General features: G+C 44.7%; 1 protein-coding gene and 1 pseudogene across 4 annotated transcripts; one reads left to right on the forward strand and one right to left on the reverse strand.

Annotated features, from left to right (window-relative positions):
- Window positions 1-14,550: 14,550 nt before the first annotated feature.
- On the reverse strand, window positions 14,551-116,975 carry SEH1H (Transducin/WD40 repeat-like superfamily protein). Of its 4 annotated transcripts, none has more exons than XR_015186299.1 (9): window positions 116,618-116,972; window positions 116,130-116,247; window positions 115,952-116,052; window positions 103,387-103,464; window positions 101,186-101,341; window positions 88,074-88,186; window positions 53,111-53,234; window positions 15,224-15,341; window positions 14,551-15,139 (listed from the first exon to the last, which is right to left on the reverse strand). XR_015186299.1 is itself a non-coding variant. In XM_086499169.1 (9 exons), the coding sequence occupies exons 1-9, from the start codon at window positions 116,780-116,782 to the stop codon at window positions 15,020-15,022; spliced, it is 1,035 nt and encodes a 344-aa protein (XP_086355295.1). In that variant the 5' UTR covers window positions 116,783-116,975; the 3' UTR covers window positions 14,551-15,019. The 4 variants fall into 4 exon arrangements, 3 of the variants coding, with proteins under 3 accessions (XP_086355295.1, XP_086355294.1, XP_086355296.1); XM_086499169.1 differs by having other exon boundaries at window positions 53,160-53,234; window positions 115,952-116,043; window positions 116,618-116,975; XM_086499168.1 differs by having other exon boundaries at window positions 53,160-53,234; window positions 116,618-116,969.
- Window positions 116,976-141,560: 24,585 nt separating this feature from the next.
- LOC147426255 (uncharacterized) lies at window positions 141,561-142,590 on the forward strand (annotated as a pseudogene).
- Window positions 142,591-144,179: the final 1,589 nt, after the last annotated feature.

Raw genomic sequence — 144,179 nt, forward strand, 5'->3', positions numbered from 1 at the left:
AAAAACCATCAGCTCCGAGAAGTATTAGCTCAGGCCAAAAGACCAGAGCCTGAGTTTCCAATGGAAATCGTATGTTACTTCCTCCGAGAAGTATTAGCTCAGGCTAGAAGAGTACCAGCGAGAGCCAGTCGGAATTCCATGTAAAGCACAAGCATCCTATACCATAATATCAAATCCCATTTAGTTAGTAGAGGTATCAAAAAATCCTCAGTCCCGAGAAGTATCAGCACAAGCTAGGGAAGTATCAGCTAGACCAGAGTAACACTATACCTTTCTTGGTCAAAAATTAGTTTATACCAAATCTCAAGCTGTGAAGCATAAAAACCAGAATATGCATGTACACAACAGGTTTTTTTGGTAGTACGGGCAAGATCTAAGCCAAACATCCAAGCAGCAGTTAGAAAATGAGATCCTTGTCAGCCAGAGTTCCCATTGGGATCAAAGTACTAGCTGAACTACCAGCCCAGAGCCAAAAAAACTGTAAGTAACATCCCTAGTTAGAATACTACTCATTCCTTACCCTATTGATTAGTATCCTCACAATCATCAGGTGTTTTGGCACTCAACCATGTGTATACTACCATTATTTTGCCAATTTTGACAGGGTTAAGCATGTAAAGAGTCACAGTAATAGGACAGGGAAACCTTATCAGATACATCACATCATTCTCAAGGTTATTTTAGAAGCATTATTAGATCCATTTCTATAAGCATATTATTTTTAACAAAATGGTACATCTTTTAGACAAAGGTAGAGAACATTATTCCTTCTCAAAAGTTTACACCCCTAATACTGCAACAGTTTATCAGAGCCAATAAAAACCAATGTCAGTATAGCAAAATCTTGCTTAGTCCAGCCCCTAAATGGGTCACAAAAAACCTTTGTAAAGAAACCCGATTGTTTATATTTCTTTTTTTCCATGGTGGCATAACCAGCAACACCACCAAGATTTCAGTCATATACTCATCATCAGTAAACAAAACCAGAATAGTCTCCATGTCTATGCAAGATTTGATGCCATTTTTTTTAAAACAGTAGAAAAAGCTAAGTGTGAGTGCAGTCAGTATTAGGAATGAAGTAAAAATCAAATTCTTTTGCTACCTACAAATCCGAATGAACAGTCCTTTCAATGTCAAGGAAAGGGTTCCATAGTACCAAGCATCATTTCTATTATGCAAAGGAACTCGACCTGAAAAGAAGCAGAAGCCAACGGTTGGACTTCCAAGACTTGCTTTCCTTTCATCATAGTTTAATACACTCCAAGATCAACTTCTTATGCACTAACCCTCAGTTACACACACAGAGCATACAAAAGAATCCAAACACACATACTCGCCAGCTAAGTGAGGCAGACCCTCACCTTTTATATAGTTGCTGCTCGGAAAAGGCCGAACTTCCAGCGTCTTGCAGCTCATCTCTAGCTATGCACTCGGTGGAGGCGGGTAGCCTTTAATGGCCCATGTGCTTTGTCAGCATCCCTCGCCATAAACGCTTTCCAATTTTGTTGGTAGAATCCACGCGCTGTAGAGCATCCTCCAATTCTCTCTACTCGCTCTGAGTATGCCCCCAATTTTAGTAATACTCACTTAAGTGCAAATATACCTTTAAAGGTTTTTTTTATAAAACTAGCTTCCCCAATGTTAAGTTAATACTCCTTGACATTTGTGTGTGTGTGTGTGTGTGTGTGTGTGTGTGTGTGTGTGTGTGTGTGTGTGTGTGTGTGTGTGTGTGTGAGAGAGAGAGAGAGAGAGAGAGAGAACAAGTGTATGTCTATGTGCTCTTGCCTACGTTTGCTTGCAGGACAAAGCCGAACCAGAAGGAGATATGGGTATGCAGAGAATTCCAACCACTCTTATAATAAAAGAATGACCATTCCAAAATTAGAGGGGCCATTTAAGCACCTACGTCTACTTATGTTGACTTCTTTATGATCACCCATATTATGTGATTATCTCATAGATCACTAGTTCAAGTCGACCACCTGTTCATAGCTCCAACTAAGCCAAAAGACACACCATCAAATAGCACGAGTTGCGTAGGGGAATATGTAAAGCATTCAGTAAACCAAGCTATTATCAATCGTGCATGTGTGGGGGGAGAGAGAAGGGGCTCGAAAGCAGTTCAAAGATGGATAATGCCCACTAATTCAGTACAATATAGTTAGTATTCACTTTATTGATCGTGCATGTGTGTGGGGAGAGAGAAGGGGCTCGAAAGCAGTTCAAAGACGGATAGTGCCCACTAATTGACATTGAGACCTATAAGATGAGGGACTATATCAAGATATGAGTTATGAACCTTGCTCAACTCAAGAGACGAGACATAATTTGATGTATCCTTTAGTGGGACAAGGATTAACGGTTGCAGAGTTGTCGGCAAATTAGAGTACCTGATCAAAAAACATGGCATAGAATTCTTGGGGAAGGGAGGTAGAACTGCATAGATTAATGTGTTCTTGAGTGGGACAAGGATCATAGGCTGTGTTTGTCATATATTTCCTTTGAAAGGAAGGAAAAAAAGGCTTAGCTATAGCTGGTTAAGGGCAAGTAGAGTGATTGTCTAGTCTATAAGGTGTGTGTGTGTGTGTGTGTGTGTGTGTGTGTGTGTGTGTGAGAGAGAGAGAGAGAGAGAGAGAGAGAAAGACGTAGCGTGAAGGACCAACACCATCATATTGTAAGAGGAAGAGACTACAGATGGGAGGATAAGGCATGTGAGAAAGAACCTATGCTTGTATAGAATTGGCAACATGTGTCCCTATAATATTGAGAGAAAGGGGCTCAAATGCAATGAATCAAGCTCAAGTTCACAACATCAAGTTTTATAATCGATTGGGAGGTGCCATGAACTTGGCAAGGAAAACTAGGAATGTATTTGAACACTCTTGTAGAATGAGGTGCTGAGAGAGGGAGTTAAGGAGAGAGAACTCCTAAATGTGGGTACCAGTAGGTGCTACAACCATGACAAGATCCAACTTTGAATTGGTAACGTTTGCCTATTAGTAGTTGTATCCTTTAATGCGTACAATGTGCTCATAAAAATACCAAATTCCCAATTTGTCCAATAATGGTTGACCCCTTGGTGGTCTAGAGCGAAAAAATATTATCAGAGGCCTTCAAAAAAAAATACTCTAAAATTGTGCAAACGTAAGAAGGCTATTTTTTATTAGATATGCGACAAGTAAGTGTGTGTGTGTGTGTGTGTGTGTGTGTGTGTGTGTGTGTGTGCACGCGTGCGCGTGCATGTGTGTGTGTGTGCGCGCGTGTGTGCATGCGTGCATGCGTGTGTGCACACGCGCGCACGCACCTCACATAGTTTGATAAAACTTTGATTGCACTATTCCACTTCAGCCTATTGATGTTGTTCCTCAATTGAGAGTTTTTGTAAAAAACCCTTAGAGGTAGTATGTATATTGCACTTTAATTTGACAACCAGACATATATACTAGAGGCTCAAGGGCTACCAAATGGTACTATAAAAGTGGTGTAGCTATCAGCCATATGGATATTGTGTGTGTGTGTGTGTGTGTGTGTGTGTGTGTGTGTGTGTGTGTGTGTGTGTGAGAGAGAGAGAGAGAGAGAGAGAGAGAGAGAAGGAGATATGGTTGCAAATGCGATGGAGAGAGGAGAGCACATTATGCTACAAAAAACATGGCATAAGTTAACCAAATTTCACCACCACTATTATCACGGCTACTATCGTACGTGAAATTTTCAAAACGGCCAAAAAAAAATTGAGGTTGCATATAGACCAACCACCATTCAATGTGACACTTCCTAGTACTAAATTTATCCTTTTTATTTCCTACACCTATTCTTCTTTTCAAACTTTTTGGTTATTTTTAAAATGATACTTTTTTATTTCACTGTTCATAATGTAGATTTATTCTTACCGATTTACTATTCATTTTTAAGCCATTTTTTACTTTTTCATAAACATTGAATCAATGTAGCTCTCTTTCGCATGTGTGCATTTTATGGCAAGGGGGACTCATTCAAGGGACCATTTTATGGTGGCAAGAGGGACTCATTTAGGGGGCGAGGGAGAATTTTATATCCTTGAAACGTCTCTACATATCAACCACTCCACGTAGAGGCCCCAATGGAAAGATTGTGCTTCCTAAAGCCCATGAACTCCAACCAAGGTAGAGCTTGATCGAGTGAAGGGTTCCATTGCCTGTATTTGCACACCAACAAGATAGATGAGATCACTAAAGGGAGATTTCACAAAGGCAAAATAATGTGGAAGCGTTCTCTCATTAATCCTGAGTGGGTCCATGAGAGGATGAATGAATCAAAGACACGTGAGGAGGACATCACCAACAAAGAATGGGAGTATGCATGATGATTTTATCTTTATAGTTGATTGTATTCTTTTATCTATCCTGTAGTGTATTACCTTTAACTCTATGTGGTCAAAGAGTCAACACTTTTGTACATTACATTGACGAGTGTTGAACCACCATGGATTGTGGCATCATGGATACCTTTCAATAGGTCGGGTACTATGGGACTATTGAAAGGATACTAAAAATTGATTTTAAAACCTTCCATACGGACATCTTTGAGTGCAAGCAGTTTGTGAATGTGAGTATTTTTTTTATTGTGTTGTCGTTTAGTGTTACACAGAGGCTATATACACTATACCATGAGATAAGGGAGATGTGGGTCATGTCATCTTGACGCTTTGACATGGATGCCAAATGTAGCCCACAGCCTCACCTAATTATTTGAAAGGACAAAAACTTGAGGGTCGGATCGATGCGCTTTGGTCGCCATGCATGCCAAATTTAATGTAGGGTAAAAGGGCCAGTTAAAAATCGGGGTCCAAAGGAGAGACAACACTTGGGGACAAAGAAAAGATTTTTAAAAAATCATTCGAAAGATAGGTCAAAATTACAACGTGACTGAAAATAAATTATTAGATACATCTTGTCTCTTTATTGGAGCTTCACACTCTCTCTCATATCCTTATACACTCACAACCCACCCTCATTGCAACCTCTTTATGATCTAGATTCGTTCGTTGTCCTTCTTCATCCCAACCAGATCCTGCACTTGATACCTGCACATGAAGTATTCATCAGCACTTGATAACCTTTGCTCTTTAAACTAACAATCTGGGATACAATAACCTTCTCCACACACAAAACATTCACCTTCCACACATACGTACAACAACCTTCACTACACACAGAGCATTCACCTGCTACACTTACGCAACTCACAGCCCCAAGCACAGAGCTACATACGTCAAAACCAGCCCCAAGAACACAACATTCACATAACCTATAACACACACCAATAGTAGCAGCAACAACAACCCTAAGCTACATATGTTGAAACCAGCTCCAAGGACCAAGCATTCTTGTAGCTTGTAAAACACACAAGAAGCAGCAGCCCCTATCTCTCACAACCTGGTGCTCATACAATCAAGCCACTGTCTCCTCTCACAAGCTGCTGCTCCCACATCAAGAATCCCAAGGTGTTGCTCACGCATCAGAAATCTGACGCTCCCACATCAGGGATCACGCATCAGGAATCATAAGGTGTTGGTCACGCATCAGGCACTTTCTTAATATCTCTACCTTTTTTTAGAGTAACGTTATCAATCTTCTTTAACTCTGCACTTTACAGTCTAGGGTTGTGCAAAATGAAGCCACAAAACAATCATCAAGCAATGTGATTACATATGGTAAAGAATCTTCTACAAACTCACCGAGCAATGCAACTGACACATCATGGCCTTTTCTGCCCCATGTGAATGCAGAGCATGCTTAATAGATGGACATCCACAACTTGAAGGACTGCTTTGCACTTCTCTTTTATTACATAAAAACGGAGGGAGAGTTTGTTGGTGTGGAAGGGTTCATGTACTGCCAGTTTTATGTGCAAACAACCTCGCAAAAGACACCTCCTTTTATCTCTCCCAAACAACCATTGTCAAAGGAAGAACCTAAGGAAGATATTTTTCTCCTTGGAAGGAGAGGAACATGGGATTCAGCGGCATCTCATGAAGAAAAAAAATAAGAGGAGAGCGAGTAGGCTACCCAATGTTCCATAATTTAAAAATGGCCAACAAAGAAAAATTTCAAGGCTCATGACTTGTTGTCCCTTTTGGACTTTTTAGATACGTTGTCATTACTTTTTATGTCACCTTTATTTTTGGTCCATGCAAAGTAAATCATGCTTCCAGCTTGCACCTTGACAGCCAAAATTTTTCCACACGAGTGGTAGAAGGAGTGGACAGCATTACAACTCACCCCTCTCTCTCTCTCTCTCTCTCTCTCTCTCTCTCTCTCTCTCTCTCTCTCTGTGTGTGTGTGCAAGGGAGATAGGAAAGGGGCGGCAAGAGAAAACATGGTAGCAAAGGTATGATCGTGAGCACACAAAAGAGATCATGAGTACCCCCTATCGAGGCATTATTCCCCCCTTGAAGGAGATTTTTCGTCCTTGGAAACATCAATGAAACAAATAACTCTCAAGGCATCAATATTTCTCTAATCTAACCTTGCATCTGGTCAACTTCAACTGATTCACTTCAGTACCAGTAGCGATGTTGATGATGAGGCTAGCTGATGAATATATTGATCAAAATGGTGGCAAAGGTGCAAGCCTAACTGTAGAAGGGCAACTGATGCAAAATGAATTAGATGTCACTGGATTTAGTAATGAAATGATATACCCTTGCATATTATACAGCAAGGGCATAATGCACACACACGCTAGCTCATTCCTCCAAAAGCAACACGTACATAATATATATTAACGACGTAGGGCTATGACAAAATCTATTACAATTTCCCATTCCAAATTGAGGGCATGCACATAAAATTTCCCTGGGACCCAATTTTTTTAATGTCTTATTAAGGAGAATCATGGAAGATCCCCTTAATAATGAAGCAGGCCGCAGGTGATACGCGAGCGAGGGTGGCAGGTATCCAAGGAAGAGAAGGTCGGCCACATGCAAGGAAAAGCAATCGGGGGGGAGGGTGGAAACAGGAGATTGAAGCGAGGACGGAGTTTTCTTAAAAATTTACAGATCAACAGCAATTGCAGTACGAACTACTGGCGCTTGTGGTTAGGCCAGGTACTAGCAATCTCCAAACACACTGCGGGTCTTGAGATCGATTCCTCTTGTAGCCCTCTTAAAGGGTGAGGTCCTCAAAAGGCGGAGCAATGAGATTCGTACAAGAATTTGCGTAGAAATAAATATAATGATGAACCTACCAGTAGGGATACCAACTAGGTTTTATTGGGAAAAAGAAACATGATTCAAGTGAGATGCACTAAGAAAAAATAGAATGCAGGTCCCGTGCGAAGCAAGGGTGCACGAACTCCAACTGGGGGGGGGGGGCTTTCTAGGGCACGCGGACGAACAATTGCATGCAACATGTGTGTGTGTGTGTGTGTGTGTGTGTGTGTGTGTGTGTGTGTGTGTGTGTGTGTGTGTGTGTGTGTGTGTGTGTGTGTGTGTGTGTGTGTGTGTGAGAGAGAGAGAGAGAGGTGGTGGCCTTGTGTATGCCTATACCTACTCATGCTGCAACTTCGCTTTTCCTCAAGCGACTTAGGACTGCTAAGGAGTTGACAGGCACACAGGTCACGGAGCCGTGCGAGTGTTATTTTTTTAATGCTTAAGGATTGCAGTCCCATGCGGTAGTTGGAGTGGTTACAAGAATCGTGTGTGTTCACTATCAAGGTCAAGTTCGAATCCATCCCATTATTTTTTCATAGTAGGAAGGATGATAATTTTCTGTTTGGAAGGATCGGAATATGGGCTTCGGCAGCATCTCAAAAAAAATGAATAAAATAAGAGCAATGCCAGTAGTCTAGGCAAGTGATCACCCCAATGTTTCATAATTTTAAAATGGCCAACAAAGGAAAATTTCAAGGCTCATGAGCTACGCCAAAATCTATTCCCAGAGAACAGAGAAAATTAATTTTCCATATTTTATATTCAAATTTTAAGTATTTTCCAAGTAGGTGTAGGAGAGACACAATCATTTTTTATGTCTTGTTAACCAGAATCTGGGAAGATTGGTGATTGAACGAGGAATGAAGCAGACGCGCGGGTGATATGCAAGCCAAGGCGGCAAGTATCCAAAGCAAAGAAGGACGACGACTCGCAAGGGAAAAGGGGGGGCGGAGCACGTACAGAGTTTTTTAGTTTCTTTCTAAATTTTTGAATCGACAACAATTGTAGTACAATTTGTTGGCCCTTGTGGTTAGGCCCGGTACTAGCAATCTCCGCACGCTAGGACTACTGACAGGTTCATCATTATATTCAGTTGTGCACAACTTCATGTACAAATCTCATCGCTCAGCATTCCGAGGCGCTCACCCTTTAAAAGAGCCAAGAGAGGAATTGATCTCAAGGCCCGAGGGGGTACCAACTAGGTTTTATTGGGGGGGGGGGGGGGGGGGGGGGGGGGGGGGTGCTTGTCAAGGGCACACGCACTAACAATTGCGTGCAACATGAGAGAGAGAGAGAGAGAGAGAGAGAGAGAGAGAGAGAGAGAGAGAGAGAGAGAGAGATGGTGGCCATGTCTTTGCCTATACCTACTCATGGTGTTGCTTTGCTTTTCCTCGAACGACTTGGAGCTGCTAGGAGTTGACAGGCGCACAGGTCACAGAGCCGTGCGAGCGTTATTTTTTTAATTTTTAAGGATTATAGCCTCTTGCAGTTTAATGCGGTAGTTGGAGTGGTTACAAGGATTGTGTGTGTTCACTATCGGGGTCAAGTTCGAATCCGTTTCCATTACTTTTTCATGGTAGAAAGGATGATATTTTTCTCCTTGGAAGGAGAGGAATATGGGATTCAGCAGCATCTCATAACTAAATGAATAAAATAAGAGGAGAGCGAGTAGGTTAGGCAGGTGGTCACCCAATGTTCCATAATTCTAAAATGGCCAACAAAGAAAAATTTCAAGGCTCATGAGTTGTCCCTTTTGGATTTTTTAGATATGTTGTCATTGCTTTCTATGTCACCTCTATTTTTGGTCCATGCAGAGTGAACCATGCTTCCAGCTTGCACCTTGACAGCCAAAACTTTACCACATGAGTGGTAGAAGGGGTTGACACCATTACAACTCACCTCTCTCTCTCTCTCTCTCTCTCTCTCTCTCTCTCTCTCTAAGGGAGATAAGAAAGGGGGGGCAAGAGAAAACTTGGTAGCAAAGGTATGATCGTGAGCACACAAAAGAGATCATGAGCACCCCCCCTATCCAGACATTATTCCCCCCTTGAAGGAGATTTTTCATCCTTGGAAACATCAACGAAACAAATAACTCTCAAGGCATCCATATTTCCCTAATCTAACCTTGCATTTGGTCAACTTCAACCAATTCACTTCAGCTCCAGTAGCGATGGTGATGATGAGGCTAGTTGATCAAAATGGTGGCAAAGGCGCAACGCCTAGCTGTAGAAGGGCGGTCGTTGCAAAACAATTAGACGTCACTGCATTTAGTAATGAAATGATATACCCTTGCATTTTATATAGCAAGGTCATAACGCACGCACACGCTAGCTCATTCCTCCAAAAGCAACACGTACATAATATATATTGACGACGTATGGCTAAGACAAAATTTATTACAATTTCCCATCCAAATCAAGAACAGGGCATGCACATAAAATTTCCTTGGGACCCAATTTTTTTAATGTCTTATTAAGGAGAATCGTGGAAGATCCCCTTAGGAATGAAGGAGGCCGCAGGTGATGTGCGAGCGAGGGCGTCAGGTATCCAAGGAAGAGAAGGTCGGCCACACGCAAGGAGAAGGACGGGGGGGAGGGGGTGTGTAGAAATAGAAGATTGAGGCGAGGATGGAGTTTTCTTAATTATTTACAGATCAACAGCAATTGCAGTACGAACTGCAGGCGCTTGTGGTTAGGCCAGCAGGTACTAGCAATCTCCGCACACACTAGGGGCCTTGAGGTCCTCGAAGGGCGGAGCGATTGGATTCGCACAAGAATTTGCGTAGAAATAAAGATAATGATGAACCTACCGGTAGGGGTACCAACTAGGTTTTATTGGGGGGGAAAAACATGATTCAAGTGAGATGCGCTGAGAAAGGACAAAATGCAGGTTCCTTGCGAAGCAAGGGTGCACAGACTCGGAGGGAAGGGGGGGGGGGGGGGGTTGCGTTTCTAGGACACGCGGACGAATGATTGCATGCAACATGAGTGAGAGAGAGAGAGAGAGAGAGAGAGAGAGAGAGAGATGCATGGTGGCCATGTATTTGCCTATACCTAATCATGTTGCAGCTCCGCTTTTCCTCGAGCGACTTGGAGCTGCTGAGGAGTTGACAGGCACACAGGTCACAGAGCCGTGAGAGCGTTCTTTTTTTAATGCTTAAGGATTGTAGCCTCTTGCAGTTTGATGCTGTAGTTGGAGTGGTTACAAGGATCGTGTGTGTTCACTATCAGGGTCAAGTTCAAATCCGTTCCCATTATTTTTTCATGGTAGGAAGGATGATATTTTTCTCCTTTGAAGGAGAGGATATAGGATTCGGCGGCATCTCATAAAGAAATGAATAAAATAAGAGGAGAGCGAGCAGGCTAGGTAGGTGGTCACGCCAATGTTATATAATTTCAAAATGGCCACCAAAGAAAAATTTCAAGGCTCATGAGCTGTTGTCCCTTTTGGACTTTTTAGATACGCTGTCATTACTGTTTATGTCACCTTTACTTTTGGTCCATGCAAAGTAAATCATGCTTCCATCTTGCACCTTGATAGCCAAAATTTTTCCACACGAGTGGTAGAAGGAGTGGACAACATTACAACTCACCCCTCTCTCTCTCTCTCTCTCTCTCTCTCTCTCTCTCTCTCTCTCTCTCTCTCTCTCTCTCTCTCTCTCTCTGCAAGGGAGATAGGAAAGGGGCGGCAAGAGAAAACATGGTAGCAAAGGTATGATCGTGAGCACACAAAAGAGATCATGAGCACACCCCTCCTTCCTGTCCACGCATTATTCCCCCCTTGAAGCAGATTTTTTGTCCTTAAAAACATCAATGAAAGAAATAACGCTCAAGGCATCAATATTTCCCTAACCTAACCTTGCATCTGCTCAACTTCAACTGATCCACTTCAGCTCCAATAGCGATATTGATGATGAGGCTAGCTGATGAATATAATTGATCAAAATGGTGGCAAAGGCGTAGCGCCTAGTTGTAGAAGGGCGGCTGCTGCAAAATGAATTAGATGTCACTGCATTTTATACAACAAGGACATAACACACGCATGCACTAGCTCATTCCTCCAAAAGCAACACGTACATAATATATATTAACAACGTAGGGCTATGGCAAAATCTATTACAATTTCCCATTCCAAATTGAGAAGAGTGCATGCACATAAAATTTCCCCGAGACCCAATTTCTTTTAATGTTTTATTAAGGAGAATCATGGAAGATCCCCTTAGGAATGAAGCACGCCACAGGTGATGTGCGAGTGAGGGCGGCAGGTATCCAAGGAAGAGAAGGTCGCCCACACGCAAGGAAAAGGAATTGGGAGGGGTGGAAACAGGAGATTGAGACGAGGACGGAGTTTTCTTAAAAAGTTACGGATCAACAGCAATTGGACTACGAACTGCTGTCGCTTGTGGTTAGGCCGTTCGGAGGGCACGATCATCCCAATCAATGTCCTATACACGCACGAAATAGAGAGGAGATTCAATTCAAAAAAGTTATATTTAGCCATATGTGTCCTAAAAAATAAACAATTAAATAGAGAAATGAGTCACTTACATAATTTTATTTTAAAAAAAGAGAAATGACTAAAAAATCAAAGAGAATAAAGTGCAATGAGTGCTACAATTTTTTTAAAATAAAGTGCAATCATGACTTTCACTAAATGGTTTAATTCTTAATCGCAAATTTTACAAAAAAGATTAAAAAATGCACTTAAAAACATCTAAAAGTCCTACAAATAAAAGTACTCGTAACAAAAATCAGAAGTACTCATAAAAAAATCAAAAAGCTAAAAATGACATAATTGAATCTAAGGGTAAAAGGGGGTGGTTTGTACCTTCTCCCCCCTCTGCTACCTTGAATATGTTTGTATCCGTTTGAAATGACGTTACGCCCCTACTCCACCTCCCACATTCTCTACCTCTCTCTCCCTTGTCTATCTCTCCCCACCTTCTCCCGCACACATACACACACACACACACACACACACACACACACACACACATTTTCGGTTTGTTTGTGAAGGAGTCTTTGAAGGGGACTTACCAAGATTGTCATGGGATGCTCAATCTACGTTCGGTCAACCATATCTACAACTTAAGGTAATCACAAATACCCCCCCCCCCCCCCCCCCCCCCCCCCCCCCGCCCCCGTCCCCTCTCTTTCCCTATTCATTAGGGCCAATTTGGATGAAAAAACAGCTATGTAAGGATCTAAAAGGGGGGAACCTAAAAAACAGCATGAAGAAAACTATTCAACATGGATATTCATTAGATAGAGCTCATCAAGCACCACCCATGGACCATTTAAGCACTAAATTTGAAGTTCATATGAAAAAGTTATGGTTAAAATAGTGCAAAATATTACAAAAGCAAGTGAAGAAAAACTTGACATGTGTACAAAAGTGCCATGCTTTTGAAAATGTGACGCCTCCTTGACCCTTAGATTAAGAATAGAAAAGATTAAGAATAGAGAAAACCTAAACAACCCTTATTTCATCTAAATTGACCCTAATGTGTATTCTACTACACACACATACAAACACGCACGCGCGCATGCACACATGCATGCACACACTTAAATACATAAAGAATCAATAAGATATTAAGAAGTGCACATACCTCATTCATTTGACTGATTGATACAATAAGGATTATTGTTAATGATTTTTTGGCGTAGGTTGCTTAATGAAGTAGATGCAATCTTCTCAGGTATCGTAAATTGGTTTGCTTTGTTTGCAAAGATGTAAGAGGTAGATTTGTTTGGAAATGGATTGTGAGAGAAATAGATAAGAAATAGGTTGAAGCAATAAAATAGAAAAAAACTTGAGAAATGAAAGAGAGAGAGAGAGAGAGAGAGAGAGAGAGAGAGAGAGAGAGACATTGGCCCCAAACCTTGCCGTCTCTTTCGATATTTCTTTTTATTGCTTCAACTCAATAGAACTCCCATGGCTCTACTCTACATCTCCTACAGACACACTACCAGAGTGAGGCCATGGGTCATATTTAAAGGCCCTTTGCCTCTAAAAGCAATCTACATGAAAACAATTCAAACTCAAAAGCAACCGATTAAAAAGCTACCAATGCAATTTGTGGAAATCCGTACAAGCAACCTATTTCACTTCTATATAGATCATCAAGCTCTTTCATTTCTGATCAATAAGATTACTATACAAGGAAGTGTAATCAAGTGAATGATGTTTCTAAACTACAATTGCATAACAACCAACAAAGAGCAGTTTCTATTGCAAAAATGTCATTCCCATTTCTCAAGGTCCAAGAAAGGGAAGGGCATGCAAGTAGTTACATTTGACGAGTTGCAACATATGACAATGTTAGGACAGCTACGCATGACAGTCAAAACTGGTGTTGCCTACATTCGATTGGTGCCTACATTTTGCCACCAATTTTAGTGACTAGAGTCTAGGTCAAGTGCTCATGATAATTGCAAAGTTAATTACAATGCAAATCACACCTAAAACAAGGAATTTTTCGTCAAAAAGCACTTTAATACCAACGTAAAATGCTAAAAAATTCAAAAGTAGACAACTCGTGTCATTAATAGCTCACATTTGCCTTGTGTAAAGTAAAATTCTAAACTCTCAGTGTATGTTTTAGTTTGAGGCGCCGTGTTGAGGGAAGGGGAGGGGAGGGGGGGGGGGGGGGGGGGGGGGGGGGGGGGGGGGGGGGGGGGGGGGGGGGGGGGGGGGGGTAGATTCATGAAAGTGTGACAGCTAAACTTCCCTTGAAGGAACAATTGTTTATGTGGAGATGTATCATTGGGGTTCTCCCAATTGGTTCCCTCCACATCAATGGCTTCCTCGCGATGTGTTGGTTGTGGTGCCAACATTGAGACTTTTGCACAATTATTCAGGTACTATCCTCATGCACATCAGTTTGTGGATTACATTGCTACATGTCTTCGCATTCGTTTCCTTGGGATACCTTTTGTCGATAATTTTGGCTTTTTGGAGTGCTTCCACCCCAAACATCTGCCGTATGCATACTTCTTTAATTGGGTTAAAATCTGGGTGCAGTTTGGAGAGCACATACTTCTCTCCCGTTACAACAGGTTCAAGTGGTTTATGTATCCGTCTTCAAAACCTCTTCAACAATCTCTTAAATTTGCAAGTGACTTGGTTGAGCCCCCCTCCTTTCATTACAAGCTCAATTTTGATTGTTTCTGATTTACCACATGTAATGTTTTCTATGGGTTTTCTCAGTTTGTGGTTTCCCGTTAATCATTCAATTTATTATCAAAAAAATGTGTGTGTGTGTGTGTGTGTGTGTGTGTGTGTGTGTGTGTGTGTGTGAGAGAGAGAGAGAGAGAGAGAGAGAGAGAGAGAGAGAGAGCATACGTGTGCACACACGCAGGAAAAACATAGAACGCATATGCATTAAAGAAGAGTCCCTTCCCCTGAATTGCCTCCAAGTGACTTTGCCTGTAGGCAAGTGAAAGGGATATTTTGTATCCAGAGGGGACTGGTGTGCGCATTATCGTGCTGATAAAATTTTTGTAACTGTTCTTGTATGACTTTCACCACATGAAACTCATGGTATTCATTGCAGCTCTAAAATTCTAGGAATTCCATTTCCCAACACAGGGATATCCACCTTATGATATAATCAGGATGCTTGGAGCTTGCACTGGTGCTCAAGCATTGCACTACTGCCAAAACCTTGAGCCTGTACTCATGATGCCCGCCGGTAAGCTTCAATAGATAGACTACAGGTCAAAATAGGTTTGCACATCAATACCCTACCACAATACAACCATCAAACCGGTGCGACCGGTGACCTGAGTTGTGCACTCCCCAGCCCTGGCAAAGCCTCCACCTCTATAGCTGCGCCAATTGTTGCCACTCACCTTTCAGATTAGCTTGCCATAGCCTCACAATGCCATCGCTTCCTGCACTAGCAAGTGTCATGCCACTCATATCCCACTCTGCTTGCCACACCTGCAAGTATCACACAAACTTGCAGTATAGGTAGCCAGTCAATTTGTGGTGAAGCCTTACAAATATACACAAGCTTAGACTTACCTCATCCTCAAAGCCCATTAATCGTGCTACTCGCCGTACCGAACATTTTTCTTGTGCTCCTGCCACTTGCCAAATAGATATCCCATCACCTGAAGCAACTGCTATCATTTCGTACGACCTTCCAAGGAAAAACAAAATTCTCAATAAGACATTAACACGAAACACCATATTAACATGCTTGTTTCCTTCTCTCCACCTTCATGAGAGAATCCAAGAGCTTGTACCAATAAAATCAATCAGTCAGGACCATCTCAAAGAGGATTAAGCAGAAAGGGAGGTAAAAGTCCGCATACTCAGGAATCCTCGTCCCCAGAAGCAAAGCATGATGTACGTCAAAAGATACAAAAATCATCTTTATTCCTATCATTACTGATCAACCATAAACATGGCATGCGTCCAATGCCACATCAGCACGTTCACGATTCACAGGGTGAATCCTGCCACATTTCATGTTGGCTTTCTGGCACGGGTTGGCTCTTCCCATCTTGGTTTGGCTCTTCCTCCTCTCATCCGGTTGGTCAAGCCATGCCATATCACTTTGTGCCATGAACAGTCTTCAAGGCCTTGTCTTCCATGTGCAGGACCTCTCTGGAATCCTTGGAGAATACCAGGGAATGCTCAATCAAGTTTCCCACCTCAACCTCTCTTTCATCATCGCTATTTTGTGTGGGTTGCTTTAAGTTGTTAGCTGCTATCAGTGTTGTTTGCCCGTAGTTCTCCCTAATGCTATCAATCTTTGAATTCCAGTTGCTCCAATTAACTGATGCTCTGAGCTATTACCAGTCTGATCTATTTTGTACCTATTATTGATGCATTCATACTAATATACTTACTTGTTTCTTCCAGTCAAATTTTTTTTTTTTCCGAGAGAGAGATCCTTTTATTAGTTAATGAAAACTGCCCGTAGGGCTACAACCACCTCTGCAAGAGAGGGCTACAAGAAACATGATGGGGAGACTCTCCCAATGATAGAACAACATATATACAATGAGGCTAAATCAAGAGATGGGAGGAGGGAAGAGCCACACAGGTGGTCGGTAGTGCCATCTGAGCACACCCAGGACAATGGTATAGAAAGGCCCAGGGCACCAGAGTCGAAGGAAAGCCTCGCGGCGCTCCCGCATGCGGTCGGAGCTGCCCTGTATTCCCTCAAGCTGTCCTCTGAGAGCATGGATCAACTCTAGCCAAAAGTCACGAACAGTCTCTGCTGGTGGCACAGAGCGAGCCTCAAAAATGCGGAAACAGCGGGCCCGCCAGATGAACCAAAGTGTCAGGCCACTGATGAGCTCCCAACACTCCTCTCTCTCACTGCACCACTCCTGTGGAGTAAGCTCTGTAGCAGGCTGGAGTGTAGGTCACCCCCCTTGTTTCACTATCATCCTGCTGGTGGAAGATAGCTCAAACTGAAGTGCCAGGCCCGTGAGAGTGGACCAAGCCGCTGCCCCCCAAGTGTACTATCTAGCCGTGGAGAGAGTAGGCATCAGCCGAAGAACTCGTAGCCACACCTTCTGGGCCGAGGGACAGTCCCAAAGACAATGACGCTGACTCTCCACCAACTGGTCCACAGGCTGCACATGCGGCGGAGAGACCACTATGCACAAGCCAGCTCCCTACTGTTGTAGCTCTGTGTGCAACCAGCCACTAAAACAAAGTGACGCGCCTCGGCTGTTTGGAGTCCCACAGCCTCTGCCAAAAGGCTGCCAAGAACTCGACTGTGAGGCCCTCCTCCTGCCAATGACGTGCTGCAGCGGGGCGGGCCTCTCTGTGCTGCAAGTATATGACGTCCAAGCCGAACAGTGTACTAAAAGAAGGGGACTTCTGGGTGGTCTACAGAAGAGAAGGGGTGCTACTGAAATGAGAACCTCCAGTCGTGTTAAGGCTCCCATCCACCGGGGTGCTACTGGCTCGAGAGGCGTGAGCCACTCAGCTGGAACTGACTCTGAGATATCCTGACACATGCTCTGCACCCCTCTCATGCCCTGTAGCTGGAAACCCTGCACCTCCTCTGACAAACCTGTGAACTCTAGCTAGTCACCTAGAGAGCGCACAGGACCTGCTGCCATGGGACCCCCGGAAACATGAGGCCGACTACCAACCAAGTGGCCTCTCTGAGTGCTAACCATGGGGTTCCAGACGAGGGGCTGCCGTAGACGCTCCTCCGTGCACGTCGGCTGTCTCTGCTCCAGGCCACGCCGTAAGAGCTCCCAAGATCGAAGCAAACTCACAGCGAAGCGGTCCTCCAGTCTCCTGCTCAAACCAACTCGGCGCATCTCTGTAAAGGTCCATCTGGTCGAAGGTTGCCAAGGGCCTCCTGACGGAGGCACCCTGGCACGAAGCCTCTGCAGCAAGAACTCCTTCCAGGGCTCCTCACCTGGAAGAAGTCCTCTGACCATGAACTTCCCAAGAAGGGCTCTGCTCTGCTGTGCTGGATCAGTGATCCGAAGCCCTCCCTGAGAACAAGGAAGCGTGATGACCGACCAAGCCACCTTGGCTCGGGCTATCTGAGTGTCGCGTCCTGACCAAAGGAAGTTTCTGATCAGCCTCTCTACCTGGCTGATACAAGAACTCGAGAAGATCCAGTAGGAAGTGATGTACCACATAGTCGCCAACAGCACCTGGTTGGCAACTACTACTCTACTAGCCAACGAAAGTCGTGCTGAGCTCCAATGTAACAGCTTTCTCCTGATGGACAGGAGAAGAGGAGCAATCCGCTGCTCGCGAGACAAGTCCAAACCAACCTGACAACCCAAGTACCGAATTGCAGTTCCTAGGAGAATCCACCTGAAACCCTCTCCTGGCACAGGAGTACTACCAACCGCTGTCTTTCTCCAGTTGATCAATGCGCCCGATGCACAACAGAAGGTCTCCAAAGCCTGCTCACATCTGTGAAGATTGGTCTCCTGGCCATCTAAGTACAAGGCTGAGTCATCGGCAAACTCAGCGTTCAGTAGCTCATCTCCCCGAATAGGGAGTGCTGAGCCCCGAAGACCAACCTGCTGTGACATCAAAAATCTGCTCATCGCCTCCGCATAGAACAGAAAGAGAAAGGGGGCAAGTGAACAACCCTGTCTGACCGAGCGTGTGAGCATGAAGCGGTCACCTCTCCCTCCTGCCAAAAGCACCTGATTGTGAGTCTGTCTGCACAAAGCTGACACCCCTCTGATCCAAGCATCTGAGAAGCCCATCCTGCGTAGAGTGCCCTCTAGAAAGTCCAAGTCAACTTTGTCGTATGCCTTCTCAAAATCGAGAAGAAGAATCACAAGGTCCTCACCACGGAGCCGTGCCAGGGTAGAAGCCTCCCAAAAAGTAAAGCTGTTGTCAAGGATACTACGTTCCTTGACAAAACCTGTCTGAGTCCTATGTATAAAGCTCTCTAAAAGTGGCTGAATCCTCAAACTCAGAGCCTTGGCAAGAATTTTGTAAGCTGAGTTGATGGTGGTGATAGGGCGCCACTGTCGAATCTCATCCAAGGAGCCACCCTCCTTGGGAATGAGGTAGATCAGGCCCTCACTCATGCTATCAAGCATCACTCCTGTGTGCAAAATGTACTCAAAAGCATCTGGGCCAAGCAGGTCCCAGTACTCCAAGAAAAAGCTGGGAGTCAACCCATCCTCACCTGGACAACTACCACGAGGGAGGGCCCTAAGAGCCGTGTGCAGCTCCTCAAGCTGAAGTGGCATCTCTAGCCTCTAGCGCATCTCCTTTGTCACAAGACATGGCATCTGTGCCCAAACCTGCTCCCTGCATGCATCCTGCCGCTCTGTCTGAGGCTCAACCGACAGTAACTCACGGTAAAAGTCAGTAGCAACTGCACGCATATCCTCGGGCTCACAAGCAACTGACCCATCGGGCCTCCTCAACCGAATGACCTTGGCATGCGAGTGCCGAGGTCCCACTGTCTCAAAAAAAGCACCAGTCACTCTGTCACCCACTTGAGTCAACTGAGATACCTGTCGGTGAAAGGCAAACTCATGACGCCTCTCCTCTGTGCTAGCAAGCTCCTGTCGAGCCTGCTGTAACTGCTCCTCCAACCATGGACTGTCTAGATGCTGCTCCTGCATCCTCTGTAGTGAAGCAATGCCTCGTCTGAGACTCTGCTCCACCTCTCTCGCTGCAGCCCGGCGAGCAAGAGACTCCTGAAGAAAAAAGTGGCTAAGCTGAGCTAGGCCTGAGGCCACTCTATCTGCAGGTGAAACCTGGCTGTCCATGCCCTCTGTCCAGAGAGCCTCTACCCTCTCTCTGTGTGCTGAGTCCAACAAGACCCTCTCTGGGATGCGAAGCATAGTGCTCCCACTCCTCAGCCTGTCTGTCTGTCTGCCACTGGGTGCATGGTCCGAGAAGGATGTCCCTGCCAGGATGCCCACTGATCCCCTCAAGTCACTGATGTGGTCACTAGTGTAGAAGCGATCTATGCGCGATAGATTCACTCCTCCCACTCTGCGGTCCGATCTAGAGAAGGCAAGACTGTCTGGGGGCCTCACAAAACCAGAGTGCTGCCATGTATCCGAGACCCTCAAAGTCATACACAACCTCTCCCAAGCTGCCAACTCGACTCCATGCACAGTAGCATGGCTGCCACCAATCCTGTCAGAAGGGTCCTCCAACATGTTGAAGTCCCCTCCTATACACCAATGATCGGCCTACGGCAAAGACTCAACAATCTGTGACCACGAGCACTCGCCACATTGGGCACATAGATGTTCATGAAGCCCACAAGGCCACCCTGAACCTGCATAGTAATCCACTGAGCCCTGCCTGGCACAATAATCCCTCTGCCCACAATGGCCTGCTGCAATGAGTCCGCAATAGTCATACATACCCCACCCTGGATGCCTCCAAGTCCAAAAGCAGCTGACCAAAAAGTATCATATCGTCCATGCAAAATCTGACCACATCGCCGAATGCGGCTCTCACACAGATGGTGCTCCTGAAGCATAAGGAGATCAATCTCTCCTCCCACAAGGCAACGCTGAAGCTCCTGATGCAATCGGCCCCGCTGTCGCTGAAACTAGGGCCCACCTAGTCCCTGCACATTCCATGAGACAATCCTCATGGGGAGCGAGAGAGAACAGATGCTGCCGCAGCAGCAAGACGGGCTATCTTCAAGGCTGGCTTGGATGGGGAGTAATCCGCATCCGAGCGTCCTCTAGAAAGGCGTGACTGCAGTGAGTGCCTAGCCCAAGCCCAAGCAGAGCGAGCCGTGCGTAAAGCAACCTCCTCTGTCCAAGAGTCCTCATGAATGTATACATAGGAAGGCAAACACTCCGTATCAGCAAAGAAGTACACCACAATGTGCCTACATCCTGCTGAGTCTGGGGGCGTCACCGCAAACTTGGCCAATGGCCACAAAGTCTGCAACATATCTGTAACTCCAAGTTCTCCCATGTGGTGAGAGAACTCTAGGACCTGTGTATGCAACCATCCCACCACTGAGTCGAGGGACCACTCTGTCTCGGCCTTGCCACAAAGGGGGAAGGAGAAACCAACTGCCGAGTCCAAGGCCTCTCTCCCCCTAGCGGCGAGGAACAAAACATGGACCCTGAAGCAGGCTGCCTCATGGTTTGCTACGGAATCGCCGAGAAAACGAGTGAACTCGTAGTCGAATAAGTCCCAGCGGCGTCAGATGTCAATGCTCGTCAGACCACGAGGGATAGCTGCAAGGGAAGATGTCTGAATCTGCAAAGGGGGCCGCAAGAAGGGCTGACCCTCTCTCGCTAGGCGACTCGTGGCAAAGGCGCTGCCAAGAGATCTCCTAGCCGCCGGAGAGGGACCTGTCTCCTAAGTCGACTATGAAACTGGAGCAGGAGGGGGGGGAGAAGGAGCTGGGGGGAGCGGAGGAGAAGAGGGGCCGGATGGGGTGACAGAGGTAGAGGGGCGAGGTGGAGAGGCGACGGGAGCAGAAGGCGGAGGGGCAGGATGACAAAGAGGGGGGGAACTTTGGGGGGGGGGGGGGGGGGGAGCGGCTGTCGAGGGTGAAGCGGAGGTGGGGGTTGGTGCAGGGATCTCCTCCTGCTCAAGAGGACCAAAGCGGTTCCCCGTGGGAACCCACTGCTGTTGAGTAGGCACCTGAGGGCCACTCTGAGTGCCAGGCTGACGCTGTGGCCCCTAGCGTCGTCGGCCACGGGCCTGCTGCCACCCCCCCTCCGTTGGAGCCCAAGGCTCGAAGGGTGGCTCTGTATGTGTGCGCTGTGCCGTTGCCTGTGGCTGCGGGCCAGCCTTGGTAGGCTGGGGCCTAGGCTGTGGTGCAGGTCGCAGCCTCCTCCGTGCACAGGCCTTCGCTAGATGGCCCATCTGTCGGCAAATGACGCACTGGTTCGGGAGGCCCAAGTACTCCACACTCTGTCTAAACCAACCCCCACTCACCCGAGGCAGAAGGATAACCTTTGGGAGCGTGTGGGTATCTCTGACCAAAACTCGAACTGAGGGGATGCCTGCCGCCTTGGCAGCTACTGATGCTGTCGTACGAGGTGTCTCCAGGACAGTCCCAATGGCGGAGCCGATCCTAGAAAGAAGTGGTAAGTACTCCCTCCGTAAACCCGGAAAGCAGACTGAGATGGGGATGTCTGCCTCCTCTACTAGAACATCCGAAGCCGGGTCAAAACCATGTCGCCACTGTCGAAAGTGGGCGCGTGATGCTCGGATGGCCATTGGACTCATAGCTATGACCTTGGACGCCATCTCGGAGGTCTCAAACTCGATCTGATAGTAACCCCGTCCGAGAATCTGGACATCCAAGATCTTGCCCACCTCTGCGAGAAGGCGGGCCTGGAGAAGGTCTCGTAGCTCTCCTCTCCTAGGTCGGGTGCCGAGAATCTTGCAGATGACCGAAGTCGCCTGCAATTGCTCTACCTCTGTGGCAAGGCTCGCTTGCTCTGTCGGCGAGAGACCAAGTCGAATGGTGGGCTCAGCGGGGTCGGGCGAGGGGGCTTCTGGCGAGTCCCTCTGTGGCGAAGCTGGAGCCTCCATCTGTGTCTACTGTTGTGTCGTAAGAAGATGTCGACGGGAGGATGTTGTAATCCGGCGCAGAAAGCGCCGCCCCAAGAATTGAAACAAAGCTGAATAGGCCAAATTGCAGGGCTGTCGGGGTGAAACCCAGGCGGGCGGGCGACGGGGCGGGGGGGAGTGGGAGCGCTGGCGGCAGCAGGAGGGGGTGACTGGGGCGGCAGTGACAGGAAGGCAGCGCGGGGCAGGCAGCGGGCAGCGCTGGGGCGGGGGGGGGGGGGGGGGGGGGGGGGGGGGGGATGGCGTGCAAAGCAGCAGCAGCGAGCTAGGTAGGAGCGTAGTCGGGAACGTCTGTGTGTCTCTTCCAGTCAATTCTCTCTTGCAATTATAGTTTCCAGTTGATCAGTTACTATTCTCTGATTCTTAGCGGGATTATTCACCACCGGAAAGCTGAGTTTCCAGTTTTCTATTTTGATCGTTACGGTGGTGAGCTGGAAACTCAGGACTGAATCAGAATATAAGTGAACGTGACTACATTTTCGTCAAAATGCCAGTACTCAGGTCTCATGGGTATAGAGCACTCTATCAATAGTTCAGGAAGATGATGATCGCCCTCATCTGCAAAGGAGTCACAGCCTGAGTCTGTAATCACTCTCATGGAAACAAGAGGTCCCAAAAAGGAAATGTTGAAGACATTCCAGAACACCATAGCAGACACCTGTCACCCAAGTCTAGCACCGACTCTAGAAGATCCAAAAAAGAAAAGGAATCCCAGTAATACAAGTCTTAAGTGGCTACTGTTGGAGATTCAGAGGAAGAAGCACTTCCTATGCTAAATGGCACTCTAGGCAACAAACAAGGAAAGGGAAACTAGAAGGGAGCTCCGGAAAAGAAGGGAAAGAAGGAAGACAACTGAAGCCACTACAATGGATGAACTGACACTAATGTAGGTACTGAAGAAGATGAATGAGTTAAAAGACAAGCTCACCGAGGAAAAGAAGTCTACCTAAACCTGGATTTTCCCCCATTCAGAGGCCAGAAAGCTAACACATAAATGTTCAAGCATTTGAAGAAGTTTAGGTCAGCTGACTATGTGGAACACTTTCCGCAACACTGAAGGACAAAGCTTGGAAATGGTACTACAATTACCAGGCTAGTAAGTTGTATAGTTATAAGCTGTTGAGACGAGCCTTTATTCAGAAATTCAGTGAAGATTGGACTAATGAAGAGATTTTATGGGAGTTGGACAAGATCAAATAGGGTAGTAGGTCAGTCAGGAGGTACATGGACTACATTTAGGACCTAGCCAGCCAGCCATGGTATTCTGCATCCAAAAGCCAGATATCGGACGGTAATGTGCAATGCCCAAAGTTTTCATAAAGTCACATGCGAAGTCACTAAAGTGCTAGTGTCCTAGTGAGTATGTAATGCCAATTCAAAGCACTCAAGAGGTCGTTCACACACGAAGAGACCACTTTTGGCTGCTCATTGACATCCCCACTAACATTGTCAATGCCCAATAGTGGGTGTAGAACTAGGTATCAATATATACTCCCACACCACACATGCAAGCATACATCAATTCAAAGATGTGCTTACTGAGTTTCTGTCATAATTCCAGAGATGCAGGGCACACTCAACCGTAATGAAGCCTAGCACTAAAGGAAGGATAAATAGGAAAAATTAGCACAAAAATAAGGTAGTTGATAAGGCATACGGTCCACAAAAGATAAAAGACTAACACAATATCAACTGGTAGTAAGTCGGACGAAAAATTCACAGCGTGAAATATACATGTCTGCTATACGACTAGAAAATATATCTCATGATCAGGTAGATCAAGAGTTGCACGGCCTCACTTGCACAACACAGCCATCAAGTCATTTCCGTATGTGAGCAGTCTCTGAATTCAACTAGGTTAATTTATTACATGAAAAGCCTCCCTTTAGTGAAGTCGTGGGTTTTCCCTACTGCTCCACCCACTCTCATTTTCCTATATAGGAAAGTCTAGGACTCTCTCTTGCATCAGATTAGAAGTACCCCTTGGGCATCAAGCACCCACAGTATTCCAGCATACAATTAGCATTTTCAGCCATAGCACCTGTCAACCATCAGTAGCCCTACCTTCAGCCCTTAGCCTCATAGCCAAGAGTATCCCAATTCCTCAGCACCAGCGTTTTCAGCACATACATCATCAGCATCAGTATTCAGCCCTGTCGTTTTTGCACCAACATCCTCAGGGTCACAATTGTGACTATGTTACAGTATTACATCTACTCCTAGTTAGCGATACGAAAAGTGCCATGCCAAGGAGAACCCCTACGCTTGGATGGCCACGACCTTTCGATCAAGAGACATGCCTCTTCGCCAAAAGCCACACTCCTTCGACCATTGGTCACACCCCTTCGCTCTACGGTTGTGACTCTTCATCCAATGGTTGCAGCTCTTCGCCGAAAGGATGTGTCTTTACGTCTAAAGTCACGTCTCTTCACCATGAGACGTGTCTTTTCATTTGTGTCTCTTCGTCTCTTATATAAGGAGCCTATTGTGCTCAGTTTTCAAGCATTCATTCAATCAATCAAACACACATTCAGTCTCTTGAGTCTCAGTTTGATCTTATGTATGAAGTTTTAAGTCTTAATTATAAGATTAGCACCACTAATCCTCACACTCAACATCAAATCCAGATCAGTTAGCATCAGATTTAGTCTAGCGCTTTTGCAGTTCATCCGCGTTTAGCATTTTGCATTCAGCATTTCAACATTGTAGCGGTTTGTGCAAGTACTCTAAAGCAAGGGGACCCTTGAGGGTGGTTGGGACCGGACGTGCGGTGTCATGATGATGATGATGATGATTTTAGTCTCACTTTACTTCACTTCATTTTTATTTTGTACCCAGACATTGGATTAGATCCACCAAGATTGTATCAATTTGGTCTCATAGGTCAATTTGTCTTATAAAGATGTCTAATGTAACATTTGATTTCATTTTCATTTTCTCTCTCTCTCTCTCTCTCTCTCTCTCTCTCTCTCTCTCTCTCTCTCTCTCATTATGTCAGTTTAGTTTCTCTAAAGTGAAGGAACGTAGCCTTGTGTTTGTGCAAAGTACTAGATCAGAGTTAAAATCCTTAAACCCTTCCACTGCACCTGACATTGGTATCAGAGCTCTGGACATGCTTCGGCTTTGCAAAAAAGGGAAGAATCAAGAACCCAAGGAGCCTCGCTCAGATTTCTTCTCTCTATATCAAAAAAATTCTACTTCATACCCGCAACTAATACCTGTTGCCTACACATATTAGCCACTTCCACCCTTAGTCCATTGCACATCCGACACGCTCCCGTCTTCATCGTTGTCTTACGAATATCGGCATAAGATACACGAAGATCCAGATCTTCAATACCAAGATCTGCTTTCAACATATGCAGATATCAAAGAAGTTGGAGAAAGGATCCCTCACCCTCTTCTGCATTCGCTTTTGCACGTAGCATGCATCCACTTCAGTCGGACATGGAACCATTAGAAATACCTCTGAGCACCCATGCCTTTCACCTTCGCCCGCAGTGTTTTCACGACAGGATTGTTTGGGTGGTATTTGCTGGCAAGCGAGAGTCGCCATCAAGACTAGTATTCTGCAATAGAAGTAAGGCTACCTATTAACTTGTATGCTCACTGTTTACATCGGAGCAGTACCTACATCCATATTACCCACCTCTTTGGAGGAGTTTTCGTCAATTTATGCATCCACAAGCATTAGAAGCATTCAACATGAGAAGTACAAAAGGCATCCACAAGAAGAAGTTCAACAGCTATGTCTCACCTTTGCTTTCAGCCAAATCAGCAAGCGTTTTCTATTTTCAGCCCTAAGCAGATAGCGTTTTTGCATTCTCAGCCCTTGCAGGCCTTGGCACTAGCAGATCAGCCCTTCCCTCGCAACAGTAGCTGATCCACATCATCAGCATGACCAAGCGTTTTCAACCTATAAGGTGCAGAGGAATGAATGTTGAACTTTGCTCAAAATGAGTGCTCCGAACTGTGCTCAAGGTTCATTTTTTCTTATGGAAGGGAGAGCCTTCCGTTCTTTAATGAGAGAGTGCAATGGACATAAACAAAATGAATGGACACTGTGCGTGAAAGTACATGAGACTGAGAGATAGAGAGAGAAGAATACGACACCAGAATGTTGTCAAACCCTCCTCCGAAGCCCCCACTCTCTATGGCGAGAGTGGTCTACTATTGATTGCACAAATCTCTACAATGCTTGGACTTGCCCTCGATGTCGACGACGACGAGACGGGCTGAAATCTGAAAACGCTAAGGACTGAAATCTACAAATCTTTATCTGCTGAATTCTAACTCTAAGTCGGTGATGATGTCGATGACGACGGTACGACGACGACGTGCTGAAAACACAAATGCTGAAATCTGCGTTTTCGGGGCTGGCTTCGCGGGATCTGACCGTGTGGCGAGAGTCTGCTGCGGGAAGGTGAGATCTGCGAGGTTTGGGGGTTCTACTGCGGAAATTGACTGCTGAAAACTGAAACCGCTGAGTCTAGGGCTGATTCTGTGGCGATGGAATTGCAAGACGCCGAGGCTGATCTGCAAACCAAAAACGCCATGGCTAATTTTGGTTCCTACGGTAGAAATCTACTACGCTGGAAATCTGTTGTCTACTGTGGGGGGAATCTGCTAATGCTAGGGCTGATCTGTTGTCTGCTATCGTCAGGAATCTGCAAGAGCAAAAACGCTAGCCGATCTGGTCCAAAAACGCTAGACTTCTGCTGTGATGCAAAAAGGCTAGGCCTCTTGGGGGTTTCTCTAAGAAGTTGCATGTTGAGCAAGAAAGTGATAGCGCTAGGTTTCTATTTATACAACTTAGCAAAATTGCCCTACCTACCTTCCAACAAAAGTCACTTAAAAATAATTAGTGAAAAATGTCAAAAATAGGGAAAATAGGTCTTCTGCCGTGTAAAATGATCCTGATGGAATCTGACGGGAATGCTGATGATTATGATGTGCGCAACCAGAGGATATGCATCTAGTCAAAGTATCTGGACACGCATGGTCTGCGAACAGACTCACGAAAGTGCCAGACCACTTCCTATTCTAGACTGACTTGACTGAACTGAACCCTGGTCATGCTGTAGCTTGTCCACGGACACATAGGGTTGAATGTGTCACGTGACATCCCCTCCTTTTCAAAGTGAGGTACCAATACCGAACTGTATGGCGTCGAGGGACACCACCAACAACATCCGGGATCCTTGAAAGGACTATTCGCCGGCCAACTCTGAGATGTGGATCGTGCGATACTTGAACTTCATAAAGGTCTGCAACGCTTGCTTCTTTGGGCCGCGCCGAAAGCGGCACAAAGTCACAGGTAGCTCCTTCAGTGCTTCAACTTTGTCTATGGACGTATGTCCACCTTCTTCAAGAATCTCCATGGCTGAAAATTCTTGAAACCACTTCCAACACAAAAACATGAACATACCTATTCCATGTAAAGTGACTGGAAAAAATTTTGTCTTTTCTAAAGGCTGTGCATGCAATATAGATGAACAAAGAGATGGAGTGCCAAACCGTTCACCACACACACGCAAACAATGAGATCAAATCTTTCTCTTTTGATCTAAATCCATCAACTGTGGCAAAACTCAACGGAAATGCCCATGCTTGGTGATCATACTTCCTGTAAGGGTTCTTTGGACCTAAGCTTGAGAGCCAAGATCGATTCCTCGTGTTTGATCGAATCTGCCTGGGGAGGGTGCTGTGGACCTCGACTCGAAAGCCAAGATCGATTCTTCGTGATTGATCAAATCTGCAACGAGGTTAGCTTCGCTAGAAAAAGCATCAACTAAACCATCATCCTTGTGAACAATCACGTCGTGATCATACAAATCATCACGCTTGTGAGAAAACACATCTTGATCGTGCAAATCATTATGGTTGTCATTGTCATCCAAATCATCATGCTCATCATTATTATTCAAATCATCATGCTTATCATCATGGAAATCCTGTGTATCATGCTTTGGAGAAGACGAGACCGAGAGTCTCCTTCTCTTGAATCCGTTCAATCTTCGCCTGCACATTAGCAATGAGAGATGGAGAATGAACACCTTGCTCTCCATGAATGACAATAGGAGAGTCACTTTTGGCATTGAAAGTGAACGTATTTTCTGCCCAATCAATGAGAGGGTTATGCTCACGAAACCATCGAATGCCCAAAATCATATCACATCTTGAGAGAGGAGAGAGTGCAATGGACACAAACAAAGTGAATGGACATTGTGCGTGAAAGTGCATGAGACTGAGAGATAGAGAGACTAAAAATTTTCTACAGAAAGCAGCTTGTTGAACTGTAAACAACACATCAAGGCACTCTTTCGTAATGAGAGAGTCCATATTGGGAGCTAAGCCAGAGACCTTGAGAGGAGATTTCTGACTAACCTCTAGGCGGGCTCTCTCAACAAGAGGGACTATTCACATCATGCATACTACTTGGGTCAAACAATATGACAAAACGCTGCCCCGTCGTATGACCATAACATTTAATGAGAGATTCATCAATGGGAGGGTCATGAGAAACTTGGGGCACACTCGTGTTGTCATTGATTGTATTGACAGAGGAAGTGGATTCTGTGGATTCTTTAGATTCATTAGAGTCAAGCTTAGGACATATTCTTTTTATGTGACCCTTAATGTGACAATGAAAACAACGACCTTCCTTAGAATAAGTGCTTTGCTCTTCCAACGTGATGTATCCTCCTAAAATTCCTTGTGCTACCTTTTCATCGGGAGTGAGCTTAGGTTTAGCAATTGTGTTAGCTTTACCCTTAGGTTCATTGGAAGAGTTCTTTTCTGAGACATTATTGGAAGATTGGTTGGAAGAATTACCGTTCTTACCATTCTGAGGGTTCTGAGAGGTCTGAGAGATACTTATCGAAGTCTTGCTTTCCTTAGGCTTTCCCTTGTTGTGCTTCATCTCCTGTGCGAGAGCAATCGCTACCGCCTTGTTGACATCGATTGGATCGAGCACCTCGACGTCATACTTGATATACTCGTCCGATCCATAAAGGAACGCCTCTTTGCACTCATCATCCGACTTGCGTAATTGGGTGCCTAGCTGCAAAACACGATTAGAGAAAGACATAACTAGCATACCATTTTGCTTGACAGCGCGCCAATCGTCCTTCAGTCGTGCAAAGTACTAAGGTGGCATAAACCGCGCCTTGAGCTTGTCTTGGAAATCAGCCCAAATGAAGGAAAGGGGCGTGAATTCGTCGGCTTCCTGTAGGTGTGCGGCCAACTGTGCTTCTTGCCATGCGTGGTACCAATTTATGGCATCACTGTCAAGGTACATGGCTGTCGTCAAAACCTTGCTATTTCCTGTCTTCTTAGTTGTCGCAAAATAAGCATTAAATTGATGCAACCAAGAATGAATAACCGTGGCATCCATCTTACCATCATACTTACTGAACTGGATCTTCTCTGTGACTGGGTTGTTGGAGTCCGAATCTCGGCTTGCGCCACTTGATGAACTACCAACATCTTTGGCTGGCTCGGACTTCGAGGCAACAACATGTCATACAAACTCTTGCATGCATTGTTCGCTCTGTGCCGCACACTCTACCTGTCATTCTTCAGCCGCCAAGCGCGCTTGCTCACGCTCACACTCAAAGGTGTCTTGTATGAGTTGGCGTTCATGCTCCAAGGCTTCTTGTCTTTCTGCTTTTCTTTCTAGTTGTGCTATCGCAAAGCGATTCGTTTCTTGTTGTTGTGCAATCTGTTGGGTTAAAGGCCCAAATGGCCAACTTTAATGTATATTTTAAAGGTTACTAATCTTTGGTCAAGTTCACATTGAACTTGGCCACTAACCATAAACTGGTCCTATACAAAATAAAAAAGGGAATGTGAGTTTTTAACTCACTAACTCATTCCCCTACTCAACGTGTAGCGTGCCCTCTCTCTTCTCTTTCGCTCTGCTAGTGCTAGCTATCTACAAGCCTCTGCCTCCTCTGCAAAGCATACACCCCGCACACTCTCGCGTGCTCTTTCACTTGCACACACCGCCGCGCACTCATCAACTGGTATCAGAGCCCGATTAGGGTTTTCCCCCAAACCTGCAAACGCTGAATTTTAGCGAAGAAGGTCAACTTTCACGTGAGATTTTGCAATTTCGTCGCCAAAGGACTTGTCCCCGGACATTAGAGAGCTCCCAACACTGAAATTAGGTCAAAAACAGCAAATTACAGGCTATGACAACAAAATATAGGTTTTGCAAACGATGTATTAAGGTGTGGGAATACTTTTTCTAACTCCGCGCTACCCGAAAACACTGAAATTGCCGAAAAACAAGCCCTAAAATAAGTGTTATAAGCAAATTTCAGATTTGCGCAGGTTTTTGCAATTGTTTTTATGGTGTGATTACATTGGGGAAAGTGCAAATTGATGCAATCTACACACGTTTGATAAATTTTGTCTATGTATAATCATTTGTGGCTCAATTTCATGCAATTTTGATGCTACAAATTGGGGCTTTTGCGCTTACATGCTTCTAAAGGCTGTGTATTAGCCTTATAAATGTCTTCTGAGACTAAAAACAACTAAATTTGTTGTTTTCGAGCACAAATTCGCTCGCTTAAATTTCCTGCGCATGAATTTCAGAAATTGAATTTTGTGTCCAAATCGACCTATTTTGCCCCAAATTGCTCCTGTGACCATTTGGAGCTTTAGTTTACATCTCTGCGAGGCTATACTCCGATTTTTGCGCATTTTGCCCAAAAATTCAGCGTATTATCCCTCTTATTTCGTGCAACTATGGCCTCATCTTCTTCGGATGTGAAGAACCTCTTCAAGATTAGGAGGTTCGATGGAACAGGTTTTGATCTTTGGAAAGACAAGATTCAGGGAATCCTATTTCTTAAGGATTGCGAAGGGGCACTTGAACAGGTGAAGCCACAGAATATGACGGATGAAGCATGGGTTAGCATGAACAGGAAGGCCGTTACATACATTAAAATGGCCATGACCGATGAGACCGTCATTGATGTGAAAGGTCTCACGACTGCTTTTTGTGTGTGGGAGAAGTTAAAGGGAATGTATGAAAATACAACGCCTGTCAACCAAGTGCACTTGATGCGAAAACTTGTTGGCATGCAACTAGATGAGTCCAAGAGCGCGGCAGAGCACTTCTCATTATTCGCAGGTACTTTGTCGCAGTTGCAGGATTCTAGCTTGCTCCCTTTTGATGATAAGCTGAAATCTATCTTCTTGCTTATGACCTTACCTGAGTCATGGGAAACTTTGGTGGTTTCGTTGTCCAATAACCCCAATTTGACCTTTGATGGTGTTAGGGGTTCTATCTTGAATGAAGAAATCGGGAGGAAAGCAAGTGGAGAGGGAGGCAGCTCTGCCAACATGGTTAGAGGCAGGATAGAAAAGAAAAATGCTTATGCACAAAGGAGTTAGAGTAAGAGTAAAGAAAGGGGAAATGCAAGCAAAGGCAAGGGTGATGTGACTTGCTATCAATGTGGCAGAAAAGATCACAAGAACCCGATTGTTGCAGGTACTATAAAGCTGAGTTAGAAAGGAAAAAGAATGGTGGAGACAAAAAGAAAGAGAAGCAGGAAGTCAAGGCAGATGCACAGGATAGCTCAAAGGACAAAGAGAAGGCTAATGTGGCTTTTAATGTCATGATTGAGGAGCTGTCAGATGTAGAGGACATCTTGTGTGCCACTTTGTCAGATGATGATGCTTATGACTTTGATGCCTCTCTAAATGTTCATTCACAAGACATGCAGATCACCAAGAGTGATCTTATTGATGCTTTGTTGACTGTCAATGATGCATTGTCCCAGACTTGGATTGTTGATTCCGGTGCTTCATTTCATGTGACTCCTATCAAGGAGTGTTTCTCTACTTTTGATGTAGGCAAGCGTGGCCATGTGTACCTTGGAAACAATCATGCATGTTCCATTGAGGGTATTGGCATTGTGCATCTCTCCATAGATGGCACAAATGAGCTTGTCTTGCATGATGTTAGATATGTGCCGGGAATCAAGAAGAGTCTACTTTCTGTTGGTCAGATGGATATGCATGGTTACAGCATCTTGTTTGAGAGAGGATCATGGAAAATGACCAAAGGCTCAACGCTGATTGTAAAGGGCACAAAGAAAGGGACACTTTACTGCATGCATGGAAAGGCCGTGTTGGGCAAGTTTATTGTATTGGCTGAAATTAACTCTCACATGGAGTTGTGGCACAAGAGACTTGGCCATATGAGCCAAAAGGGCCTTTCTAAGCTTTGTACTTTGAACAAGCTTGATGCTAAAGGCAGAAAGCTCGACTTTTGTAATGAATGTCAATATGGCAAGCAAGTAAAGCGTTCTTATTACTCTGGTGTCTCTCATAAACCTTGTGTGCTTGATCTTGTACATTCTGATGTATGTAGCATGCCTACTAAGTCTATGGGTGATGCATGTTATTTTGTCTCCTTTGTTGATGATCATTCTAGGAAAATTTGGGTTTATTTGCTTAAGTCTAAGGATGAAGCCTTTGCTGCGTTTAGCAGATTTCATGCATTTGTGACCACCCAAACAGGCAGAAAGCTAAAATGCTTGCGTACAGACAATGGGGGGGAGTACACAAGTGTTGAATTTAACAAGTTTTGTGAAAATTTGGGCATCAAGACGGAGCTTACTGTGCCATACAGCCCCTCTTCTAATGGTGTGGCTGAAAGATTCAATAGGACACTTTGTGAGAGGGTAAGATGCATGCTGTCCACAGCTAATCTCTCTCATGGATTTTGGGGAGAAGCTTTGAAAACTGCACTGCATATATGCAATCGATCCCCTCACATGTCTTTGAAAGGTGACATCCTTGAAGAGGTTTGGTCTGGCAAGCCTGCTTCATATGATCACTTACGCATTTTTGGTTGCGAAGCTTTTGTGCATGTTAGACCTGAGTTGAGGAGTAAACTAGATGCGAAGTCCATTAAAGGACTCTTCATGGGATATGGTGAAGAAGGTGAAATGGGTTACAGGATTTGGTTACCTCAGCTCAAAAGGGTTGTACGCAGCCGGGATGTTGTTTTTAATGAGGCAAGGCTGCTTCAAAACAATTGTGCCTTAAAGCATGACCATAAAAGGGTGAAATTTCAGCATGACCAGCCACCTGTTAGGCCTATTTTTGACCCTCGGGATGCACCACAAATGGCTGAAAATGTAGATGATCCAGTGGTGTTTGAGCCAGATGATGTTGGACAGCAAATTGAGGCTCCTAAAGGGCATTTGCAGCCAAGAAACAATGCTGAAAATGGTGCTGAAAATGATGTACAGCAGCCCATTGTTGATGACTTTGTAGTGCCACTTGATGTAAACCCATTGCCAGATAATGTGGATCATTGGGTGAGGCGGTCTACTCGTCAAAGACGGCCTGTGAGTCGATATGACCCCTCTTTGCATTACATTATGTTGACAGATGAAGGAGAGCCTCTTACGTATAAAGAGGCAAAGACATGTGAGCACAGCGACAAGTGGGAGCTTGCTATGCAGGAAGAGATTAAAGCTTTGCATGCTAATCATACTTGGGATTTGGTTGAATTGCCCAAAGGAAGGAAGGCTATTCCTAACAAATGGGTGTATAAAATCAAAACTATTGATGCAAAACCCAAGTATACGGCAAGGCTTGTGGCAAAGGGATATGTTCAAACCAAGGGCATAGACTTTCAGGAGGTGTTCTCTCCTGTTGTGAAGATGACCACTTTGCGTGTACTGTTTGCCATAGTGGCTGCTCTTGATTTGGAAATGGACCAAATGGATGTACATACCGCTTTCTTGCATGGTGATGTGGAAGAAGAGCTTTACATGAAGCAACCCGAGGGTTTTGTTATCCCTGGCAAGGAACATTTGGTATGTATGCTCAATAGAAGCTTGTATGGGCTGAAACAATCATGTAGACAGTGGTACAAGAAGTTTGATCGCTTCATGCTTAAACATGGTTACAAAAGAAGCCATGCAGACCATTGTTTGTATACCAAACGTGATGAGGATGGCAGCCCTATCATTCTTGTGCTTTATGTAGACGATATGTTGATAGCTACAACGAGCAGCTGAAATCTGCATTTTCAATGAAAGACCTTGGGACAGCTGAACATATACTTGGAGTGCGTGTTACACGGCAAAGAGACAAGCGCCTATTGTATTTGTCGCAAGAAAAGTACATTGAAAAGGTGCTGGCCAAATTTAACATGGCTGAAGCAAAGCCTCTTGGTGTGCCATTACAGTCATATGTTAAAATCTCCAAGGATGATTGTCCCAAGTCAAAGGAAGAAGCCAATGACATGCAAAGTGTGCCTTATGCTTCAGCTTGTGGTTCACTTACGTATGCTATGGTTGCTACTAGGCCTAACATAGCCCATGCAGTGGAAGTTGTGAGCCGGTTTATGGCTAATCCAAGCAGGTTGCATTGGGATGCACTGAAGTCCATTATGAGGTACTTAAAAGGGACGAAAAACAAATGCCTCTGCTATGGTAAAGGACGAATGGAATTAAAGGGATTTTGTGACTGTGACATGGCTGGTGATGTGGATACACGGAAATCCACAAGTGGCTATGTATTTACTCTTGCGGGAGGTGTTGTTTCATGGTGTTCTAGATTGCAAAAGATTGTTGCATTGTCTACAACTGAAGCTGAATATATTTCAGCCACTGAAGCTTCCAAAGAAGCTATTTGGTTAGCACGCCTATGCAGTGAGTTTGGTTTGCCTGCCAAGGCACCTATACTTGGTTGTGATAGCCAGAGTGCCATATGTCTGGCAAAGAACGCCATGTTTCATGCACGCACAAAGCATATTTATGTGCGGTATCACTTCATATGAGAAGTGCTTGAGGATGGCCTTATTACATTGGTTAAGGTCCATACGTCACAAAATCCAGCAAATGCTCTCACTAAGTGCTTACCCAAAGCACAACATCATCTATGCATAGAGATGGTGGGAGTCATGTAGCTTAAAGGCGCCATTTATGCCTTTAAGTGGGAGGTTGCTGGGTTAAAGGCCCAAATGGCCCCCTTTAATGTATATTTTAAAGGTTACTAACCTTTGGTCAAGTTCACATTGAACTTGGCCACTAACTATAAATTGGTCCTATACAAAATAATAAAGGGAATGTGAGTTTTTAACTCACTAACTCATTCCCCTACTCAACGTGTAGCGTGCCCTCTCTCTTCTCTTTCGCTCTGCTAGCGCTAGCTATCTGCAAGCCTCTGCCTCCTCTGCAAAGCACACACCCCGCACACTCTCGCATGCTCTTTCACTTGCACACACTGTCGCGCGCTCATCACCATCATCTCCAACATCGACTTGACCATCGCCTCCATAGGATTTGGTGCAATCCTTGGCGTAGATGGCGAAGGGGGAGAGTCGGAAAAACCTCCTGGTGGGGAAAATTCTTCTTCGCCTCTCTCATGCTCATCACTTCCAAGCGTAGTATCCATTTCGCTTCGAGTGATGACCATCCACTGAAGTCGTGGGTTCTTGTCGATTCTTGTGGTCTTGGGTTCTTAAGTTCACGACGAATTTGGGTTCTTGGGGATCTTGGTTCTTAGGGTTCTTCAGTTCTTGAGGTTCTTGCGGGTCTTGAGGTTCTTGAGGTTCTTCTTTCACTTGCAATCTATGTTAGAGAAGGATCTTCTCTTCACCCAAGTTCTACTCTTTTCCGCGGGCGCACCCCTTGGCGGCCTTGCATTCACACCAAGGTTGCTTTTTCCCACATCACGTCGATTGGCCGAACGCTAAGTGCACGGTCCGCTCTCAATGACTGAAAAGAGGCACAGGGGAAGGCTAGACAAGCCCTTCTTTCTTGGGATTCCTATCACTCTTCAAAAACACGATTAGGAATCGACACGACCAATCGAACTTGGGTTCGTGCGACCGCAACAAGCAAAAAAAAATTCTATGGTTCTTTCCTTGAGTGATACAGAACACTGCCAAAGCTCTGATACCAATGTAAGGTGCAGCAGAATGAATGTTGAACTTTGCTCAAGATGAGTGCTCCGAACTATGCTCGAGGTTCCTTTTTTCTTATGGAAGGGAGAGCCTTCCGTTCTTTAATGAGAGAGTGCAATGGACATAAACAAAGTGAATGGACACTGTGCGTGAAAGTACATGAGACTGAGAGATACAGAGAGAAGAATACAACACCAGAATGTTGTCAAACCCTCCTCCGAAGGCCCCACTCTCTATGGCGAGAGTGGTCTACTATTGATCTGCTGAATTCTAACTCTATGTCGTCGACGATGTCGATGACGACGGTACGACCACCACGCGCTGAGAACATAGATGCTGAAATCTGCGTTTTCGGGGCTGGCTTCGTGGGATCTAACCGTGCGGCGAGGATCTGCTGCCGGAAGGTGAGGTCTGCGAGGTTTGGGGGTTCTATTGCGGAAATTGACTACTGAAAACTGAAAACGCTGAGTCTAGGGCTGATTCTGTCGCGATGGAATTGCACAGCGCCGAGGCTGATCTGCAAACCAAAAACGCTATGGCTGATTTTGGTTCCTACGGTGGAAATCTACTACGCTGGGAATCTGTTGTCTTCTGTGGGGGGGGAATCTGCTAACGCTAGGGCTGATCTTTTGTCTTCTATCGTCAGGAATCTGCAAGAGCAAAAACGCTGCTAATCTGGTCCAAAAACGCTAGCCTTCTGCTGCGATGCAAAAACGCTAGGCCTCTTGGGGGTTCTGCTGAGAAGTTGCCTGTTGAGCGAGTGCTCCTGCTCCTGCTGCCTCTTCTGCCAGGCGCTCCCTTCCCGTCAGTAACAGGAACCTTGAGCACTCATTGTTCACTCATCCTGAGCCATACACCATCATTCACTTCCGTTGCACATTACATTGGCATCAAAGCTCTTTGGCAATGTTCAATATCATCACTCAAGGAAAGAAGCACAAAGAACCATAGAAAATTTATTCTTTTTGCTTCTTGTGGTCGCACGTAACCCAAGACCACTTGGGCGTGTCGATCCCTAATTTGTGTTTTGAAGAGTGGCAAGTAAACCAAGAAAGAAGGGCTTCTACAACCTCCCCTCGTTCCTCTTTTCCACTCATTGAGAGCGGACCTTGCACTTTCAGCAGGCCAATCGTCGTTAGGTGAGAAAAAGCAACTTGGTGTGAGCGCAAGGCTGCCAAGGGGTGCACCCACAGGAAGGAGTTGAGCTTGGGTAAGAGAAAAGCCTTCTTAAACACAGGTTGCAATCCAAGAACCCCAAGAACCACGAGTACCCAAGTACTCAAGAACCCCAAGTACCCAAGAACTCAATGCATGGTCATCACCCGAAGCGCAATGGATACTTTGCGTGAAGGTGACGAGAGTTTAGTTGAAGAAGACGAAGTTTCTACACCAAGAGGATTGTTCCCCGATCCTCCCCCATCCCCATCTACGCCACTGATTGCACCAAACCCTATGGAGGCTTTGGTCAAGTCAATGATGGAGATGATCCTACAACAAGAGACGCAACGCGCCACCATGGACTGCGATCGTGAAGAAAGAAGGGCAGCTCTGGAGCTTGAGCGTGAGCAAGCACGTGAAGCTCAACGCTTAGAGGCCGATGAAAGAAGGGCAACTATGGAGCTCGAGCGTAAGCAAGCACGCGAGACTCAACGCAAAGCGGCCGAAGAAAAGCAACACGTCTATGGAGTTAGAGTGAGAGGCACAGAGAGACCAACGCATGCAGGAGTTGGTCCTACAGGTACTCTCCTCAAAGACCGAGCCACTCAAGGAGGTTGGCGAGTCATCACGTAACACAAGTAGAGACGAAGATTCCAACAATCCGGTCACTGAGAAGATGACGTTTAGTAAGTATGATGGTAAGATGGATGCATCTGTGATTCATTCTTGGTTGCATCAATTTTATGCTTACTTTGCGACTAACAAGAAAACAAGTAACAGTAAAATTTTGACAACTGTCATGTATCTAACAAGAGAGGCCATTAATAGGTATCAAGCTTCGCAGAAGTCACAGCTGGTTAAGCATCTTGAGCATGCCGAGGAAGGCGTGCCCCTCTCTTTCAATTGGATCGACTTCCAAGACAAGCTCAAGACTCATTTCATTCCACCACAATACCTAGATCGGTTAAGAGAAGATTGGCGTAGTCTTAAGCAAAATGGATCCCCTGTTATGTCTTTTTCTAGCCGTATTTTGCGGATTGGCGTTCAATTGCGTAAGTCGGATGACGATCGCAAGGAGTGAAACCGGCTCGTAGGACTGTAGACTTTGGCTTTCACCCGAAACTTTACTTTAAACTTTAAAACATAGAGAAACTTTGCAGCTAAAAACCTATAACGGGAATTGACACCTCAAGCACACAGCTCGGAAGCTAGAGCGCTCCAAGCACACGCCGACACCGTGTAGGCCCCAAAGACTAGTGCCCCTTTCGGTAATTCTTTATTGTATTCAAAGAGGGAATAAAACCTGCGATTTCCTACAAGCTGTCCCGCATCATCCCGGCTGAAAATGACATGCTCTGGCCCGATTTCGACAGCATAACCACATTACAAAACTTCACAGACAAAATCCCCACGTATTGGATGAAATTCCCTGTGCATACGAGCACTTTCCCAAACCTGGCGAGAATTTGCAGCACGCTGAATTCTCTGATTTCTGCCTTGACAATGCGCCAAATCACCTGTACATCGGTCCCCTCACATCCAAGGACCTCTTGGGGGTATTAGGGACCGTTAAGGGCCGAAACCCTAAACCTACAAAAATACACAACAGGATGTATTTTCCTATTTTGGGTGCGAGCCGGTCGCAGGCCCTCAAGCTCCCGCACTTGTAGGGCTACTTGCGCTCTGAATCGGACGAAATTCCTCGCGTGAAATCTCTTTGAATTCACATGTACCTGCGGGGGATTAGCAACTAGCTAATCCAGTACTTGTGCAAGAGGCTGTTGCCTCGGCAATACCACATGAACCCACATAATTGTACATACACATGAGTAGCCCTCCAGCGGAGCATCACTTCTAAATTTAAAACGGGAGAGAGGTGCACGAGAGCGGAATCATCGCGCTACATAGTGCAAGGGAGAATGCAAGCTTTTCATTAGAGCTTCATTACCTGCACCAACTACTCACACACACACTATAAGTCACAATGTGAGAGAAGGGCAGCCCACAAGTGGATTTTGTGCCAATTTTCAGCTGAGGTGGCAAAGTTTGACCCTCTGGAGACTCTGGTGCTGCCAAGTGTCCACCATGTCTCTTTGAGTTAATTTTCCTAGTACCCACCTACTTATAAGTGTAGCGAGGGGGGCTAAATGAATTTGAACTGAGCCTAGACACCCTTTGACTGCTCTGATTCCAGTGTCGGTCGGCCCGACCACCTCATGGCGACGAGGCCTTCCCGTCTCCACGTGAAACTCTCGACCATCGGCCGTTTCACATTGGACACACAATGTTCGACCATTTGCAACTTCAAAAGAGGGTCCCAAAAATTAAATAAAATCATCGGAAAGAAACTAACAACTACGGTTGGCAGTTGTCACGTCCTCGTGACAGTAATTAGCAGTTGTCACGTCCTCGTGACATACCCCCCTCTTGAAATTGCAAACGTCCTTGATTGCATGCCATATAGACATGCGATTGATGATCTTGTGTTGTTAGCACGCTTTTATCATCGCATGTACCCGTTGGAAAGGTCATAACACATAGATACAAATGACTTAATAAGACCTTCATACTTTTGTCAGTTCCATCTATGATAGAAGTGAGCATAATACCTTTAACACTTGAAGAGAGATGCATTCTTTTATTGCACTGAATCCATAAGTACATTTGATGTGCTAGCTCCATCGTTACCCCTCCTTTGCACACGTTGGGTTGAGGCATACGTAGGCTGTAACCCAAAGGCCTCAAGGTAAAGCTGCAATACATTTGGTGACTCTAGGTGAAACCGGCCTGTAGGGAGATAGGCGTAGGCTTTCACCCGAAACTTTACTCTAGACTTCAAAAACAGAGAAACTTGCAAATAAAACCTGTGACAGAAACTAACACTTCAAAGCACACACGGCCCGAAAGATAGAATGCTCCGAGCATACGCCGACAACCTGTAGGCCCCAAAGACTAGCACCCCTTTCGGTATTTCTTTATTATATTTCAAGAGGGAAAAAAACTTGTGATCTCCTACAAGCTGCCCCGCATAATCTGGGCTGAAAATGACCTGATCTGGCCCGATTTCGACAACATAACTGTACTAGGACGGTTCACAAACAGTACCCCCCACAATAGGTGACTTTCCCGACGCATACGGACACTTTGCAAAACCTGGCGAGAATCTGCAGCACGCTGAATTCTCTGTTTTCTGCCCTGAAAATGCGCCAAAACACCTGCCCATCGGTCCCCTCGCGTCTCTGGACCTCCTAGGGGTATTAGGGACCGTTTGGGGCCGAAATCCTAAACCTGCAAAAATACACAGCAGGCTGTATTTTCCTGTTTTGGGCTCCGTTTCGCGAGCCGATCGCATCCATTGCAAGTCCTCGAGCTCCGGCACCTGTAGGGCTACTTGCTCTTTGAATCAGACGAGATTTCTCGCGTGCCGAATTTCACCTGTACCTGCGGGGGATTAGCAACTAGTTAATCCAGTACCTATGCAAGAGGCTCTTGCCTCGACAATCACGCATGAACTCACACAACTGTACATAGGTCAAATGAAGAGCCCTCTTGTGGGGCATCACATAACTACACGGAGAGAGAGAGAGAGAGAGAGAGCAATGAATGTTGTGCAAGGCTTCAGTTCTTGCGCTTCACTGTACATAGAGGGTAGGCAAGCACACAATAACTTTGGTACCTGCAACAATCCACCATACGGCTGAAAAATGCACCCTGCGTTTTATTTGAACGCTTCTCTCTCTCTCTCTCTCTCTCTCTCTCTCTCTCTCTCTCTCTCTCTCTCTCTCTCTCTCAAGTTAGAAAATGCCCAACCTCATGCATTTATACCCCGCTTTGGACCTTGTGTTTTAAAAATATCTCAAATGGTTGTTCAGTTGACTTAGCGGCAGTGTAATAAAATGTTCCCCTTGTCATTCTGGAGCTAATGACGCGAACAGATTTTGTGGCCCAAAATAGCAGTTCCCTAAATTATAGGAGATGCTTCCATTGGACTCTCACTCGTCATCTAACCATCTTTCACCACTAGGACCATGACCAAAAATGCAATGTAGTCCAGTTCTCGGGTGATTTTCTCTGGGTGGCCCCACCTTGTCATTGTGCCTCTATGGAGTTAATTTCCTAGTTTCCACCAGCTTATTAAGTGTCGCGAGGGGATCTAGATGACTTTGAACTGAGCCGAGACACCCTTTTACTACTAGAATTCCAGTGCAGACCAACTTCCCGTCTGCGGGTGAAACTACCGTTTCACACTGGCCATACAATGTCCGGCTATTTGCAACTTCAAAAAGAGGATCTCAAAAATTAAACGAAAATCATCGGAAAGAAACCAACAACTAAGGTTAGCAGTTGCCACGTCCTCGTGACACTAGCAAATCGGACTCTTGCATCCACTTTGCATCCATAGGTGGATAGTTCTTGAACTTCACCAAATACCGTCTTGCAACTTGTCCCTTAACTTTTCTTTCTTTATGTGCTAAAATCTGCTCACGAATTAAAATTTCATCAAGTTCCACTTCTGGTTGATCCTCATCTGGCATATCTTCTGGCACATCACCCACAAGGATCATAGAAGACTCACAGGAAACGCATTATGAATCTTCCTAGTGTCAGGTAATTTCAGCCTATAAGCAACATCGATGAACTCATCAAGCACTTGAAAAGGCCCATAGTAACGCATACTGAGCTTCGGAAACAGCCTTTCCTTGCCCTTCATCTTCTTTCACCTTGCCTTTTCAAAGCGTAAAAATACCCAATGACCAGGTCAAAACAATAATTCGTGACGGTGACGATCAGCAGTCCTTTTCTGCTTTGCTAAAGTCTTCTCCAAGGCAACTTAATGTTCTTATACATTTCATCCATGTTTTCAACATATCAATCTGCCTCAAAGATCTTGTCCAAGGTAGCTAGATACGTAGTGTTTCGTACAAATTCGGTATGTAAGGTACGTAGTACAAAATGGATTGAGTTTTTAGGTACGTAAAAATTCGTCTTTTTTTTTCACAAACCTAAAACTAAGAGTACTTCATGCATTTACTTATGCATTCACCAAGGCTTCAAATAAAGACTAGAGTCCACAACTCTAACCGAACAATGAGACCACAAAATTGATCAATATCTACAGTGAAACAGTGTCAGATGTGTGATGTCAAGGTCTCGTAAAACTAAGAGCATAAAAAAAAGTATATAATGATAATCCAAGACAGAAGTATGAAGCCCTGACTCTAACAAGTACTGCAAACCGCACAATGCACAATTTTTTTTTTTTAAAGAAAAATTAAAGACATTCGTATGTAATGTCCATAAGTACGGATCCAAACTATACGGTTGTACGGATCATATCCGTACATTGTACGGATGCAACCTTGATCTTGTCCTTTGTATGCATAATGGAAGGAAACTTTTTGCCACCTTCAACAATCTCAAAAGGTGCCTTGCCTATGGACGAATGCACCTTTTTGTTGTACGCATACTCAAGCATAGGCAATTATTGTTCCCACTTGCCCTTATTATCTGACACATAATATTTCAGCAGATCCAAGACAATAGAATTAGCCTCTTCTGACTGTCCATCAATTTGTGGATGAAACGAGGACAAGAACTTGAGCGTAGAGCCCATGTTCTCAAATAATCCTCTACAAAACAAACTCTTCATGCGAAGATCACGATCACTGACAATCAATTGTGGCATTCCATGGTACTTAAACACATTGTACATAAACAACCGTGCCATCTTGTCAGATTTTATCTTCTTCCTGACAAGAATAAAATGGGCCTACTTGGTGAACCTGCAAATAATGGTCCATTTACCATCATTCCCTATCGGCGTCCTTGGAAGGTCGAAAGATAAAATCCATAGCAATGCTTTCCCATGGCTTATCCAGAATCGGCAGTGGTTGTTATAACCTTGGTGCCTTTTGCCTGTCAAACTTGATCTTTTGGCAAATCAAGCATGCTCGCACAAAGACATCCACATGTCTCCTCAAAGTAGACCGATAAAAGAACACTCGCATCAATTCCACGATGCCCTGCATACGGTGGGAGATGACCTTATGTTGCAATGGCCTAGTGCCACAGAGTCTGCCATGCATCATCATAAAACTATGTATGTGGATGTGGACAAGCTACTTCATGACAAGGGTTCAGTTAAATTAGGAAGTGTTCTCGCACCTTTGTGAGCCTGTGCGCAGCCCGTGCATGTCCAAGCACTTAAGAGTAGTTGCATTTCCTCTGGTTGCACACAGCATGATCATCAGATTACAGTCAGTACCCATCAGGGACATGTTACAGTGCACAGAACCCATTTTTCCTATTTTAGCCATTTTTCACTTATTATTAATAAGTGACTTTGTTGGGAAATTAGGTAGGGCAAATTGGCTAAGCAGATATATAAGAAAAGCTAGCGCTAGCACTTTCTCGCAAAAGAGGCAACAGATACCATCTGGCAGTGCACCTTCTGAGCAAGACCGGCAAGGGAACATAGCGTTTCCAGCCACCAAAGACCAGCCAGTGTTTTTCAGCAAATGCAGATCAGCCCCATTGTTTTGCAGTTGCAGACCGGCCTCGCGATAGCAGTTTCTCAACAAATCCTCTAGCGTTTCAAGATTTCTTGCATCACCTAGCGTTTTGCAGTTTCTTGGCAACATTTCAGCCCACAGCATCAGCGTTTTGCATTTTCAGCGATTAGACTCCGTACCGCAGTCCCCAAACCTTGCAGATCTCACCTTCCCGCAGCAGATCTTCGCCGCACAGTCACATTAGCCAGCGTTTGTAGATTCAGCCAGCTATTCGCAGATTTCAGCATCTGCGTTTTCAGCACGTCGTCGACGCATCATCATCACCGTCATCACCGACATACAGTCAAAATTCAGCAGATACAAGATTTGCAAATTTCAACCCCTAGCCTTTTTAGTTTTCACCCCATCTCGTCGTCACCATCATCGTCGTCGACATCGTCAGTAAGACCATTGTATTAAGACCATTGTAGAAATTTGTGCAATCAATAGCAAAGACTTCTCTCGCCATCGAGAGAGGGGCCCTTGGAGGAGGGTTTGACAACATTCTAGAGTCGTATTCTTCTCTCTCTATCTCTCAATCTCAGCACCTTCATTCACAGTGTTTACCACTTGTTTGTGATCATTTGCACTCTCGCACTAAAGGAATGGAAGTGTAAGGTGCAGCAAAATGAATGTTAAACTTTGCTCAAGATGAGTGCTCCAAACTGTGCTCAAGGTTCCTTTTACTTACGGAAGGGAGAGCCTTCAATTCCTTTAGTGAGAGAGTGCAATGGACACAAACAAAGTGGATGAACACTGTGAATGAAGGTGCTGAGATTGAGAGATAGAGAGAGAAAATACGAAACCAGAATGTTGTCAAACCCACCTCCGAAGGCCCCACTCTCTATGGCGAGAGCGGTCTACTATCGATTGCACAAATCTCTACAATGCTTGGACTTGCCGACAATGAGGACGACGACGAAACGAAGGACTGAAATCTGCAAATCTTTATCTGCTGAATTCTGACTCTATGTCGGTGACGACGGCGATGATGACGAGGTGACGACGACACGCTGAAAACGCAGATGCTGAAATCTGCGTTTTCCGGGCTGAATCTGCAAACTACGCGGGATCTGACCGTGCGGCAAGGATCTGCTACACGAAGGTGAGATCTACGAGGTTCAGGGGTTCTACTGCGGAGTCTGACTGCTGAAAACTGAAAACGTTAGTGCTACTGCTGCTTCTGTCGCGAAGATTTGCAAAAACGCTAGGTCTCTGGTTGATCCAAAAACGCTAGGCTGATTTGGGGTTCTGCGGTGGAAAACTACTAACGCTAGGGCTGATCTGCTGTTGTGGGGGAATCTGCTAACGCTAGGGCTGATCTGCTGTCTACTGTCGCCGTGAATCTGCAAGTGCAAAAACGCTGGCTGATCTCATGCAAAAACGCTAGGCCTTCTGCAATGCTGAAAACGCTAGAGTTGTCGCGGGGTCGGTCTTGCTGAGAAGTTGCCTGTTGAGCAAGGTGCTCTTGCATGCGCTAGGTTTCTACTTATACAAACTTAGTAAATTTGCCCTACCTACTTTCCAACAAAAGTCACTTAAAAATAATAAGTGAAAAATGTCAAAAATAGGGAAAATAGGTCTATGCATTGTAAAAATGCTACTGATGGGATCTCACTGGAATCTGATGATCATGTTGTGTGCAACCAGAGGATATGCATCTAATCTAAGTGTCTAGACATGCACGGTCTGCGAACAAACTCACAAAAGTGCCAGATCACTTCCTATCCTAGACCGACTTGACTGAATTGAACCCTGGTCATTAGCTTGTCCACTGACACATAGGGTTGGATGTGTCACGTGACAGGAAGGCTCTCCCTTCCGTAAGTAAAAGGAACCCTTGAGCACAGTTCGGAGCATTCATCTTGAGCATAGTTCAACATTCACTTCCGCTTCACCTTACATGATGATATTCTTATGCAACGCACGGTAGTCAATACACATGCGCCAAGAACCATCCTTCTTCTGCACTAGGAGCACAGGGGAGAAAAAGGTGAAGAACTAGGCTGAATCAGCCCCTTCTATGAATGCTCCTCAACCTAGCCCATAATCTATTTCTGTTGAGCCGCACTACCCGGTAGGGGGGTCTGTTTGGTGGGCTACACGCTGGCACCAAATCTATCGTATGGTCCTCATGCCTCTCCGTCGGCAATTGTGACGGTAATGAATCTGAAAAACAATCATTAAACTCTCGCAAAAAAGACGACTGGCACTAAACCTACAGTGGGCTTGGGCCTCTTCCCTTGCTTGTCCTCTTTATCATCTGAGTCAGCTTGTCTTTTCCTTTGTGGACAATCTGTAGCAAAGTGACCAAGCTACTCGCATATAAAGCATTTATTTTCAGCCATCAAGACCTTTTCCTCGAGCGGCTTACGCACAAAAGGCTTTTTTTTCTATTTCTTTGCCTGCGATCCTAATGTCTTGGCTGAGTCCTTGTCCTTGTTGACCTTTTCTGACCCTTGTGACACTTCAGGAGCCTTTTTCACACAAAGGGCTTCTTTGCTCAATTTTTCTTTTGCTGCCCCTTTTTACGTTGCCCGAAAACCTACTGTCCTCTCCCTTCAACAAGGCAAGACATGTGTTGGCAACTTCCATAAGCTGAGTGAGGGTAGCCACTATGTTCTTTGTACAATAATCTCGAAGCCCTTTAGGCAACCCACAACAATACTTCTCAATCTGCTCTGTCAATGGCACAAACCTATAGGAGGGTACTGGGAGCAACACTTTACAAAACCTCCGATTGTACTCCTGTAGGCTCTTGCAAGTAGCCGTAGTGAGTTGGTGCCAATCCGTCATGACATCAGCCTTAAATTCATTCGACACCCACGCAAATGCAAACATCTGGAAAGTGTCTGTCCTAGAATCAACAATGTCGTCCAAGATGTAAGCGCATTGTCTTTCAAGAAAGTGGCAGCTTTCCTGACCTTAGAGGCCTCTATAAATTCCCTCTTGCATAAGCTGTATCACATTGCTGGAGGGAAGCAAGAGCCTTTGCCTTATCCTCAAAGCCGCCGAAAGTGCTAAACTTTACACTTGCACCAGCTTCTTTGTAAGCTTTTGGCTTTTCCAGCGCCCCCAAATTGTCATAAGGAATTGTCTGCAACATGGACATTGTAGTAGGGATCATCCGCATTCCTTAGTCATTGACATTTTGCGTCATAAGTGCCATATCTGGCTGTTGTCTAGAGAAACCAACCATGCCAAAATTGCCTTGTGGCACCCCAAACTGGACATGATTGATCTGAAAGCCTTGCTGCATGCCAATATTACCATACATGGAGTTTAGCATCATGCCTTGCATACCCCCAAACAATGTTCCTATCATACATTGTTGTTTTCTAGGCGCATAACCAGCCATACTTTGGAACACATATCCACCCCCGAAATACCTAGGATGTACCCTGGGTGGTGGAAAAACATGATGCATTGCCTGGAAATTGGTTCCCTCTCCATTTAATGCAACATGGTGGACTCTGAAAGGTGGTAGGCTGAAGTGGCAAAACATGTGGAATTGGCGTCCTAACCACCTATTCATGGACGAAAGGAACTTGTCTTGGAGCCCCTAACTCCGCAACATGCGAGTGCTCCCTATCCTGCTGGGACACATGAAGTACCTGGGATTGAGCCTCATCGGGCTCTACTGGCTGCGTGAGTTGCCTCGTCTCCTGTGGCACTCGTGACGCTTGCAAAAACTCCATAAACCTTGGGTTCTGCACCAGTCGAGAAAACGCATTCACAACGGCAACCAATTGAGTCATGAACGCATCATCTTCAAGTAGCCCAGTCATAAAGGCCTGCATTGATGGGGCATTCACATCAACAAGAGGTACAAACAGGCGTGGCCATTAACTCTCGCCAATCAAACACTGTAGGAATTGCATGCCTGTCGTATATAGAGGAACCCTCTTCCATAATGCCTTTCCCTTTGTCGGCCATAGTGTCCCACGTTCCTGTACTATGCATCGTCAACAAAAACCAATCTAGGCTCAGTTCTTGAGGAAAAAGTGATTATGTCCCGACAATGGAACCATGAAACCGACGTGTAGGGCGGTAGACTTTGGCTTTCACCCAAAACTTTACTTCATACTTTAAAACACAGAGAAACTTTGCAGATAAAAACCTGTAACGGGAATTGACACTTCAACCACACACGACTCGGAAACTAGAGCGCTCCAAGCAGACGTCGACACCTTGTAGACCCCAAAGAGTGGCGCCCCTTTCGGTATTTCTTTAATGTATTCAAAGAGGGAATAAGACCTGCAATTTCCTACAAGCTATCCCGCATAATCCGGGCTGAAAATGACCTATTCTGGCCCAATTTAACCTCACGAGAATCTGCAGCACGCTCAATTCTCTGTTTTCTGCCTTGAAAATGCGCCAAATCAACTGTACATCGGTTCCCTCGCGTCCCCCGACCTCCAGGTGGTGTTAGGGACCGTTTAGGGTCGAAACCCTAAACCTGCAAAAATACACAGCAGGCTGTATTTTCCTGTTTTGGGCCCCATTCCGCGAGCCCATCGCATCCGTAGCAAGCCCTAGAGCTCTCGCACCTGTAGGGCTGCTTGCCCTTTGAATCGGACAAGATTTCACGTGTGAAATCTCTCTGAATTCACCTGTACCTGTGGGGGTTTAGCAACTAGCTAATCCAGTACATGTGCAAGAGGCTCTTGCCTTGGCAATCCCGCATGAACCCACATAACTGTACATACTGATGAGTAGCCCTCGAGCGGGGCATCACGATTCTGTATTCAAAAGGGGAGAGGTGTGCACGAGAGTGGAATCATCACGCTACATAGTGCAAGGGAGAAGGCAAGCTTTCCATTAAAGCTACATCACCTGCACCAACTACTCACACACACACTGTAAGTCACAATGTGAGAGAAGGGCAGCCCTCGAGTGGATTTTGCATCAATTTCAGCTAAGGTGGCAGAGTTTGACCCTCTGGAGACTTTGGTGCTGCCAAGTGTCCACTATGCCTCTTTGAGTTAATTTTCCTAGTACCCATTGACTTGTAAGTGTAGCAAGGGGGCTTAAATGACTTTGAACTGAGCCTAGACACCCTTTTATTGCTCGGATTCTAGTGTCGGTCAGCCCGACCAGATAGTGGCCACAAGGCCTTCCCGTCTCCAAGTGAAACTCTCGGCCATCGGCCCTTTCACTTCGGCCACACAATGTTCGTCCATTTGCAACTTCAAAAAGAGGGTCCCAAAAATTAAATAAATATCATCAGAAAGAAACCAACAACTAAGGTTAGCACTTGTCACCTGCTCGTGATAGTAATTAGCAATTGCCACGTCCTCGTGACAAGGAGGTTTTCCTCTTTGAGTTAGACGAGTACATCAAGTTTAGCCCTTTCACTTTGGCCACACAATGTTCGGCCATTTGCAACTTCAAAAAGAGGGTCCCAAAAATTAAATAAATATCATCGGAAAGAAACCAACAACTAAGGTTAGCACTTGTCACCTGCTCGATGATAGTAATTAGCAATTGCCACGTCCTCGTGACAAGGAGGTTTTCCTCTTTGAGTTAGACGAGTACATCAAGTTTAATCTGCAAGTTTTCAGCCCTAAGGACTATAAGGACGCCGTCAGAATCGCCTTAGCACAAGAAATGAAACACAACAAAGGCAAGCCGAAGGAGAACAAGTCGAGTACTTTTCAAGACCAACTGAATGGTAAGCACGGTAAGACCATTGGTAAGCATGACCGTAATTCTTCTTCTCAATCTTCTTATACACCTAGAGCATGGAACTCTCACAATGAATCTAAAGAAGAGGCTAAAACTCAAGAAACACCTAAGTTGACACCTAATGAAAAATATGCTCAAGGCATCCTAGGAGGTAGGTTAAGTTTTACTAAATACCAAAAGGACGGAAGATGTTTTAAATGTCACACTAAAGGTCAGTAACACAAGATTGTCCTAAGAAAGCACCTAAAGAACCCGCAAAATCCACATCATCCGTTAATGCACTCAGTGAGCACACTAATGTGTCCAAAGTTTCTCATGATCATGTAGATGAGTCTCTCATGCAGTGTTATGATCATGTGAATAGTCAACGCATTGTGATCTTGTTGGATTCGGGTAGTATGCATGATGTGATTAGTGACTCGTGAAGAGCGCACGTTTAGAAGCTCTCTCCATAGATCCCATTGTGATCTCTGGATTTGCTCCTGGCAATGCACTCTTCTTTCACGCACGAATGTCCTGATGTGACAGTGTTAGTCCAAAATGTCGATTTCTGTCGTAGATTTGTGGTTTCTCCTCTCACAGGATGTGATTTGATTTTTGGCATCAAGTGGTTTAAAGGTTATAATCCACACATTGATTGGAAAGAAAATACTCTCTCCCTCACAGTTGAAGGAGCACCTCTAGTGGTCCTTCGCTGTGACAAAAACATTCTATCTTTGCCACTAGTCTCTCACTCTCATGTTTCAGAAGAGGCCAAAACACGTAGTCTCATAGTCTCTCTTAGTACACAATCCCACAGTCTAGAAAAGCATGGGTCATTGCATGAAAAGAACCCTCTTGCTATCATGTCTTCTCTGAAGCACGACACGCATTTTTTGCATGATAGAGATGTGATTGTTCGTCGGAATCACCAAGCCTTCACATTGCTCGAGTCTGTACCAAGTACACCTTGGGTGACCGTCTAGCTAGATGCTTCTAATCTTGTCAGCAATTTGGTGGTTTGGATGATTGTGGTTCTAGTTCAGCTAACCTCATTGGAGATACGATCACTCATGCAGGACCAATCTTGGCTCTCAAGCCGAGATCCATAGAGCCCATTCAGAAGTATTTTGTCTTCGCATGATTAGTCAGTACGCATTTTTCGAGTTTCTCATTCGTGACATTCTCTTGTATTTTCACCATCGTCTTTATGTGTTCCCTTTTCATAGGCATGCCGTATTGCACGATGCACTTGATTCACTCACGGATGAGAAGGATGTATGCAGATCACTCTAGAAAAGTTAAAGATGTTGCATTCAAGGAATTCAGAAAGTCTCACGATTGTCCATTTTGTTAGTCGCTTTGCTTGTTCATTCCTTGGCATGACACAGTCACAAGAAAAACACGAGCACAATTGTACATCAAGCATTGGCATTTCCGTTGTGGTTTGCCACAGCTGATAGGTCTAGGACGACAATTCAAGTTTCGACCTCACTTTTGGCATGTATTTGGTGAACGGTTTGGCACTCTGTCACTTTGTTCATTTGCATTTCATGCACAGTCATTTAGGAAGAATAGTCGTTTTCCAGTCATTCTACATGGAACGGATATGTTTATGGTTTTGTGTTTGAAGTGGTTTCAGGGATATTCCTCAGTGGAGATTCTTGGAGAAGATGGACCCGAGATATAGACGAAGTTGAAGCATTGGGGCCACAGTCATAGTTACCCGGAACGGGAAATCGGAACGGGGAACGGGGAACGGCAACATGCATGAAATGCCATTCCCTGTTTCGGATACTCACGTGTGAAACACGGAATGGAGATCCAGAACGGAAAATTGAGATGGGAACGGGGAACGAAGACCTGAAAATGGCCATTCCCTGTAATATGGCCGCAGTAGATTAATCTATGGCGCTTTCGATGCGGCCCAAAGAAACAAGCATTGCAGATTTTCACGTAGACATCTAACCCTATGTGCATGTGGACAAGTTGTAGCTACTTCTAGGGTTTAGGTAGCCTAGGAAGTTCTAGCACCCTCGTGAGCCTAGGGCGCCAGTAGATAGTAGAAGAGGCAGCAGAAGTAGCTTCTCCTCAACAAGACCAGCAACTTGCAAGGCCAGTGTTTTTGCAACCATCTGCATCAGCATTTTTGCCTGCAAGACCAGCGTTTCCAGCCAAGAAAACCAGCATTTTCAGATGAGCCCTTCACCTCGTCGAACCGCTCCCATCCGGTAGCATAACCTCGACGTAGACATCCTGTCGCCGCAGATCATCTAGCATTGTCAGTTTTCAGCCCAAATCAGCCAGCGTTTTCTGTTTTCATCCCTAAGCAGATCGCGTTTTTGCATTCTTAGCCCTTGCAGGCCTTGGCGGTAGCAGATCTGCCCTTGCCTGGCAACAGTAGCAGACCCACAGCATCAGCATGACCTAGCGTTTTCATACGTCAGCCATTGACAACGTCGTCGACATCATTGTCTCGTCGTCAAGTACCACAGCATCTAGAAGCATTGTACTAGACCTTTGTGCAATCTAAAGCAAATACCTCTCTAGCAATGGGGGAGGGGGGGGGGGGGCTTGGAGCAGGGTTTCGGACCCCATCTAGTGTCGTCTCTCTCTCTCTCTCTCTCTCTCTCTCTCTCTCTCTCTCTCTCTCTCTCTCTCTCTCTCTCTCTCTCTCTCTCTCTCTCTCTAGCACTCTCATGCACTTTGCACTAACAGTTTTCCACTCATTGTTTTGGTCATTGCACATTCTCTCATCAAGTCAAGGAAGGCTCTCCCTTTCCATCAGTAAAAGGAACCTTGAGCACTCACTGTTAACTCATCAAGAGCCATACACCATCATTCACTTCCACTGCACATTACATGAGAGGTTGCCACGGGCAAAGCACAGCCTGCTAACAAAACTCTAAAGCTCAAAAGCAACATGCAACCCACAGCTTTGGGTGCGCAAACAGGTTGGCAGCAACGATTAGGGTTTGCAATAGGAGAGACCCACAGCTTTGCACGTGCAACCAGGTTGACAGAGGACATATTAGGGTTCACGACAGAGACAGACTTAGGGTTCGCAGAGAACATTGCTGCAGCTTGTCATTGTCCAAGTTTCTGCAAGGGGCATTCATTGGCTGAAAACGGGCCCACCTGACAAAAGTGATGTTCTTCACAAATTTTATCTACAATAAAAGTGCAGCATTTGGTAGCCTATTGGACCTGAAGGGTGCGAGCAACAGGTACGCGAATCTACAGGGACCAAGTGCGCATGTGAGCAGGGATTTTGTACAGATTGGTGGACAGGGCTTTTTTCGAACACAGGGAGAATTGAAACAATCTATGTAAACAAATTGTGGGTCGTGTATGCACAATGGGCATTGGGGTCTATGAACATGTATGCATAATGTGGAGACAACCCTTGTATGCATAGTCTCTCTCTCTCTCTCTCTCTCTCTCTCTCTCTCTCTCTCTCTCTCTCTCTCTCTCTCTCTCTCTCTCTCTCAAATGCATGAACGAAACAGTTAATCTCCGCATATCTAGGAGCGGGCTTTCGGTCCGGTCATCACCAACACGCACCATGGCACCTATGAAGGGAGCATCTCCGAAAGCAGAAACAGGTACAAACCCGGGTACAGGTAAAGAAACAGGTGGAAACACGATCACGTGTTCAATGCAGGACATTTGGGGGTTTCTCACATCCCTGCAAAACACAATCATGAAGCAAAGCGAGGAGATTAAAACTCTTGCATTACAAAATCAAGATTTGGAACATAAACTTCATATTCAGGACATGCGGCTCATTCGACAAGACGAAAAGATACAAGAACTACAAGAAGCTTTCACTAAACAAACACTCACGACACAGGATGCTCTGACCACACATGATGAGAAAATTGCTCACATATGTGAAAGACCACAGAATGTATCCGGAACTGTGGTTTCTTGGGCAAACATGGTGAGAAGCGGGCAACCCAACCAGATTGCTACGCATATGGGTGATGAAATGTATGCCAATGAGGAGGATAAAGAGAACAAAGAGTACAATGAGCAAGAGAAGAGGAAAATGAATATAGTAATTCGGGGTATCCCCGAATCTGACACGGAAAAGGTTCTCACCTTGAACACGGACATCACGGACTTGATTTCAACCAAGTTTGGCATGCATGATGTAGTAGTATATGGGACACACAGTCGGCAAGAAGAAGCCCGATACCAACCGAGCAATCGTATGCACACTACTGGATGCACGTAAGAGAACTATAATTCTCGATAACGCCCGCATTTACCTACAGGGGAGCACCCTCTACATTCGTGAAGATAGAACACCTAGTCAACAGCAAGCAAGGAGGGAAGCTTATGAAGCACGCACTAAAAAGAAAGAACCCTCAGCCGAGGAAAAAGCAGAAGAAAAATGACGAGACGGGACCCATGGGACCACGAAATTACAAGTGACAAGCTGGAACTGCCGAGGTTTTCCATGGCATAAAGGGGAAGGCCTTACAGAAGTTTTGCCTCAAGCAGATGTACTTTTCTTGTTGCAAACGTGGGAGCACGAGACCTGTAGAATCCCACACATCGAAGGATATGTAACACAATCTTTATGGATGCCATGTACAAAAATGAGAGGTCAAGGAGGGGTTGCAGTGACATACAGAGAAGAGCTCCAAAAAGTGATCACCATATGCAAAAAGGATGCTCATAAACGGTACATATGGATTAAAATTGCAAGAGGGGGCAAACCCGTGTTCATCGCAAGGTGCTATATCCCACACAGGGAACCACCATTTTATGGTGCTTTCAACATTGAGAAAAACAACCCATTTGAGGATTTGTATGCAGACATTAATCAATATACACATAAAGGAATGGTTATGCTTATTGGAGATATGAATGCCCGGATAGCACATGCCCAAATGCAAATGGTCGATTTCATGACAACACCGGAAACGGAGCATAAGAATGATGCAATAGATCCCATATGGAAACGATGCTCAAGAGATCCAATGACAAACCCGCAAGGCGTGGCTCTGCTTAGTATGATGACCTCACTGCAACTCCTAGCCTTAAACGGAGCACAAAGATTTGCTAATTCAGGGGAATGTACATGCTATACAGCCAATAAGGGCATGAGTGCTATTGATTATGTATTGGTTTCCTATGAGGCGTCCCACATAGTGCATAATCTCGCTATTGGAAACAGATCACCAAGCTCAGACCACACACCAATACATGTATGGCTGCACATACCTGCTCGAATTGAGGAAAAACAGCCCCAACCCCGATCATGAACATATAAGATGCAAATAGATAAGAAGCAAGCATATGCAACATGCCTAGACAGGAAACTTGCTCAAGAATATATGCCATCTAACATTGAAAACACCTGGCAAATTTTCAAACATGCATTATGCGAAGCAGTAGAGGAAACAATGGGGAAAACATACAGAAAAGGGAAGAGCAGGAAAGGGTTACCACACAACCCCTGGTTCGATGAGGAATGCAAAAATGCAAAGAAACAGTTGCGGCTAACACCCCAAACAGCCAATGCATGGGTAGATTTAGCAAAGATCTACAATAGTCTCAAGCGAAGGAAGAGAAGAGAATATGAGTTGCACACTGAAACACAAGCCATAGCGAATTTCAAAAAGAACCCCAAGGGGGAATGGCTGAGAATGAAAGGAAAGCGACAGGACACTATCGGAGACATAAGTCCAGAAGACATGTATGCATATGTGGAACAATTGTATGTACATGAAGACGCACAGGGGATGCCAGATATGCGCCATGAAATTCCAATAAAAGAGCCTTTCGATTTCACAACGGTGACCAAAGGCATACAAAAATTAGCCAATGGTAAAGCACCCGATACGCTACACTTCAATTCCGAAATGCTCAAATGGTCAGGCAACATTGCACGGGAATGGATACATGGATTAATTAATAAGGCAATCACACAAGGGCTGCCAGCAGACAAGCAAAGAAATTGGATAAAAGCACTTTTCAAAAAAGGGGATGTAAATCAGCCCACTAATTACCGAACCATCACAGTTGGATCATGTATGTCTAAACTTCCGGGGAGTGTTCTAGAACAAGCCATAAGCTCATGGGCAGAAACAAATGGCAAGCGCGCAACAGGACAAGCAGGTTTTAGACCCAAGCATAGTACGATTGACCACCTTATTTCACTCAGGGTCTTAATGGAAGAGAGCCGGCTAAAAGGGAAAACCTTGTACTGTTGTTTTGTTGTTTTCACAAAAGCATTCGACACGGTCCCGAGAACTGGCCTATGGCAAAGAATGGAAAGTATCGGGGTACCACTCCATCTCAGAATTGCAGTGGCACATCTTTACCAAAGAGTTCTATGCCAGCTGAAAACACATGCAGGTATGTCCAAGGAATTCTCAAGCAACATGGGAGTTAAACAAGGATGCCCTTTATCCCCAACTCTCTTCGGGCTATGCATAGACCAGATTGAGGACTTCATACCCCAGGCACTCGTAGAAGAACCAGATGGACCGACCATCGGAATGCTCACACTTCTGCTACTCATATATGCAGATGATGTTGCTCTTTTTGCACATGATATAGTATCTCTTCAAAAATTGGTAGATGCCATGCATACCTTTTGTGAAAACATGGGGCTCTCAATCAATGTAAACAAGACAAAGTTTATGCTAGTGAGGACTCAAAAAAGACAGGAAATTCAACCAACTCTCATGTACCAAGGGAAGCAAATTGAAAGAGTAGACAGCTTTATGTACTTGAGAATGGATATACCATCTAATTATGCTTGGGGATAATGCGCACGAAATAGAATTGATGTGGGGCATGCCAAATATTACCAACTTGAAAACATGTATACACAAAAAGTCATCAAGAGATGGGAAATTAAAGCAATTATATTTGAGACGTGTGTAGTACAGGCCATCCTATACGGAGTAGAAATTTGGGGAGCTAGTATCTCAGCCCACCCATGGAATGAGATTGAAAAGATACAAAAGAAGTTCCTATGTAGACATCTGGGAGTCAAAAAAACTACGCCGTATTCAGTGTTGCTTTTGGAAACAGGGCAAAGACCCCTTGAAATGAAAGCCCTGCAAAGAATGTTTACATACATTATGAAAGTTAAACTGATGCCCTCCACTCGAATCCCCCACATAGCATGGAAGGCCGGATGTGCACTACAAAAGACTAAGAAAAGTAAATTCTTAACATCGAGTCTTATCCAAGACATAAGGAAGTGGTTTGCAAAATGGAATGTAGAGGCATATGTGGACATGCCCATTGTCAAGGGGGAAGAAGGGGAATGTATGCTGAATTTTGAAATAGCACTACTTGAATGCCTTCACAATAAATGGCGAACGACCACACATCGGTCCAAGTTCGAATATATTGCAAACATGTCAACACAAAATACTGGGAGCTCTACAGCACAAGCAAGCCGGAAGCCCAAGGACACATCCAAACGCCTATGCCCCATATGGCAAGAAAAGCCATAACTCTGATGCATACAAGATCACACTTGCTTAAGATAGAAACAGGCGGCTAGCTGAAAATTATTCCTCAGAAAAGAATATGCACATCATGTACTATGCGAGCCCTTGAAAATGAAGCACATGTGACGTTTGAATGCCCAACATCCGCACATATTCGAGCTGATTTTCAGCAGCTCATACACGGATGCCATACTCTCGCCGAGTTGCTCTCAAAAACGGACCCCTCCCCTACAGCTCTCGGGACATATCTTGCCCGCATACTAGAACACCACAAAACACTCCCAGAAGACAAAAAAAAGTCACACGAGTAACACACCCTCGAAAGAGGAGAATGTCTAAAAGGTCCCATGGGTCATTTTGGCCCCCCGTGGACGTGAATATCAAATCAAATCAAATCAAATCAAATCTCTCTCTCTCTTTTTTCTTTTGGAAAAAGTCAGGGCTGTATATTACTGAGTACAATATAATCCCCAGCGGATGCCAAAATAACCTATCACGTGGGGTGTACAAGCTGAATGTAAGGAGGAGAGCCACTATAGTGACAACCCGACTAGAACAATCTCATGGTGGTCGGTGTGATGAGTGGAGGAGAAACCACCGAGGAGGGGCATAATGCCACGTAATTTGGCGACCTGTAAGTGTGAAGAAGAGTGGGGATCGGGCCCAACGGCGAAGGAAGGCAAATCGGCGAGCCTCGGCTGCTCGAGATGTACATGAGGAAGAATCCCACTGCCAAATCAGGGTGTGAATGATGTCCAGCCAAATGGCAGTGAGGGTATCCTGAAGGAGCTGTGGAGCCGCACTTAGAATGTGGAGACAACAAGCTCTCCAAACATTCCATAGTGTAATACTAGTGATGACTGAAAAAACTTCATCACGTGTCTGAGAATCCCTCTGCCAAGCAATCTGTGGTAGCATAGCCAAAGTCCCTCGCCGATAACCAGTCGAGGTAAGCATAAAGGCTGGATATGTGTCTGAGCCCTCGTAGAAAAGATGCGGGCCGGGCATCGGCATCAACCATGAGACAGATCCCCAAGTAAGAAATTCGTGTTGAACACCTGCTCTGCTAAGTAGAAAGCAAACTGCAAGCCACACTACATGGGAAGCTGAGCATGACCAAAGACAGTGTGCAGGTGACTCAAGTGGTCGCAAAGGACAGCGAGTACATGAAGGATCATGACCCATAGTAGCTAGCCAAGTCCCAACTGGAAGTCCCGCATGTGCAATCATCCACATAAAAAAAGAAATAGGACAAGCCGCATGTAAATCCCAAATGGCGGACCAAAACTGCTGCAGATAGGCATGGGAGAGGCCTGAATGTAACCAAAAACGCATACGAGTGGGCTGCTCTGGTTGCTGTCTCATCAATGCTAACCGTCCAATCCTGACAGTGTACTCAAAGAAGGATACTGGTGCACCGGTGGGGTCAGAGTGAGGCCAATGCCACTCTCCTGGGTCCCAATAAAGCTGAGATAGGGCACGACCCTCCCACACCCAAAGCCTCCAAAGTGCAGCATCAGCGGAAGCGAAACGGGGGTCAACACGACGACGCTTCCCGCGGGAGCCAACTACTCTGATGGCCTCCCATCGAGCTCCGGGAAGGGCAAGGTGCGGAGAGGTGGCATCATATGTCAATCTAGCATGAATCCCCTGAGACTGGTCAGTATCAACTGTGAATAGCATGGTGTCTAAACGAGCTAATAAGAGAGTGCTCTGAGCAAAGAGGCCTTCCCAGCCACAATGGGGAGGCATCTGAACCGTGCCTCTCATGACTGCATCCCACTGTGAAGGAACGGCGGAATCAATCTCAAGCAATCTGTCTTGCACCCCGAGACCAATGTCATAAGGTTCTGCCATAATGCTCTCTCTCTCTCTCTCTCTCTCTCTCTCTCTCTCTCTCTCTCTCTCTCTCTCTCTCTCTCTCTCTCTCTCTCTCTCTCTCTCTCTCTCTCTCTCTCTCTCTCTCTCTCTCTCTACATATAGATATATATGTGTGTGTGTGTGTGTTTTAGGGTTCTTCAACATGAAGTAGCAAAATGGCAAGGATAACCCTCTGGAGGATGCCATTAGAAGAAATGTGTGTTACCATTAACAAGATTAATCACAACCTCCTAGGCACAATAAAGGCACTCTAAGAAAACGTGTTGGTCCAAGAAACCACGATAAACACACTTGAGGATCGTGCGACGGCCCAAAATGAGGAGATCGCATTTTTCGAACACAAGAAGAATTGAAACAATCTATGTAAACAAATTGTGGGTCGTGTATGCATAATGTGGAGACAACCCTTGTATGCATGGTGTGGATCTCTCTCTCTCTCTCTCTCTCTCTCTCTCTCTCTCTCTCTCTCTCTCTCTCTCTCTCTCTCTCTATCTATCTATCTATCTATCTATCTATCTATCTATCTATCTATCTATATATATATATATATATATATATATATATATATATATATATATATATATATATATATATATACTCACACACACACACACACACATAGATGTGTGTGTGTGTGTGTGTGTGTGTGTGTGTGTGTTTTGGGGTTCTTCAACATGAAGAAGCAAAATGGCAAGGACGACCCTCTAGAGGATGCCATTAGAAGAAATGTGTGTTACTATTAACAAGATTAATCACAACCTCCTAGGCACAATAAAGGCACTCTAAGAAAACGTGTTGGTCCAAGAAAGCACGATAAGCACACTTGAGGATCGTGTGACGGCCCAAGATGAGGAGATCGCATTACTCAAGAAGGAGCTTGCACAGGTGTGATCACGAACCACACTCGAAGAGGGAGAGCTTCAACCCTCAATAATAAAAGAACTCGACACAATTAAAGAACAAGTGCGGACCATCAAAGCAACACAAAGAAATGACGACTTCGTGGGTGGATGTTACTACAAAGACCCAATAGAAGTGGACGAGGCCAAGAAATGGATCAAGATCGGAAAGAAAGGAAAAGGCAAGGAAACAACCCCCACACCCACCATCATTAACTTAACACTAGAAGAGGAGCAAAGGAGGTGTTTGTGCGCCTTATATGTGAGGATTTGTGGCCTCAAGGACCAAGATAATGTTGACAAAGAGGTGAAAGAACTCATGACTATGATGGGGGTTAATGAGCCGACGCATAGGAGGGGTTGGAAAGTGGGTAATAATAAAAGTGGAAGCAAGGGGGAAACCTCAAAGGAAAGGGCACTTATCCTTCGTTCCCTCCATGGAAGCAAAGGACTTTTTGAAGAAGAGACCAAGTCAAGGGAAAAAGGTAAGATTACTTTTTACCGTGATAGAAGGGTGGTGATATTGGAGCGACACTCCACGTGACGGTGCAAGCCATGTGGGACCACATTAAAGATGGCAGCATGGAATTGTAATGGGTCACTTCGTCTTGATGTAGGGGCATTTGAGGACAGCTTTACGGGGAGAGACATCGCCTTTTACTCAGAGAGAGACCACGCACCATGCCAACTTATGCCACGTGGCTGGATATAGGTGGGAGACACTTTGTTGAGCAGAGACGAGATCAGAGCACAGGGGCAGCGAATCAGGAGTAGTAGGAGTCCTTTTCAGAGAAGAGTTACAGCCGCTTGTCCACTTTCTTTGGAAAGATGATCAAGCCACATACATGTGGGTGAGATTGAAGGCAGAGACAGGTAGATTCTTATACATTGTTATATGTCACTTTGCCCCCAACACATCAGTGTATGCCGCACCTAGAAGGCATTCCCCTTTCTTTATATTAGACGAGGAAATTTGGGAGTTTTCCAGGGATGGTGACATCATTCTCTTGGGGGACTTTAATGCCCCCACAAGAAATCATCAAACCATTTTTTATAATACCTCAGATGAGATACTGAGAGAGCTAGATACCAGTGATATGGGGCTTGACAAACGCTCTCAAGATTAGTAGTACATTGAGTACAAGAGAAATATGATGGAGATGGGGGCCTCACATGGATTGGCTATACTAAATGGCCTTCAGCAATATACCGCAGCAGCTGGGTTTACTTGCTTCCCACATAAACATGGAGCTAGCACAATGGATTATGTCATGGCTCAACCAGCTTTATCCCATATATACAGGATTTCACGGTTGGACCCAGGCCCATTGGCATAGCAACGATCATTCTCTCTTTACATGGACCATTTCTTTTTAGTTCACTACTACCCAACAGCCACGAGGTGCAGCACCTACTCGACACACTTTTACCTCAGAGACTCATTCTGTTTACATTGATGGGATTTACAGACGAATATGCATTGAGGAGACGGGCCGCCCTCTACATGAGCTCACTTACATATTGACAGAGACTTTGAATGATGCAGCACGAGAGGCATACCTGCACACTCAGCCTGAGTAGAGACAGCCTTCTAGGAGTATGCCCCAAAACAACTGGTACGATGAGGAGTGCAAAGACATGAGAGCACAGCTCTAGAGAGAGGTACTCCTGGGAGTCATCACCTATCGACAATCACAGATTGCCTTCTGACGCCTAGTGTGACGGAATAAGCGGGCTTTCTTCGCTCAGTTAGAGCACGATCTTTATCAGCTGTTCTTGAGCCAAGACTCAGGGGAGGCATGGAGACTCTTCCATGGGCACTCACCCCCTCCTGGCATCACTTCTACGGAGGTACGGGACCATTACTTTATACACAGTTCTTGGGCAGCCACCGCTTTAGAGCATCTTATAGATGCCAGGGATATGCTTGTAGAGCTTCTAGCAGTGATGTTCAACCGTGCAATGTGTGAGGGTCTACCTGACACTTGGAGCTTGTCTACTATAGTGCCTATCCTCAAGGCACAGGATCCTATGGAGCTTGGGAACTATCGTACTATTATGATTGGGCACACATTGGTATGGTTGTATGCATCCATTCTTGAGGAGCAGTTGAGCATATGGTCAAAGAGAGCAAGCATGACAACAGTGGGACAGGCTAGTTTTAGGCGGGAATTTCCTACTCTTGATCACATTCTCACACTTAGAGCTATTATTGAGGAGGTAGATCACATGGGAGGAGAATTTATTGTAGCTTTGTGGATTTTCGCAAAGCATTTGGCACAGTGCCTAGAGACGGGTTGATGCGCACATTACAAGAGATGAGGGTACCCACAAAGCTTATTTGGGGAATTATGGCACTCTGCACGTCAATGAGGCACAGGTTTGCACCCCCAAGGGGTTATCTGATGTTCACTCCACTATTGGGGTGAAGCATGGATTCCCGCTCTCTGACGCTTTTTGGCATGTATGTGGATGAGGTTTCTGATTACATTGAGAGGGGAGGTGACAGAGGAGCTCAGTTGGCTGGGACGTGGATTCCGCCGTTGTTATAGGCTACTGATATTGTGCTGATTCTGGATTCCCCAGAGGGGTTGCAACGTCACTTTGATGCTTTACATGCGTTTACCCACGATAGTGGATTGTCTGTCAACATTGGTAAAACCAAGGTTATGGTATTTAATACCACACCACAGTGGGTTAGGAGATCAGCACCCACATTTTCTTATGGCCAGGAGTCAGTGGAGTATACAGATGCATACACTTACCTTGGGATAGTCTGGGCCAGTGCTCTCATTGACTGAGCCTAGATTGACCACAGCTTATGCTGCCCTAGGCAAACTAGAGAGGATGAGTTCGCAGGTTCAATTCCAAGAACCTAGAACAAAGCTATGGCTCTTTAATACTTTAGTGACATCAGCTATGCTTTATGGAGTCCAGATATGGGGACTTTCAGTGGACCACCAAAGCAGATCTCGTAGCACTGACGGGTGGAGATGTATAGAGAAGCCTTTTGTTTCTCTGATCTCCCGGATGATTAGAGCTAAGGCTTCCGTACCACATGAGATTATCAGAGTAGAGCTGGCTGCATCTCCACTCGTGGTCGAGGCACTCACCAGATCATTCTCCTTTATGCTAAGTTTATGGGACCTCCCCAGACACACACATGCTCGCTTAGCTCGAGTCTTCCCAACAGCTAGCACTGTAGGGGGATACTACTTGCTGGTATGGACAGATGACATCATGGTTTCAACTACACGGTTTCAATATGGATAGATTGCCTCCTTTTCAGTACTCTTTGGATGCACCCTCTCTGTCTATTACGCGCACAGAGATCACCAAGCTCATCCATCAGGACCTGCCTCATCTTGACACTAGGACTTGGATTCAGCCAATACGAGAGTTGGGCACGAAGATGGCTTTCTATAGAGAGCATTTCTCCAACTGACAAAGGATGAGTTTGTGACTAGACCCAGACATGGATACACATTTATCTTGGGGGATACGGTGCGCTATTGGTCAGTTGCGCACCTCTTCACATCAACTTCAGGTCGAGACTAGGGGGATACCTGCAGAGGCTAGGATATGCTAGCTATGCCATTTGGAGCCTGAGACAAAGCTACATTACATATGTCATTGTCCGGAGTACTACGAGATACGGGAGCGATTTCACTGTCTCTTCAGGGAGGTTTTGGACCACTCTCTAGGGTCATGAGATAGCAGAATCAGAGATGTCTTGGGTTATTTGTACTCAAGATACAGAGACACAGAGAGAGCCTATTGCAGAGATGAACAGAGAGACAATCTCAGAGGTAGATTACAAATTTTTCTAGACCACTTACTCGGTAGACAGAGGAGCATGCCACTCAACAGAGCCCAGATATCACCCACACCAAAGATACATTAATCGATCGGGCTACGGAGCTAGGGAGATCCAGATGCCCGCGACTGAAGCGTACCTACAACACCGACGAAGACTATGACAGAGGATACGCATTACTTTAGCTTGACACTCGAGACGCCCAGTACGAGTACTTGCCATGGTGGACATCCACAAGATTCTATAGCGAGGAATGCGGTACATCCTCGAACAATGCCCGAGGCCGGACATCCTCGGACATTGATATTCATACACTAAGATTGATGTTCATTCCCACTGCTTCACCATCACACACTTTATAGTGCTACACAACTCTGAGCTGCTTAGATTCATGGCACTAGCCATTTAGACTTTATCTTATTTCCATTCACTTTATTTTCTACCCTAACATTGCATCAGTCACCAGGATTGTATTCGTCTCATAGGTCATTTTGGCCTTTTGAAGACGGTTTGGTCTCATCTCTCTCTCTCTCTCCCTTTTTGTATGCCCCTTTTCTCGGTCCCATGGGTCATATCTGACCTCCGAGGACGATAATGAATCTCTCTCTCTCTCTAGGGCTGCTTGCGGATGGTTGGAGACTATGGAGAGGCCCTTGGTATCTATGATCTCCCGGATGGTTGGAGACGTATGGAGAGGCCCTTGGTATCTATGATCTCCCGATTGATTAGAGCCAAGGCCTCCGTACCTCACGCGATCATTCGAGCAGAGCTAGCTGCCCCCCCCATGGAGATTGAGGCGCTTACCAGATCAGTGTCCTTTGTGCACAGCCTATGGGATACTACTAGAGACAGATATGCTAGACTGGCCCTTGAGTCTTCCAGACAGTTAGCTCTACAGGGGGACACTTCATGCTGGTATGCACAGATGACTTCATGGTTTCAGACGCATGGCTTCACCATGGACAGGTTGCCCCCTTTCCAGTATTCTCTTCAGGCACCCTCGCTGTCTCTTACACGGGTGGAGATCACTAGACTCATTCGTCAGGACCTGATCCAGCTCGACACCAGGAGGACATGGATAGAGCCGCCTCAGGAGTTGAGCACGAAGATGGCTTTCTATAGAGAGCATCTTCTCCACCTCACAGGAGATGGGTTTGTGATTCGACCCAGCTACATGGACACACATATGTCTCATGGTTTGCGTTGTGCCATTGGTCAGATACGCACATCCTCACATCAGCTCAAGATTGAGACTGGTAGATTCAGAGGGATACCAGCAGACAGCAGGATATGCCGATTATGCCAGAGAGAGCCAGAGACAGAGTTGCACTACATATGTCATTGCACAGTGTTCTATGAGATACGGGGGCGTTTCCACTGCTTATTCAGAGAGGGTTTTGGTCCTCTATCTAGGGTCATGAGTTATGAGGATCAGAGATGTCTTGGACTATATCTACTTGAGTTACACAGGTATAGAGACACTTTACTGGGGAGAGCTAGAGAGAGGCAGTCCCAGAGACACATTACAGATTTCTTTTCACTAGATATGGGACAGCCAGAGGAGCAGCCACCACTGCAGAGCTCGTCCCACACTCATTCGACCACTACTGGCACTCTCATCGACCGAGCATTGGAGCTACAGAGATACAGACGACCGCGACTGAGGAGAGGAGCTACACAGCATCGACGGAGACTACAACAGAAGATTCGATCCATACTCTCTCGACATCCAGAGTGCAGATGAGGATGGATCCTCACCATTTCTTCCATCTTTGTTTCACACACTGTTACATCCAGTTTACCGGGTACCTATTGTATCAGCTGCTACACCCACGTAGTTTTAGACTGTAGTAGTAGTAGTAGTAGTATTTTGTTCCACTTCTAGTTCTTTTGTACCCAGACATGGTATTAGATTCACTATTTTGTAACTGATTGGTCTCATAGGTCATTTTGGCCTTTTGAAGACGTTAATATAACATTTCATTTCATTTCATTTCTCTCTCTCTCTCTCTCTCTCTCTCTCTCTCTCTCTCTCTCTCTCTCTCTCTCTCTCTCTCTCTCTCTCTCTCAGACACATCAGGCCCCTGGCCAGTCTATGCCTCACATTAGTGGATATAGATGGGAGACTGCCTATAGACAGGAGACACGATCAGAGCGCAGAGGGCGAGGATCAGGAGGAGTGGCAGTGTTATTCAGGGAGGAGTTGCAGCCATTGATACATATACGCAGAGATGAGCAAGCTAGGTACATGTGGGTGAGACTGAGAGCAGAGACAGACAGATATCTTTACATTGCTATTTGCTACTTTCCCCCGAGCACATCAGTGTATGCACCACTCAGAGAACAGTCCCCTTTCTCTATTTTGGATGATGACATATGGGAGTTCTCTAGAGATGGTGACCTCATCATTCTAGGGGATTTCAACGCTAGGACTGCCCATTATCAGACAGTACTTTATGATACTGCAGAGGAGATGCTGAGAGAGCTGGATGCTGCAGAGACAAGCCTATCCAGACTATCACAAGATGGAGAACACACTGAGTATGGACGACACTTGATAGACATGGGGATGGCACATGGATTGGCCATCTTGAATGGCCTACAGAGATTTCCCACTTCAGGGGGTATTACATGCTTTCCACACAGACATGGAGCCAGCACAGTGGATTATGTCATGGCACAGCCGAGCCTCATCTCTAGTATCCAGGATCTTACGGTTGGACCCAGACTTGTTGGTGTGGCAGTGGATCATGCTCTTGTGTCAATGACCATCTCTTTTCAGTTTAGTGTAGCACACAGGCTACGGACAGCAGCCCCTACTCGCTACACCTTCACGCGGGAGACAGACTCTGTATACATAGATGGGATCTAAGACGCCTAGGCACAGAGGAGCCACGGCGACCTCTGGAGGAGCTTGCTACAATATTGACACACACACTACATGATGCAGCAACAGAGGCATATCCACATACCCAGCCTGAGCAGAGACGCCGTTCGGGGAGCATGCCCCAAAACAGTTGGTATGATGAGGAATGCCGGGACACTAGAGCTAGACTTCAGAAGGAGGTGCTTTTGGGAGACATCACTCACAGACAGTCACAGATTGACTTCCGACGCCTAGTGCGGCGGAAGAAGAGGGCATTTTTGGCTCGGCTAGAGCAGGATCTATATCAGCTGTTCTTGAGTCAGAACTCACGTGAGGCATGGCGCCTCTTTCAGGAGCACTCTCCCCCCCCCCGGCCATCACTTCTACAGAGGACTGGGGCTAGTACGCATCATCTCTGTACACAGTTCCTGACCAGCCCCCCCTTCCCGCCCCTCCCGATCCATGCCCACACACATGTGCTTTTTTCACCGCGGAGATGGTGAGGAAGCCCATTCACAAGATGAGGACTAGGAGAGCATACGATCATGATGGTTTAGTGGCTGAGCATTTCCCGCATGCCAGACATCTACGAGCAGAGCTTCTAGCAGTGATGTTTAATCGTGCCATGTGTGAGGGCTTGCCTGATACCTGGAGCCTATCTACTATTGTACCTATCTTCAAGTCGGGAGACCCTATGGAGCCTGGGAACTATCGCACTATCATGATTGGACACACATTGGCACGGTTGTACGCATCTATTCTTGAGCAGCAGCTGAGTAGATGGGCAGAGACGGAGGGGATACGCGCAGCCGGGCAGGCAGGGTTCAGGAGGGGTTTTTCTACTCTTGACCATATCTTGACACTCAGAGCCATCATTGAGGAGGGTAGATCGCGTGGGAGACGGATCTATTGTAGCTTTCTGGATTTCCACAAAGCATTTGACACAGTGCCTAGAGCTAGATTGATGCACAGATTACAGCAGATGGGAGTACCCACAGAGCTCATTTGGGGGGTCATGGCATTATACAGGTTAGTAGTGGGGCGTGTACGCATCTCAGAGGGTCTATCCACACCGATTCACTACACTATTGGGGTGAAGCAGGGCTGCCCGCTCTCTCCTACTCTATTTGGTATGTATGTGGATGAGGTTTCTGACTACATTGAGAGAGATGGTGATAGAGGTGCACAGCTGGCAGGGACATGGATTCCATTATTGTTATATGCTGATGATATTGTGTTGATCTCCGACTCTCCGGAGGGGATGCAATGTCACTTGGATGCTTTGAATAGGTTTGCTCAGGAAAGTGGTTTGTCCGTCAACCTTGGTAAAACCAAGGTCATGGTATTTAATACCACCCCACAGTGGATCAGGAGGTCAGCGCCAGCATTCACATACGGCCACGAGACTGTGGAATATACAGAGGCGTACACTTACCTCGGAGTGGTTTTTAGTGGGCCAACATTTTCATTGAGGAGGGCAGCAGACACTAGACTGACCAGAGCCCATGCAGCATTGGGTAGATTGCAAAGGATGTGTTCACAGGTTCAGTTTCAGGAGCCTCGGACGAAGCTCTGGCTCTTTGACACTCTGGTGGCTTCTGCATTGCTTTATGGAGCTGAGATTTGGGGACCTTCATTAGATCATCACGGGAGGACAGGCCGCAGTGATGGATGGGGGACATGGAGAAGCCTCTGATCTCTATGATCTCGCGGCTCATTAGAGCCAAGGCCTCAGTACCACGTGCTATTGTTCGAGCAGAGCTAGCTGCCCCCCCACTAGTGGTTGAGGCGCTCACCAGAACGGTCTCCTTCATACACCGCATGTGGGAACTTCCCAGAGACAGATATGCCCGCCTTGCACTTGAGTCCTCTCGACAGTTAGCCATGCAGGGAGATACAGCATGCTGGTATGGGGAGATGACCATAGTTACCCGGAACGCGGAACGGGAACGGCAACGGGATCCCCGCGGAACGGGGGAACGGCTAGGGGTCCGGAACGGGAACGTCGCGGAACGGGAGGTATAAAAAACACCCAAATAGTGCAATTTTTAGCTCCTTGTGTTCAAATACAAGGAGTATTAGAGTGCTTTGACTCTAATACTCACGAAAAACTCGTTTTGAAGACCATTCAACCTTGCTATGACTAGATGATGAGAGAGAGAGAGGAAGAGCTTTGAGAGAGTGGGAGAGAGAGGAAGAGAGCTTGAAGGCTTGAAGCCTTGAGCCTTGAGAGAGTGAGTCTTGAGAGGGAGAGATCTTGAGAGAGAGGGAGAGAGCTTGAGCCTTGAGGATTAGCTTGTGAAGAGAAAGGGGGAGGGGGGTGCATTTTATGAGTCCTTGAGGCCTTGCACACTTTCAAAAGAAGCCCAAACATTTACTTCAATTTTTTCAATTTTTGCCAAATTTGTTTGTAGCCGTTGGCCGTTTCAGGGGCATTCCGGAACGGTCCGGGGGAGTTTCGGAACGTTCTGGAACGGCTGTTCCGGTTTGCATTGGCCACCCGGAACGTCAGACATTCCGGGACGTTCCGGAACGTTCGGGAAGGGAACTGCCCCCTGGAACGCCGGAACGAGGGCTAGGGGGCGTTCTTCGGTAACTATGGAGATGACATCATGGTTTCAGGCGCATGGGTTCAACATAGACAGATTGCCTCCCTTCCAGTACTCACTAGATGCACCCTCTCTAACTCTTACACAGTCCGAGATCACCGGGCTCATCCGCCACGACTTGAATCAGCTAGACACCAGGAGGACATGGATACAGCCAGCACAGGAGTTGGGCACGAAGATGGCTTTCTACAGAGAGCATCTCCTCCAGCTTACTGTTGATGGTTTTGTGACGAGGCCCAAATACATGGACACCCACTTGTCTCATGGGATACGATGCGCTATCGGCGAGATACGTACATCTTCACACCAGCTGCGGATCGAGACTGGGAGATACATCGGAGTACCAGCAAAGGCTAGGACATGCCCCCTGTGTGACATCGAGCCTGAGACAGAGTTGCACTCCACATGCCACTGCCCCGTCTACTACGAGATACGAGGCCGCTTCCATTGCTTATTCAGAGAGGGCTTTGGACCATTCTCCAGAGTCATGCAGTACGAGGATCAGAGATGCTTGGGTTTGTTTTTGCTCGAGCTACGCAGACACAGAGAGAGCCTGATGAGAGGAGAGGCTACCCAGTCCCAGAGTCAGATCACAGATTTCTTTAGAGCTGCCACTGAACACCCGGAGGAGTTACTACCACAGCAGAGCTCGTCATCTCACACCAGAGGCACACTCATCAACCGAGCGACTAAGCTGGGAAGATCCAGACCCCCAAGACTGCGGAGGACTACACAGCATCGGCGGAGGCTGCATCAGAGGATTCGGATCACTTTGGCTCGACATGCACGACGCCCGATCAGACTACTGACCATGGAGGAGATTGATGAGATCCGCCAGCGACCGATGATGGATCTCTTGTGATCTAGCTATCCCAGCTAGCTGCTTAGTTCACACCTAGTAGTTTAGGAATCCATAGTATTTTATTGTGACATTTGTCCTTTCATTTTTGTCATACTCTGACTTTGTATCAGATCCACCACATTGTAACTTTCTGGTCTCATAGGTCACTTTGGCCTTTTGAAGACGTTAATATAACATTTCATTTCATTTCATTTCTCTCTCTTTTTTTTTTTTTTGGAAAAAGTCACAGCTGTATTTTACTGAGTACAATATAATCCCCAGCGGATGCCAAAATAGCCTATCACGTGGGGTGTACAAGCTGAATGTGAGGAGGAGAGCCACTATAGTGACAACTCGACTAGAACAATCTCATGGTGGTCGGTGTAATGAGTGGAGGAGAAACCACCGAGGAGGGGCATAATGCCACGTAATCTGGCCACCTGTAAGTGTGAAGAAGAGTGGGGATCGTGCCCAACGCCGAAGGAAGGCAAATCGGCGAGCCTCGGCTGCTAGAGATGTACCTGAGGAAGAATCCCACTGCCAAATAAGGGTATGAATGATGTCCAGCCAAATGGCAGTGAGGGTATCTTGAAGGAGCTGTGGAGCCGCACTTCGAATGTGGAGACAACGAGCTCTCCAAACATTCCATAGTGTAATACTAGTGATGACTGAAAAAACTTCATCACGTGTCTCAGAATCCCCCTGCCAAGCAATTTGTGGTAGCATAGCCAAAGTACCTCGCCGATAACCAGCCGATGTGAGCATAAAGGCTGGATCTGTGTCTGAGCCCTCGTAGAAAAGATGGGGGCCGGGCATCGGCATCAACCATGAGGCAGATCCCCAAGTAAGAAATCCATGCTGAACACCTGCTCTGCTAAGTAGAAAGCAAACTGCAAGCCACACTACATGGGAAGCTGAGCATGACCAAAGACAGTGTGCAGGTGACTCAAGTAGTCGCAAAGGGCAGCGAGTACATAACAGATCATGACCCATAGTAGCTAGCCAAGTCCCAACTCGAAGTCCCGCATGTGCAATCATCCACATGAAAAAAGAAATACGACGAGCCGTATGTAAGTCCCAGATGGCGAACCAAAACTGCTGCACATAGGCATGGGAGAGGCCTGAATGTAACCAGAAACACATACGAGTGGGCTGTTCTGGTTGCTGTCTCATCAATGCTAACCGTCCAATCCTGACAGTGTACTCAAAGAAGGATACTGGTGCACCGGTGGGGTCAGAGTGAGGCCAATGCCACTCCTGGGTCCCAATAAAGCTGAGATAGGGCACGACCCTCCCACACCCAAAGCCTCCAAAGTGCAGCATCAACGGAAGCAAAACGGGGGTCAACACGACGACGCTTCCCGCGGGAGCCAACTACTCTGATGGCCTCCCATCGAGCTCCGGGAAGGGCAAGGTGCGGAGAGGTGGCATCATATGTCAATCTAGCATGAATCCCCTGAGACTGGTCAGTATCAACTGTGAATAGCATGGTGTCTAAACGAGCTAATAAGAGAGTGCTCTGAGCAAAGAGGCCTTCCCAACCACAATGGGGAGGCATCTGAACCGTGCCTCTCATGACTGCATCCCACTGTGAAGGAACGGCGGAATCAATCTCAAGCAGTCTGTCTGTCACCCCACGACCAATGTCATAATGTTCTGCCACAAAATCAGCATCCAGTATACGTGTGTCATGAAACAACCGCATAGAAGCAGCAGGGCCAGTGTCCCAGGCAGCCCAATCAATGTGAGTCCTCTCTCCGAGCTGATGGGGTGGATCAACCGAAGAATCAAGAACTGCAGCATTCCAAATGGGAGGCTGGTGCTCAATCTCCTCACGACATGAGGGAGGTGAGTGTATGATAGCCCGTCGCACGGAAACCCAAATCTGAAGGAGCGATCGGATGAAGGGTGAGAGGGAGGCGGTGGACAAGGGGGCCGAGTAGTGGAGTCACTACGCAAAGAGCGGCCTGAAGAAGCATCTTCCAAGGTTCTTGTCCGGGAAAAAGACCCCGAACAATAAGCTTGGTAAGAAGGGCACGACTCTGTAACTCTGGATCAATAATGCCAAGGCCTCCCTCTGACCTAGGACGAATAATCGTGGACCAGCGAACTCGAGCACGGGTATCAGTAGTCCCATCTGTGCCACTCCATAAAAAGTTCCGCACTAAGCGGCGGAGAGGAGCTATCACACCAGAATGTAACATCCAGCAAGATGCCGTATACTATACTGTAGCCAGAATGACCTGGTTGGCGACCAATGCACGGCCAACCAACGACAGATGACGTGAAGACCAATGGCATAGCTTCCTGCGAATAGACTGTAGTACAAGTGCAAACTACTGCTCTGAGGTAACATCGAATCCAACCTGAAAGCCTAGATATCTGCATGTTTGACCCGGTCGCAGCCATGTGAAACCATCAACTACCCCCCAAGTAGGTATGTCATCACTGCCAACCAGTAACCCATAGGATTTATGCCAATTAATGTGTGCGCCACTAGCAATGCAAAAAACCTCTAGGGCCTCTCGCATAGCATCAAGAGCAGCTAGCAAATAGCGTAACATGAGCATAGTGTCATCAGCAAACTCCTGATCGATAAGGTCTGGAGCTGTAGGTACTGGCATGGTCAAGCCACAAAATGCATGACTCTGAGCACGAAGAAAGTCGGACATAGTCTCTCCTACAAACAGATACAGATATGCTGCTAGAGGACATCCCTGACGGACAGATCGAGAAAGCTCAAAACTGCGACTGATACGGCCACCAATAGTAATAGCACTGCTGGTAGTCCTGAAGAGAGCGGAAATGCCTACGATCCATCTCGAAGGGAAACCCATCCTGGCTAAAGTTCCTTCAAGAAAGTCCCACTCAACACGATTGTATGCTTTCTCGAAGTCAAGGATGAAAAAAGCGAGAGGCTCAGAAGATGATCTGGCCCACTCTACTGCCTCATAAAAAGTGAAGATATTATCCAGGATGCATCGATCCATGACAAAGCCTGTCTGAGAAGTATGAATATTATCTGGTAAAAACGGCCGCAAGCGATGGCTGATCATCAACGCTAATATCTTATAGACCGAAGGGAGTAGGGTAATAGGTCTCCACTGTCGGAGCTGAGTGGTGTCACCCCCCTTCGGAATAAGAGATATGAGACCTGAACAAAGATCCGGATGCATATATCCTGATGCAAAGATGTCCTAACAACCGCGAAGCAGTGGTATATGCAATACATCCCAATATGTCAAAAAGAAAGCTCTAGTGAGGCCATCCTCTCCTGGACAGGAGGATGGATCAAGACTCTCTATAGCAGCATGGAGCTCTACAAGTGTAAAGGGTGCCAACAAGATCTCTGCCATAGTGTCTGTACAACGGTGTCTCGTGTGATGCCAGATCTGCTCACGGGCAAGTAACACCTCAGTAGTGCATACATCAGCAGTGAACAATGTCTCAAAATAATCTGCAGACATATCAAGTATAACATCAAGATGCATATGTAGTGTCCCCTGAGCATCGCACAAAGTCCGAAGGGTGGTGCCAGGAGGGCACTCTTTATGCGCAGCGAAGAAGTCTTTATTCATTCGATCAGCTTTAGCTATCCAATGAGATACTGAAGCATGATGAGTGAACTCAGACCTAGCATCCTGTACGCGACGAATCTCCTCTATGAGCTCTGTCTGTCTGGCAGCGAGGTATGCATCCTGAGGCCACTCCTCAAGCAAGCGCTAAGTGGAACCAAGAGGGATGTGAAGATCAGACTCCCGTACTCTCAACTGACGATGAATAATAGCGGTCTGATCACGGCAGTAAATACTAGACTGAGTAATGCAATGAGCAAGAAACTCTCCAAGGGGTCCACAATAAGAAGCATCCATGGACCATAAGTCACGAATCTACTGCTGCAATACTGGGATGGTGAGAACACTGTCAGGGATGCGGCAGCCTCGTCTCTGTGCAGAGGATCTAGTGAAGGAGATAAGCAATGAGATGGGTAAATGATCTGAGAGGCTGGTCCCTCTCCACATAGTAGTGAATCCACCTAGAGCTGCTGCCCAAGGGCCAATGTAAAAACGATCAAGTCGCTCTAATAATCTCCCCTGCTGTCTCTGAAACCCCCAAGAGTAATGAAGTGTAGCAGGGTGATCAAAAGAGGGTATGTGCCAGGCGTCAACACCTTGAATAGCTAGAAGAAATCGATCCCAAGCTGGCTGCTCATCGGGAGAGATGGATGATAGAACTGGAGGTGTGATGGCTCGCCAATCAGAGTCGCTCTCAACGTTGTTGAAGTCACCTCCAACAACCCAAGAGTCTACAACAAGTAGAACAGCAGCCAAAGAGGACCAAAATGTAGCCCTCTCCCGAGGAGTAGTGGGTGCATAGACTGACATAAAACCAATGATAGATTCCCGAATCCGAATAGAAACATAAACTGCTCTGCCAGCGACAAGGGTGCCATGCTGCTGAACTGAGCCCAAGTAACGTGGTCCCACTGAGATGCATACACCGCAACTCTGTCCATGAAGGCCCAGAGCAGGCTCCCAAAAAGTGCGGGCGCCCGAGGGCATGAGATTGCCAAAGGGAGTGGCAATCTTATGCTCCTGTACTAGCAATATATCCACAGTGCCCACTACATGAGTGTGTAAATCTCTGCGAAGTAAAAGCTTACGGGAACCTTTTACCCGAGAAGTATGTAAACCATTAGCATTCCAAGAAACTACATGTAAATCCAACGACTGCATGAAAGAGTTTGAATAGCATCTGACTAACTGCGCACCTTCTTGGAGGCAGCTGGGCCATCCAAGGGGTGAGCTTCAGGCGGTAGGAAAGCTACCCGCAAGCCCTCTCTTAAATATGGTGTCTCATTGCACCAACTGCGTACCTCAGCTTGTTTACATTGCATTACCGATGCTGCAGCTTTGACACCCCAAATGCACATAGACATAGGAAGCACCACATCTGAGGATACATGAATGACCATAGGCAATGAATAGCAAGCATAAACATCACTCCACTCCATAGCACCAATACATGAAGGGTAGTGAGGAGATAAAACATAAGGAGCAGAAGTAGACAACCATAAATGAAGCTGAGCCATAGTCTGTGCGTGCACAAAATGTAGAACCTGATCCTCGGTCCATTCCTGAGCAGCGTGGAATGGAAGGAAAAAGGAATGGGTAGGCTGAGAGCGACTGCCTATTAAAGAGGGAACACAACGTGTCTTGTGATGCATAAGATAGAGCTGCACCCGCAATGGCCCTTCTGAGTCACCGCACATCTCAGCCCGATGAGTGCCCCAGGAAAGAGGGCAAGAGCTGAGAAAACTGCGTGAGACGAAGGTATGAGCTGCTGAGGGAGGGGGAGGACCAGAAGGCGGAGGGGGGAGAGTAAGGGCGAGAGGAAGAGGAGGAGAAGGGAGAGGTAGTAGCGGTGAATGATCTATCTGCATGGGAACAGGGACCTCGGGAAGAGGGGAAGGAGCGGGCGGGGGAACTGCAGGTGAAGGAGGAGCTGGTAGCAGAGGCAAGTGATCCTGTCGCGAAGAAGAAGAATGGCGAGGAGATGCAGGGGGTAAGGGGGTGGTGGAAACTTGAGAGGGAGCAGGAGAGGTACACTGGGAGCTGGCTGTGTTGTTGGTTGCTGACGAGGACGGAAGGAATGATTACGACCCACTGTCTGCCATGCTACCTCAGTGCGAGTTGAAGCGGAGGGAGGACAGGAGCTCGAGGAGCGCCTGTAGGCTGTTGAGGTGCTTGCGTAGTAGATGGGAAAGAAGGAGGAACCGGTTGTTGACGCTGACCACGTGGCTGAGCATGACTGCCGCGGGCCGGCTGTTGTTGCCGCCGATGTCGTGGCAGGGTGGGGCAATCTCGCACCAAGTGTCCCATCTCGTGACAGCGTAAGCACTGTCCTGGGCGGCCAGTGACTACCATACGGAGAGAGTAGTCTCGATCGCGCACAGCCACAGTAACTCTATCTGGTAATGAAGTATCCCCAAACACCAAGACCTAAATGCGAGGTGGGCCAGATGAGAAGATGCAGGATCCTGGAACTACCGTGCCAAAATGAGCAGCAATCATCTGGAGGAGATGTTCATCGATAAAATGGAGCGGCATATCCGAGAAGGAGAGCGTCAGAGGGAATCTGGGGTGTCGACTGTCAAACTCCGCAGTGGAAAACTCGGGATACCACCTCGTCAAGTATATCATCCTACGATCAGAGAGTATCGGAGAGCGAGCCAGGAGAGCCGAGGCGGTGGCGGGATCTGAAAGACGTACCATGAATATGCCTCTGCCAAGGAGTGTAAGCTCCAAGACCCGTCCCTGAGTAGTGCCCAATGCAGTCTGACACCAATCACGAATAGAAGATCGGGGTGGAGACTATCCAATCATCCGGCCAACTAATGCATGCTGAGCCAACTGTTGTACTTTGGAGTCAATGCGTGTCAATGGGTCGCCAGTGCAATCCACGCAACAGGCAAGTGGTGATGGAGCGCCATGAGGAGCACTCGAGACCGGCAAAGCCGCCATGAAGAATGGGCGAGACTAGCAAATGATAAAAGCAGGACCCAAAGTGAAGCTTGGACTCTCTTTCTCTCTCTCTGTCTCTCTCTCTCTCTCTCTCGCAGGTAGTAGGCAAATGCGCGAAGCCCACAGTTAGGGTTTCGCACAATTAGGGTTTCGGGCAATTAGGGTTTCGCACAGTTAGGGTTTCGGATAAGCGGCAGGTCACGCAGTTAGGGTTTCGGGCTCGCGGCAGCAGCTTTGCGCAGGCAGCAGGTCGCCACGCACAGGCAGCAGATTCGCGCGCAGCCACACTGAAGTTTCGCGCGCAAGCAGCAGGCAGAATCGCGCAGCAGGGGGCAGAGCTAGGGTAGGGTTCGCGCAGTAGGGGCAGGGCTCTCTCTCTCTCTCTCTCTCTCTCTCTCTCTCTCTCTCTCTCTCTCTCTCTCTCTCTCTCTCTCTCTCTCTCTCTCTCTCTCTCTCTCTCTCTCTCTCTCTCTCTCTCTTTGTATGCCCCTTTTCTCGATCCCATGGATCATATCTGACCTCCGAGGACGATAATGAATCTCTCTCTCTCTCTCTCTCTCTCTCTCTCTCTCTCTCTCTCTCTCTCTCTCTCTCTCTCTCCTCTCTCTCTCTCTCTCTCTCTCTCTCTCTCTCTCTCTCTCTCTCTCTCTCTCTCTCTCTCTCTCTCTCTCTCTCTCTCTCTCTCTCTCTCTCTCTCTCTCTCTCTCTCTCTCTCTCTCTCTCTCTCTCTCTCTCTCTCTCTCTCTCTCTCTCTCTCTCTCTCTCTCTCAGACACCCATGTACTTCTGTGTGGCTATTGCATGACTCTATGAAATCATCGCACATTAACCAAAGGATATCAAGAAGCGGTCGAACAATGAGCTCATCACCTATCAAAACAATGCCGAAGGACACGACCCCCACGCCCCCCAAGGAATCAAGAGACATGACAATTACATGTACTACCCAGGACATATGGAGACTGCTACTGTCTATCCAGGAACAGGTACGACAACAGAATGAGGTGATTTCACGTCAAAATGATGACATCAAAGCCCTGACACTGCGCAACCAAGAGCTGGATCATACCATTAAATTACAAGCTCTAAAGCTTCAGCAACAAGAAGACACCATGAAAACGCTGCAATCCCAAGTGCTGGAACAAGGAAATCACATAACACAGGTTACCAATAGAGTAATCGATGCACCCGAGGGGTCTCCTCCATCTTGGGCACAAATAGTAAAACAAGAGAAGACTATGGGGCACATGACAGGAGAAATGTATACGCATGAGGATCCTACTGAGTACAAGGAACGGGAGAAAAGATCCCGAAACATTGTGATACAAGGCATGCCAGAACCTGAGGGGGAAACAGTCATGTGTCATTGAACGTAGATGTTACCACCTTGTTAGCAGAAAAGCTTGACATGCAAGATGCAGGAGTATATGGGGCACATAGAGTGGGCCAGAAGAAGACTGATGCTCATCGGGCAGTTGTATGCACAATGTTGGATGCTCGTAAAAGGAATTGAAAGGCACTCAGTACTATGTAAGTGAAGATAGAACACCGGCACAACAGGCAGCAAGAAGGAAAGCATATGAGGAAGGCCTCAAGGAGAAAAAACCGACATCACATCTAAGGATGCATAGGGGCACGCGACCCATGGGATCACGACCATACAGGTTACGAGTTGGAATTGTAGAGGTTTCCCATGGCATAAGGGAGAAGGGTTGGTAGATATTCTACCACAAGCTGACATACTCTTTTTATTGGAAACATGGGAACAAAACACATGCAGGCTGCCGGACATTAATGGGTACATCAAGCACTCAGTATGGAGGACTAGTACCAAAATGCGAGGACAAGGAGGTGTAGCTGTAATATATAAGGAAGAGCTTCAAAAGATGGTTGATGTATGCAAGGTTGACAAGCACAAACGCTATTTATGGGTTAAGGTTTGCTCATCAAAAGGATTGATCTTTATCGCATGATGCTATATCCCGCATCGAGAGTCACCTTTTTATGACACAAACCAGCTACCTAAAAAGGATCCCTTTGCTGACCTATGTACAGACATTGCAATGTATGCACGTGAGGGAGCAGTTCTCATTCTTGGGGATCTGAATGCCCGGATTGACGGACCATTCACTGCACCTTGCGGATAAGAATGGAGAACTTATGCTTGGTCCTATGTGGGACAGATGTTCAAGTGATAACATCATGAATGCACAGGGGTCAGCTATGATAAGTATGATGAACTCAATGCAGCTTGTAGCCATGAATGGTGCGGATAAGTTCATACACTCTGGATCATACACTTGTTACACGGCAAGTCATGGGAGGAGTACAAATGATTATGCCTTGGTGAGATACCGATGCATTGGACTTGGTCCACCGTTTTGAAGTGGGTAGCAGGTTACCGACCTCAGACCATACACCAATCCATATATGCCTACGCATGCCAAGTATGCCTATTGTCAACATAATGAATACACCGAACTTGTCATACAAGATGCAACTCAAGAAAAAAGAGGACTATGCTAGTCTCTTAGATAGCTTACTGTTTGACCGAAACATGCCTTGTGACATGGAAGAGACGTGGAAGATCTTCCGACATGCAATGGAGGAAGCGGCAAGAACCATTATGGGCAAATATCAAAGTGGCAAACAAATTAGGAAGGGTTTACCTCATAATCCTTGGTTTGATGCAGAATGCAAGGAGGCCAAACGTAAGATGAGAGGCCTATCACAACACTCAAATGAATGGGAATGTGCTGCTAGAGAATACAATACACTCACGAGGAAAAAGAGATGCATGTATGAACTCTCAAAGAACAACTAGACTTGAGCAGGTTCAAAAAAGAGCCAAAGAAAGCTTGGCGTAACATGAAGGGGAAGAAAGGGGACGTGAAGAAAGATTTCAGCCCACACGAAATGTATGCTTATGTACAAACTCCGTATGCCCCGCCAGGGGCTCAAGAGGTGATATACACAGGGCCTCAGGCTAAATATCCAAAGCCCATCACCTTCCAGGCAGTCATTAAAGGCCTCAAAAGCTTGGCGAATGGGAAAGGAGCTCACACATTACATCTTAACTCTGAAATGCTGAAATGGTCAGGTAGTGAGGCTAAGAAATGGATACACCATATGATGAATCAAGCAATCAGCCAATACCTACCTCAAGACTGGCAAAAGAGCTTGGTGAAAGCGCTCTTTAAAGGAGGTGACCGCAATTTGCTTACTAATTATCGCACCATCATGGTGAGCTCATGCATGGCAAAACTTTTTGGAAGCATTATCGAGAAAGATCTTAGCACATGGGCTGAAAATTACGGGAAACGCGCCATTGGACAAGCAAGATTTAGAGCCCGTCATAGCACGGTAGACCACCTGATGACACTCCGGGTCTTGATGGAAGAAGCCAGGCTAAAAGGAAAAACTCTGTATTGTTGTTTTGTGGACTTCAAGAAAGCGTTTGACACAGTACCCCATCAAGGTCTATGGTCACGTATGGAAACTCTAGGAGTTCCTATGCATATCAGGGCAGCCGTAGGGCACCTATACCAAGAGGTCAGATGCAAACTCAAGACAAAAACACATTTCTCACAAGAATTCAGGAGCACCATGGGAGTTAAACAAGGATGCCCTTTGTCACCTACGCTTTCAGACTATGCATAGACGAACTTGATGACTTCATCAACGAGGCTATGAGAGAGGGGGGAGATCACCCTAGTATTGGCACTTTCACGCTTCTTCTCCTCATATATGCCGATGATGTACTTCTCCTTGCCTACAATGCCCTCATTCTACAGAAACTTTTGGATGCAGTACATGCATTTTGTAATGCAATGGGCCTGTCAATCAGTGTAGCCAAAACAAAGATTATGTCAGTCCACACATGTAGAAATGAGAATCAGCCCATCATCACGTATGACGGGCAAACACTCCAAGCGGTTGAGAGTTTCAAGTACTTGGGCATCTATGTTCCCTCAAACCATGCATGGGGGAGTTGCGTGCAAAACAGAATTGATGCAGGACATGCAAAATACTATTGATTTGAGAACATGTGCAAGCAGAGTGTCACAAAGCGATGGGAAATTAAGTCTATGGCATTTGATGCATGTGTGGTCCAAACAATACTTTACGGTGTAGAGGTATGGGGAGGGAGTATCCCCACTAGCACTTGGAACGACATCGAAAAGATACAAAAGAAATTCCTATGTAGACACTTAAGGATCAAAACTACCACCCCATACTCAGTGATGCTTTTAGAGACGGGCAAGAGACCTTTGGAAATGCAAGCCTTACAGAGAGTACACAGATACCTCATGAAAGTTAAGATGATGCCAGAGAGCCGTCTACCCCACAAGGCATGGCAAACCGGATGTAAGCCGCAAAAGAATTACAAGAGTAAGTTTCTCACATCTAGTCTTGTACAAGACATACGGAAATGGTTCTCTAGATGGAATGTGGGAGACCATGTGGACATGCATATAGAGGAACGCACCGAATATGAACATGGGCTGAATTTTGACATAAGCATACTTGAAGCCCTACACACCAGATGGAAGACAACAATACACAGGTCCAAATTTGAGTACTACGGCAAGCACATCAATACACAATATTGGGAGACCTACAAGACTGGGGACACTCAGATGCATATAAAGACACCCATGTCCCACCGGGCAAGATGAGCCATTACTTTGATGCGGACGCGATCACACATGCTCAAGATTGAAATAGGAGGGTGGCTGAATATTAAGGAAAATAGGAGGACATGCCCACAATGCAAGTTGAACAAAGTGGAGAGCGAGGCTCATGTCACCGTTGAGTGCCCAGCATACGCACACATCCGTGTTGAATTTCCACAGCTCTTTCAAGGGAATGTCACCTTTGAGGAGCTTCTCTCTCGGATACACCCCTCCCCGGTAGCTTTAGGCATCTACTTTGCCAAAATATTGGATCATCACACAACACTCACACACAAGAAAGCTACTAGCCCACTATCCCCTCTCACATGAGGGGAGCATCTTGTAGACCTTTTGTGGTCCCATGGGTCATTTTGGCCCCCCGAGGACGCCCGAGGACGTAAATACAACATCATCATCATCTCTCTCTCTCTCTCTCTCTCTCTCTCTCTCTCTCTCTCTCTCTCTCTCTCTCTCTCTCTAGTCAAAAGTCTTGAGTTCAACTCTCCTCGTCGAATAGATCTTTAAGGTCTCTAGGATAGTTTCCTACAACGTCAAAATTAAAAATACTCTTCTTCTCAAGGTGTGTGTGTGTGTGGGTGTGGGTACAACAGTGTGTGTGCTAATAAAAAGAGGAAAATGGTATAACCTTTCTATCGTCCAAGTGTGGTAGATTGGTTAAGCCATTTCCCTCTTGAATAACAAGTCTTTAGTTCAACTCTCCTTGTCGGATAGATCTCTAAGGTCTCTTGGGATAGTTTCCTATGACGTTAAAATCCAGGAGATCCAGGAGCACTACTACAGATCCTTGGAGGAGCGACGTACTCGGGCTTTTGCAGATCCAGCCGCCATCTTACGCGGATTGTCCGCACCCTACCCATCCATGCATCATGTATTACACCCTAATTATGGGACTGGATGGAGTTAGAGATAGGATAGCATCTCATGATTGTATTTACCCCAGCATATAGGATTGCATCTCTCCCCCAGTTTTTGGAGCTCCACCCCCACCCTCTTTGTATCACCTCCCCCTAGACATTACACAGGATAGTTTACTTTTACTTTTGTACCCTTTTATCCTTTATGGATACACAGAGGACAACCACCTCATGTACTTTGATTTGTCTCATAGGCCGATTTCAGCCACTTTATAGACGTTAAAAAATCTCTCTCTCTCTCTCTCTCTCTCTCTCTCTCTCTCTCTCTCTCTCTCTCTCTCTCTCTCTCTCTCAGTATGGGCACCAGGATTGACAGCTGACCAGTGGACACAACTTGAGAGGCCACAGGTATGTATGATCTCACGCTTGCTCCGCAGCAAGAAGACAGTGCCACATGACATTATTAGAGCCGAGCTCGCCACACCACCTATGGTTGTAGAGGCACTATTCCAGACAGTCTGCTTCATCCTGAGGATGAGAGAGCTACCTCCTGACAGACTTACTCGTAGAGCATTTGAGGCAGCTATACAGCTATCAGAGAGTGGGCATGAGAGAGCATGGTACTCACAGGTCAGAGCATGGTTTGAGGGACACGGTCTTGACATGGAGAGCCTACCACCATTCCAGTACGACCCCCACTCACCATATGTTCACCTCTCTCGCAGTGAGAGGAACTTGGTATTGAGACAGGATCTGTGGCAGCTATACACTAGGAGAGTCTGGGAGTCACCTGGCTTGGGGACGAGGATGTCAGATTACAGAGACCAGTTTCTCACCATATTGTCTGGGGGGTTCATACAGAGACCACGCTACATGGACACATATATGCCACATAGCTCACGGGTGGCAATTGGTCAGCTGAGAGTGGCTTCACACAGGTTAGAGATTGAGATCGGGAGACATACTGGTGTTCCCAGGGAGGAGCGAGTCTACAGAGCCTGCACAGAGGAGGTGGAGAGTGAGGAGCACTTTGTATGTAGATGCAGAGCATACACTGAGATCAGAGGCAGGTATGAGGCCTTATTCAGAGGACAGCCCACTCTCCGAGAGATCATGGACTCTCGAGATCAGAGACAGCTCGGACGTTTCTTACTAGAGATACAGAGCCATCGGGACACACTACTACAGCCACACACAGCTACACAGACAGAGGGGAGACAGTCGCAGCTCACAGACTTCTTTCAGAGGATTGCCGCCCCTCCCTCACCAGACACTCAGAGGGGAGTGACACTCCCACAGGTGGAGGTGAGCCGAGCTAGACGACGACCACGAGTCACAGGCTACAGGGGCGCGAGCTCCCACCACCGACAGATCGAGGAGATCCGAGCCCGGGAGCGCCGTGCCACTGAGGAGCGAGTGGCTCAGATGAGGGTCGACCCGACAGCTTTCATCCGGGTAGCCTTGGCACCAGACCCGCCCATGTACCACATCTTACATCCCCCCATTAGTACAGGATGGAGCTAGATAGCTTGATGCATTCTCATGATTGTACTACCTTGAGCATATAGACATGCATATACCCCTAGAGATAGAGCTCCATCCCTCCTCAGATACTCCACTACCTACATTCAGTTCAGTTTTGTTTCATTTGTCTTTCCGATAGACGGATGACATACACACCATGTACATTTGATTTGTCTCATAGGCCGATTTCGACCTGACATAGACGTTAAAAATCTTTCTTTCTTTCTCTCTCTCTCTCTCTCTCTCTCTCTCTCTCTCTCTCTCTCTCTCTCTCTCTCTCTCTCTCTCTCTCTCTCTCTCTCTCTCTCTCTCTCTCTCTCTCTCTCTCTCTCTCTCTCTCTCTCTCTCTCTGTGTGTGTGTGTTCCCACCCTTACACACACCAGCGGTACTCTCATTGATCGAGCTATAGAGTTAGGGAGATCGAGACGACCGCGGCTGAGGAGGGGAGCCACGCAGCACCGGCGGAGATTGCGGCAGAGGATCCACAGGATTCTAGCACGACACCCAAAGTGTCGATCAGGATAGGCTTCATGCTACTGCTATATTGTATCATGGTGACACTTATCCCCACTTTGTACCTTTATGGCATGATACCATTGCTCAGCCTACCAGCCACCCATAGGAGTCGGTAGCACTCCTATCAGTTCTTTGTTTGTAGTTTTCTTTGTTTGTACCCAAACTTGGTACTAGACTCATCATTGTAATCAGTTGGTCTAATAGGTCATTTTGGCCTTTTGTAGACGTTAATATATCATTTCATTTCTCTCTCTCTCTCTCTCTCTCTCTCTCTCTCTCTCTCTCTCTCTCTCTCTCTCTCTCTCTCTCTCTCTCTCTCTCTCTCTCTCTCTCTCTCTCTCTCTCTCTCTCTCTCTCTCTCTCTCTCTCTCTCTCTCTCTCTCTCTCTCTCTCTCTCTCTCTCTCTCTCTCTCTCTCTCTCTCTCTCTCTCTCTCTCTCTCTCAGAGGGAGATCACTAACTTCTTTAGAGCGAAGACTTGACAGTCAGATGAGCAAGTTGCACGACAAACTTAAGACTCCACCTATACCAGAGGTATATTGACTGACAGAGCCATTGAGCTAAGCTACACAAGGGCCACCACTACATCGACGGAGCTCCATCAAGCATCCGGACTATTCTAGCACAACATGGGAGACGTCCAGTACGACTATTTACAGAGGCGGACATTGACGATGCTCTTTAGCGTATGATGCAGTACATCCTCGAACAGCGCCCAATACCAAACATCCTCAAACACTGATGTTCATTTTACCTTTTATTTTACTTCATTTATTTTGTACCCAGACATTGTATTAGATCCACGAGGATTGTATCAGGTTGGTCTCATAGGACTTATAATTTTTTCTACATCTCTATGATTCCAATTCTGGGATAGCCTAGGAGAGCTTAGTCCCCACCATGAAGTCTTCTTAGAGGGAAGGCCATTAGAGCCCTTTGTGGCATTTAGGTGTCTTGATCATTGTATTTGTGGATATGAATGCAAATATCAACTAGATTTCCCTAATCCTAGTCAATACATGTTCCCCCAATTGATCGTTATAGATCAAAGATTGACCCAAGGCATGCTAATCAACTGAGAATAGAGTCATTAAAGGCTAGGGCTTGTTGAACACTTGCTAAGGGCAGTTAATCCCTGATTACTCTATGGAATCCATGTTCTCCCAATTGATCATTGTAGATCAACAATTGACCCCAAGGCATGGTTTAATTATCACTCGACGTATTAAAGGTTAGGGCTTATCTTAACACTCGATGCCATGATCAATCAACTTTGGCTAGAAAGAGATTAGGGTTTTGCATATTTAAGTTTTCATTAATCCCTCTCCTAATTGCCTGTCAACTCATCCTTGATTAGTAGGCGTGATAAGCTAGAGATGGTAAGCGAGCAAAGTGAATTAGAAAATAATAATCCTATCTAGCTTTCATTCTTGATACCACTTAATAGAGATCCAATTTAGGTGAATAAACTTATGAACCATTCACAATAGAGAAATGACAATTGACCTGTCAGGTGTCTTGAGTAGGGAAACTGGCGGCTATGAGCTTGGGAAAGCCGCCCTCTGGTGCAAGTGCAATGAGACCCGGGGGATTGGTTTTGGCAGGATCCTTTTACTCCAGCCAATCACCCAAGGGCCCCCTTCTTCCAATATACAGCTCCTCGGTAGGGCATTCTTGCAACGCGGAGAGAGGCTCGTCCTGCTGCAGTGGACCATTGGCAAGAGGAAGGTCTCATGTCTGAGTTCTTGGCAGGTTTTTGGGAGCGATTGTAGGACAACACACCCGAGGAGAGAGACCATGTTCCAGTGGCTAGTTGCCCATCAAGCTACTACAATCGAGACTTGGTTGGTGCACACTGGCCTCTCGGCGGTATGTGCCGCATGTGACCATCCACTTGAGACCCAACGTCACTATCTGTGGGACTGCCCCATGGCACAGCACGTTTGGCTTCCAATCCTTCGCCTGAATGCCTGCACTTTCTGCAGCCAGCCAATACACTTGGGGTGCTATAGCTTGGTCCACACTCATGGGCCCAGCATTTCACTTTGAGTTGGCTTCAATCACCAGGATGATTGTGATACAGGAGGGCCGGCCTACATTCCAGCCTGCCACAGAGCTTGTTCCTTAGGAGTGGAGCAGCAATAGAGTGTTGCTGGGAGCTCATCTGCAGCCTGACATTGTAGTTCATTTGAAGAGCCTGCTGCTTCTGCATCTTCGGACTCGACCCATCCCACTGGCAGACTGTACGTGACATTTGGCTAGAGTTGTTGGTCCTTACACTCAGGGGCCAGTTTGAGAGACTTCAGGGCAGCTCCGACCACATGAGGCTGTACGGCCTAATTGAGACTTTGGCGACCAGGGCCCTTCTTCACCATGGTTCATGGCGCGCCATCAGTGTGGTTGTTTCCTCCTCCCATATCCTGACTTAGCCATCATTGTACATATCATACCTTTCATTGGGGGAGTCTCCCCACATTTTGTCCTCTAGCAAGGGCAGCAGGTTGTAGCCCATTGGGAAGCTTTCGTAACTAATGGAAGGATTTTTTTCTTGCAAAAAAAAAAAAAAAGACATTGGAAGCATAACTTGATTATTCAAATGAGGGTACGAGAAGGCTTCTTGTAGTCAGGCATAGGGACAACACAGCACAATGAGGTGGGGATCCATGACATCATGGTGCCAGTAGTAGAAGTTGACCCCTCTTGTAGGGATGCCTCTTGGACTCTTAAGTGAAAAGCATAAATGCCAGATAGAATACGCAGGTATATCACATGAGCAATTGCCACATAGGCTCCAAGTAAGATAGAGAGGATACATATGGATACACAATAAATGCGCACCGAGGTAGGGTTCTCCCAAAGGTCCTAGGACATAGCCCATACCCCACAACTTATATAGGCCCCAAATAGTTGAGCATGAAAAGCCTACCCCCAAAAACGAGAGCGCCCAACCAATTGGTATGGTGCTATTTACTCACAAAATCAGGGCTGAAAAGCAATGTCAGCTGCTGGCCGCAATGCCTAGCGTTTTGGAAAGCTCTTGTTGTGCTCTTCACCTCGATCTCCACATTGTGTCACCATCAGCACCTGCCACGTCAACAAACTCCCACTGCATCTGGTGAAACCTGGTGACACTATACCGCATGAGGAAAATGTCAATCTGCTTGGGTCCATCTCTCAGGGGCTCCTCTGAATATCTCCATGGGCCTACTGCATAAAAATGATTCAGCAATAACATGGACAAGGGGTCATGCGAGAGGGATGGGAAACAAGGTCGTGGAGACTGGCACTCCCTGTGCCATGGAGTCTCTATACCCTCCAAACAACCACCTGATGTGCCTACCTGTGAATGGTACCACATAAGACGACTGAGGGAGCCCTCATAATTTCTACGAGGGTTCATCTGAGGAAGGAACCTCGAAAACCTGCATAGGTGCAGATGCATTTCGAGGTCTATCGCAGGGCTACCCACAGTAACCCCACTACCTTTAATGGGCCTCTCCCTCCAATTTATTAGAACTCGCTGCCTGCCTGCCTCTAGCTGCCACTATCTCTAATCCTTGCTCTCTCTCACAGGCTCTGTGCTGGGTTTGACGTGGCTGAGAGAATCTTGTTCTCTTTTAACCAAACTGTGGGTATAACTCCTTGTAACAACCTTTGACAAGATGTCCCCACATGTTGCGTCTGAAAGGCTCGTTTGACCGGCGGACCTAACTTGGATCGCGCCTCCCAACCAAGACACAGAAATCAGTAAAGTTCTGTAGAGATAGGGCACATTGACCATGGGTAGAAAGCCATCACAATCACTTTGAGCCAATACATTTCATCTGGTCATGCTAGAAGGTCTTCAGGCAAGCTTCTTTTACTTCAAGATACCTTAAAAAAGGCGTTGGACATGAATTTGCCCCAGATCATTAAAACCTTTCAACATTGATATAATCTTTCTTTCTTTCTCGCACAGGCACACATGCAACTCAATATTGTATGTTATTTGATGATAACAAGAGGGTAAGTATGACCTTCCAATGTTTGGAGCCCATGAAACATGATTCACTGGCTTATCTAACTCGTCTGCTTCTCTCAATTCAGCAACACAAAACCATCGCTGGTGAGACTGTTCAAACTCCCACACCTACCAAGAAATTCATTTGACCACTGAATGAAAGCAGAAGTTTGTACATAACTACTTCTAAATGAGTGCATGCCTCTTGGAAAACGGAAAGAAGAAAAAGGACTTCTTTCTTTTTTTTTGGGTGTTTTTTTTTTTTTTTTTTTTTGGGGGGGGGGGGGGGGGGGGCGCTTAATTTTCTAGAAATCCTTGATGCTCAAATGCAATACCTCAGAATACATAACCTATATTAACATATATACTCAAGACAAACACATGAATAAGCTAATTATGGGCAAGAGAGAAATGAAATGTTATATTAACGTCTTCAAAAGGCCAACGTGACCTATGAGACCAGAAAGTTACAATGCGGTGTATCTGATACAAAGTCAGATTAACAAAATAAATTAAACTAGGATAACCAAATATAAATATTGCGGAATCCTAAACTAAGTTGATAGGTGTGAAAGGTGAAAGCGTGAAATGTGTGAACTAAGCAATACAATATGTAGACAATATGGGAGGGAAGTAGAGATCCATCTTCATCTGCACTCTGGACGACGAAAAAGTATGGCTCGAATCCTTTGCTGTAGCCTCCTTCGAAACTGTGTAGCTCCTCTTCTCCATCGGGGTCGTCTAGATCTCCCTAGCTCCAATGCTCGGTCTATGAGAATGCCAGTAGTGTGGGCAGACCTCTCCACTGTTGGCTGCTCCTCTGTCTGTTCTTCTGGGTGTACAATATCTAGTGTAAAGAAATCTGTGATCTGTCTCTGGGGTTGTCTCTCTTCAGCTCTCCTCAGTAAAGTTTCTCTATGCCTGTGTAACTCAAGTAGATATAGCCCAAGACATCTCTAATCCTCATAACTCATGACCCTAGCTAGAGGCCCAAAACCTTCTCTGAATAGACAATGAAAATGGCCTCGTATCTCATAGTACAATGTGCAATGACATAAGTAATGTACCTCTGTCTCTGGCTCTAGATGGCATAAGCGGCATATCTTGCTATCTGCTGGTGTCCCTCTAAATCTGTCAGTCTCAATCTCGAGCTGATGTGAGGACGTGCGTATCTGGCCAATGGCACAACGCAAACCATGAGAAAGATGCGTGTGCATATAGCTAGGTCGAATCACAAACCCATCCCCCGTGAGGTGGAGAAGATGCTCTCTATAGAAAGCCATCTTTGTGCCCAACTCCTGTATTGGCTCTATCCATGTCCTCCTCGTGTCCAGCTGGATCAAATCTTGACGAATGAGTCTATTAATCTCTACCCGCGTCAGAGACCTCAAGGGTGCCTGTAGAGAGTATTGAAAAGGAGGCAACCTGTCCATGGTGAAACCATGTGTCTGAAACCATGATGCCATCTGTGCATACCAGCATGATGTATCCCCATTAAGAGCTAATTGTCTGGAGGACTCTAGAGCCACCCTGGCATATCTCTCTCTGGTAGTATCCCACAGACTGTGTACAAAGGAGACTAATCCGGTAAGCGCCTCAATCTCCATAGGGGGGGCAGCTAATTCCGCTCGAATGATATCATGCGGTACGGAAGCCTTGGCTCTAACAGCCGAGAGATCATAGATACCAAAGGCTTCTCCATACGCCTCCAACCATCCTGGCCTACAGAAGGTCCCCAAACCTGCACCCCATTAACATAGTAGAGGCAACCAAAGTATCAAAGAGCCATAACTTTGTCCTAGGTTCAGGGAACTGAACCTTCGAACACGTCCTCTCCATTCCTCCTAGAGCCGCACCAACTCTAGTTAGTCTAGCCTCTGCTGCTCTTCTCAAAGAAAATCTCGGCCCAGTAAAGACCACCCCCAATTTAAGTGTATGCATCTGTATACTCCACAATCTCCTGACCATATTTGAAAGTAGGTATTGATCTCCTACCCCATTGCGGTGTGGTGTTAAACACCATATTACATAACCTTGGTTTTACCTAGGTTTACACACAATCCACTATCCTCTGCAAAACTCCGTAGTGCATCCAAATGTCATTGCATACCTTCTGGTGAGTCAGATATCAGCACAATATCATCAGCATATAGCAACAATGGGATCCACGTCCCTGCCAGCTGGGCACCCCTATCACCCGCTCTGTCAATGTAATCAGACACCTCATCAACATACATACCAAATAGAGCAGGAGACAATGGGCAGCCCTGTTTCACTCCAATAGTAGAGTGAACTAAATCAGATACCCCTTCCCGAGTGCGTACATGTCCCATCATTGATCTGTACAAAGCCATAATCCCCCAAATCACCTCTATGGGCACCCCCATCTCCTGTAGTTTGCGCATCAATCGAGCTCTTGGTACCATGTCAAATGCTTTGCGAAAGTCCATAAAGCTACAATAGATCCGTCTCCCATGTGCTCTGCCCACCTCAATGATGGCACTGAGTGTCAAAATATGATCAAGAGTGGAGAAACCCCTCCTGAAGCCGGCCTGACCCTTTGCTCGTAACCCTGGCCCTCTGCCCAATTACTCAAGTGTTGCTCCAAAATAGATGCATACAACCGTGCCAATGTGTGTCCAACCATAATAGTGCGGTAGTTCCCAGGCTCTATAGGGTCATCAGCCTTGAAGATGGGCACAATATTAGACAACCTCCAAGTCTCAAGTAATCCCTCACACATGGCACGATTGAACAACACTGCGAGAACCTCCATCAGCATATCCCTGGCATGCATAAAGTGCTCTGCTACTAGACCGTCATGATCATATGCCTTCTCGGTCCTCATCTTGTCGATGGCCCTTTGTACCATTTCAAATGTAAAGAAAGTGCTCGTAGCTGGGCAAGGCTTGATAGGGTCTGGAAGGGGTTCTTGTCCAGGAACCGTATATAATGATGTCGCATATTGGCCCCACACATCAGGTGAAGTAATCACTAGGGGAGCAGAGTGTTCATGAAAGAGTCGCCATGCCTCTCTTAAGTCCCTACTCAAGAACATCTGATATAAGTCTCACTCCATCTAAGCTAGGTAAGCTCGCTTCTTCCATCGCACAAGGCGTCAGAAAGCAATCCGAGACTGTCTGTAAGTGATGACTCCTAAGAAAAGATCCCTTTGAAGCTGGGCTCTCATCTCTCTGCACTCCTCATCATACCAACTATTCTAGGGCATGCTCCCAGAATGTCGTCTCTTGCCCGGCTGAGTGTGTGGGTACGCCACTGATGCAGCCCCATGCAGTGTCTCAGTCAGTAGAGTGGTGCACTCCTCCACTAGGAGGTCTGTACCATTTGTGCCAGTTGTGCCTTCCAATAGACGGTCCTAGATCTCCTCTACATAAACGAAATCAGTCTCTGGAGTAAATGTATAGCGGGTATGTGACCTACCTCCTGATGTCTGGGTTGTACTATACTGAAATTTAACGGACAGTGTCAAGAGAGCATGATCTACTGCTATGCCCACTGGCCTGGCCCCCACTGTGAAATCTTGAATGCAGAGGACAAAGCTCGGTTGTGTCATAACATAATCCACTGTATTGGCCCCATGTCTGTGTGGAAAGCATGTGAAACCGACTGCTCCAGGAAATCGTTGTAAGCCATTAAGTATGGCTAATCCATGTGTAGTCGTCATTTCCATGAGGTATCTCCCATACTCCGTCTGCTCTCTGTCATCTGAGTCCCAACTCACTCACATCCAACTCTCTAAGCATCTCATCTGAAGTGTCGTAGAGAACTGTCTGTGAGTTGCCCGTTCGGGCATTGAAGTACCCTAGGAGAATGATATCACCATCCCTAGAAAACTCCCATATGTCATCATCTAGTATAGAGAAAGGCGACTGCCCTCTGGATGCAGCATACACTGATGTATTGGGAGGAAAGTAACATATGGCAATACATAGGAATCAACCTGTGTCAGCTCTTAGTCTCACCCACATATATCTAGCATGATCATCTCTTCATACAATATGCAGTAATGGTTGTAGTTCATCTGTGAATAGCATTGCTACTCCTCCTGAACCTCTACTCCTACGCTCAGATCTCGCATTTGTCCTGTGAGCTGTCTACCATCTGTATCCCACCACATGTGGCATCACCTGTCCAGGGGCCTGATGAGTCTCTAAGAAGAATACAATATCCTTGTCTTTGAAACTGTCCTCAAATGCACCCACGTCCAACCTCACAAACCCATTACAATTCCAGGTAGCCATCTTCAGTGTGGTCCCATAGGTCTCGCACCATCATGCAGTGCGCCGCTCTAAAATCACCACCCGTCCATCTTTGTAGAAGGTTGTCTTTCCCTTCTCCCTTGCCGCTGGAATCTTTGGCATTACCTCTCTCATATGTGCGAGCTGTGAGAGATTCAAGTCATCCCCAAGGAAAATACCTGTCTTTTTGAGAGTAGGCCTCTTCCTCAAGAATTCCTTCTTCTCTTCCAACGAGGGGAAGCGTAGTATGAGAGCTCTCCCCTTTGAAGACTCTCCCTTGCCATCACTTTTCTTACCTACTGTGTCACCAGGAGGTGTATTTTTCCTGTTGCCTTCCATAAATAAGTACTATATTATTTTATTTATTTTTATTTTTACTTGTTTTCCCCGGAACCCTTGAAAACGTGCAAGTGGACATTGCATGGCCAGTGTGAAACGACTGCGGCCGAATAGGTTTCTCGCATCGGGAGTCTGGGTCGGTCAGTTTGGGATTGGTCGGGCCAGTTAGCACTGAATTCTGATGAGTATGGAAGCCTGTGTCCGCCAAATGAAGTCTGGGCCACTCGAAAAGTCACTTATAACTTTATAAGTCAGTGGGAACTAGGGAATTAACTCAAAGGGGCAATCTGGACACTTGGCAGGAGGAGATCATTCCTGCAGGAAACTTCAGCAAGAGGAGGCGCCCAAGAGAGAGGGAGGGCTTATTTTTGTAAATAAGTGACCTACAGTGTGTGTGTGAGTAGTGGGTGCAGGTCTACAGCTTTAATGGAAAGCTTGCCTTCTCCTGTGTCTCATGTAGCGCGATGATTTTATCTCGTGCATCTCTCTCTGTCCCCTTTGGCACATATGGTAATGCCCCACTAGTTGGGCTACTCAGGTGAACATGTACAATTCTGGGGGTTTATGCGCGTTTGCCAAGGCAAGAGCCTTCTGAACAGGAACCGGATTAGCTAATTGCTAATCCCCCACAGGTACGCACAGTTCCATCGCGAAAGATTGCAAGTTTGGAGAGTTTTCTCGCGTGAAAACTCGTCCAATTCACAGGGGAACTGTCCCATTGTGTGCGGGAGCCCTTGGGACTCGCACAGGCGTGTTCGCTCCGCTAAAAACGATCCGAAACAGGAAATTACAGCCTGCTGTGTTTTTCTGCAGGTTTAGGGTTTCGCACCTAAGCTGCAAGGGAACACCGGGGGAGCCTCGTGACAGCCTTGGGATGCGTGTACAGGCTTTTGGGCACCCGGCAGTGAAAAACAGAGAATTACAGCCCACTGAATTTCTGTGACAGCTCACCAGAAAGCTTCCAGATGGCGAGGGAATCCGTCCTAGATAGGTGCTTTTGACCTACAGGGGTTTTTGCGTCGATATGCTGACGAAATCAGGTCAAAAACCTGCATTTTCAGCCCTCGCCAGGTTTGGACAGCTTTGTGAAAGCTTGTGCTAGGTGGTCGGATCGTCTACCTTAATTTGAATAAAGAAATACCGAAAGGGGCACAGTCTTTGGGGCCTACAAGGTGTCGGTCTCGTGTTCGCAGTGACATTCTAGTCGCTGGACGCAACTGTGGACGCAACCCTTCTCAGTGCTCTGTGTAAAGTTAACAGGTAATTGAAATAGTACCACCCTCTACGTTGTATAGGCCGGTTATATGGTTCCATCGACGGGATAGTCACTTTTTCTTCAAAAATTGCAGTGTGGATTGTTGTGGGTGAAAGCAACACAGAGCTTGTCATTATGGCAGAAAAGAGAGACCGAGTACCTGAAGAGGGATCTTCCTCACATGGCGCAAAGAAAATTCCTTCAACTCTTCAAGAAGAGGACAGGTTGTTTAGAACTCAGCTGCGTTGCTACATGGACATGTTTCAGCAGTTGAAAAACAACCCAAGGATGCAGGAGTTCTTACAGGCTCTGACACAGGGTTTTCAGCCTCCTACACAGAGCATGACTGAGCCGTTGCAGGAAAAGGAGATTTCCAATGCGCAGAGGACTCATGATGCTCGAGGGAAAGCCCATGTGGTTGAGCAACTAGCGGTGTCCAATGATCCAAAGCAACTTGCTTTAGCTGGACAGGAACCGTTTGTGAATTGTCAAGGGAGCAATGAACAGGCTATGCGTCAGACCCTTCCATTACCTATTACTTATCCTGGTTATTTTGGAGGTGGTTCAGTGTTTCAAGCTATGGCTGGACCTTCCACAGGTTATATGCCAGGGAATGTGTTCGGGACAGGTATGGGTAACCCTATGTACGCGAACATGGGTGTCCAACCAGGCTTTCAGGGTGCCTATGGCCAGTTTCGAGTGTCTGGAACACAATTTGGTATGGCTGGTTTTTCGCAGCCATACGTACAAAATGCAAATACGACAGGGAAAACAGTTGATGCAAGTGCTGGAATGAATAATCATGGAGCACCACTGTTACAGGCTCCTGTTTATGATAGTGTGGCTCCTTTGAGTCAGCCTAAGGATTACAAGGAAGGTGGGCAGGGAGTGAAGTTTGAAACTTTCAGAGGAACTGAGGATCAATTGAAGGCTTTGACCTTCATACAGCAGTTCGATGCAGCTTATGCTGGAGGAAACTTCACGGAATCTTCAAAGATACGCAAGGCTGCCACTTTCTTGAAAGGGAATGCGCTTCAATGGTGGACCGCATTGTTGAACCAGGGTCAAGCCCCAACAACGTGGGTCCAATTCAAATAGCTTTTTGCGACAGCATGGCTGACAAACACTTTTGAAGGGATGTGATGACAGAATGGCACGAGTTGAATGCTAAACAGTGTGAGAATCTGGAAGAGTACAATAAACAGTTTTGGGCCGCACTGTTGCCAATCACTTCTTACAGGTTTGTGCCATTTTCAGAACAGATTGAGAAGTACTGTTGCGGATTGCCCAAGAAAATCAGGGACTACTGCACAAAGACTACTGTCATGAATATGTTTCAGTTGATTGAGAAAAAAGGCATTTTTCTGGCAAAACTTTTGAAGAAAGGAAAGCTCTTAGGGAGGCCAAGAAATGCTACATTTGTGAATAGGAAGGACATTTTGCAAATGAATGCCCACAAAAGAAGTCACAGGATAAGGATGACAAGTCAGACCATAAAGGAAAGAAGCCAAAGCCAAGTGCAGGACTTGTTCCAGATTTGGTTGGAGACCAGCCAAACACAAATGCCACAGAGCTGTGCAGAGCTTGGGGCAAAGTTAGAGACCAGACAGTGCTGGTTTTCTTTGATCCAGGAGCCCGTGCAAAATTCATATAACCAGAATTGGCATCAGAGTTGGGCATTCGTGCAAAGGAGATGGGGTATGACCGGGGGAAGCAGGTTTGGCATGCCCAGGTCATTCAAAGCCTGTTACTCCCATCTTGGGGAAGCTTTGTCTGCAAATTCAAAGCTATGTGGATGCGGAAGAATTTCATATTATGCCACTTGAGGGCTGTGATGTGTTACTAGGTATCCCGTGGTGTTACAGGTTGCATGCTATGGTGGATACTTACAAGAAAAAGATTACCCTTGTACATAGAGGAAAGACTCGTGTCATTGATGTAAAGCTTAAAGGCGAGTCTATTCCAGTTGTTTCTGCTTCTGCTATTTCATCTGTAATAAAGAATCATCTTTCTGCGTACTTGATCTTTGCAAAAGAAGTACCTCAAGTTGTATCTAATTTGTCTATCTTAGATAAAGACAGTTCAATTTTTTTGAGTGGTTCAGTGATTGTTTTTCGAACTCTTTGCCAGGGGAGTTACCTCCTGAGAGACCTGAGGATCATACTATAGATCTTGTGCAAGGTTCTAGTCCACCGAATAGACCACCATACAGGGTTAGTGCAGCCCAGCAGAAAGAGATTATGAGTCAGGTCAACGAGCTTTTAGAGAAGGGGTTGATTCAACCCAGTTCATCCCCTTTTTGTTCACCTGTACTCTTAGTGCAGAAGAAGGATGGTTCATGGCGCATGTGCATTGACTATTGCGCTTTGAATAAGAATACCATCAAGAACAGGTTCCCCATACCGAGGATAGATGACATTCTTGATCGGCTTGAGGGAGCGTCATTGTTTACGAGAATAGACCTAAAGAGTGGGTACCATCAGATACGCATTAGGCCAGAAGATGTCCATAAGACTGCGTTCAGGACAACATTTGGTCTCTATGAGTTTCTTGTTATGCCATTTGGTCTCACAAATGCTCCTGCCACGTTTAATAGAATGATGGACAGAATTTTTAGACCACATAGAAACTTCGTGGGTACTTTCTTTGATGACATGATTGTCTACTCGAAGTCTGAAGAGGACTTGACTGCAGTTTTCAATGAGTTACGTAACAACAGGCTACTCATTAATGCGAGGAAGAGTGAATTGTTTTTGCAAGAGATTCACTTCCTTGGGCACATTGTTTCAAAGGATGGGGTACGCATGGATCCCGCTAAAGTGGAAGCAATTAGGTCATGGCTAGACTTGAAGTCTGTACATGACATTCGAAGCTTTCTAGGATTATGTTCCTACTACAGGAGATTCATCCGAAATTTTGTTGAGATTGCTTCTCCACTCCATGCACTACAAGGAAAAGGAGTTACTTTCAAGTGGACAGCCAAGGAAATTTTAGCGTTCAAACACTTGAAAGAGAAGTTGACTTCAGATCCGGTAATCATTTTGCCAGATCTTTCGAAACCTTTTGTGGTTCAGTGTGCTGCGTGTGGCCATAGTCTTGGTGCGGTTCTAATGCAGAATGGCCGAGTAGTCGCATATGAGAGCAGAATTCTTTTGAAGACTAAAAGGAACTTGCAAGTCTATGAGAAAGAATTGCTGGCAGTAATTCATGCTCTCACTAGTTGGAAACACTATCTGCTAGAGGCTGATTTTGTTGTCCAAACGGATCATCAAACCTTGCGATATTTTCTCACATAGACGAAGTTATCTGAGAAGCACATGCGATGGGCAAACATCTTGTCAATGTTCCATTTTCAGATTGTGCATGTGCAAGGGAAAAAGAACGTGATGGCTGATGCGTTGTCACGAAAGCCCCAAATTTCAGCAGTGTCAATTCCGTACCATTGTGAGCTAGACGAAATGAAGACACAATATGCTGAAAATCCAGATTTTGCAAGGATCTATGACCAGCTTGTTGATGGGCAACATCATGAGCAAACATCTTGTCAATGTTCCATTTTCAGATTGTGCATGTGCAAGGGAAAAAGAACGTGATGGCTGATGCGTTGTCACGAAAGCCCCAAATTTCAGCAGTGTCAATTCCGTACCATTGTGAGCTAGACGAAATGAAGACACAATATGCTGAAAATCCAGATTTTGCAAGGATCTATGACCAGCTTGTTGATGGGCAACATCATGAGCACTATATGCTTAAGAATGACTTTCTCACGATGCATGGAAAGTTATGCGTTACTAAACAGTTATGGCCAAAGATTTTGATGGAAAGTCATGCTCACCTTATACTGGGCATCGTGGAATTGATGCGACAGTGAAAGGGGTTTGAGACATTCTTCTATTGGCCAGCTTTGCGTCAAGATGTTGATACGTTTGTAAGATCATGCTTAGTTTGCCAAAAAGTCAAATTTGACAGGCAAAAGCAACTGGGATTGTTGCAACCATTGCCGATCCCAGATAGGCCATGGGAAAGCATAGCAACGGACTTTATCTTTGATCTTCCAAGGACGCAAACAAGCAATGATGGGATTTGGACTATCATTTGTAGGTTCAGTAAGCAGGCCCATTTCATTCCTGTGAGGAAGAAGATAAAGCCAGACCACATGGTCAAGATATTCATGAGCAATATCTTTAAATATAACGGGATGCCTCAGTCAATTGTAAGTGACAGGGATCCATGTATGACGAGTCTTTTCTGGAAGGCATTGTTTGAGAACATGGGCACTACGCTAAAGTTCTCTTCTTCGTTTCATCCGCAAACTGATGGACAGTCAGAAGAGGCAAATTCTACTGTCTTGGACCTGCTCAAATGTTATGTGTCAGAGCACAAAGCAACTTGGGAACACCATCTTCCATTGGTGGAATATGCTTACAATGACATTGTGCATATGTCAACAGGTAAGGCACCATTTGAGATAGTGGAAGGAGGGAAGAAAGTCCCGCCCATTTTGCAGACTAAGGACAAGATATTTGAGGCAAGCAAGTATGTGCAAGATATGGATGAAACATACAGGAAGATAAAGATTGCTCTTGAGAAGACTCAGGCTAAGCAAAAGAAAGCTGATGATCGTCACCGTCGTGAACTTGTATTTTCACTTGGTGATTGGTTGCTTTTGCACTTTGAAAAGGCCACGTTAAGGAAAAAGAAAGGCAAGGAACGTTTGTTTCCTTAGCTCAGTATGCGAGATTATGGTCCTTTTCAGATTTTAGAAAAGATCAGCCATGTAGCTTATAGGTTAAAGCTACCAGAAGGCTGGAAAATACATAATGCTTTTCATGTCAGCCTTCTAAGACCCTTTGTTGGTAATGTGCCAGAGAATATGCTTGATGAGAAACAACCCGAAGTGGAAGAATTGGATGAGATCCTTGTTCCTGAAAAGATATTAGCACATAAGGAAAGAAAGGTTAGAAGAAAAGTTGCAAGACGCTATTTGGTGAAATTCAAGAACTATCCATCCTTGGATGCCAAATGGATGGAAGAGTCTGAATTGGTTGATTCACCTCAGCTATTGCAATTGTATCTTGAAGCCTTTCAGATGGAACCCGCAGTCGATGTAGCCTTTTTGAAGCAAGGCAAGAGCATGGTTCATGATGCTCAACAGAGTAGTTAAGCAATTGTATCTACTCTTTCCATACAGAATTTAGCTAGAGTAGCCAGGTTGGTGGGATTGTTTAATCGTCCAACGCTACATTTCTGGAAGCATGTATATCTTGGATTCCCATCATAGAACATGTGTGATATCAAGAGATACCGCATGTATTACTGGCATGCAAGCGAGGTTGCTTGCAGTATTTCAAGGGTGGGGTGTGTCACCAGGAGGTGTATTTTTCATGTTGCCTTCCATAAATAAGTACTAGATAATTTTATTTATTTTTATTTTTACTTGTTTTCCCCGGAACCCTTGAAAAGGTGCAAGTGGACATTGCATAGCTAGTGTGAAACGGCTGCTGCCAAATAGGTTTCTCCCATCAAGAGTCTGGGTCGGTCAGTTTGGGATTCGTCACGCCAGTTAGCACTGAATTCTGATGAGTATGGAAGCCTGTGTGCGCCAAATGAAGTCTGGGCCACTCGGAAAGTCACTTATAACTTTATAAGTCAATGGGATTAACTCAAAGGGGCAAATTGGACGCTTGGAAGGAAGAGATCATTCCTGTATGACACCTCAGCAAGAGGAGGCGCCCAAGAGAGAGGGAGGGATGATTTTTGAGAATAAGTGACCTTCAGTGTGTGTGTGTGAGTAGTGGGTGCAGGTCTACAGCTTTAATGGAAAGCTTGCCTTCTCCTCTGTCTCATGTAGCACGATGATTTGCTCTCGTGCATCTCTCTCTCCCCTTTGACACATATAGTAATGCCCCACTAGTTGGGCTACTCAGATGAACATGTACAGTTTTGGGGGTTTATGCGTGTTTGCCAAGGCAAGAGCCTTCTGAACAGGAACCGGATTAGCTAATTGCTAATCCCCCACAGGTACGCACAGTTCCATCGCAAAAAATTGCGAGTTTTGAGAGTTTTCTCGCGTGAAAACTCGTCCAATTCACAGGGGAACTGTCCCATTGTGTGCGGGAGAGAGAGAGAGAGAGAGAGAGAGAGAGAGAGAGAGAGAGAGAGAGAGAGAGAGAGAGATGAAATGAAATGAAATGCTATATTAAATATCTTCAAAAGGCCAAAATGACCTATGAGACCAAACTAATACAATCCTGCTAGATCTAATACAATGTCTGGGTACAAAATACGAGAGAGAGAGAGAGAGAGAGAGAGAGAGAGAGAGAGAGAGAGAAATGAAATGAAATGAAATGTTATATTAACGTCTTCAAAAGGCCATAGTGACCTATGAGACCAGAAAGTTACAAGGTGGTGGATCTGATACAAAGTTAACAAAATAACCTAACAACAGTACAAAACAAAGATATATACTATGGGATCCTAGATTAGTCGATGTGAGCTAAGCAAAAAACTAAGCAAAAATGGGTGGCTTATCACAAAAAATCTAGCATCGGTCGTTGGCGAATCTCATCAATTTCCTCCATGGTTAGTAGTCTGACCGGGCGTCGTGCATGCTTGGCCAGCATGCTCTGAATCTTTTGACGTAGCCTCCGTCAGTGCTGTGTAGTCGTGAGAGAGAGAGAGAGAGAAATGAAATGAAACGAAATATAATATTAACGTCTTCAAAAGGCCAAAATGACCTATGAGACCAAAAGGTTACATGTGGTGAATCTAATACCAGGTCTGGGTACAAAAAGTACAAAGGACTGAAAAGAAAATAGTGGGTAGGGGTGGGGTGAAAGCTGATACAAAGGGAATACAAAGGCTGAGCTGATACAAAGGGAATACAAAGAGAGAGAGAGAGAGAGAGAGAGAGAGAGAGAGGCTCTGTTATATTGCATGAATAGGTTTCATCTACAAACACCAAGCCCGAGCAAAAAAACAATTAATAAGTTCCATGTAAACAATGGCATCCTGTTAGTGACTGCAATGCTGCTGAAAACAATTAGTTCGTTGCAATGAGCGTCAAATATTCCCATCTTTCAAGCCCACAAGCATCTTCCTCTGTTGTAACCAGCATTTATACTTCTGGCTTGAACCTAAACTGAATGCAATTGCTCCCTGAACTAAAATTCAGCACAGAGTTTTAATTTTGTGCTCGAGCTTTTGCACAAATGGTTCCTAGGATCAAGTGTAGAAACAGCCATTAAAGAAAATTTATACACAGCTCGAACTTACTTTAGCAACATTTAATGAGGATGAGGACGAGTTGCATCCAAAAGCAAATGCAGGCTGCGGACTTCTTGAAGTTGAACTCCTCCAGGCCACGGATGCTCCCAAAAATGTGTATTTGCCGTTAATCTCAATTGGGGTTCTTGAATTCTGGAGCTCCGCCTATAGCTAGTTCAAAGCAATATCAGGAACCAACCTTTTACTACTAAATATTGGTAAAGCTAAGCCAACTCCTTCAGAAAAACTTCACGACACAAAAAACACACAGTTCCTTCTGCTTTCAAGTCTTTCAGCCAATCAATAGGTGACCTTTTCATCTGAAATTACGGTGTGTTTACAAAGAAAAATGTGCACTCAATATTCTTGCAGTGAAAGATCACATGACTCAAAAAAATATTTTCTCATGATGTTTTAAACCTTCTTAAAAAGTGGATCAACCCACAACCTGTAAAAATCATTAATAAATGACTCAATATGAAGTGCAACTAGTTGACTTACCAAGACACTGTTATTCAATACTGCAAGATTACTAACATTTCCTACTCCAATATCACTAAAACCAGCAGCTCGCATTGCTGTAAACTAAGTTGCTTCTATACTTGCAAATTCAGCATCAAAAGAAACTCATCAGTGCCCTCCCATCCCACCTTCATTAAGCCAGAACCTAAGCACACCTGACAAAAACGATTTGTACTGTTTGGGCTGGCTTGGCAAATCAGCCCTTTCCCCTGTATGTTGTTGACCCTTTCCTCTCTCTCTTTGTTCAAGAGTCCACTGTCTTTTTCACTTCAACTGTCTCACAAGCCTTTGATTGTGATAATATCATGATTTGACTTGAAGCCCTACACCCAATGCGCAGTAGCCAATCCACAACCAACGGTGCCCGCACTTGGCCAGAAACCTAACAAGTCAGACATGAAAGCATGTGACACGTTTTAAGGCTTAGGGATTTTGTGTCTAGGTCAACGACACAGTGCACCATTGGCCAGTCACGGATACTCTCCCTCTACAAAGGTTGTCCGTGTTAAACTATGAGATAAGAGCAAGAATCCTCCTACCCATGCAGTGACTTTATCTCTCTAGAATTCCCTTATCTAAACCTAAATCTCTCTTTAGACTGCTTTCTCTCTGTGGACAGCAGATTCTCTCTCTATAAAAGGAGCTGATTTTCTCTCTCTAATATTTGAAAACTTCAATTTCCCTCTCTGGTTTTCGTGCCCAAAAGCAATTTGCTTTTGACAACCACTTACTTCTTTTTTTCTCCGTAAGCACCTGCATTTTGCTTTTCTTTTCAAAGCGCATGCGAAATCGGTTGGCACTTCAAAGATGTTGTACTTCCTCTCCAAGTTGGATTGGTCCCAACATGGTGTATTTACTATTTCCTCTCCAAGATGGTCATCTGCTGTGACAGCTGAGTGTATGGCTTACCATGTTAACTTGTCAACACAATCTTCCTTGTCATCAGCTATCCGTACAATCATCTGTACAGCTTGAGTTGCCACGTCATCATTCGATGAGCACCTGTTGTTTGCTTTTTGAACCTGTTTTCTTACTTCCCTTCAAAAGGCATTTGTTTTTGTTTGATCCGAGAAAAGCATTTGCTTTTGTGCTTTGTGCTTAAAGAAAGGTACGAAGGGCCAAAAAACTTGCATAAAGCACACAATTAAGGGACACACGTAAACCTATGAAAGAGAGAGCATTGAGAACCGGATTGGTAAAAGACGAATTAGATTTTCCTTCTATTTTGTCTACAAAGAACAACAGCAACAACAAATTCAAAATGGATTTAACAGGAAAAAAAAAGGAGCTAGTTTTGAAAAATTCATCTAAGTTCATAGAAAGTTAAACTTCAAAGTCATTCAAACCAAAAACATGAGACTACTTCCAGATTTTGCATAAGTTACTCTCTTATATTCCAAAAGAAAATTTAGGGCCAATGACTCAGCTTTCACAACAACAAAACCTCAATGTTCGCATTACCTACTAAAAAGCATTGCAAATCCTTGCATTCTCTCATCATCATCATATACAGATACTCCATTTCTTCTCGTGACAAAAATCTTAACAATAGCCTCCGTTTTCGTAATTACAGATGGCATTTAACACTTGATGCTGTGATAAATGAGTAAATATCACAAAACAAAAAGTGTCACTCAACTCGCCAATAAATAAGCAGCAAGCACGTCTTAATAGAAACAGTCAAATACCTGTAGCTGCCACTTTGCTACATTTAAAACGTCTATTGTGTGATAAATCCTTGCATGTCCATCAGCAGAAATGACCAGCTGCAGTGCCACATTAAACATAAAAAACTATTTACCGAAGCATTCTGAGAGCATGGTAATAATAAGCCCTTCAAAAGCCATATTAGTAGCAAGAAAAACTTTGATGCATTGAACTTCAAGCTGTACAATGTTCAATCACAAGCGTTAAAACTTAAAACTCCTGGAGCGTGAAATCCTTTCCCTAGATTCAGTCAGCAAATGTCAAAAATGTGTGGCAGGTTGCATAAGTTTTCAATTTAACAGTTTGCAGAGGAGAAGAACCCCACCAGATTCAATGAAATTATGTGGTTGGTACAATCTAAATATCAGTAGGCTTTGATACAAGTCCAACACCACCAAACAAAGTCACATCTGAATTTAATGCCTTTTAGTGCATGCAAAAAACACACACAAAAAAAGATGGAAAGTCACTCTGGCAAAAGTCCAGTTGATGAAGCGGATTGGCAGCACCCACATGTGCATGTGTTCAATTCCCCGATGCATCCTTTCTCTAGATGAACATTTCCAGTTGTTGCAAAATAAGACTTGGCCCAGAGTACCCTGTTGATTCAGATTTTGCTTCTATTTGGGCTAAGTTACCTAACGGAGAGAAAAAATTCTCCTTATTCAAGAAGATTACATCAAAAAGCTATCTGTGTGGCATGCCACTAAGACTTTGAGTATGGAAGAAGCCCAAGCTTCACCTTATGCGGACCATTGGGGATTTCTCCCTAGGACTCAAGCTCTTGAACCATATTTCTTTTGGCCTACTCTCAAAGCTGACATTGAAAAACATGTTCGCGAGTGCCTCCTGTAACCAGCAAGCCACAGAGAGCCAGTAAATCCATAGCAGACACGCGAACAGAACCAATAACAGTTGAGCTTGAAAACAAACTATCAAAAAGTGGCACAGCTCCACTTCCAGATGCACTGGCCCCAAATTCGTGTAACTGACATCTGGCAAGGCGATAAATACACAGCACAAACACAAGCAGAACTGAAAACTGATAACACTCTAGCTTGCAAACAAACTGTTGTCGAGACACCAAGTGGCAAAATTCCACTTCCAGATGCGCTGGCCCCAATGTCAGACTCCCCTTTCGATACTTCTTTTTATATTAATAATCTATAGAGTACAACTGCCGAGGAGCAAACTACTCTGCAACTGGGCCACCAAGCACTGAATCTGCCAAGGTGAGCTGCCAAGGCACTCATTTATAGGCACTAGTTGCTTAAGAGGCTAGAGCAACTGATACAGAAGCTCGGCACCCTCCAAAAGCAGAGCCTGCTAAAACTGACACCCCCAAAAGCTATTAAGTCATCTGTGTTCATAACTTACACCAGAAAACATCAGCCTCCGTTTCGTGGCGAAATCATTGCACGATTCCCGACAAGGTTCTCAGCGCATTCCCGAGATCCATAGCCATGTCATCATTTCGGGCTCTCTCTCTCTCTCTCTCTCTCTCTCTCTCTCTCTCTCTCTCTCTCTCTCTCTCTCTCTCTCGGGTGGATGTTCTTACCAAAACCCAACAGAAGGCGGACGAAGCCGAGAAATGGATCAAGGTGGCCAAGAAAGGAAAAGACAAGGAGATAACGCCCACGTCCACACCCAACAACATCATTAACCAGACACTAGAGGAGGAGCAGAGGAGAAGGGTGCGCGCTTTACATGTGAGAATTGCGGTCTTAAAGACAAAGGCAATGTGGACGAAGAAGTAAAAGAACTCACAGCCTTGATGGGCATTCATGAGCCGATACACACAAGGGCATGGAGAGTGGGCAACATAAAGAAAAATGGAGGCAGTGGAGAAACCTCAAAAGAAAGAGCACTCATCCTCCGTTTTCCCTCCATGGAAGCAAAGAAGTCATTCTTGAAGAAAAGACCAACTCTTAAAGAGACTGGCATCTTTCTCGGGGATGATCTCACCCTCTCGCAGATCGCTCATATGCAGGAAGTAATGCCGGAGATTAGAGCGGCAAGGGGAAAAGGCAAGATCGCTTTTTACTGAGACGGAAAAGTGGTAATACTTGAGCGACGCTCCACATGACGGTGCGAGACTTATGGGACCACACTCAAAGTAGCTGCCTGGAACCGCAATGGATCTATGCGTCTTGATGTGGGTGCTTTTGAGGACAGCTTTACTGAAAGAGACATCATCTTCTACTCTGAGACACACCAGGCCCCTGGGCAATCCATGCCTCACATCAGTGGATACAGGTGGGAGACAGCCTACAGACAGGAGACACGCTCAGAGCACAGAGGGCGGGGCTCGGAAGGAGTGGCAGTGTTATTTAGAGAGGATCTGCAGCCACTGATACATATAGCCCGCAGGGACGAGCAGGCTAGGTACATGTGGGTGAGACTGAAAGCAGAGACAGGCAGATACCTCTATCTAGCTATTTGTTACTTCCCCCCGAGTACATCAGTTTATGCACCACCCAGAGGACAGTCCCCTTTCTCTATTTTGGATGATGACATATGGGAGTTCTCTAGGGACGGTGACATTATCATCCTCGGGGACTTCAATGCTAGGAATGCCCATCACCAGGCAGTGTTTTATTATACTTCAGAGGAGATGCTAAGAGAGATAGATGTGGCAGAACCGAGCCTTTCTAGACTATCACACGATATGGAATATACTGAGTATGGGCGACACCTGATAGACACGGGCGCTGCACATAGATTGGCCATCTTGAACGGCCTACAGAGATTTCCTGCTGCGGGAGGTTTTACATGCTTCCCACACAGACATGGAGCCAGCACGATGGACTATGTCATGGCACAACCGAATCTCATCTCTAGTATCCAGGATCTCACAGTTGGGCCCAGACCGGTCGGGGTGGCAGTGGATCATGCTCTGGTGTCAATGACCATCTCCTTCCAGTTCAGTGTAGCACACAGGCCACGAGTAGCAGCCCCTACTCGCTACACATTCACAAGGGAGACGGACTCTGTATACATGGACGGAATCTACAGACGCCTATGCACTGAGGACCCGGGGCAACCTCTGGAGGAGCTAACTACTATACTGACACAGACATTACATGAGGCAGCAACAGAAGCATACCCACACACCCAGCCTGCGCAGAGCCGCCGATCTGGGAGCATGCCTCAGAACAGCTGGTACGATGAGGAGTGCCGCCAGACTACAGCCAGACTTCAGAGGGAGGTGCTGTTGGGGGACGTCACTCACAGACAGTCACAGATGGACTTCCGACACCTGGTACGGCAGAAGAAGAGGGCTTTTTTGGCTCGACTCAAGCAGGATCTATATCAGCTATTCTTGAGTCAGGACTCGCGTGAGGCGTGGCGGCAGTACGCATCATCTTTGTACACAGTACATGGACAGCCGCCCCTCCCCAACCCCCCTGACCCATGCCCACACACATGTGTCTTTTTCACCACTGAGATGGTGAAGAAATCTATTGACAGGATGAATACTGGGAGAGCATATGATCATGAGGGCCTAGTCGCTGAGCGTTTCATGCATGCCAAAGACTTACTAGCAGAGCTTCTAGCAGTTATGTTTAACCGTGCCATGTGTGAGGGCCTACCGGACACTTGGAGCCTATCTACGATCGTACCTATCTTCAAATCAAGAGACCCCATGGAGCCTGGGAATTATCGCACTATTATGATTGGGCACACACTGGCAAGATTGTATGCATCCATTCTTGAGCAACAGCTGAGTAGATGGGCAGAGAGGGAAGGACTGCGTGCAACTGGGCAGGCAGGGTTCAGGAGAGGCTTCTCTACTCTTTACCACATCTTGACACTCAGGGCCATCATCGAGGAAGGCAGATCTCATGGGAGACGGATCTACTGTAGCTTTGTGGACTTCCGCAAAGCTTTTGACACAGTACCCAGAGCTAGATTGATGCGCAGATTACAGGAAATGGGAGTACCCACAGAGCTCATTTGGGGGATCATGGCATTATACAGATCAGTAGTAGGGCATGTACGAACCCCGGAGGGACTCTCAATACCGGTTCACTCCACTATTGGGGTGAAGCAAGGTTGCCCGCTCTCTCCTACTCTTTTCGGTATGTATGTGAATGAGGTTTCTGACTACATTGACAGGGACGGGGATAAAGATGCACAGTTGGCAGGGACATGGATTCCACTTTTGTTATATGCGGACGATATTGTGTTGATCTCCGAATCCCCAGAGGGAATGCAACGCCAATTGGATGCTTTGCATACGTTTGCCCACAAAAGTGGTTTGTCTGTCAACCTTGGTAAAACCAAGGTTATGGTGTTTAATACCACCCCACAGTGGATCAGGAGATCAGCACCTACATTCACATACGGCCAGGAGACTGTGGAGTACACAGACGCTTACACTTACCTTGGAGTGGTTTTTACTGGACCCACATTCTCACTCAGAAGAGCAGCAGAGACCAGACTGACTAGAGCCCACGCAGCATTGGGTAGATTGGAGAGGATGTGTTCGCAGGTTCAGTTTCAGGAACCCCGGATGAAGCTCTGGCTCTGACACCTTGGTGGCCTCAGCATTGCTCTATGGGGCTGAGATATGGGGACCTTCATTGGATCACCACGGGAGGCCGGGTCGCACAGACGGATGGGGGAACATGGAGAAACCTCTCGTCTCTATGATCTCGCGGCTCATTAGAGCCAAGGCATCAGTACCACGGGCCATTATCCGAGCAGAGCTAGCGGCCCCTCCACTAGTGGTAGAGGCGCTCACCAGATCAGTCTCCTTCATAAACCGCACATGGGAACTTCCCAGAGACAGATATGCTCGCATAGCACTTGAGTCCTCTCGACAGTTAGCCATACAAGGAGACACAACATGCTCGTATGGGGAGATGACATCATGGTTTCAGGCGCATGGGTTCAGCATAGACAGGCTGCCACCATTCCAGTACTCATTGGATGCACCATCTCTCATTCTTACACAGTCGGAGATCACCAAGCTCATCCGCCAAGACCTGACCCAGCTAGACACCAGGAGCACATGGATACAACCAGCAGAAGAACTGGGCACGAAGATGGCTTTCTACAGAGACCACCTTCTCCAGCTTACGAAAGATGGTTTTGTGATTAGACCCAGATACATGGATACCCACCTATCTCATGGGATACGGTGTGCTATTGGCCAGTTACGCACATCGTCTCACCAGCTGCGGATTGAAACTGGGAGATATAGCGGAGTACCAGCAGAGGCCAGGACATGCCCCTTGTGTGACATGGAACCTGAGACAGAGCTGCATTATACATGCCGCTGCCCCGTCTACTACGAGATACGAGGCCGCTTCCATTGCTTGTTCAGAGAGGGTTTTGGACCACTCTCAAGAGTAATGGGATACGAAGATCAAAGATGCCTGGGTTTGTTCTTGCTCGAGCTGCGCAGACACAGAGAGAGCCTGATGAATGGCGAGGCTAACCAATCTCAAAGACGGATTACAGACTTCTTCAGAGCAGACACGGGACAGCCGCAAGAGCCACTCCCACAGCAGAGCTCCCCCCCGTCTCACACCAGAGGCACACTGATTGAGCGAGCGATTGAACTGGGGAAATCCAGGCGCCCACGACTGTGCAAGACTACACAGCATCGACGGAGGCTACGTCAAAAGATTCAGAGCACGCTGGCCAAGCATGCACGATGCCCAGTCAGACTACTAACCATGGAGGAAATTGATGAGATTCGCCAACGACCGATGCTAGATCTTTTGTGATTCAGCTATCCCAACTAGCCGCCCATTTTTGCTTAGTTTTCGGCTTAGCTCACATCGACCAATCTAGAATCCCATAATATATATCTTTGTTTTGTATTGTTGTTAGGTTATTTTGTTACTCTGACTTTGTATCAGATCCACCACCTTGTAACTTTCTTGTCTCATAGGTCACTATGGCCTTTTGAAGACGTTAATATAACATTTCATTTCATTTCTCTCTCTCTCTCTCTCTCTCTCTCTCTCTCTCTCTCTCTCTCTCTCTCTCTCTCTCTCTCTCTCTCTCTCTCTCTCTCACACTGATCGACCGAGCGACTGAGCCGGGGAGATCTAGACGCCCACGACTGCGGAGGACTACACAGCATCGGTGGAGGCTGCATCAGAGGATTCGGATCACTTTGGCTCGACATGCACGACGCCCGGTCAGACTACTGACCATGGAGGAGATTGATGAGATCCGCCAGTGACCGATGCTGGATCTCTTGTGATGTAGCTATCCCAGCTAGCTGCTTAGTTCACACCTAGTAGTTTAGGATTCCATAGTATTTTATTGTGACATTTGTCATTTCATTTTTGTCATCTTGTTACTCTGACTCTGACTTTGTATCAGATCCACCACATTGTAACTTTCTGGTCTCATAGGTCACTTTGGCCTTTTGAAGACATTAATATAACATTTCATAACATCTCTCTCTCTCTCTCTCTCTCTCTCTCTCTCTCTCTCTCTCTCTCTCTCTCTCTCTCTCTCTCTCTCTCTCTCTCTCTCTCAGCAGGTCAAGGCAGTGCGCACAGAATCGGGCAGGCTTGGGCAAGGTAGCGTGCAGTTTCACCAAGTCTTCCTGCAAGGTAGCGAGCAGCTTCACGACTCTGACTTCCTACAAGCTTGCAAGGACTTTCTGCAACAGCATCACAAGCAGGAGATTGAGACCATTTACTTTGAAGAGGACACCCTCAACTACGCTATTGTCATAGAAAATTGCAGAAAGTGCAGAAATTTGGAAAAGTTCAGAAATCTGAAAAGTGTTTTTCGGTTCAGTTTTTTCAGATTTTTGGTTGACGGCCAGAAATTAACCAAGGTCAGAAGTACAGACAGACTGCAAAATTTGGGAAATTGCAAAACTTGGGAAATGTCTGTGGATAAATGTGGAATAGACATGTATGCATAGTGTGGAGACACCTGTCTACATAAGGTGGATTTGGTTCTCTCTCTCTCTCTCTCTCTCTCTCTCTCTCTCTCTCTCTCTCTCTCTCTCTCTCTCTCTCTCTCTCTCGGTATGATGAGGAATGCCGGGACACTAGAGCTAGACTTCAGAGGGAGGTGCTTTTGGGGAACATCACACATAGGCAGTCACAGATTGACTTCCGACGCCTAGTGCGGCGGAAGAAGAGGGCATTTTTGGCTCGCCTAGAGCAGGATCTATACCAGCTATTCTTGAGTCAGGATTCACGTGAGGCGTGGAGGCTCTTTCATGAGCACTCCCCCCCCCCCTGCCATCACTTCTACAAAGGCCTGGGGCTAGTATGCATCATCTTTGTACACAGTTCCTGAGCAGCCCCCCCTTCCCGACCCCCCCGATCCATGCCCGCACACGTGTTTTTTTCACCGCTAAGATGGTGAGGAAGGCCATTGACAGGATGAAGACTGGGAGAGCATATGATCATGATGGCTTAGTAGCATAGCATTTCATGCATGCCAGAGACTTACTAGCAGAGCTTCTAGCAGTTATGTTTAACCGTGCCATGTGTGAGGGCTTGCCTGATACCTGGAGCCTATCTACTATTGTACCTATCTTCAAGTCGGGAGACCCTATGGAGCCTGGGAACTATCGCACTATCATGATTGGACACACATTGGCACGGTTGTACGCATCTATTCTTGAGCAGCAGCTGAGTAGATGGGCAGAGAGAGAGGGGATGCACGCAGCCGGGTAGGCAGGTTTCAGGAGGGGTTTTTCTACTCTTGACCATATCTTGACACTCAGAGCCATCATTGAGGAAGGCAGATCGCGTGGGAGACGGATCTATTGAAGCTTTGTGGATTTCCGTAAAGCATTTGACACAGTGCCCAGAGCGAGACTGATGCGCCCAGCATATTAAATTTCCAGCCAGCGTGTCACTTCAAAACAATCTTGAGGGTTTGCTTGTGATGAACAAAGACAGAATCATGCTTTAACGTATGCTTAGTAAGGACATTTATGTGTAAGTTTTGAGGTTCCTGCAAATATGATGTAATTCGATACAAGCCGAAGTAAATTGCCAAGTGTGGCAATACTTGGAGTGTGCACAGCTAGCCAATGCCTCTCAATGGAGGAGTGCACCACTTTACTGATTGAGACATTGCATGGTGCAGCATCAGAGGCATACCCACACACTTAGCCGGATCGGAGTCGACATTCTAGGAGCATGCCCGAGAATAGTTGGTATGATGAGGAGTGCAAAGAGATGAGAGCCCAGCTTCAAAGGGATCTTCTTTTAGGAGTCATCTCTTACAGACAACCTCGGATTGTTTTTCAACGCCTTGTGCGACGGAAGCAACGAGCTTACCTAGCCCAGATGGAGCGAGACTTGTATCAGTTGTTCTTGAGTAGAGACTCGGGAGAGGCATGGCGACTCTTTCATGAGCACTCCCCTCCCCCAGTGATTACTTCTCCCGATGTGTGGGGCCAATATGCGACATCGTTATATATGGTTCTTGGACAAGACCCCTTCCAACAAAACCATGTCCACCTACGAGCACCTTATTACCACAGATGGTAAAGAGAGCCATTGACAGGTTGAAGACCGGGAGGGCATATGATCATGATGGTCTAGTAGCAAAGCACTTTATACATGCTAGGGATATGCTAGCAGAGGTTCTTGCAGTGTTGTTCAATCGAGTCATGTGTGAGGGATTACCTGAGACTTGGAGGTTGTCTACTATGTGCCTATCTTCAAGGCAGGTGATCCTACAGAGCCAAGAAATTACCGCACTATTATGGTTGGACACACATTGGTACGGTTGTATACATCCATTCTTGAGCAGCAGTTGAGTAATTGGGCAGAGGATGAGAATGTATGGGCAAAGGGTCGGGCTGGTTTTAGGAGGCGTTTCTCCACTCTTGATCATATTCTGACACTTTGAGCCATCATTAAGGAGGGCAGGTCACATGGGAGACGGATTTTTTGTAGCTTTGTAAATTTCTACAAAGCATTTGACATGGTACCGAGAGCTCGAGTGATCGGCAGACTGCAGGAGATGGGGATGCCCAGGCCCCATAGTGTTGATTTGGGGGATTATGGCTTTATACAGATCAGTGATGGGACATGTACACACCCCGGAGGGGATATCTGACTTAGTTCACTCCACTATTGGGGTGAAACAGGGTTGCCCATTGCCTCCTACTCAATTTGGTATGTACGTTGATGAGGGGTCTGAATACATTGACAGAGAGGGTGATAGAGGTGCTCAACTGGCAGGGACGTTGATCCCATTGTTGTTATATGCTAATAATATTGTGTTGATCTCTGACTCACCAGAGGGTATGCAACGACATTTGGATGCATTACACAGTTTTGCAGAGGATAGTGGATTGTCTGTAAACCTTGGTTAAACCAAGGTTATGGTGTTTAACACCACACCACAGTGGATCGGGAGATCAGCACCTACTTTCACATATGGTCAAGATACTCTGGAGTATACAGATGCATACACGTACCTTGAGTAGTCTTTCATTGGGCAGAGGTTTTTTTTGGTGAAAGCAGATTGACTAGAGCTTATGCGGCCTTGGGAGGCTTGGAGAGGATGTGTTCGCAAGTTCAGTTCCAAGAACCTCGAACAAAGTTATGGCTCTTTGATACTTTGAGAGAGAGAGAGAGAGAGAGAGAGAGAGAGAGAGAGAGAGAGAGAGAGAGAGAGAGAGAGAGATGAAATGTTATATTAACGTCTTCAAAAGGCCAAAATGACCTATGAGACCAATTTGTTACAAAATAGTGAATCTGATACCATGTCTGGGTACAAAAGAAACTATAACAAAAATACTACTGTTACAAGCTGGAACTATGTGAATGTGAAACAATGACAGAATGGGGGGTGGAGAAATGGTGAGGATCCAGCATTCTGGTTGTTGAGAGAGTATAGCTCGAATCCTCTGATGTAGTCTCCATCTATGCTGTGTAGCTCCTCTCCTCAGTCGTGGTCGTCCGGATCTCCGTAGCTCCAGTGCTCGGTCGATAAGAGTACCAATAGTGGTCGAGTGAGTCTTGGCCGAGCTCTGCGGTGGTGGGTGCTCCTCTGGCTGTCCCATATCTAGTGAAAAGAAATTTGTAATCCGTCTCTAGAACTGTGTCTCTCTAACTCTCCCCAGTAAAGTGTCTCTATGTCTATGTAACTCAAGTAGATATAGTCCAAGACATTTCTGATCGTCATAACTCATGACCCTAGATAAAAGACCGAAACCCTCTCTAAATAGGCAGTAGAAATGGCCCCGTATCTCATAGTACACTGTGCAATGACATATGTAATGTAACTCTGTCTCTGGCTCTATCTAGCATAAGCGGCATAACCTGCTGTCTGCTGGTATCCTTTTAAATCTACCAGTCTCAATCTCGAGCTGATGTGAGGATGTGCGTATCTGATCAATGGCACAACGCAAACCATGGGATATATGTCCATGTAGATGGGTCGAATCACAAACCCATCTCCTGTGAGGTGGAGAAGATGCTCTCTATAGAAAGCCATCTTCGTGCCCAACTCCTGAGGCGGGTCTATCCATGTACTCTTGGTGTCCAGCTGGATCAGGTCTTGACAAATGGGTCTAGTAATCTCCACCCGTGTAAGAGACAGCGAGGGTGCCTGAAGAGAGTACTGAAAAGGGGGCATCCTGTCCATGGTGAAGCCATGCGTCTGAAACCATGATGTCATCTGTGCATACCAGAATGAATTGTCCCCCTGTAGCGCTAACTGTCTGGAAGACTCAAGGGCCAATCTAGCATATCTGTCTCTAGTAGTATCCCATACGTTGTGCACAAAGGAGACTGATCTGGTAAGCACCTCAATCTCCATAGGGTGGGCATCTAGCTCTGCTCGAATGATAGCGTGAGGTACGGAGGTCTTGGCTCTAATTTGTCGAGAGATCATAGATACCAAGGGCCTCTCCATACATCTCCAACCCTCCTGGCCTACAGAAGGTCCCCATCCCTAAACCCCACTCTCTCTCTCTCTCTCTCTCTCTCTCTCTCTCTCTCTCTCCCTCCCCCCCCCCCCCCCCCCCCCGTTTTGTCCCATGTATATTAGTTTGTAGACAAATGTATGTGTATATGCGTGTGTATGCATACATATTTACATGTATGCAACCATGCATAAGTAGACATGTACATCTATTTGTAATTAGTACTTAACGTATGTTTCATATTGATATTGATTACCCATATTATAAAACTTTTTTTTTTGTTTTTTTAATACCATATTTATCGTACCTATCCACCTTGTCTAAGAGAGCTTTGCTCTCAAGGTTCAGTAAGAGAGAGAGGATCCTCCCTCATTCATCAAGGTCAAGATTCAAGACGGAGTGTGGATATGAAGCCCCCACCGGCCGGTTAATGTGCTTGTATCCTTTCTTATCCGTAAATAAAGATACTCTTAAGCAGGGAAGAAGGGCGAAACAACCCATCTTGTGGTTTTCGGTATGGTGTTGACTCTATATTCTCCTCTCTTTTCTCTTCTCCCCGTCTTGCTTCTAAGAAGGGTTTTCTATATTCTTTAAGTATCAAACTTCAACTCTACTTCCATTTTGTGACAACATGTGCTGTAAAGAACTTTGGAGTAGTAGGATTGTCAATATTGCCAATCACAAAGGGCATGGAATTAGACAATGTAGAGAAATATTGGATAATAGGAGTGGATGTAGATGATGGACAGGAGACAGAGAAACCATCGAAGGGGTGGGGTGGTGGTGGGACGAGGGGGTAGAGGAGCTAGAAGAGGCTAACCAATCACAATATCTGGGAATGCACCAGCACATGAAGAAGCTCCAAATCGAGTCAAAATCAAATATAGCCTTATCTAGCCGAGCATCCCAAGAGACAAAACCGAGATCCTATGGAACAAAAGACATAACCACAAAAGATCTCTTTGGATTTGGCATCCAAAATCCTCTTCTTGAAAGGCACATGAATATGAGAAATACATCCAAAAAACATGAAGGTGGGAGAGGTTTACAGCTTGTAAAAACCTCCTCTTGGGGTGACGGCATCCACTACTTTTGTGACAGAGCGTTTGAGAAGATAACTAATGTAGCCACGGCTTCACCCCAAAAAGAGGAAGGGAGGCAGACACGATGCAAGAGAGTGCATGCCGTCTCCTTCACTCTCATGTTCTTTCTCTCCACAACATCATTCTCTTGAGGGGTCTAAGGGAGAGAGCTTTGCCTATAAATGCCCCCATAAGATATAAATGAATCCAAGGGTATGAATTCACCTCCATTATCATTTCTCAAGATAGAGGCTTTAGAGTTAGATTGGTTTTCAACTTGACTTATTTGCCTCTAGATATATAAGAGTTCATCAGGGGCCTTTGGCCTCCTATAAATGATCGGCAACATCGGTTGTGTTCACCCAAATGTCTGTCCGAGCATTGGACACCCATGTGGTCGCGCCTTTTTCCATGCCAATGAATAAACACGTCAATTTTAAAGTGATTTGTCGATACTCGTCTTTCATTACAATCATCAACCACGAACCATATTGAAGAGGATGATAGAGCTAAATCATCAGATAAAAAACTCACCTCCCATAAAGCTTCATCTTTATAGAATTGAAAAGCAATCACACTCACCAAGAGAAGACCAGTCTTTGTATTGCTGAATTGCATGTCCAGGACAGATAATTGTGCAGTGTTTAAGGAGGCAATCCGTCTCCAAGTCCCCTCTGTCTCTCCTAGACGCATAGACAAGCAACATGTTGCTCATTCTAAAAGAGAAAGCAAAAAGCTAAGAAAAATGGAGTGTCCTCACCATCGAGAATGACTTCCTCCCAAAGAGAGATGACACCGTCCACAGAGCAAGATGCAACAACATCTCCGTACTCTGACGGTGCCCATGTCACTTTCGGACAAAACCCACCAACACCAGCCTGTGAAAAACCACTGTAAGTATTAGCTGCATGCACTGGAGCACACACACAACCAGACCTTAATAATGCTTAGCCTCTATGTGGTGCACTTACAAACATGGCCGTATGAGGCCTTGCATAAGTGTGCACGCGTGAAGTGTGTGTGTGTGTGTGTGTGTGTGTGTGTGTGTGTGTGTGTGTGTGTGTGTGTGTGTCTCCTGTGTTCCTTTCCTTGTACATCTTTTTGGTGGGTTTTCCTCTCTTTGAGGTTTCCCACAGTTAGTTAAATCAAATTGATTTACAACAAAAAAGTGTGTGTGTGTGTGTGTGTGTGTGTGTGTGTGTGTGTGTGTGTGTGTGTGAGAGAGAGAGAGAGAGAGAGAGAACCTACATCCCAATGGCCGGTTAGAGTGAGATGACTTGTGCCAGATGCCTCAGTGGAAGCGTCCCAAATCTGCAAAGCACCATCAGAAAGAGCCACCGCCATCCTAAGCTTGCTCTGGTTCCAAGATGTATGCACTACCATGCCGTCCAGTTGCGTCATTTCCATCTGCATTCTTCACTCGGATTAACAGCACGATTCTACACAGTATTCCACTCGTCTCCTCTGGCAGCAAAAAATTTACACACGCACAGCCTTCTTTAAAATGTAAACCGGTCTGGCTTTGCCAAAGAAATTAGTTGATATAGGCTAGTGTTGATCTTGTTTATTGATGTGTTGTTGCATCTCATCCAAATGCGTGCAAGGCAGAGAACGTTGTTTTTTCTAGCTACAAGAAAACCATGTGAGTAGTTAACCTTTTCATCATGCATTGAAGAATCGGCACAAACTACAAACCATACATAGTCTACGTCATACAAAAGTGACATACATAAGTATGGTGGAGAGTCCAGACTCTGTCTCCCCGGAATTATTAGGAATGGAAGCCTTGCCCTGTCTTGTCCTGTGGAGTGTGTCTTCCCGAAATCATAAGAAATAGAATATGTGTCTTGCCCCATAATCTAGTTATGTCGTCCAAGCAAACACATAGACATGGAGATTTGGATGGAGTGAACCTTTAAAACCTATTGACACAAAGTTTTGTCCGCCATTTTGTAGACACTCCCGTTGTCAATTTGCTCTCATTTTTATGGATTGCTCTAACCAATTCATTCTTTAGCTTATAAATGGGAAGACTTTGTCTTTTCTTCTATATTGATAGCATTCGATTGACTTACCAAATGCATCCTTCTTCCACTTTGGCATGTCATACGAGGAGAGTCCTACATCGTGAAGTTCCTGTGAGCAAGATTTCTTTCTTTTGTTTTTGTCATGGGATCTTCCCAAGGATGATTCAAATCCTTTGAAATAGAATCAAGCATGGTCCTTTGTTGTTGCTCTTGTAACTTTCTCCTCTTTTTGTAAAGCAGATTGTGTCATTGCAACTCTCTGAAATGAACCATCTAGATTTCTTAAGATTTTCATAGGTGACACATCAATGGAGTACCTTGTTTGCCCTCTTAAAAAGCGTGGTTCACCCTCATTTAGCTCAATTTGGAGCTCCTCTTCAGCGCCTTTATCTTGATGCAAGAGTCCATGTCTATAAGTAATAATAATTTGGGTGATCCCTCACTTTTTTTGTCATATCGACCATCACCACTGCTTCTGTGTTGTTCCTCTTCCATCAGCTTAGCATCATGCTCAAGCCCCTTTTGCAGACCTTTGGTTCTCCCTCTATCATCAGGGATAGAAAGTAGAGGCAAGACTGAATCAATGCTTGCTTTTGTGTTTCTCCTTGTCTTTAATCTTGCTTTCAGAGGGACGAACAGCATGAATACTTGTGTAAAATTTTAGATAAATTAATCAAGAAGCTTAGCATGCATCTTGATTAAGGCTTTCAGCAAACGTTTCCTACTTCTTGGCAAGGTTGATGATGAGCTCTGCTAATGCTTTTTCATAATAGGGACAAGCTTTCAACCCATCATGTGACAATCGCCCTTCTGCATGCCGAAAAGCATGCATGAGCCATTTTCGTCCTCCTCTATGATGACAATTATTTATAATAAAGGGATTAGATTCCTCACACAAAGAGCTTATTTACATTGGTGGAAGATCTTGTCCTGTCTTTTGATCCACATCCCTCATGGAAAAGGCTAATTTTATTCCAAGCTAACATGGAACAACCTTAATCCATACCTCTCCATCTCTCTTCACAACATCTTTTGCATTTTGCAATCATGCGTGTAGCAATTTGTGTGCACAATCCCTTCCTTCAATCATGAGAGCCCGTAAGCTGCACACATTAGCCATGACCCATGACACGTGAAACCCTACCTCAATAAACATTGCTTTAAAATCTCAAGCTCTTCTGGTTGATGCCCATTTGAAGAGCTAGGCTATCTATTATCTCTATCCCTCTTGCTCTGGTCTCTATGTTCTTCATCATTATCATCACTATCAACATATCTAATGTATCTATCCTTGCAATCATCATGCTCTCTATAAGTTATTCGATAACCTTCCTTGTGGCTACAATCCCTTCTATATTCATTCTCTCTGTCACGGTCTCTTTGTACTCTTTCATACTTTCTCTCATGTCAATCATGTCTATCTTGATCTCCATCATCGTGTCAATCATGTCTCCTGCAATCTTTGCATCAAAGCCTTAATAAAGAGCATGTAGGCCTTCATCGATCCTGCATGAGATGATGCACATGGACATGGAGCTACTATACATGCACATTGCTGCTTGGTTTTCAAGATCAAGCCCAGATAGATAGGTGGTGGCATAGGCATACATGCTGGAATAGAGAGTCAACCCAACACAAAAAAAGCAGGTCTTGTCCAGCATGGTCCAATTCGTACCCTCCACCTAAACACCACTATCCGTCGTAATCTTGTGGTAAATACTGGTCATTCGCGACATTTATTGGATTAACAACAAGACGAGTCCTTCCCTAGGTTTTTTGTCCCTCTAACAATAGAGGGAGGATCAAGGAGCTAGTGTGCAAAGGGCGTCGTAAGTATTTAACCAAGTCCAGTCTCGTTTGTGTCAAGTTTGGGTCCTCTAGATCATGATATGCTCCAATCTATTCACAATGCTGGCTACAGAGAGCCTTGCATGGATGTCAAGGTCTAGCAGGCTCGTTGAGGCTAGCACGGGGGGGGGGGGGAGAGAGAGAGAGAGAGAGAGAGAGATGGGCTTTGCTATTGCTAAAATTACAAATTCAGTGAAAGATTTTCAAGACCACTAAGACATGAGTGTGAGTGGATGAAGCAAGCTGTGCCAAAATGGAGAGATTAAATTAGGGTGGTGAATTTGTTAGAGTAAGATGCAGTTGTGGTAATAACTAGTCTTGCTTGGTGGTCGTTTTGCTATAGAACATATTAGGACATACCCACATTGACATCAAGCATCTATGAGAAAAGAAGTGTGTATCTATTTGATATATAAATATGATGATCGAGATTGAGCATGTACTAGTGAGAAAAACACGTAGGTAAACTAAATTAAGAAAGCATTGACAAACTAAAAAAATACAAAAAGCATCAACAAACTATAAAAATTAAACTGCAATATCGACCTGATAATAGTGTATGGGTGTCGTCTAATTGTCCAAGCCAGAGAAAAAGGTTTCTCCCATGCTAAAGAAAACCAATGTGAATAGTTAAACATTTCGTCTTGCAACGAAGCGTCTCAAAGTGAAAATGTAATTATACAGTGCACGTCATGTAGAAGTGCCATACAAAAGTATGGTGGAGAGTTGGCACTATGGTCTCTACAAAAATTATAAGAAACGAAAGTTGTGGCCTACCCTGTAGCATTTATGTGTTGCGCCAAGCAAACACTAAGGCATGGGAAATTGAATACAGATAATAAACCTTGTAGAGTTAATGAGCTAGAGTCATGCTTGTGCAATCGAAATTGTCCATTGTTGTGAATATATGTCCTCTTTGTCAAATACAAAAGATCTAGGAGATAGATTAAACTTAGGCACGAATAACTTTATGTTCTACGTTATAGACGGTGTAGGGTTTATTGTAGTGATGAGTTCATAACTTCCAACGCAATCATTACAATAGAATGGCTCGATCAACAAGCTACAAATAGTGAGGTGGGGAACGGCTCATTTTGTTGTTTCAAATCTACGCTATACTATTTAAGTGAAAAACTCAAACCATATAAGCAATATTAAGTTTGTATTCCACTATACCACTCAAACCATATAAGCAATATTAAGTTTGTTATTCCACTATACCACTCTGAGTCACAAAGTCAAAATCTATATATAGTATCTCTCTCTTTAGTTCTCTCTCTCTCTCTCTCTCTCTCTCTCTCTCTCTCTCTCTCTCTCTCTCTCTCTCTCTCTCTCTCTCTCTCTCTCTCTCTCTCCCCCCCCCCCCCCTTATATGCAATTTTGATTTGCTTTTGCTCTGTCCCCAAGAATGCAGATGCTTGCTCCTTCAACGTCGTTGTCGTGAACTTTTGGCTTGCTTGTAGCGCCTACATCACAACCTTACCCTGCCATGCAATCACACCTTGCTCGCCCACATCTAGCTCCACATCCAGCATGATGGGCAGCACCAACGGCACCACCAACACCCTCTCCCTCTGCACCACCTCCAACAATTCCATTATCTCATACCTCTCCATTATGGCTATCATCGTACCCACCCGCAAGGTCAATAGCACGATCAACAACGAATATATGTAAAACATGGGCATCACACACAACACTACATCCTCCTTCCTAAATCACATGTTGGGATTATTCCCATCCACCTGTTGCACAATGCTCATCATTAACCCGTGCATCAACATCACCCCTTTCAACAACGCGTTCATCCCCGACAAGTATGGCAATGCCACCACATCATCAAGGTTTATCTCTACCTCTAGACACCCCCTCTCATCTGCCTCCATCTCTTTTGATATGTGCATGCCACATGCTCCCTCTTGATAGATGTGGTACCAGAATTCGAAGTGTCAGTGGATGTGGGCCACTCGATCACCATCACTTGTAGATGCGGTTAATCACCCATACATCCTTCAAGGCTAGCAAAAATGCATGCAAGAGCTTAGATGGCAATCTACTCACCCATCCCACCTTCCTCTTCATTGCCTCCAAATTTGCACTGCAAAACTGCTGAAAGTCCTCTTTGATCTTCATTAATTACTCTCCATTGCAGTTCTTTTAAGCTTCCAACACATAGCAGGCTCTCAAAAACATAAACTACCAGTTGATTTTGTAGCTCAAGTCCACCACACCCCATAGGTATGTGTGTCAAAGTGATCAAATATCACTTTGTTGATGCATGCTTGTAGTCCATACTTGAAGGCATGAGGTGATTGAAACCTCACCTTTGACATCAATGAGCTTATCATGCTTGTTGTTATCTCATGTTTGTGAGGTGTGTGGGATGGAATTTCGCTAAACATCACCGTTTGTGAGGTGTGTGGGATGGACTTTCTCTAAACATCACTGTTTGCTTTGCCTTGATCAAGTAGCTTGTGAATCTCCGTACGGATGCCTCCAACTTTTGAATAAACAAAGCAAAATGTATCTTGCAAAGCACATTAGACATTCTCACAAAGCTCTCAGCCACATTATATGGTGAAATTCAAGTAGCGCCAACAGAGGCGACACAGTTTGGGGCATGTGCATTGAACTCTTCATGCTGGCTGATATTGCTGAATAAGAAAGGCGGTCATCAATATCACAATTTCCATGACCACCTATCATGGAAGAGTGTTGGTTATCATGATATTTATGAAAGATTGTGATGGGCACACCTAATGATCCAGGGATCCACTGCAGTAGTATTATGCCATCGATACACCCGCGTGTCGCCGTCTTTAATGCCAGCCTCTTTTGGATGCAACAGTCCCAGTCCAGTCTTGAGAGTTGCTTCTGCTTTTATCATAGCTTGATTTTAAGCATGTTCTTCTTCACCTTGGCTAGACAACTATTGTGAGGATAGGGACGATATTTGGACGACATGAGCATGTGGGCCTTGAAGCAGCTTGTTGTGTGCGCTTGTGTTTCCAGCTAAGTTTGCGAAGGAGATTTTCATGCGCTTGAAACGCAATGTAGTCGATTTAATAAAATTAAATTTGATTATTACTTTTTGATTGTGCGATTCAAATTGAAGGCAATGGCCTAGATCATGCCAAACGGCCAATTCTAAGCTCAAGAAACCGAAAAACCTCCTTCCGCTCACCAAGTAAAGAGGAGCAATTATAGTAGCGTGGTGAATTTGCAGTGTACGATGCAGTTGTGGTCAACGATAGCCATCCTGCAACGTGACACATCCTCTAATCTCTTTTAAGGAAATACTCTTATGCCAACCAAGTAAAAAGTAATAATAATTATTATTGTGTGATAGGATTTTGCACCCATCTGCGCTTCTCATGGTAGGCCAAAATTGTCATGAGTCCATCATTAGAAGGGCTTGTTTGAAAATTTCCTTTCTATAGAGAAGGGGAATAAAATAGGGTATTTGCCAATAGCGGTAAGATGTCCATTTAAGTTAAAAGAATGCAGACATGTTATAGAATTGAAAACAAAAAAGCAGTATGTCAAATAGGAGTCTCTTCTAATCTTTAATACTTCCAAAATGCTATTGGGAATGTTTTGACCTACACTAAGGTTTGTAAAAATAGAATTTTGTACCTACATTATTCACCAAACACGTGCCTTCTTATATTCTTTGACAAACATATGGCCAAGTTTTTTTTAAAAAAATCAGTTATAATATTTGTGCACTTTTTCCTCATAAGGGAAAAATGAAAATAAGCCCTTCCATATGGAACACTACAACTTTTGAGGCCTTGTGAAAGAATAGGGTGCCCTTCAGATTCTACCACTTCGAGTTTAATTACTCTCTTTGTGCCCTCCAAAACAATGGTAAGCATCATGAAACCTACAATAGATGACATCTTGGAACAAAAACTCCTTAATGATTTGTTGTGGGATGGCAAGTGTAGTCCTCTTGACAATACATGTTGACCAAAATACATACATACTAAACTAAATAGCGTCCAACTTATGTGTCATGACCATAAATAACATGGGTATAAAAATGTGAAATTCAAGATTTATTATTTTCCTTTTGTACCTTTTTCTTCTTAAATAGTACATGTAGGGCACCCTACATATTCTCTTTCTCAAGCATAGGTTATTGCATTTGGTGTGAGGTCCTTATCTTCTTATTTGTTGAACCCAAAGCTTTGTAGTCTTTCCCTTATTGGTTATCTTACAATCAATGCTTTCCTAGATACACATATCAGCCAAATCCCCATGGAGCACATCAATCTCTCCATTGCCCATGTCACCTTCTTGCATTATGTGTGGATATGCACTCACATGCAAGCATAGTTGATTGTATGTCAAGAGAAGTCTTGAATTTGCATGGACAAAACAATGGAGAGCTTCTTGCCTAAACAATAATGTATACCTATCTAACAAAGCACTACCAAGTGCAACATTGTTTTCAATAAATTTTTAGTATTATTGGCAGCATGATTTTTTTTGTGCTAGCCACCCAAGCTAGACATATCAACAAGAAAAATCCAATACACTACATGCCACATAGGAAGGTTTTCAAGAACTTGCACTTTCACATGAAATATATACCAATCAAGGAAAGGCTAAGCACAATGTATGTCTTCAACAACCCCCATTACTTTTGATCTCATCACGAAGATGTTTGTTTAGGTCGATTTTTTACATGATGGTAAGTGCTTTCAAAATGCAACAATAGAATATCACATTTGGAGTGAAGCCTTGGCTTTAAAGCTTTTGTTGTCCAAGCATGATGCCCTTTTTTCAACAATTTTTGACTACCATTCTCACTATTACTTGTTCATCCACATCACAATCCTACATGATGTCACAAGAGTGCAGAATGCAAGCATATGTGATCCTCTCCATGTGATCCCACATGGAGAGGATCCCTTGATTTGCATTTGCTAGAAGTAACCAAGGTAGTTCCTGTACATGTTGTGTATATCGTGCAAGCAATGTACACTAAACATATAATTGTTTGTTCTATAAACGCATTAAAAATATGCCCTACAATCAATAAAACTCAAGAGATACCACTTTATACTAGAAGCATATAAAAAACTTAATAGTACACTGCACTTGACATTCGAGTTCAAAAGTTTCACCCAACATGAGTATGATGTTTTTCAAGAGTCCCCTGATTTTGGCTCCCATATGAAATTTTCTATCCATGTTAACATCTTGCATGATGCCACATACCTTCAAAACATATGCATAGGGGAGCACATTTGGAGAAAAGCCATGGGTTCACATTGTTGAAACTAGCCCAAAGTTTTTTGGGCTTGCCTATTTTGGACATCCTTTCATAAGCATGGCTCAAGAGACTGCACATCAAAAAGAGAAAGCTTGTCAAAGAACTTGTTGTTCTTTCAAAAGTGCATCACACTTGCTATGCATGTCAATCAAAGGATTACCAATCATGGCATTGTATGTCAACAATGCCATGACTGTTGATCCCAAACTTGGCATGCATATCAGCAAAGGCTCTGCCAAGCATGATGATAGAGGGGGAACAATATGGAGGTCAATTGAAGCCACATGCAAGGAGGAAAACATGTGCTACATCTTCATTGAAGCTCTTGCTAGCTCGAAAATGTGTGCGCTATTAGGGAAAAACTAACTAAAACCAAGTAAAACATAGTTTTTCGTAATGACTTCTTTGTATGGAAGTGAAGTGGCACCATTCTCACCTAGTTTTATAACTCCATAAGGAATGTTCCATTCCTTGATATACTTTCTTTCTCCTCTAGCATTATAGGGTCATGATGTGCTCCATGTCCATTGTTGGAGGGTCATGTTTGCTTCTCCTTCAGTATTGGACATTTACTTTTCCTTTGGATATGCAGTGCATGGGGAAGAATTCACTTTCTTTGTGGATGACAACTCTCTCATTCTCTTAGCACCACATGGGTGCAACACAAGAAGGGCATAAGACCATCTACTCATTTAGGGTCTCAAATTAATCAAGAATATTTTGGATAAAAAATGATATTTTACAGTAGACCTAGTTTTAGCATGTCCATTTTGGCAATGGATATACTTTATAGCTCAGTAATGTTGAGCTCAATCCATGGCTGCTTACAAAACTGAACACAGATATTTGGATCACAAGATAAGACTAAAGAATTCGGAGTTTGTATACTCACAAATGGTTTCTAGTGCAGATAAGGGTATTTTGACCTTCTCTAAGGAAACATCATTGGTTCTAAACTCATTGCGGGTGTGAATTATGAAGCACCCTTGTTGTAAGCATTCTGCGTGGATCATAGACATCCATGTGTATTTCTCGTCTCACAGAGGTTAAGTATACCTTAATAGTCCATGTTCAAACTTTTTATTCCACACTTGGCAACATAATAATGCACCATTCAATAGCAACAAAGAAATTATCCACATTCCAAAATTCACTAGATGTTTTGCTATATTCTTCATCACTTGATACACTAATTGCGTCGTCACAACCCACTAAAAGAATTATCTATGCGTCATAGACATCCTATGTGCACTGCTCATTCCTTTGAGACTAGAAACTATCCATAACAACATGTGTTTGAACCTACTTTAGCACATACTTGGCAACACAATAAGCGTCCTTATGTTGCTTCATTGGTAGTAGTAGACTTTGGGTGTAGAAACTCGGGAAGGAGCAACATGTCTTGCATGCAACCATAGCTCTAAAACCAAAATTGAAAATGGCCAACACATACAACTAGACCTTCTATACATAGGCCCTCAATGCCTATCGTCTTGTATCTAAGCTTTTGAGCCTTGCTCCGTAGGGACCTTGTCCTAAAATGACTTTGCTCGTAGGGTAGACTACAAATGTGGGAGTTTAGTTCCAAACAACATTATTATTTTCCCAAAAGTAGCACCTTCCTCAGGTTTTTCCTTTTACTTGTCTAATGTTTTCTTGGAAATAGAGTAGTGTGTTTGCAATTAATGAAGATCCAAGAGCCGTTTGAATTCATACAATAAACTAGGAGGTTCAATGAACTATGCTAAGATGCCTTGATAAAAAACATTCTCTTCTTGGTGTTAGAACTTTTGTAAGAAACTTACATGAAATATTGAATGGACTCTAAAGTTAGATGGTAGTTATAGTTTATAGACCATTTGTCCTACTCGTGGATTGCTCACTTGAGTATTTTCAATGGATCACAATATCGTGGAGATAAATTAAGTGTTAGGCTGGTCTTCAAACTGCCTGACTATTCTAACACCCATAAAAACACTTCTTAAATTGCCTCGAAAGTGACTTGACAATGCTTTGTGTCAACATACTTCTTATAGAAATCTTGTGATTGCCAACAATTTTGGAGGCAACTTGCAACATACCCATAAGATATTTGATAAATTACTTTCATTGAAGCTTTTACATGGACCTAAGTTGAAAGGACTAAATTTTGTAGTCACATGCTTTGGACTATTGTAAGCAAATTCCAAGATGGGGAGATAATCTCTCCAATATATTTGCTTCTTTCTCACATATACTCTTAGTTGATTCTTTCAATCTCAACTATCCATCATTAAATGGTCAGCGATACTTAGATTTAGTTGTGTGCCCAATCTGTTAAAAACCCGGGGCAGACACTTTTAAAAAGGTATATCATATCATGTGAGTTAAACAAAGAGGATTATTAATAATCCAAAATGTATACTTTTATGTATACAATAGAGGGGGTGGGGTTTTTAAAATTGATTCCTAGTGTAAATACAACATGTATTGTGAGGTATTGTTAATAATCGCTTGAACACATGTGATATATGGATATTTTGATGAGTGACAACCCTCCAAAAGTGATTGTTAAAATTTGGATTGTGACCATCTATCTGTATTATTAGCAAATCATAAAGCCCATAGATATGTTTCATGGATAGACATGCTAGTTTGAGTGCGTTAATTGTAGTACTTGTAGGTATGAACTTACACTTCTTGGTCAACTAGCTTACAATCACACATACTAAGTCATGCCCTTGTACACTATTAGAAAGACCTACTATAAAGTCTGCATAAATACTTTCCCATTTTCCCTTAGGGATTTCAAGGGATTATTTTCAGGCGAGCAGTTTCTATCAAGTGTTTTTCTAACCCAAGGTGAGTCTTTCTTTCCAACATAAAATATAGATTTGGTATCACAGCTGCATGTAGCCCCAATCCAATACCCAAATACCCTTACATGTTGCTCAATTAGCTCAATATCCATGGTGGCACACACTTGAGTAACACCCAAATCTAGAATTCCCCATGACAAACAAGTAGCCAAGATCCTCTTCTTACACATCTCTTGATCCCAATACATTGATATCTTGTTCAAAACACAAAGCAATAGCCCCAAATCATTACAAACAAAGCAGAAGAAGAAGTTAAAGCCCCTTTGTAGCCAACACACACTTTCTTGTTCATATTCTTTGTACCCAAAGAGAGAAAAACACCCTTCCTCTATCTAGTAAATGAGAAATAAAAGACCATGGACAAGACAAAGTTGGCAAAGCCTTGTTAAAGATGTTCTCCCTCCTCCCCTTCATGCACATCCACCCAAAATACACCCCAAAACTCCTCCATGCCCACATCCTTTTCTCGTTCTCCAAGTCAAGTTCTTAATTTTCCAAAAAAGATCCTAAAAATAGCAAAGAATTGTCTTAATTTATCATGAATCATTGAGATCCCTCTCATGCATGAACACCTCCCAATTGATCAATCATGACACCATCATTGTTACTCGGCACACGTGGTGTAAGAACACCCTCCAAGGAGGCCCTAAGGTGCCCCCCTCCCATGTGGGAAAGGTCCCTTTAAATAGGTGCATAAAGGAGAGTCCACATACTCTAAGGAATCCGCCCACGACCCCACCAAGGCAAAGAAACTCTAAGCCTCCAAGCTCCTCAAAAGAGTCTCCCTTTCTTATAATGCCAATACACTCTTCCCCTTCTTATATATATACCCTCCTTCCCACCATGCCTTATAGAATTTTTGGGCTACCGTGTGGAAAGTCCACTTACATCCCTTGATTTCCACCCTAGAGTTCTCCCAAAAGTCTCCCTTTTTACACCATGTTTTTTCCCAAAAGAAAATACAAAGGCTTACATATTGGGTAGACACCCACCAAAGACTTCGAAACTAACATCTAGGTGCCACATTCAACATGCATTATGACCAAATCACCATAGCATTACGAAAAAAATTAAAGCACTTCATCTTGCCTCCCCCCCCCCCCAATTTTTCCCAAATTCTCATACAAGAAATTCACATAATGCCTCTTCTGAGCATTGATTTGGATAAACTCGACCTGATGGGACCTGAATCTTAGAGCCCCCAACTTTTCCATCATATCTCCAATTAGAATCCACCATGAACAATGCTAAATATACTTAATTACTCCGTGATTGGCATATTACACCCAAAAAATTTCCATAAAATTGCACATGGTTTCAAGATGCTCATATACAGAGCACTTTGTATGTCGAGCATTGCTGCGGCGGATTGTTAACAACCTTGTGAAAAGTTAGTTGGGTATAATTAGAAAGTATTATTTAGCATTGGTGGGTTTTGGGGGCGATATGTGTGTCCATTCAATGGCATAAAGATAATTGTAGAGCACTCTATGGTGTATTAACGAGCATTCTTACTGCAAGGATGTGCTAGCCTCTGGGCTTTATTCGGCCTAAATTTGGGCCAAAATGGATGGGTTTTGTGCAACCAAGTAATCATGAATCTTTCATACCAAGCACATGGAGCTTGATTCAAACTATAGAATGCCTTCTTAGGCTTGCACACCTTGATTTCCTACACTTTTTGAACAAAACCATGAAGTTGTGTACATACGCTTCCTCATGAAAATCACAAATCAAAAATGCATTTCTTAATGTCTTAACTAATGTACATTCTACCCATTATGAGTTGCCAATGCACAAACGCTATGAATGGTAGTCATTTAACAAGTGCAAGCAAAAATCTCATCAGAATCAATGCCCTTCTATTGAGCATACCCTTTTGCCACAAGTCTAGCCTTAAGGGATCAACACTACCATCAAGCTTATGTTTTAACTTTAAAAACTTGTTTAGTACCAATGGTCTTTTTGTTTGGACGCAAATCACACAAAGACCATGTGCCATTCTTCACAATAGCATTAAGCTCATATTGCATTACAATCAGCCAATTTCCTGAATTTGTGCTTCATCAAATGAAAAAGGCCCTTCATCATCATACATACTAGACTCACCCAAAACATAATAATTTAATACATAAAAGGCATGTTGAAAACGTGAATGAATACAAGTAGATTGTTACATATAAGGCTTGCACCAACCATCTTAGAATACTAGTGGGCCATTCATTTTCAACCCCGTCCTCATCAATTATATCTTGTAAATCTACATAAAAAACTAATGATCTATAATGTCATTTTAAACCTGCATAGGTGGCACATTTGCCTCATTAAAACTTACATTTGTACTCCCACCACTGAATATCATATAGATTTTATGAGCTCATATGTGTCTCCTCGTGCTAAAAAGGGCTAAAGTACATTTTCCATAAGAGCAACATATTGACAATTATATCACATCGATTTTCTGAGCTCATATTTGTCTTCTTGTGCTAACAAGGGCTAAACTACATGTCCCACAAGAGCAACATCTTGACTAATCAAAGATATGCTTTGTTTATGGATGATACAACCTATAACCTTTGCTTTCTAGACTATAACTAGAAAACATACATTTCATAGCTTTATCTTCCAATATCTTGCACTTTTGCTCGGGCAGCAAAGCATAAGCCAACAAAGCAACCATACACACACATAGTGACCTATGGATGACTTCTTGCCACGCCAAGCCTCACAAGGAGTGATGGATTGCAATGCTTTAGTGAGACACCTGCTAAGTATACGTAGCACACATTACAGCCTCAAGCCAAAACACATGCGATAAAGCTTGAATTTTGACCATTCATTGTGCCATCTCCATAAGTGACATTTTTATCCTCTATGCAATGCCATTTTTCTTAGGGGTATTTGTACTCTAAATTGGTGTTTTATCACCAAGACTAGCCAAAAATGTGTTAAACTCTTTAGACATAAACTCACCCCCTTGACTAGAATAGAGGGTGCCCCATTATTAGTCATAAGGAAAAATTGATTGAAGCCCATAAACACTTCGGACTATGCCTTGACTGGATGCACCCATGCATGCATGGAGAAGTCATCAACCAATGGTCATGAAGTACAAACGAATCCCAAAAGGTGAAGGATACATTGGACCACAAACCTCACTATGAACAAGTTGCAATTTGTAAGTAGCCCACACAAAACCAACATTTAGAAACTTAGAAGGTTTCATTTTACCCAAAATAGAGGCTTCACATACATTTTTTTGTTATTGGGTTGCGGGAATGCATACAAACCTAGGCACACAATGGAGAATATATTACTAATTGTGAAAACACAAGATAAGATAGCCCTAGAGTGATGGATGTATAAACAAAGACAACGGGGAAAAAACCTTCTTGTGAGTGAAGAAAGTGCCGTGGCAGTCCTAAGTGTGTTCACACACATCACTACCATGTACATGGCAACAAATTCCCCTTGGGACTGATGCAATGAATGAGAGCTAACACATTGAGTATAGGGAAGTTTCATGCCCTATGGACATGGTCAGTCCACAAAGGGAAGCAAGCCCAAATCTTTGCAAAAGGCTTCAAACTTCTCATGAGGCAATGCCTTTGTGAGTAGATACGCAAGGTTTTCTTGTGTTGGCACATAAGCCGAGTTGATCTCTTAAGGTATGAGTCTCTCCCTGACATAGGATAATGCACCTCAATGTCCTTAGTACGAGCATGAAAGACTAGGTTCCTTGCAACTTCAAATGCGCTCTCACTATCAATGTAGAGATGATACTGCCTTTCTTTTGTCCAAGTCCCAAATCATCCATAAAGCGTTTGAGCTACACACACTCAAACGTAGTTGTGAAAGTTGCCCTCCTGTACTTAGCCTCACAACTAGAGGTGGCCATAGTAGGTTGCTTCTTGCTGACCCATGATACGCATGAGTTTTCACACTACTTGGGCTATGCATAAATCTGCTCACTTGTGAGACAGTAAACTAAGTATTTGGCCTTGTAAGGCATACATAAATGAGTCAACCAACAATTGTTTGGTCTTGGGGAGGTCACTCTACGTAATACTATCGTATCACATGCATTCAAGGCCCTTTTTTAAAACCCCTTACCTGTGAAATTTTTAAAGGAATTTTAGAGATCTTTTTCTCTTTGTAAAATTTGTTTAGAATTATAAAGGAAAATCCCTTTTGTAAATGTCACTCTGTAAGTTTCAAGAGAAATAAATACCCTTTCTTGAACTCACACGATAGGTCATATTTTTGAGAGGTGAACTCCTCGGGTGTCTGGTAGAGGGTAACATTTGTAGGATCTCCAACATCATGTAGACTTAACTGCAAACCTGTGTCCATAGGAGTGGCAATTGGTTTGCAATCATCAAATCCAAATCTTCTTAGCAAAGTTTGCACATACTTTGTCTGACATAATGCAATACCCTCATCACATTGCTCAAACTCAATGCCTAAATAATGATGCAAAATCCTCAAATATGATGTCTCAAATGTGGCATTCATATCATGCTTAAATACAACAATATGTGTCACATTAGGACTAGTCAGGAATAAAACATCCACATACACAATAATAATAAGATTATACATCATCTGCACGTTTTACATACAAAGTTCTCTCAGCTAGATTATTTCAAAAGCCACATGTAGTAAAAGATTATCCATTTTCTCATACCAAGCATGAGAAGATTGATTTAAACCATACAATGCTTTATTACATTTGCACACTTTTGTTTCCTATCCCTTCTTCACAAAACCTAGAGGCTCTATTGCATATGCTTCCTCATACAAGTCACTATTCAAGAAAGGGATGCCTGATTGATGTACATCCCATCCAAAGAAAGTTGCCAATGCATAGATGAAACGAACAATAGTCATATAACAAGTGGGAGAAAAAGTTTCTTCACAATCAATGCCCTTTTGCTGAGCATAACCTTTTGCAGCAAGCCTTGCCTTGTAATGATCAGTATTACCATCCAACGTATGTTTCAACTTATAAAGCCACTTTGTACCAATGGACCTCTTGCGAGGAGGAGATTCAAATGAAGACCAAGTATTGTTATTCACAAGTGCATCATATTCATCTTGCAAAGCAACCATCCAATTCTCCAAATTTTGTGCTTCATCAAGGTTCATCCTCTTCACACATACTTTATACAACTAAAGCGTGACAATTTGATACACAAGAAGCACGATGAGAACCCAAAAGAGTATGATTTGACAAAGTGCTGGGTTCAAGTCCTATTTTGTGTAGCATGTGGGAAGCTACCCAGTCAGAGACAGATGCAGACCACTACTTTTTCTAGAGTTTGCATGGTACAAGGGGTGGTTGGTCTATTTTTAGTCTAGTTATATATATGTAAGAAGTTCAATCAATAAAAGACTATAGTTCTTTTTTTGTTCTGCTCATTAATTACTTCTCTCTCTCTCTCACCCTTATTCATATGTTGCATGCTCAACCCCATCGTTGTGCTTCACTACCACCCATCATAGTATCAAGATCCTAAGAGTGGTATTAGAGCCCAAGCTACAGGTAGTGATGGCTAGCATATCAAAACACTGTGTTTTCCCCTTGGCCTTTTAGACGGCAAAGTGCTCTTTGCACTAGCATTCTAAAACGCTGCAGTTTTTGCACGAACTCACTGACAGTGGGCAATAGTTAAGCAGTAAGGCTTGTCTATAGTAGAGCCAGGGTATAAGAGGGAGCTCAAGTAAATAATGATTGTTTTGATCACCTATACATGCAAAAAATAATTGTAAAACGATTCCAACACATTCTCTCCATTATTCAGGCCCCTTTTTCAATCGAAGGGTGATGTTTTAGCTTTGAATTGCACACAATCTGGGATAATGCAATCGTGCTGAGAAAATATCTTGAAAGGTGGTCGTCGCTAGTGAATGGAAATGAGCTTTAGTTTTGCAGGTTCTAAGCTTGGAAAGTCAAGAGCAGTTTGAGAAGAAGAATCAAAATCAAAGAATGAACAATAATTGCAACCAAGGACAAGCAATGAAGATTTTGTCAGACTCTTATGCAAAGAAGGATTTATTGCTTCAAATTTCAGTAGAGTGTGTGAAGCAAGAGTTGGTGGTGGTGATGAGGTCGATAGAACAAGGTGGGAGTAGGACCGAAGGGTAGAAGAGGTGGATACATCAACAATGATTATCATTATGAGCCACATCAACTATGACACGCTAAAGCGATAGCCTCTGAGTATGTAGTATGCAGATTTACTTTCATATGTGAATTATATTTCTTTGTAAACAACGGCTCCCACTACACCACTAGAAATTAAGTCTTTGTATTGCCACATTCAGAGTCTTAGGTAGAGCTACTTTGGCAGCTATAGTGATAAGCCCACAATGCTACTTCTTTCCATTTTTGTGTCTATTTTTAGTTAAGTTGTATATGTGTAAGAAATTCCATCAATAAAAGAGCGTTCTTCTTCTTTTTGTTCTGCTCGTTGACTACTCTCTCTCTCTCTCTCTCTCTCTCTCTCTCTCTCTCTCTCTCTCTCTCTCTCTCTTATTCTTCTATAGTATGCTCAACGCATACTTTGTGTGACATTAAAATGGATGCACCTTTGTGTTAGGATCTCAAGACTATGGGGTGGTAGCGCACCATTCATTTGGTCATATCTCTTCTAAGTTTCTCATTTTTAACCGTGTCCTCATCAAGTGCATCATTTACATCTACATCAGAAATAGGTTGATATGTGGCGTCACTATATTTGTCTTACTTAATCTTACATTTTTATCCTCACCATTGAAAAGAGGCAACAAGGTATCAAAAATGTTGTGTGAGCTTACAGCTTTCTCTTTAGTACATGACAACAAGGGTTGAATTGCATCTTTCACAAAAACAACATCTTGAGAAGTCAAGATACATTTTGACTACATATGATATAACCTATAACCCTTGCTTTCATCACTGTAACCAACAAAAATGCATTTGATAGCCTTATCATCCAAGTTCATCTGTTGTTGTTATAGCACTATAGCATAAGCCAAAGAACCATAAACATCCAAGTGACCAATAGATTGATTCTTATCATGACATGCCTCATATGGATTCATAGAGTGCAAATCTTTGGTGGGACACCTACTATGTACGTAGGCAATACACATGATAGCTTCTAGCCAAAAAGCATGTGTCAAAGTTTTTCTTTGTACCATACATCGTGCCATCTCCATAAATGACGTGTTTTTCCTTTCAGCAACACCATTTGGTTGAGGTGTATAAGGCACTATATATTGGTGTTTATCCCACGACTAGCCAGAAATGCATCAAATTATTTTGACATGAACTCCCCAACTTAATCGAAACAGAGGGCACCCACAGTACAACCGAATATATTTTCAATCAATAGAAAAAATTGTTTGAAGCACATAAACACTTTAAACTTAGCCTTAAGAAGATGTACCCAAGCATGCTATGAGTAAAGCATCAATGAAAGTCACAAAGTACTAATTCTTCTTGATAGGAGGAGTGTGCATTAGGCCACAAGTATCCCTATGAATAAGCTGCAAGTTATGAGCAGCTCACATTGAACCATCTGTTGGAATTAGGGTTGCAGAGAAACGCACATAGCTTGGAGAAGACAAAGGGAGCTCAAGGCACACATTAGAGAGTGTATCACTTAGTGTGCCCCGACGGTCCTAGTGTGCTCACACACATCGCTACCACATGTATATGGTAACACATGTATATGTGTGCTCACACACATCGCTACCACATGTATATGGTAACAAATCCCCGCTGGAGTGATGCGGTGAACGAGAGCTGGCACATGAGTAACTTAGAACATTTTCTTTTGACATTATTTGGGATTTTTTTTTTCTTCTTATTGACATTCTCATTCTTCGTCATTCTAAGGGAAGTGCCATGCCCTGAGGACATGATCATTCCACAAAGGGGAGTAAGGCCAAAGCTTTGCAGAAAGCTCTGAGCTTCTCACAAGACACTGCCTTTGTGAAAAGATCTGCAAGGTTGTCATGTGTTGGCACATAAGCCAAGTTGATATCTCGTGCTGAGAGCCTCTCCCTGACATAGTGGTAATGCACCTCAACGTGCTTTGTGCGAGCATGAAAAATTGGGTTCCTCGCAACTGCCAATGCACTCTCACTGTCAGTGTAGATAGTGTTGGCAATGTCCTGTCCAACACCCAAATCAGCCATAAGGCGCAAGAGCCATACACACTCAACCGTAGCTGTGAAGACTGCCCTATACTCAGCCTCACAACTCGAAGAGGCCATAGTAGGTTGCTTTTTGCTCAACCATGATATACGTGAACTGCCAAGCATGAAACAAAAACCACCTGTGGACACTCGTGTGTCAAAACAACCAGCCCAATCTGAGTCCGAAAAATCATGTAAGTCTCGCAGCAATGATCCCCCCTTGGGATAAAACAAGCCAAGATGTAAAGTGCCACTAAGCTAGCAAAAAACCCTCCTGACAGCCTGCCAATGCTTAGACCCTGGGCTATGCATAAATATGTTGACCTGCGAGACTGCAAACTGAATATCCGGCCTCGTGTTGCATACATAAATGAGGCATTAAATAGCAGTTTGGTAAAGAGTGACATCAGCAGGATCACCAACATCATGTAGACTCAATTTAAACCTGTTTCCATAGGAGTGGCAATAGGTTTGCAATCCTCAAGTCCAAACTTACATAGCAATGTCTCTATGTAACTTTTTTGACACAAGGCAACACCACCATCACACTGCTTAAATTGTATACCCAAGTAATGATGCAACAATCCCAAATCTTTCATCTTGAAAGTAGCATTCAAACCAGCCTTGAATTCACCAATATGTCTCTCATTTGGTCCAGTGATCAGCAAATCATCTACATAAAGAACCACAATGAGAAGTACATCACCCTCACGCTTTACATACAGTGTGCTTTCTGTTGGACTGGTATGAAAGCCTTGTTTGACCAAATGAGTATCAGCTTTCTCATACCAAGCATGAGGAGATTGCTTCAACCCATACAAAGCCTTCTTACATATGCACACTTTATCCTCTTGTCCTTTCTTGACCAAAACGCGAGGTTGCGTTACATAAACTTCCTCAAATATGTCACCATTGAAGAAAGCAGTAACAATGTATGATTGATGTACATCCCAACCAAAATGATTTGCAATGCACATAGAAAACGCAGAGTAGTCATACGACAAGTGGGAGCAAAAGTCTATTCATAATCTATGCCTTTTTGCTGTGCATAACCCTTTGCAATGATTTGAGCCTTATGGCGATTGATCTCACCATCCAGCTTGCGTTTCAACTTGTAAACCCAATTCGTACCGATGGCCTTTTTGCCAGGAGGCAAATCACATAAAGTCCATATGTCATTTTCTATAAGTGCATCATATTCTGAGTCCATGGTAGCCATTCAATTTCTTGAATTCTGTGCTTCATCAAAAGATAGAGGCTCCTCAACATCATGTAAGCTAGACACATCCAAAGCATAACAATCTAGTGCATAAGATGCATGGCAAGAGCCTAAACGAGTATGACTACACAAAGGTTCATCCAATTTACTATCACGCAATGTATGCACCAGCCATTTTGGCATACCTCTAGCCTGCTCATTTTTAGCCCTTTCCTCATCAAGTACATCATGTACATTTGACTCATTGGAATTTACATTCGCAACAAAGTGTCATAAATGTCATGTGAGCTTACATAACTGTCTCTAGTACATGACAACAAGGGCTGAATAGAATCTTCCACAAACACTACATCTTCTAAAACCAGAATACACTTTGTTTGCGGATGATACAACCTGTAACCTTTTCTTTCAGCACTATAACCAACAAAAATACATTTGACTGTCTTATCATCCAATTTTCTGTGATGTGTTTGTGGCACCAAAGCATATGCCAAACAGCCAAAAACACGCATATGCTCAATAGAAGGCTTTCTATCATGCCATGCTTCATATGGAGTAATAGACTACAAAGCTTTCGTAGGACACCTATTTAGCACATAAGTGACACACATGGTACATAAGCTTGACTTTTGACCATATTTAGTGCCATTTCCATAAGTGACCTGTTTCTTCTCTCAGCAACACCATTTTGCTGAGGTGTATAAGGCACTGTATATTGGTGATTTATCCTACGACTAGCCAGAAATGCATTAAATTCATGAGACATATACTCCCCCCCTCGATCGGAACGGAGGGTGTCCATAGTACATTTTGAGAAGCACATAAAAACTTCGGAATTCACTTTAAGCAGAAATACCCATGCATGCTTGGAGTAATCATCAATGAAAGTCATGAAGTAAAGATAATTGCCCAAGGACGGAGTTTGCATGGGCCCACAAACATCACTATTCATAAGCTGCAACCTGCATGTGGCCCGATTTGAACCATCCTTTGGAAACTTTGAATGCTACATCTTACCCAAAATACACCCTTCACAAACATGTTTGACAGGTGCTTCAAGAGGCGGCAAAGAAGCAACATATCATATTTCTGCAAATGCAGCAAACTGGGAAAATTCAAATGACCAAAATGTGCATGCCAAAGTTTTCTATCTGAAATGGCTCTTGAATCTGCAACTGCATTTGCAAAATTTTGTCCACACTTGTCATACAAAGTGAGCTTATACAATCCACGACACAAAAGCCTAGATGCAACAATTTCATCACCAAAACTGAGATCATGAACTGTACATCTGTCATCCACAAATTTGACTACATGTCCAAGTCTAGCAAGTGCAGACACAGACAAAAGATTCTTCTTGATCCCAGGTACATAAATTGCATCAACAAGTGTGAAAGACTGCCATTTGCAGCAATAAGCACAATCTTTTCAACTCCTTGAACTGGATAAGAGGCATTGTTGGCACAAGTGACTGAATTTCCATGAGGGACAGACTCGAGAGAGGTGCACAATTCACGATGTGAGGTAATGTGCTTTGTAGCACCACTGTCGAAATACCACACATGTGAATTTGCGGCAACTGACATGCATGCATCATGGACATTAGGATTGTAACTGCACTCTGCACTAAAAGCCCATTCTGCATCAACATCAACATCAGTCTTCTTTCACAAAAGACTCAACAATGGCTGCATTTGTAGTGGAACCAGCATTTGCAGTGGAACCACCCTCTTTCTTCTTAGCCTCTTTGGCCTTCAACTTAGGACACTGCTTGATCAAGTGATCATTAGCTTCAAAATAATGGCAACGCATCTTCTTTTTCTCCTTATCACCAAAATTGTGAGACGACGTGCTGCCAGTAGAAGCATTCGGAACAGAAGTTTTGCCACTCGCAGCAGAACCATAAGAAGTGGCTGCATTGTTGTTACCACCCTTTCTTTGAGATGCAATAAAAGCCTGTTCAATTTCACACTGTCTAGTCCTGGTTTTTCTGGAAAGTGACTCTTGCAACAGCAATGTCATAATCATTAAACTTGACAACTTCAGGATTTCCTTGGGTCATAAGTCTCCAAGTACTAGCAAAAGTCTGGTAAGAATTTGGTAAGGCATGAAAAACAGTCGGCACAAGGGAACTGTCTGAAATGACTTCACTTGTAGAGATAAGTTGCTCGTTGATATCCTTGACACCAGCAAGGAAAGTGTCCATATCATCTTCCTCATGCATAATCTTTGACTCCAGCTCTTTATGTAGCAAAGCAATTTTAGCCTCATTATGACTTGCATAAAGACCATCCAAAATATCCCAAGCCTGTTTTGCATATTTTGCTGAATGAATGTGAGGAACAATGGTTCACTTCATAGACAACGCTATCAATGCATGAGCCTGCGCATCCTTTACATCCCAATGAGATTGTTCTGTTGTAGGCAAAAGAACTCTAATAGCAGCAATCCTTGCAGCAAGACCTGCCACATCCTCAACATCGCCTACATCCTCAGAACTAGGACGTACATCAATGCCCTGCACAATATTCTAGACGCCCTTTGACACAAGAACATGTTGCATCATGTAAGCCCACATAGGGTAATTGTCCCCATCTAATCTGTCCTCAACAACAAACATCTTGAACACATCTGTGTTGTTGTCAGCCATGGTAAATGTTGCACTTGATGTGAAAACTACCCGAAAAAAGGAGAAACAAAGCAAGAACAACACGTGCTATATAGTACAAACTGTAGAAGACTGTAAGACACCTGTTAAGCAGAAAACGACACTGTCAAAAATTTTGCACAAAATGACAAAATAGTCGTGCAGTACCGCCTGTAGTGGAAACGAGGGCCAAAATGAGCCCGAATCAAAAATTCGAGCAGACTATGCTCTACGAGCTCTCCCAAAAAATTTGTCGACATGCGAATGCTCACCAAAGCTCACTGAAATCGAAGAAGATGAACATGCGTGTGCTAGAGCAGCTGGCGACTAAGCCCGGGAGGACACAACCTGCTCTGATACCAATTGTTGGAATTAGGGTTGCAAAGAAACGCACACATCTTGGAGAAGATGAAGGAAGCTCAAGGCACACAATAGAGAGTGTATTACGTAGTGTGCAATGGAAAGATAGATGGCCCTAAAGTGATGGACGTATATACAATGCACGGGGGGAAAAACCCTCCTAAAGAGGGAAAAAATACCCCAGCAGTCCTAGTGTGTTCACACACATCACTACCACATCTATATGGTAACACCATCTTTCAAAAACCTAGAACATTGCATTTCCCCCAAAATACAACCTTCACAAACATGCTTAGATGGTGACTCCAAAGGTGGCAATGAGACAACCATAACAGATGCATCAAACTAGCAAAATTCAGATGTCCAAAATGTGCATGCCGTAGTTTAGTAATTGAACCAACTTTAAAATTTATTACTATTTTTCCACACACTAATCATAAGAATGGAGCTCGTACATCCCATGAAATAGGGCACCAAATGCTACAACAGTATCACCTAAAGTAAGATTGTGGATAATGTATTTGTTATCCACAAACTTTGCAAGGCCAAGTCTTGCTAATGAATAAATATATAACATATTCTTATTGAACCTAGTCACAAAAAGTACATCAAGAATTGTGAAGAAACTACCATTAATTATAGTGAATATAATCTTTCTAACTCCTGAACTGGATAAGAGGCATTGCTGGGATGTAACAGTATTTTTGTTGGGGACAACATTGAGAGAAGTGAAGAAGTCACAATGATATGTAATGTGCTTTCTAGCACCATTGTCAAATTCCCATACATGTGAATGTGCAACCTCAATTTTGCATGCATCATGGACAGAAGGGTCATACTGACACTATGCACTAAAATGATATTCTACATCAACAACATAATTTACAAATTTTTAATGGTTGTATTCGAAGAAGATTCACTCTCTTTATTATGTGCCTCTTTAAACCTATAGCTTAGGACATTGCTTTATCAGATTATCAACAACTCTAAAATAGCTACAATGCAAATTTTTCTTTTCTCTTTCAGCAGATTTACCAAATGCATTACTATTATGGAAAATATTTGTTACAAATGGTTTGCTCCTTGAAGAAGGAGCATTGAAAGTAGCAGCATTGGTAATGCGGGTTGAGGTATGGAGGGAGTTTTTTCCAGATTTTTGCTAACTAAGCAAAAATAAAAAAAAGCTCGCTTTGCTCCAAAAACAGTTTTTGGAGCAAGCTTTTCTTCTTCTTCTTCTTCTTCTTCTTCTTCTTCTTCTTCTCTCTCTCTCTCTCTCTCTCTCTCTAAATGTGTGTGTGTATATACACACACACACACATATATGTATGTGTATATATGTATATACAATATATATATATATATATATATATTCCTCTCTCTCTCTCTCTCTCTCTCTCTCTCTCTCTCTCTCTCTCTCTCTCTCTCTCTCTCTCTCTCTCTCTCTCTCTCTCTCTCTCTCTCTCTCTCTCTCTGAAAGAGAACGAGTAGCTTAGGATAAAGAAGATAGAAGAAGTACAACAAGAAAGTTTAGGAGCACATCAACAGGACATCACAACTTTGATTTATTACCTGCGAGAGATAGACGCCATTGCGTAAATAAAGTAGAGCCCGGGATAGATTGCATTGTTATAATGCAAGGGGTAAATAGAGGGGATATCACGTGGTAGGACAATAACATTAAGCTAGCACTGGATGAAGAAGCTAGCATTGGATGAAGAGAGGATATCACGAGGTAGGACAATAACATTAAGCTAGCACTGGATGAAGAAGCTTTGCCAGCCTCTAAACTGGCAAACTGTTTGGGGGGTTGAACTAGAGTTGCACGCCCAATACACCTGAGTGGGAGTTGCTCAATGCTATGCTAAAACGAGGGAATTCTCATCTTAAGCCTCAAAGTTAATCAAGTGCAAAGAGCAAGGTTATGACCATCTTTCCTCCATTGTACAACAAGCAAAGTGCAAGTATGATGATATGAGATTTGTGGGGAGGATGGTGATGAATGGACATGACAGGGCCAAGCATGTGGTAGTCCACTTTCTATCCCAAAGGCTTGGGGTTCCATCCCACATAGTGTAGGTTGATCACAACTCTCTCGATGTGTGAGAGCTTCCACAAACCATGCGTATATTGATCAAAGATTTGTCATTTGTGTCATCGCCTTGAACAATTGCTCAAGGTAAGTTTGTTGTAGTCTATGAAGCTTCTTGGCCTTTGAATGAAGGTGGCTGCTAAACAATATGACTACCATGCTTGTAAAGAGTATCTCACTTATGAGGCACTTGTGCATGCTAAATTGTAGTGTCCTTTCATCATTCAATTGCATGGGTGATTCGCTGACTCACACAACTATCTTGTTTTTGAGGTGGTCAACAACACAATCTTGCATCCATAGTGAAAGATAGAAAGGACTTGAACAAGCCCCTTGATTTGCCTATAATATTGGATGTAATGCTACAACTTTCCAGTGCCATGGACTACCTGCACAATAAAGGAATAAGGTAGAAGGATATCATGCCACACAATGTTCTTGTACAACCATCAAGCTCATGTGCAGAATTGATGGAAAAGGGCTATGGACGAGCTTTGCAGTTTCAAATTTGATAGGCTAAACATGGATGCTGCACATTAGAGTGCTTTGGGGTACAAGGCACTAGAACTTTGGGCTCTTCATGACAAGAATAGGGTCAAAAAACTAGATTACACATTGGAAGTTGATGTTTAGAGCTTTGGCATGACAACTAGGAGCCAAAGCTATCATGCAACATTTGAATCAAAGCTATTGATGAGGTAACAAACGGATTGATGATAGATGAGGATTTTTTCTTGTCGAACCCTATAATATTATATGCGGAGCTTTGTAGTGCAACATCGGACTTCTCTACCATATTGTAAAATATCTTCTTGAAGTGGGTGTGGGCTACTCCCTAGTACTTGGCTTGGTTATACGCTGCAGTGGTCTAGCCTCGGTACATGAAGCGATAATCGCAAAGTGATGGGAAAATGATCCACCCATCAAAATTGAAAGCATTATCATTTCCTTGAGGACCAAACCTCAAAGTAGAAACAAAAGTCTAATAATGCATCCAAGACCATCTGCACAAGTGAATGGTCAGGAATGACCACCTGCAACAATAAGTTGCTCATTGATATCTTTAATTTTAGCAAGAAAAATTTTCATTTCATCTTCCTCATGCATGATCTTAATTCTAGTTGTTTGCAAAAATATCCTATTCTTCCTCATTGTAACCTTCATTTAATCAAGCTAGAATGTCCCAAGCCCGTTTTGTTGTTTTGGTTAAACAAACATAAGTAGTGACGGCGTGCTTCATAGACATCACAATTAATGCATGCACCTACACATCTTTACTATCCCAACGAGCTTGTTCAATTGTAGGTAAAACAACACTAGTAGCAATAGAAAAATTGCTACAGCTTATAATATCCTCAATAGAACCTGGACCCGCAAAATGTGGGCATACATCAAAACCTTAAACAATGGTCCGTACACCCTTGGAAACAAGTATATGCTACATAATGTAAGCCCACAATAGATAATTTTCTTTTTTGAGTTTATCTCATTAGCAGAAAACATCTTGAAAACATTAGCCATAGTGAAAGGTTGAACTTGATGTAGAAAATGCCCAAATTGAGTAGAAACTAAAGAGAAATTGTATGTGCTATATATAGCACAAACCATAGTATATTGTTAAACACCTATTATGCAAAAAATGTAGTCGAAGAAATTTTGCACAAAAGGACAAAAATGTGTGTGGCGTACTTATAGTAGTGAAAATGAAGGACAAAATGAGCTCGAATCAAAATTGTGAGTACATCTAGACTCATCGAACTTACCTAAAGTATTTATCAACCTATTGACACTCATGAAAGCTCACCCAAGTTGGAGAAAGTGAGCAGGGGAGTGTTGATGACTATGCTCAGGAGGGTGCTACCTGCTTTGATGTAATTGCTTGAGTTAGAATTGCAGGAACACACACACAACTTGCAAATGGAGAGGAATCTCAATGCACAAAAAGGAGAATAAGTTACTAAGAAGGGGAAAAAATCTCCTAGTGAGGGACAAAAGTGTCTCAATGGTCCCAAGTGTGTTCACACATCACTACCATATACATGGAAACAATTTCAATGGTGCTTCAAGAGGGGTCAATATAGCAACCATATTAGATTTTTGCAAACGCAACCTGCTTTAATATAATTGTTTGAGTTAGGATTGCAAGAACGCACACACCGCTTGCAAATGGAGAGGAAGCTCGATGCACAAAAAGGAGAATAAGTTACTAAAAAGGGAAAAGAATCTCCTAGTGAGGGACAAAAGTCCCTCAATGGTCCTCAGTGTGTTCACACATCACTACCGTATACATG

This window comes from Adiantum capillus-veneris, chromosome 24, assembly GCF_014529385.1.
Source record: "Adiantum capillus-veneris isolate H3 chromosome 24, ASM1452938v2, whole genome shotgun sequence".
In the NCBI taxonomy this organism is placed as follows: domain Eukaryota; kingdom Viridiplantae; phylum Streptophyta; class Polypodiopsida; order Polypodiales; family Pteridaceae; genus Adiantum; species Adiantum capillus-veneris.

Excerpts from the sequence above, each read along its gene's own strand:
- SEH1H (XM_086499168.1), bottom strand. The coding sequence starts at position 116,782 with ATGCAGATGGAAATGACGCAACTGGACGGCATGGTAGTGCATACATCT. Across the intron at positions 101,342-103,386 it reads TAGCAAAGTGGCAGCTACAG|GCGGAGCTCCAGAATTCAAG; the intron begins GTATTTGACTGT and ends AACTAGCTATAG. Across the intron at positions 53,235-88,073 it reads TGGGCTCCAAACATTGGAAG|GGATGTGAGAAACCCCCAAA; the intron begins GTCATACTTACC and ends TGTGTTTTGCAG.